The 144,179-nt window shown below is 38.4% G+C and overlaps 2 protein-coding genes across 2 annotated transcripts; one reads left to right on the forward strand and one right to left on the reverse strand.

Annotated features, from left to right (window-relative positions):
* Window positions 1–8,160: 8,160 nt before the first annotated feature.
* Window positions 8,161–44,617, forward strand: musk (muscle, skeletal, receptor tyrosine kinase). The gene is made up of 17 exons (XM_039678031.2): window positions 8,161–8,411; window positions 15,874–16,000; window positions 16,179–16,330; window positions 16,523–16,650; window positions 16,771–16,912; window positions 17,901–18,025; window positions 24,374–24,533; window positions 26,541–26,547; window positions 32,676–32,939; window positions 36,310–36,473; window positions 37,008–37,031; window positions 37,279–37,367; window positions 38,181–38,340; window positions 38,481–38,667; window positions 40,725–40,919; window positions 42,128–42,276; window positions 42,603–44,617. Exons 1-17 carry the CDS (start codon window positions 8,339–8,341, stop codon window positions 43,277–43,279), a joined length of 2,823 nt encoding a protein of 940 aa, XP_039533965.2. The 5' UTR covers window positions 8,161–8,338; the 3' UTR covers window positions 43,280–44,617.
* Window positions 44,618–53,854: 9,237 nt separating this feature from the next.
* Window positions 53,855–84,918, reverse strand: lpar1 (lysophosphatidic acid receptor 1). Its single transcript, XM_039678254.2, has 3 exons — window positions 84,669–84,918; window positions 71,320–72,075; window positions 53,855–56,722 (listed from the first exon to the last, which is right to left on the reverse strand). Exons 2-3 carry the CDS (start codon window positions 72,056–72,058, stop codon window positions 56,421–56,423), a joined length of 1,041 nt encoding a protein of 346 aa, XP_039534188.1. The 5' UTR covers window positions 72,059–72,075; window positions 84,669–84,918; the 3' UTR covers window positions 53,855–56,420.
* Between the last annotated feature and the right edge of the window lie 59,261 nt (window positions 84,919–144,179).

The following is a 144,179-nucleotide window of genomic DNA, read 5'->3' on the forward strand; positions in this document are numbered from 1 at the left end:
CTTATGAGTCCTCTGGTCAGCCTTCTCCCTTGGCTGTCCGGGCTCATTCAACCCGGAGTATGGCTGCCTCTAAGGCATTTTTATCAGGAGTTCCCTTGTGTGACATCTGTGAGGCGGCAGGATGGTCTTCACCTCACACATTTGTGAAGTTTTACCATCTGGACTTCAGCTCCACCCCTGGGGCTCAGATGCTTTCGTCAGAATGTGCACTCTGATATTCATACAACGGACACCTGCTCGCATGGCGGCGTTGGTATTAGCGTTCCCACGGCGTTTACACGCAGCTCGAAGTTCCCTGAATGGGAACGTCTCTGGTTACGTATGTAACCTTAGTTCCCTGAAGGGAACGAGACGCTGCGTGTCTATGCCATACTCCCAGCATGCCCGTGAGCGCTTGCTTCAGTCCTATCAGAAGCTGTTGCGCTTGTGTTTCGGGGATGCTTTATAGTTTCCTGGTCGATACGTCACCCCGCCTATGACGTTCCGTCTCGCCATTGGACAGATTTCATACGTGCTTCATGACTCGTCACGCAGAGGCGTTCCCCCACGGCGTTTACACGCAGCGTCTCGTTCCCTTCAGGGAACTAAGGTTACATACGTAACCAGAGACGTTTTATTAGATGTGTTTTATGGTTTTAAATAGTAAATTTAACTTCAAATCATATCTTTCAAGTCATGATATATAATACAACCCAATGATACCTTGTATTTTAGACAAACTTCCATGCAATCTTTACATTTAATTTAATCTTGACCTTACAATTTCTTGTGCCCATTTGTAAACCTTAATAACCTCCTTTAAGTGAGTATGTGTGTGTCTGTGTGTGTATGCAGCTAAAGTGTTCAGTTCTGATGTAAAACAAATAGACACTCCCAAAAGCCGCAATATTCAGACAGAATGACCAAACACAAGTGCACTTTGACCCTCAACCTTTGTCCAGCCTTTTAAAGACCCATCAACAACTCCACACTATTTCAAAATACCGTACAGAGGTTTGCAATATACCATGTTTTGAAATCTCTTTTTCACATACTCTCTATGATTTCGCTAAAACCGTGCATTTTAATAATTAGAAAGTTGCTGCATTACATTACATTTAAACTTCAATTGCTTCACACACACACCACACAGCTGCTAAAATTTACAAAGTAAAAACAGCTGTGCAACTGGTTGAACTTCATATTAGCCCACATGACAGGTCGGGATCCCTTTTGAAATCTTCGAGTTTGCTAAATAGGAACGTGCCAACCGAAATCTCTTCTCTAACTGTACATGAGGTGGCAGCATAACTTAGGTGACACTAAGACCTACAGTACAAGGAAGAAGGCACTGTGTTGGAGTTTTTGTATTTACTTACTACGGTATTTGCAGCCTTTCAGTGATTTACAGCTGGATAGATTGATAGGCCTATACGTAGATTTGGACCTTTTGAAAGGGAGGTTTGGAGTCAGACTCCAGTCTAGTTCTGTCTCACTCATATTGCATTGCAGAATGCTTGTTGCGTGATCATTGTAATGTCTCAATGTCTGCCAAAACTCTGGGTGACTGTTAGGGTTACGAAAGGAACATCTGAGGAATCGCAGCTGTCTTCAGCCTCCAAATGATGTTAACTTTGCCATTGCAATAGACTCAGTATACACTACTGTCCCAAAGATTGGGTTCATAAATGTTTTTTTTTTCTTAAATGAATACTTTTATTAAACAAAGATGCAACTGATCAAAAATTATTTCCACTAAAAATGAATCAGCACAATGGTTTTTAACATTGATAATAATCAGAAATGTTTCTTGAGCATCAAATATTCAGACTGCTTTCTGAAGGATCATGTGACACTGAAGACTGGAGTAATGATGCTGAAAATTCAGCTTTGGTCAAAGGAATAAATTATCTTAATATTTTTTTTATAATTATTTCTGGGTTTAGCTATTTGGAAAAAAAAAAAAAAACTCAAATGTTCAGATTTTTGAAGTCTGAGACAACACTGATATCAACTCAGATATCAAAAAAAAAAAGTCGATGTTGTCTATTATTCACTTACGATTGAAATAAAACATTGTACTTTTGTAAAATAAAGAAAAAAAAAAGGGTGTGCTTTCTGCCTCTCCCTCTCCGTGAACTTTAAACAAAACTCAGCAAATAGGCCTACTATTCACCCAGGCATTAGCATATCTTTATAATCATTTAAGCGTGTACTTTTAAATGATCTAAAATACATATTCTCTGTTTATGTAATCTAAATAAAAAGAGAGAGATGTCAGCCGTAATTATCGTTCTCACAGCTCATTCTGTTAATGTGACACCGCCCCCAACTGAGCGAACGCTATACAAAATGATCTGAAGCAACACATTCAGACCTGTAAATGCCCATAAACTCGGTAAAACACATCAAGTATGATCAGATTAATGTACTATGTCTTCTTGCGACGCTGTGAGGAATAATCCTGGGACATTTACCTCAGAGCAAGTGCTGGTTTATCCAAAGGATCCATCTGAGAATTGAGTAAGTTCCCTTTCGTAGTCACTCCGAGTTACGTCAGGAGTGATGGAGAATGGGGGTTTCGCTTAGAAAGCCAATCCTCTTCGAGTATTAAAAAACGAGCCAATGGCAAAGAAATGCCATGGGTCTGCGGAATTTGCATAGTGTATCTCCACCTCACCCCGTGAGTATAAAAGGAGGAAGCGGACGCCACCGCAGTATGTTTTCGCTTCGGAGCCAAGAGCATATCTTCACTCCACAAGCCAAAAGATCTGAGTTACAAGTGACTCACCTCTTTGAGACGAGCGGCTCTCCAGTGTTGATGTGACGGTGGTACCCAGCGAGTCTTCACTGTGCCTGCGGTCTGTGTTGCGGTCTGCCGGACTCGGTGTTTTCTCCCTGGTCGCCTCAGCGCTGCAGAGCTTCCTCTCCTAAAAGAGTGCACGGTGCGCGTCTTTTTAAAGATGTCTCGCCTGTGTTTTTCTGGTTCTGGTTATCTGTCATCCTCTGATGGGCACGAGTGCTGTTTTGTGTGTCTGGGCTTTGAGCATGCAAAAGCAGCACTCGTGGATGACTCATGTTCTTTTTGTGGGAACATGACCATCGCTACACTGAGATCGAGACTCAATGATCTGAAAGTGAGAGTCCCCGCATCCACCACCCGTTCTGTTTCCTCTAACAGGGCTAGTTTGGCTGGGGGACCGGGTGATCTGAGGGTTACGGTGTGGAGCGATCCGAGGACACGTCCTCGGACCACGCCCCCCTCTCCAGTGTTACAACCCGCGAGTGCCGCGAGGATTCAGGCGGGGCTTTCCACGGAAGTGTTTCTTTCGCCGCTCCAGAGGAGGACGCGATGTCGATCGCGACATCACAAGGCGAGCCTGAGTCATTGGGAAGTGATGATGCGGCAGCGTTGCCTCCCTCGGGAGTCTCAGCATTGCCCGTATCGGATCCCGAAATGACTGCTATGCTGTCTCGGGCGGCCGTGAGCATCGGGCTAGAGTGGAAGCCTCCGCCCTGTCCCGTTCGCTCGCGGTTGGACGATTGGTCTTTGGGTGCGGCTGCCGCTGCAAAGCCTCAGCCAACCCCAATTCCTTTCTTCCCGGAACTGCATGAGGAGTTGGCGAAGTCATGGAAGGCTCCTTTGACGTCCCGTGAACGTTCGTCGGCTTTTTCCGCCTTTCCCCCCCTCGACGGTGCAGCTGTCCATGGGTACACTGGGGTCCCTTCAGTGGAGCGCTCTGTTGCGATGCAACTGTGTCCGCAGAGCGCGTCCTCTCGTGGTGATCCAAAGCACCCGTCCAAGGCCTGTAGGTTCTCGTCAGATATGGTGGCGAGATCTTATAGAGCTGCAGGACAGGCAGCTGCGGCCATGCATGCGATGGGCACCTTGCAGGTCTACCAGGCCCAGCTGCTCAGGGACATGCACCAGGGCGGGACTGACCCAGGGACGTTTGACGAACTGCGTGCCGCCACTGACCTCGCTCTCCGGGCGACGAAAGTGGCCGCACGCTCCCTGGGTCAGGTGATGGCCACTAACGTGGTCCAGGAACGTCACCTCTGGCTCAACCTGGCCGATATGCGGGACGCTGAGCGGATTCGTCTGCTTGACGCCCCCATATCCCAGGCTGGCCTTTTCAGCAGTTCTCGGCCGTTCAGAAGCAGTCTGAGGCGATTAAACATATTCTGCCCCGACGGCCAGCTGCTGCCTCCACCCTGCCGTCGGCACAGACGCCTCAGCCTGCTCGCCACCGAGGACGCCCTCCTGCGGTTCCCCCCCTCCCACATGGCCCCAGCAGCAGCCTTCACCCGGGCCGTGTCGTGGAGGAAACCGCAGGAAAGCGTCACAGCCCCCTCAGCCCCCGCGCCCGCTAAACCCCAGGCTAAGCGGCGGTTCTGAGACGGGCTGCTCAGTGATGGCGTCACTTCTTTCTTCTCAGGAGGCGGTAGCAGGCCCCCTCCTTCCCCCGGTGGAGGGCCGGGGGAGAATCTTTTGTTCCGCCGCTCACCCACGGGTGGGCGGTACCCTAATGTGGTTAAAGAAAGATTTGACACATCACTGAGCACATCACTGACACCATCAGTGTGTGACGCCCCCGTGCCTCGCCACTCTCATCCTCCTCTGTCTCTGAGGGCGCGGATGACAGTGCGTGCCGTCCCCGGACCACACCACTCTCAACTCCCTCTATCGCCAAACCCCTGGCAGAGCAGACCCCCGCGGAACGCTGGTCCTTCCCTGGTCTCCTCTGTCAGGGCGTGGAGCTTGAGGCACACGCGCAGGGTCGCTATGCCACCCTCGCCTGTGCCGATCTCTCCGCCCCGCTGCCCCTCTGGGGGGACGCCTGTGGCTCGGATGATTCCACTGGTTCAGGTTTTGGGGGCTTGGTTAGAGCTCCCCAATCTGTCCCGTTGGGTCACCCGAACTATCAGGCTCGGCTATGCGATTCAGTTCGCATGGTCTCCTCCCCGCTTCAGGGGAGTCCGCTTTATGGTGGTCGGTGGCAATGCCCCGATCATGAGAGCGGAGGTTGCTACCCTGCTGGCGAAGGGTGCAATCGAGGCCGTCCCTTCAGCCGAGATGAAGTCAGAGTTTTACAGCCCCTACTTCATTGTCCCCAAGAAAACCGGTGGGTTACGACCGATTCTGGATGCCGTTCAAGATGCTCACGGCCAAACGCATTTTCGAATGTGTTTGGCCCCAGGATTGGTTTGCAGCGATAGACCTGAAGGACACCTACTTTCATGTCTCCATTTTACCTCGACACAGACCGTTTCTTTGGTTTGCTTTCAAGGGGCAGGCATATCAGTACGCGGTTCTCCCATTCGGGTTGGCTCTGTCTCCTCGCGTCTTTACGAAGATTGTCGAGGCAGCCCTTGTTCCCCTTCGCGAACAAGGGGTTCGCGTCCTGAACTATCTCGACGACTGGCTGATCCTAGCACACTCTCGAGATCAGGTCTGCGAACACAGAGACCTTGTGCTCCGGCACTTAGCCCGTCTGGGCCTTCGGGTCAACTGGGAGAAGAGCAAACTTTGCCCCGTGCAGAGGATCTCTTTTCTCGGTATGGAGATAGACTCGGTCGCCATGTCTGCGCAGCTTACGAGCGAGCGCGCACACTCACTGCTGACTTGTCTTCGACAGTTCGAGGGCAAGAGTGCGGTTCCACTGAAACTTTTTCAGAGGCTCCTGGGCCATATGGCATCCGCAGCCGCGGCAACGCCACTCGGATTGCTTCATATGAGACCGCTTCAGCTGTGGCTTCGCGATCGAGTCCCAAGGTGGGCATGGCATCATGGTACGCTCAGAGTTCCAGTGACTCCGACCTGCCGTCAGACCTTCACCCCGTGGAGGAACCTCAGCTTTCTACGGGCCGGTGTTCCCCTAGAACGAGTTTCCAGGCATGTTGTTGTCTCCACAGATGCCTCTGCCACGGGTTGGGGCGCCATGTGCAATGGGCATGCAGCCGCGGGTTCCTGGACAGGACCCCAGCGCCTCATGCATGTCAATTGCCTCGAGTTGCTGGCAGTGTGCCTTGCCCTGCACCGCTTCCGTGCATTGCTCAAGGGTCAACACGTACCTGTCCGTTCAGACAATACCGTGACAGTAGCGTACATCAACCACCAGGGGGGTCTACGCTCTCGCCGTATGTCGCAACTCGCACGCCACCTCATCTTATGGAGTCAGAAGCACCTGAGGTCCCTTCGTGCTATCCACATTCCAGGAGTTTGGAACTGTGCAGCCGACGAGCTGTCACGGCTCCGTCCAGTCTCTGGCGAATGGCGACTCCATCCCCAGTCGGTCCAGCTGATATGGGATCAGTTCGGGGATGCACAGATAGATCTGTTTGCCTCCCACGACTCATCCCATTGCGCCCTGTATTATTCTCTGACCGAGGGCACGCTCGGCACAGACGCACTGGCGCACAGCTGGCGCGGGGCCCACGCAAATATGCGTTTCCCCCAGTGAGCCTTCTTGCACGTACCCTGTGCAAGATCAAGGAGGACGAGGCCCCATACTGGCCCACCAAGACCTGGTTCTCCGAACTGATACTCCTCGCGACAGCACCTCCTTGGCCAATTCCTCTGAGGAAGGACCTCCTTTCTCAGGGACGGGGCACCCTGTGGCACCCTCGACCCGATCTTTGGAGGCTACATGTATGGCTCCTGGACCGGTCGAGGCAGGTTTAAGTACCCTGCCACCTGCGGTGGCGGCTACTATCACTTCCGCTAGAGCATCGTCCACGAGACACATCTATGCGTTGAAGTGGAACCTCTTTGTCAACTGGTGTTCTTCTCGGCCAGCGATTTTGATCATGTATGGCTTGTTCGATGTTGTGGTAAGGAAGAAACTATTGATGCTTGGAAATAGGATGCTGTGTTCAATTATCATGCGCCTTTTCCCTGAATTTTTTCTGGAAGCCACGCCAATGGGGCTAAAACAGATATTTTCAAATAGGGGTGTTTCAAAAGAACCGATCATCAAACTTGATTCGATTCATTTTTTAATCAGTTCGTCTTCTACTTCAGGGTCTGATAATGCTGAGTTGGCTGACATTCTACGCCGGGTTTAAAACCATGTTTAAGAACAATTTGTAAAGTTAACATCGGAGTGATGAGATAATTTGTCAGCTAGACGAAAAAAAAGTCTAAAAAAGTCGAGAGATTGTTTTTTGCACTTTTATTTACATACTTTTGTACTGGACATTTGCAATTTTTTTAACAGGTGTACCAATAAGTAGACAGTGTATGTTACTGTTTTTGAGAGAGAGAGAGAGAGAGAGAGAGAGAGAGAGAGAGGAAGACACAATCCTTGCAAACTAAAAGGGTGATGACTACTGAAGAAATGTGCCTGAAGAAAGGTGTAACTTCTCTTCATTTTGGCAGAACTGACTGAATTCATTCAGACTCAATGACGCATGTGCTTTCAGGATATTCTAAGTTCTATGCATAAAAGCAAAAAAAACTGTCAAAACAAACACTTCAGAAGTGAAAATTAGCAGATTGCATATTGTGCATTGTACACACTCAGGATAACATTTTCTAATGCAAATAACCATAAAAGGCAAAGGCGCAGAGGATGGGGACATAAACAGTCACTTTGGGAAATGTCACTCTCCAGCTTAAAATAAATCAGTACATACGGGTCAGTGAGCAACAGGTGGGTCCTTCCATACAAAGAAGACTTGAATGCAAAGGCTGTGTCTGTCATGCTATTGCTATGAGTGAGGGAGGGCAGGCGTGCGTTTCTGAGAGCCGTCCAAGTCACATAGTGTAACACATAACTTCTCACACTGAATTTCAATAAATATGATTTATCTATATGATTCAGCAGTGGATTCATAACATGAGTCCAAAAGGAATTGTGTGAAATTTGCAAATACCACTAAAACAAGTCTAATAAATAAACCTCTATAGTGAAGTGAGGCATTTAAAAAATAGTAATATTACGTTATTTATTGTGCAGTGTAGATTATATATTGAATGCTCCTAGTGAAATTAGCACAGACTGAGATAGGGATTTAGTTCCTACAATGACATTCATATGGTAAATTGTTCATGCTAAATCATAGCTCTGAATTTTGTCAGTAAACATACAAACTTATATTAAAATGGCATTATTGGTATTTTCTGGGCACTTTCTGTACCTCGTCCCCCTCATATCACTGTAAGCATATCCAGCAGCTGGTCCTGTCTATCTTCAGCTAACCACACGAGCACAGTGACTCCAACAGATCGCAGGCCTGTCTGCAGCACACACACACACATACTGTACTATCTGCAGGGACTTCGTTTCACAGCTTTGATATGAGGCTGACAAATGGATTTTAAAGCTGATTTGAAGCAGAACGTTCTAAGGTGAACATGAAGGTCCTCAAAAACATTCCACTGATACTTTTTCTGGCATATTTCAGCCTGAGTGAAGGGATCCAGAGAGGTGAGTCATGGCTTCTCATTGTGAATAACTAACTTGAGTTGTGTAAGCATTGACCACATGGTGAACTAAAGCAGTTTGTTGATTATTGAGAAATTCAGATCTGGTGAAGTGTGGGTACACTATGAAAATACTCTTTGGAATGCTCTTCTCAAATCAATCAATCAATCAATCTATCTATCTATCTATCTATCTATCTATCTATCTATCTATCTATCTATCTATCTATCTATCTATCTATCTATCTATCTATCTATCTATCTATCTATCTATCTATTTTCTACTTTTTTCTATACAATATATATATATATATATATAAAAGTACATATATATATATATATATATATATATATATATATACAATTATATATATTTCATATATATATATATATATATATATATATATATATATGTATATATATATATATATATATATATATATATATATATATATACTTTTTACATATACATACATATACATATATGTATGTCAGAACTACATAATTGTATATAACTATATATATATATATATATATATATATATGTTTTTTGACACAATTCAGCAAAATACACTGAAAATAGATGATCAACAAGTAATTACAACATGCGTTTTTACATTGCTTTAAACAAGTTAAGCAATTTTCAACTTTTTTTATAAGTTATATAAGATTCAACTCATTCAACTCAAGATTTAAGTCAGTTTAATACAATTTATGTTGAAATGACTTAAACATCTACAGTAAGTTCATTGTAGTTAAAAATTTAAGGAAGTGACATTTTGTTTAAAGTGTGTGAAATGCACATACACATAGAACGCACTACATAAGATATTCAAGGCAATATTTACAGTAATGGATGAAGTGTCAAAAGTTTGTTATGAACGGAGTTGTTTTTGACTCATTTCCTGCTGTATTAATAATAGCCGTATCAATGACCATTCATAACAAATACTTTGTGTCATCATAGATTAAAGCAGAGGACAAAAGCTTCCAGCATGTTCGTTCCAGAATATGCACACCACACCATGTTCAAGCGCTTCAAACCTTTCTTTTTCAAATCAAGTCAAAGAAAGCTTTCTCACATTTTTTTATTTGCACCCACATTGAATAAACATTTATTATAGTCTGGTTCGAGCATTTGACAGAAGCCATTACATACAGAGCAGAATTGTAAATCATTTTCAATGTTTTACAGTATCAATCTCAGAATCATTGACAGATGGGTGTAATTATCGATTTGTGTAATTATGATTTAAATAGCGAGGTCACGTCAAGCCTGAGCTATAATATATGACATACAGTATGACTTTTGGTGAAGCTTAAAGCATAGTTGTGACCTCAGAGCTTTGAACCTCAATGTCTTCCAACTGGAAATGTTTATGATAATTTTGGATTCCAGATGGGGAAGATACACTGCACGCCCTAAGTTATTTTTCCTACATTCATGCGGTTACTAATCGACATCTTAAAATAACTTATGATGTCATAAGTAAGGCATATTGGTTTTGGACCGCATGCTAAAATCAATTGTTCTACTTAGAGCAAACACAGTGACACCTTGGAATGATTTGTTGGAAAATATTGATTGAGATTCTTTGAGCGTGGCATTGCTAGGTAATGTATTTGATGCATGTGGGATGCTGTGCTTGCTGGATGTGGAATATTTAAAATAGCCAGAAACACAGTGGTGGAAATTTTATTTTCTTTCAATCAAATATATAAAAGAAGAAGCACACAATTGCTTAACATTGACCAAAAATGACTTTAAAGGAAGTTTACTATGACTTTCTAAAGCAATGGTTCTCAACAGATGGGTCATTTATTGACAAAACTCTTATATGTAAAAATATATTTAAGTCTTAATTAGTTGCTGGTCTGTTCTGAATGCAATTGATAAACATTTAACATGGAATTGGGAATAATTGGATACATGGTCTAAAATTGGCAAAAGAAAACATCCCTCGTTTATTTTTATTGTTTACGCACAAAAGTTGCATCTAATAATCATCTTATTTTGGCACAAATTCATTTGTTTGGTACATTGACATACATTCATCCTAACAAACCATTAACTATGAAAGGTCAAAGGAAATAATACCTAGCCTGCAATAATTGTAGGTTACATTCGGTAGCGTCGCCACTTAATGTCCACTTGGATCCTGGAACAAAATCAGTTGAGAACCACTGCTATAAATCACTCTCTCAACAGATGATGCCAAAATGCTATGCGATCAGATGGTTAGGTATAAATTTGATATTGACGTACACACTACCTCAGTCGAATTAATAGCATCAGTAGCTGTTCTACACCTCATCTGGCTGTCAGTGACCTGCGGAAGGGAATTAATGTTCCTTCTCACCCACTGCATACAGTGCGTCTTCCTTGGGATCACACCAAATGTCATTCACACAGTAAGGTACCAGTGAAACTGGACAATGCTGATGTACAACAGTAATAAAAACTGCAGCAAAAGTAACCAAGACTAACATTCATGGCACAATAAATCCTTAATGAAGACCTTTTATGCACTTTCTCAAAATATTGGTGTTTTGGGCTCTAATAGAGTAGGTTTTAATGCTTGACTGTTCAAAAAACAAAATATTTCCCACCACCACATTTGACATTGTTGCAGCACCTCTCTTCCCAGTCTTCCTTTAACGCTCATTGCTAACAGATTTGAACAGTTGTGAATATAGTTGGCTAACAGGGTAACACAGCCCTGTTTAGTTCCTGTCTCCATGAAGCCCTTCTTCCTGAAAAGTACAATGGGCTCTGATTGGTTGGCTGGACCACTGTGTTGTGAGTTACTAACACAACTCAAGCAGGTCTCGCCCCTTTATTTTGCATATGCCTTGGGCAGGAATTATTTAAATTGAGAATATCGTGGCGCGTTTGTTCCCGGAAGAAAACTCAAGGCTACAATGGATGCATTTCAGGGAGTTAAGAAACATTGGCATGGAGAATAACTCCCTGTGTTTTAAGACCTTTTTTCATGCACAAACAGCAACATTACACACTAAAGAAAGATGAATGTAAAATAGCATACAAACATCTTCATAGTTCATCAAGACCTTCCTTGAACTAGTGATCGTTGTAGTTAAATTAGATTTTTACCATCATTCAAGTATCTGTTCCTAAAAAAGAAGAAAAAAAAAAGTATTCAATATTTTATATAGGCCTCCAATAAAAATATTTGAACACTTAAGGTGCTTGTCAGATAACAAATTATCAAAGATGGCATCCACAAACAAATGATGCTAGAACTTTTCTTAAATTTATGAACAAAATAACAGTTCATTGAAGTAATTTGTTTACATCAAAATGAATTAGTAAGGAGTGAGACTGTTACACAAAACCCTAAGCAGCATCTTAAGTTGCTAACAGGTCAGGGATGATGATGTCCTTGGATGCTCTTGCGAGGAACAGGTGATATATCCGCTGATTCACACTTGGGAAATTGGCAGGTTGTGTTCCTGTGGAGTGCTAATGCATCCCCGTGAGAAAACGCAGCCGACAGCAAACACGGTTTGCATAGTCATGGTGTAAATGAATGAGGCTCAAGCTTCACTGCTATCACTCATCAGCATACAGACTGAGAAGACTTAAAAAGACAAATTTTAGCATTCCCTCCTGAAATAAAAAAGGTTTGAACTGACCTGAAGTGCTCACCTGGTCTCCTGGAATGGTTTTAGAGGAGTTTTGTGCAGTTCTTGGCAGACCTTAATGTGAGGCCAGCAGGCCGACAAGTTTAATCCTTGTTTTGCTAGTTGCTAGCCCTGTTAGCCCCAGCTATAGACCATTTCAAAAGATGTAAACAACACTGGTCCAGAAGCACTTCTTGTTTCAGTTTTTTAACACTACATAAAAGCTGGGATAAAATACAACCAACAGAACATTTAAAATTGAATCAAAAAGTTAAACAAACATCTTTAAGATCTTTTCTTTACATGTGAAATAAAGAAAACAGTTACAAACTGAAACAGGAAGTGTTTCTGGACCAGTGTTGTTAACATCTTTTGAAATGGTCTATAAGAAGTACCTACACCGTCTGGTTCCAAAAAAAAAATTTCCACTGATGACAATTCAAGGAAATATGCCATGACAGAAACACAATTTTGCGATGGTCCACTTTAGATGTTCTACTAACTTGCAACTACATGTCAACTAACTCTTATTATTAGACTGTCTGGTTAATATCTGCTAACAATTTTTTGTGATGCTACCCAACAGACATTATACTGAATATAAGTAACTTTGCAACTACGTCTAATTCTACTAACCTGGAATTTAACCCTACTACGGTATACTAATACTGAGAGTTAGTTGGCATGTTGTTGCAAAGCTATTTACAATTAGTAGAATGTCTAAAGTGGATCATCAAAATAAAGTGTAACCAACTAACATTAAATCCAAGTGACTGAAAGAGCAAAACATTATTATGTTATTTTAAATATTATTTTATTTTGTGTTATTATGTTATTTTTAAAATATTAAAAATCATCATTTCAATCATTAGTTAAATAATAATAATAATAAAATATTAGATTAGAAACTAGAAGTGTTGTTTTGGCAACTAACTAAAATAATTTTTAAATTGAAAGAGTCTACTAAAATTACTCAGTTTAATTAAAACTGAAAAAAAAAATAATTCAAGCTGAATAGAAATTTAAAAACAAGCAAAAATAAGTAAATATAAATGTCAAAAGCACTAAAACCTAAACTAAACTTGAAATGAAAAAAGTTAGGCTACCTAAAAATGTGAAATATTGTTTTAGCAATTATCTGAAATAAGTGTATTGAAGTACTACAACTACTAAAACTTGAACAAAAATGAAAATAAAACATAAAAGCTAATGTTATAAAATGAATAAATGTTATAATAGTATATAAATAATAATCAATTATTAAATGTAATGTTATATTATTATATTTAATGTTATATAATGAATAAATGTTATAATAGTACATAAATAATTATCAATTATTAAAAACACTCACCACTCCCCCAGCTAATTGTGCAGAGACCTGTTTTACTACTCAGATGATACAAAAAGTCGGCACTAAATAATGGGACGTCTTGTGACCATACGTCAACATCCGCCCTTTTTAGGGTACCCTTAAACGTCGGTCAGATGACGTTATCGGATCCTGACCCTACCCCAGACCTAACCCACCCCGTCACCTAACCGGCATTAAAGGTAAAGCGTCAGTTGTATGGCGGCCCGGGATCGTCATGTACAGTAACCGACGTTTAAGGGTATACCCTAAAAAGCCGGATGTTGACGTATGGTCAAAAGACGTCCCAAGACGTCAGTAATATGACTTCTTGGGATGAGACTGTGTTAAAATAATAATACAAATTAATTGATTGACTTAAAACAGGAGACAAAGACAAACATTTCAGCTATTCTGCCTTCACCAGTGTAACAATCCACAATTTACTCAGTGATTATATTAAGAACATTAAGGGAATAATCAAGTAGCTTGATTGATTCACAGTTCAACTCCATCTGAAACAACAGTTAAATGCAATGGGAACAAAGACACGTCATGCAACACTGTTCAGATTGCGCCCAAGAGAAAAAGAGAGAAGGGAAGTTAGCACATTGTTCGCTCTCTAATAATATAACAAATCTGAAATTAGCACAAGTGTCATATGTGACATGCGGACCTGTGATAATTACATTAGTGAGCACAGTATAGTGCATCCAGTTTGGTCCAGTTTCTGAATGTGAGAGGAGCTTATGACCTTGAAAGGGGTGATTTGGAAAGTGAATATTTGTTTGTTTTTTTTTCCACGGAAAATTCTGGTGGGTTAAGCTATTCCTATTTATCTTGTCGTATTTCCCCTTTGAAGAAAAGAAAGAAAAAAATCAAGCGTGATTGCAAAAGAAATGAGAAGACGAGAAGTTCCTGGAGTTGATGTGTCTTGACGTAACAGTGCCAGACTAAACAATAAAACTCCAGCTAAAACATTTATTACAAAACAGACAAGGAAGTACAATAAACTGACCACAGATTTTATAGTGAACATTTAATGCTGTTTTAATGACTCTTAAAACAAATATTATGTTACTGTAAGAGTAAACATTTCAGAACTAGAACTGTGATATCCAGAGGCATACAGTTTAAGTTTACACAAAATGGCTTTAACAAGAATAATAGTAAAGGACTGGTCTTGCTGTAATTAAAACATAGACTAAATATTACTTTGTGAACCTAAAATTCATGTAATATACTCATTGGTTCTAGTTCCAAAACCTGAACTGTCTAGTTGCATAAATAGACAGCATGAAATGAAATGGACCCTTATTAGTGACTACAAATACCCTACATAGCTCATGTGACAAACAAATAGCAGTGCTTATGAACAGACTTGACCAACACAGTCTCATGAAGATGCGTATCTATACCACGAGTGTCATTTCTCGTGGCATTTATACGCCAAAAGTGTTTTTTTCGTTTATATGGTACGCACTAAAAAACCCTGGGTTAGGTTTAGGGGGGAGGGGGGTGGGGAGTTCGTGCGTATCATATGTACGCGAAAATCGCGTGCCAAATACACGCAAAAACTGTTTTTGGCGTATAAATACCACGAGAAATGACATTCGTGCCATAGACACGAACTTTCATGAGATCGGGCTGACTTGACACAACTCATTTCAACACATTAGTTTCTAATACTATTTAATTGTGTTTAATTTAATATATATATATATATATATATATATATATATATTAAATTCATAAGATGAAAGACGGTCTTAATGGTTTGGAACGACATGAGGATGAGTAACTAATGACAGAATTTTCATTTTTGGGTGAGCTATCGCTTTAAGAGAGCCTGTCCGAAATGGAGCTTTTTTAGCGTGAAACAACAACAGTATAATTACAATGTTACCTTTAAAAACGTTTTTGTTAGTGTACCGAGACCTAAACTCCACTCTGCCCCCAGTCACTGAAGGGATGTGTTTCTTATCAGTTGGATTTATTCTTAGGATAACATCAGCACTACATTCTCACAGTTATTTCCATCAGAAGCCTCTCTGAGGTCAGCTGTGTGCGGAGCAGTGTTCAGAATGTCAAATATTTTGTTGTGAAAAGGTAGTTTCACAACAGTTACAATGTCTGATTTATTATTTTTTAAGGTCAAATTATAAAAAAACATGACTTGTAAGCCTGTCCTATTTTCATAACACGATTACTGAAGGATGAATATAAACACACATTAAACACACACAATTGTTACACATTGCATATAGATGTTCTTACGTAAATTAAGAATAATTACACAAAACTAACCATAAAACTAACCCTAGTGATTGCATGTTGTTAATTAATATGACTTGTTTTCACAATTGTAACCAACAACCTCTTTGTATACTTTATAAATAACATTTCATTATGATTTATATTGGCAACCAATATGATTGATTAGAAATATATCTTTCATTCTCTATTTCAGCACCCAGAATCACAACATTGGTTGAGACAGTGGATGCCTCTCTAGATCATAATGCTACTTTCATCTGTGAGGTTGATTCATACCCTCAAGCTGATATTTCATGGACACGGAATAATTACCCAATACGGTTAGAACTTCCTTCATGAAAATTCCTTCTTTGAATATTATCCTCATCCGTAAAGTTTTTTTTTTTTTTTTAAAGAATTCTCCAAAACAATCTGGTTTAGAGGTTTCAGAAGAGACCTTGGCAAACTTCCACACCCATGTTATGTGAAGTATGTTCAACACTTACTTTTTGAATGCAGGTATTACGATTCCAGATACATTATACGAGAAAATGGCCAAATGCTGATCATTCCCAATGTAAAAGATCTGGACAATGGAGAATACTGCTGCGTTGCTAACAATGGAGTTGGAGAACCAGCCAAGAGCTGTGGTGCTTTACAGCTGAAGATGAGTATGTTCAAAAACACAACTCTCATAACTCATAACACTGCTTTTTCAATGCTTGATTTGGGAAAATCCACGATTTAAGGACATTTCTGAATTTTAAAATTGTAATAGAATATCCAAATTAAGATTTTATCTGCTTTTTGTGCATTGTGTTAAGTATGAGGATCAGTCCCATGAATTTTTTTTTTTTTTTCAGAGCCCCAAATCAAAAGACATCCTACGAACATGACATTGGTTGTGGAGTCCAAAGCAGTGTTGCCATGTTTAACATTAGGATATCCCAAACCAGAAATATCCTGGATTAAAGAAGATGATTTGATTAAGGTAATCAATCTTACTTCTTAACATACTATTATCTTCTCGGTATTCATTTAATTGGTCTGTACATGGTTTTCAATCATTGTGAACATTTCTGAACATCTCCATCATTCATGTGTTTCGTAGGTTAATAGTCGTATAACAGTTTTGGAATCTGGCTCCCTAAAAATTAACAATATCAAGAAAGAGGATGCTGGACAGTATCGTTGTGTGGCCAGAAACAGTTTTGGAATCGCTTACTCCAAACCAGTCACTATTGAAGTACAGGGTATGTCAAAAAATAGCTTTGTTCCTCATTCAAGTATTATTGTAATATTCAGCTTTTCTAACGCAATAACATTCAGACAAATTAAGAATGACTTAAGTGTCCAAGTGTACTTTTTGGGTCACTTTATGCTTGTAGGTCAATGACATAATGCTGTCTTTCTAATCTATTTTTATTAATTTATTCTTATTTATTCCTCTCTTATAGTAATTCATAGGCTACTTATTCCTCTCAATTATTATTATTTGTTTCTCAAATGTGTATTACAATGTAATCATTGTCTTTAAAACGGCTCTTTCATAAAGAGCATATTTGAATTTATGTATTAAAATTGATTATTTAATTTTTGGGAGGCGTAAAGTGAAAAAATGTCAGGGTTGTCTTGATATCAAAATAAAATAAATTCACCTCATTAGAAAATTATAACTTTGGCAAAAAAAGTAGTTTGATGTAATAGATATTATTACTTGTTTGAACAATAGTATTTTCAGCTTCACTGCTCATTAAAATGAGAAAATTGTAAAATATTCTAATGTAATTGTGGAAGGAAAATAACATATTTGGTGTGGTGCCACCAACAGTTAGAACCAGTCTTTTAGAACCTTTGACATAATTTGACTTTTTTATGACAAGTCAAAGTTAGTTCATATGTTGTGACTCCCCAAAACTCAATTATTTTATTTTCTTGTTAACAAGTCATGATATTTGTGCACAATATATATATTTTTTAAATTAACAATATTAATCTTTTAAATGATGGCATCTTTTTACAATGTGCTAATATTTTATTATATTTAAGTTAATGCCTATACTGTACCACATCACATTTATTATTATTATTATGATAGATTATTGATATTGTAGTATTTTTTTTTTTACTATATTTTTTACCAACATGTATACAAAGGGTACATTTCTAAGAACTTGATATGTGTTTTAAGCTTTTTAAAATATTTTTCTGTTTTCTAATATGTCATTGTCTCTCCCATAGCTCCTGCCAAGATTCTGAAAGTTCCCAAGGAGAAGAAAGTTCAGATCGGATCAGAGGTTACATTAGAGTGTAATGCTACTGGCAACCCAATCCCATCAATAACTTGGCTTGAAAATGGCAATACGGTAAATCATTTACATTATAAGATCCTCTACAGTCATTTTTCTCTCTCCTCCCCAGCTTTCCTCTCCATATTTCTCTTGCTCGTCATGTTTGCTTTGGCTCTATGAAGCAAATTAATTGCACTTTCATCTCATCTTACTGGAACAGAGAGCAGAGCTCATTCATGTTAAATGTCAGACGGCATATCTCAAATGTGCTGCCAGTACAATGATGAGAGCCTGCGTTCTGTAAATGCTTTGGTCGGTGTCACTATTATCAGGATTCAAACTGCAATCATTCCTCAGGGCTCTGATCAGACCTCAGCAATAAATTGTAAGCCATATCAAGATCAAGAAAAGAATTCAAAACACCTCTGCACTGTTATCATTATTTGGGATTGTTTTTGGATGTGGATTTTGGTAGACAGAACCAAAGAGAACCCGAAAACTGATCAGCAGTCTTACGTGAAGATATTGTCTGCAAACAAGCGTTTAAGTCTTTAAATCCTGGAGAGTACAAGATTGAAATTTCTCAGGCTTCTGTCAGGGGGTGTAAAGAGTAGATCTGAACAAGCTGTGCTCTCATTGTTTTCTTTTGGATACTGGCAATCATATTTTAATACTTCTTTTTAGATGTGCGTAGATAAATATTGGTTTGGCTAAGCGATGGTGGTTGAAACTTCAATGTTTTGCCATGATATGTAACAACAGTGTGAGCAGTAAGGACTAAAGCAGAGACTGACCTCTCGGTGAGGTTGGAGATGCAGAAGGGTTTAACCCTTGACTGTCCAAAGTAATCTATTTTCTGTAAACCTGTCTACACTATTCACCCTTATGTGTTTCGTTTTTGTTTTGCATGATCTTCTCATTAGCCCCTTTTCCACCAAAGCATTTTGAGAGCCGGTTCGGAGCCGGTGCCTGCGCGCGAACCAGTTCTTTGTGTTTCGACAGCCAAAGAACCGGTTCTCGGCCAGGAGAACTGGTTCCAAAGTGGCACCAACTCTTTGCTGGACTAGAACCGTTCTTCTACCACGTCATGCTTACGTCGGGGGCTGGGGCGGGTTTAGATGTGTTCTAAACATCTTTTCTGATCATAATAAAGGATCGCAAAGCCAAGAGAAACATTTGTAGAAACACGATGGAGTCCACCTTTGTAATTGTTATGCTTGAAGTTAACACAAGCGTTTCTATTTTTGTATTTTTTTTATTGAAGACATTATAAGCAAAGAAGAAAACAGTCACAATATCGAACAAATAAATGGAAAGAAAAAAGACACAAGACGGAGGTACATAACTTATCAGAAAAGATTACATATCAAATGAAAAGATTAAATGACTCGCATATTTCAATTGTTTTTAAAGCCTTCTTGGTACACGAGTTAGAGATAATCGCAAAGTAATGTTGTACTTGCAAGCGTTTCTATCTAAGACGCATGGCGACGTACACACTGACGTAAAGACGTCGTTCCCTGGGCGCTCTAGTCAGTGGAAAAACAAATGGGTTCTGAAGCGGTTCGCAATTTGAACCAACTCCGAACCAACTTTGAACCAGCACCAGTTCCGAACCAGTTCTTTTTTTGGTGGAAAAGGGGTTATTGATGGGATCTTGCTTGCTGCTTTACTTGCTTTTCTGTTGAAGATTTTTGTTGCAGAATGTATTCAGCTGCACTAGTATGTTCACACGATTTGCTTCCATGCTTGTGCAAACCTTTTTTTTTTCCTTTTGTGTTGATATGTTTCCTATTGAAATGGGGTTTTATTTTTTTGTAAACTAGGATCCTTCCCTAGCTAACTTCCCAGCATCTCGTTCACTCAGATGTACGTCATTGCTTAATGTTGCAACTTGCAGGAGTACCCAATATCATTGGCCGACAAAAGTCCAAGATGTCACTACCAGTGTGACCATGAGTAGAAGAGATGCCTGTAGAACAAGTCATCAACTTCTTTGTCTGAAGGAGACGTAAGAAGGCAAGCCAGAACCCTTGTTCCTTCTCAGGGAACAAGGGTTACTTTTGTAATTGAGACATTCCCTTTTGAATGGGAACATGCACTGTGTCTGACCAGACGCTTTGGGGAACAAATACCCACTATGCCATGCTGAGGGGAATGACTGACTGATCGGCTGTGACTAAGCACTCAAATAAGGACTTCACGGACTTAGATGCCAGAGTCAAAAATACCCCAACTCAGGTAACAGGTGGACTGTCAGTGTTCACAACATTCCCTACGGCTACCACCCAAGCATCATACCCTATACAAAGAAAGTACTCATCCCAAGGGCAGAACTTAAAGGACTGGTATCGCTAGCCATATATATTAGATGTTACCTATTAAAGGAATACTGGGTCAGGGAGTAAGTCAATTCCCTAGCCTGTCACTATCACTTGGGGGAGCAAGTTCTACCCCTAGACACCTCAGGAATCTAAAAAAAGGTACTACCTCGGTAGAAAAGTGCTCATGCCCTGTCTGACTACAGTCACAATCTTAAGAGACCAGCACTCCTGAAGGTGCTTGCCAATGAGAAGGGATGCAAAAAGCCACTTCTCATTGGGACTCAGAGATGGGTATCTCTGGGGAGCAGAAGACTCAGTATAACGACATTGGTAGTGAGGGGAATACCACTTACACTCAACCCAAAATACTTACTTGCAAAATACACTCTCTAAGTGTGAGCTACTAACACTCAATATCGCTGTCTAGAGAATGTGATTCCAGGAATCGGATCGAGCTCAAGCCAGGGGAACTGTGGAGTAAGGGCCTTAATTAAAGACCCTAAACAGTATGGAATGGCAACTCTATGTTTGACCCTGAAGATCTGCTGATCTAGGGGAGCCAGCAGAGATCTAGCTTCAACCACTCAAGAAACTGCAGTACCATGCGAAGATCTCAAGATTCCCGTACTCCCGAAGGAGCCCTATAACAAAAATGGTTCACAAACTGGGGCAAATATTGCTTGTTGGGTTCTAGAGACTGTACTAAAAGGAATCACACTTGTGGGGAAGGGTTTAACTCCAGTATGGAATGACAACTCTACGTTTGACCCTGAAGATCTGCTGATCTAGGGGAGCCAGTAGAGATCTAGCTTCAACCACTCAAGAAAGATCAGTACCATGCGAATATCTCAAGATTCCAGAACTCCCGAAGGTGCCCTATAACAAAAATGGTTCACAAACTGGGGCAAATATCGCTTGTTGGGTTCTAGAGACTGTACTGAAAGCAATCACAGTTGTGGGGAAGGGTTTAACTCCACACTTAACATTGAGGAGCTCTAACATCGCTAATTAAGAGGAGCTTGCAAAAAACATAGCTGTATCTGAAATGGGATTCCAGGAATCACACCAAGCTTTCTCACAGGAGGACACTCACTAAATAAAACCGCAGTATTGGGGGAAGGGTTCTACTCACATTGAATATTGAAGACTGACAAATCAAGGGGAGCCCGAAAAGCGCAAGCTACTGTACATCCATGCGAAATCACCATCTAAACCAGATCGAAAACTCCAGTGCTTCTGGAGTTGCTGTACAACATGAAGGGTTCGCAAACTGGGGCGAAGAAGCAACTTCCCATTGGGTTCTAGAGATTGGACATGCTTGAAATGTGGAACATAAGACCTTTCTTCAAGACCCGAGAGACGGGTAGAATACTACTCTAAGTTCAACCCAGGAAACTCTAAAATCTCCAAAATCTCAACATTCCAGCACTTCCATAGGTGCCTTACAACAAAAAGGGTTTGCGAATCTTGGGTGAAAGTCATTTTCCGTGGGGTTCTAGAGATAGGACGAAGCTCAAAGGGGAGCAGAGCACACTACTTAAAACCATTAAAAAAGAGAGATACAAGGGAGCTTCCTGCTTAGAGAGAAAACACAAATATCTGGGGAGGGAGCAACAACCTTGACAAATAAGGGAGGCTTCATACTTTGGGGAACCCAATATCTGGGGGAGGCAGCTTCAACCTTATCACTATAGGGGAGGTTCCTGCTTTGAGAGAAAAGGCCCTATATCTGGGCAAGGCAACTTCAACCCATTGCACTTAAAATGAGATTTCTACTTAGGGGACACAATCTCTGGGGGAGGCAGCTTCACCTTGAACACAATCAAGTGCTACATGGCTTTTTAGCATCAGCCAGCATAGAAACAGAAATTAAAGTACTGACTTACAGCTTTTTCTATTATTTGTTGCACTACGCTAAAAATGGTATTAAGTCAGTGGTGTACATTTTGGTGATGTCAAGTATATGTCAAGTCGAGTCACCTTTATTTATTTATCGCTTTTTACAATAGATTGTATCAAAGCAGCTTCACAGTGATAACATGAAAATAATCCAACACAGATCAATAATATTGTTGAATATTAAATGTCCCCAACTAAGCAAGCCAAAAGCCAAGGCAACAGTGGCAAGGAACCAAAACTCCATCAGGTGAATGAATGGAGAAAAAAAACCTTGGGAGAACCCAGGTTCAGTCGGGGTCCAGTTCTCCTCTGGCTAACGAAGGAACAGTGATTACAAAACAAATTGGATAGAAACATTAAGAGTATTTGTTTGTAAGTCAAAGAAATCATGCCGGTTTGGAGACGAGATGTTGAGGATCAGTGCCTATGGCTGTCGTGTCGATGAGGCTGGCCCTTAAGGATGAGTTGGGATGGGTCCAGGCGAGAGAAACTAATATTACCGTAGAAGTATATAAAGTCCCATTAAACATTGCCCACACATCACACTGACGATGATGTATGAGCAAACTCTGTTGACATATTTCTTATCGAAAAAGTACGTTTTTGTTGTTTTAAGCTAGCATAGATGACATAGACTAAAAGATACAAACTCAACAATTTACAGTCACGTTTTTCCATGCACACTTAGTGTTGCGGTTATGTGCATTTTTACATTTCATGTGTATAAATATAATTGTAATGATGTGTTATTAGAATAATATGTCAAATCAATAACTTTTTTGGTATTTGTGGATTTTTTTTAATCCACTAATTACTTGGACCAACATTAATGTACTTTGCCTTTAGTGCTCTTTTCACTGAGAATGTTAAGTAATAATTTAGAAAAATCATTTTACACACAACATTTTATTGATAAACAGTTTAAGCTGTCATCGCTGATGATGATTATTGATAAATGAACTTTGACCTCTGACCCTCAGAGCAAACCTGTGAGATGTTATTAGAACGTTAATGTAAAATTACCCCGTCTGAGTGTCATTCTGGCAGGACTCTCAGCTCATTAGTTTTCTTGAGCCTGATGAAGTGCCTTCTAAAATCAGCTGCATGCGCACTTCGTCAAATATAGAGGCGTGATCGCAGCATGAGACTGACATTCCTACAGGCTCTCATAATGTTCTCATAAACTCAACAAATCACATTAGCAAAATAGCAGGAGTCTTAACACATCCAAACGATAAATAGAGGGATTTGTTATATTTGTTGGAATAATCATGCGACTTGCATATGACCCATCAGTTCTATTCTATTCTATTCTATTCTATTCTATTCTATTCTATTCTATTCTATACTATTCTATTCTATTCTGCATTTCTGCACATATACTGTGAAGAACACGTCGCTATTTTGTAATAATTACAAATACAAATAGCCCCCAATTACATATGGAATCTGTGTGCTATTAAAATAATATCATGAATGCTTTAGTTAAACAGAAATTGATTAGATAAGCTATATTTAAAGAGCCTATGCACACCTGTGATCACACATCAGCTGAATTGTAAATTAATTAAGCTATAATAATTTCTTGTTACAATTTTTGGTAGAGTATATCACTTGCCAGAATTGTACAGTTCAAAAGTTTGATATTTGTGAGTTTATTAATATTATTATTTTGAAAGAGGTCTCTTTTGCTCGCCAAGGCTGCATTTATGTGGTCAGAAATACAGTAAAATCTGTAATATTGAAAAAAAAAAATACTGTTACAATTTAAATACTGTTTTCCATTGGGATATATTGTAATATGTAATTTATTTCTGTGATCAAAGCAGAATTTTCAGCATCACTGATCACTGTCACATGATCCTTCAAAATGTGCTGCTCGAGAAACATTTCTGATTATTATCATATCAATTTTGAAAACAGTCGTGCTGCTTCATATTTTTGTGGAAACATTTTTTTTTTTTAAATACGGTTTGATTTGAAGAAACTACAAAAGAACTGCAAACTTCTTTAATGTATCCTTGTTGAATAAAATCAGAAATTTATTAAAAAAAATAAAAAAAAAACAGACCCCAATTTTTTGAATAGTATTTTTAGTATTTTTATATTGCTCATATTGGCATTTGATCTAATGTAGAGACCAGACATGACAGTGACTGTATAAAGGCTGTTATTGATGATGGTGTTTTGTTATCTGCAGATTTCAGGAGCGTCAGTGGAGGAGACGCTGGTGGAGGAAGTCATACTCTCTGTCCTGCGTGTAGTGGTTCATAAACCAGCTCTCTACACCTGTCAGGCTACTAACCAGCACAGCGGAGGAGCCAACTCCGTCAAAGCTACGGCAAAAATAACGGTTTCAGGTCAGTTGAAGTACTGAGTATAAAGTATATGCCATAGTAAATGCTTATGTGGGTTATAACACATGAATAGAGATGTGAAACAGTATTTGACATCCTTTATTATAACATTTATCACTGTCAATCTGATTTATATTGGATGTTTTAACAAGGCTGTCATGACGTTAAGCTGTCATGAACAGACTGGGTACCTCAAAATACAGTAGTTCAAATGTCACTGTTAAATAATTGATTTAAATTGATATCCAAATTGTCATTATAGTTTATGCTTTGAGAATTTATAATGACGAAGTGACAAAATGCACTTACAAAAAAAGTATGTTTTAGTGTTAAAGTTTCCGGTACTTTTATTCATCACACATTAAGTTTATCAAAAGTGACAGTAAAGACTTGTTACAGAATATTTCTGTTTCAAAATACATTCTATACTTTTAAACTTTGCATTCATCAAAGAATACTAACAAAATTGATCAGGGTTTCCTATAAAAATATATTAAAATTAATCAGAAATGTTTCTTGTAGCAAATCATCATATTAAATTGGTTTCTGAAAGATCATGTGACACTAAAGACTGAAAATGCTGCTGAAAATTCAACTTTGATCACAGGAATAAATTGCATTTTAACATACTGTACATTACAATAGAAAACTCTTATTAAATTGTAATAATATCTTACAATATTCTTTTTGTTACTGTATGTTTGATTCATACAAGACTTCATTAAAAAACATGAAATACATAACAAGGTACATTTTCACTAGTATTGTGCTATACTGTACATCACAGTATAACCACTGTAAAAAAATATTGATGGTTTAACTTAAAAAAGTAAGTAACCTGGTTGCCTTAAAATTTTAAGTTCATTGAACTGGAAAAAATGAGTTAATACAATGAAGGAGATTAATTTGACCATCAGAAACTCAAAATTATATGTTGTCTGAACTAAATAAATTATTTAAGTTGATTTTACAAAAGAAAAAATGTTGTGATTACACTGTAAAAAAATATTGTTGGTTTAACTTAAAAACGTAAGTAACCTGGGTTGTCTTAAAATTTTAAGTTGATTGAACTGGAAAAAGTGAGTTAATACAATGAAGTAGATAAATTTAACCATCAGAAACTCAAAATAATAAGTTATCTCAACTAAATAAATTATTATAAAGTTGTGACAAAAGAAAATATGTTGTGATAAGAAAATCTTGAACATATTTGTTACTGTTCCAGGTCACTGCCACAGTACATTAATGTAATGCTGTAATGTCACCAGTCATAATATTTTAGCTAAATCAATTTGAGATGCTTCTGTTAATAAAGGCCCATGAAACGGGGAACGTAAACACTCACCCACTGTGACCTACTGTTTCAGCCATATGTTTCTCTGGCTGCTTTGTGTAAATATGATGAGACTGTTCTCTAAGTTTCCGCAGCTGTGTTTCTGGAGCCAGGGTTTCAGTCAGCTTGCCTTGTGTTTGCATAGCTGTTCGTTTGCCTCCTCGAAGCCTTGAAATGCTGTATTGTGGCGCTTTAGCTATAGAGAACGAACACAATACGAGTAGGCAATATGGAATTAATTATTGAACCTACCGAGTAATATATGTGTTCATTTCTACCACATTTTCCCATGGTTCTTCTGACTCGTGCATATGTGTGATAATGCCTGACTAATCTTTTATTTCTCATCCAAAAAATGGTGTACGTTTTGAAGAAAGATGGTGTGTCTGACTGTTTATTCTGTGAAGGAGATTCTTAAATGAAATCAGGAGAGACTGTTAAACTTCACACCTGTTGTATGTCCTGAAAGACCCCCCAAGTTCTGTCTCTGTCCTCCTCTTTCTCTCACACCCACACACACACACACATATTGAGCCAAACACTGCATGGCAGAAGAATGATCAGGCCTACAAAGTGGATGCGTTACTCCCGGACATTAAACAGATATTGTTTGTGCTTTTCTCTCTTCTCGGGCCTGTTTCTGGTGGCCGTCTCTGGATCCTGTAACTTTACCATAGAATGGAGGTAAGAATACATTTGCAGCATTTTAAGTGGTACTTCAGCATATACACTCTTAAAAATAAAGGCTGTTTATTGGCAACTATGGTTTCATGGACAACCTTTAACATCCATTGGGCAAAAAGTTCTTTATAGTGCAAAAAAGGTTCAACAAAACAATTTTCTTGTTGGTTCTTTTGGTTCGTTTCAGAATTATTCACTGAAAGTTTTTTGGGGGGAATGCAGGATGGTTCTTTTTTTGGCATAACTGTAAAAAAAAAAAAAAAAAAAATACTCTTTTGGAATATTTATTTTTAAGAGTATATGAATCCTACCTGCGTGAATCTTACAAAATCTGTTCAGAACATGTGTAGGTCACATTTAAAAAAATTATAGGTCACACATTATTTTAAGGTGTCCATGTTACAGCGTAATTATACATTTAAGTAATGAGAATTAATAATGAGCTACATGCACTTACTATAGGGTTAGGATTAGGGTTTGGTCTCTTGCTGTACTGTAAAAAAAAAAACTGAAAAAAAAATATATTTAGGGTGGATGATATGCTTAATTGTCTTGATATCAATTATAAATATGAAATAATATCATTCCAATTTTTGAGGTCAGTAAGATTTTTTATGGGAGAAAAAAAATACTTTTATTCATCAAGAATGTATTAAATTGATCAACAGTAACAAAATACAGTTATAATATTACAAATTATTTTTTCCCCAAAATAGGAAGCAACTGTTTTCATCTTTGATAATAATGATCAGAAATGTTTCTTGATCATCAAATCATCATCAGAATGATTTCTGAAGGATCATTTGACACTGAAGACTGGAGTAATGATGCTGAAAATTCAGCTTTGATCACAGGAATAAATTACTCACATATAAAACAGTTTAATTTAAATTGTAATAATATTTCATAATATTACTCTTAATATCACCATATTATCCTGATGAGCAAAAGATACTTTTAAAAAAATGGTCTCATCATTTAAATATTGTGTGAAACATCTTAAAGGAGAAGTTCACTTAAAAACAAAAAAACAAAAAAAAACTTATAATTTACTCACCCCCATGTCATCCAAGATGTTCATGTCTTTCTTTCTTCAGTCGAAAAGAAATTAAGGTTTTTGATGAAAATATTCCACGATTTTCTCCATATAATGGACTTCAATGGGAACCAAACGGTTCAAGGTCCAAATGAGAGTTTCATTACAGCTTCAAAAGGCTTTAAACGACACCAGACGATGAATAAGGGTCTTATCTAGCTAAACGATCGGTCATTTAAATTTTTTTTAAAAAGTTTAAGTTTTGTAAGGACAAATGCTCGCCTTGCTCTTTTCTGTGATGAACATTCGTGACTCTCCTGTTCAAACTCGTTCATCAAAATGAACAAATCTTTTTTCGAATCGAATCGAAGACCCTTATTCATCGTCTGGTGTCATTTAAAGCCATTTGAAGCTGCACTGAAACTCTCATTTGGACCTTGAACCGTTTGGTTTCCAATGAAGTCTATTATATGGAGAAAATCCTGGAATGTTTTCATCAAAAACCTTAATTTCTTTTCGACTGAAGAAAGAAAGACGTGGACATCTTGCATGACATGGGGGTGAGGAAATTATCAGCAAAAGTTTTTTTTTTTTTTAAGTGAACTACTTCTTTAATGGCTTTATTTTCTCTTTATTTAATTAAATAAAATATAATTATAAGTAAAAAATTATTTATTTTTTATTTGAATTGTAGTGATTTATTAGTGTGTGTGTGTGTGTGTGTGTGTGTGTGTGTGCGAGTCGCCACACTAAGACAGTGTTGATAGTGAATCACGTTAATAGGGCTTGTCATTCAATATGACATCATCTTTGGCCTGAGAGCTATGAAAATAAATCGATAAGAAACCTGCATGCAATAAAACAAATGAAAGACAGATCTGGACAGTGCACTGCATGACTCAGGTCCAGCGGCAGTTGCGTTTACACTGACGGGAGTTCTTCCACTGGAAAGGCCACTCAAATTGAATCATCATGTCTCTGTTGATTTCAAATGATAAATGCAAACATATACACATGTGCTGGATAACGCAGTTCACTCCTTCTCTAAAAGCCAGACACGCCATATGGTCTAAGTTACACATGAACTTAAATAAACCAAGCAATTTTCCAAACGATTCACATTCAGCATCTGGGTGCAATTAGAGCAAAGTTAAACAGAATGAACTAATTGTAAGAACTGCACTTTATTCTTGTCAATTGCACAGTGTGTACATGAGTCAGCGCATAGTCATGAGACAGAGTTGTGTATGGAAACCTTGAAGCAACATCTTTATATGACTCGAGTCCAAACTGCCATTCTGTTTAGCAGAAGCCATAAGGGCAACGTTACTCTTTGACAACTTCCAAACCCTATATCTCATAAACACAATTTGCTCGGGTAAGCATCCCTGTTATTATTTACCAGAGAGTTATGGTTTTTTCATGCTCCATTTGTACTACAAACATGATTAATGCCTCAGATTTTGCAGTTTGTTAAGGAGAGGTGAGCTGTTACATTTCAAAGCCATCAGACGTTTTAACTGCTATGAGTAAAAATATGGATATAAGGATTCAGCCTAGTTATCTATTAGGGCTAGAATATTTCAAGATGGGATTTTTCAATTCGTATGTGTGAGTACGAGGTGCCTAATTCGTTCAAATTTGTGCAATTTGTCCAAACCCAAGTGATAGTCAAGTTTCGGGGTGGGGTCAGTGGCAGATCATTTGTGCGAATTTATACGAATTGGGTAACTCTTCCGTGAGATTCGGTTGGCTTTTTCATATGTGAACAAAGAAGAGGACTTAACTCTTTATGGTACAGTGTTGCCCCTACTAATAGAATTTTATTGATCAATTAAGGAGAGGGGAACTCAAAAACTAACCAATGAAAATAAAAAAGAGTGGTAACATGACCCACAGGGGGAGATGGTCCTCACTGCGGAACATGAATTCCATGGGGAGGAGTCGGATCCAGATCCAACTCCTCCCACCTTACATACACCTAAACCTAACCAACTCCGCCCCCTGATCCCTAAACCCACCCCTAATCCTTAAACCCAACCCTAATCCTACCCATCTCCACCCCTTGGATCGTGATCCGACTCCTCCCCGTCGATCTCATGTTACTGCATTGAGGTGCTACTGCACAGGGGTCCAAAGTGTTCCCTCTTTCAGCACACATGCTCATGTCACATGGCTCCATATTTTCTCGACTGAAAAGGGCATTTTTCACTAATTTCTGTCCAGATAATCAAATACAAAAAATCATAGTCATGTTCATTGGTGAGTAAAGAAATATTTTCAAAAACATTACATTATATATCATCAAATGTATCTTAGGGAATTACATAAAACTGCATGTTGCCTCGAGGCAACATTGTACCGTAATGGAATCACAAAAGGCCATATCAGGCATACTAGGTTTGAATACAAGTATAGTTTAATTGTAAGGAAAAGAGTTTGAACTATCTAAATGTATCTGCATTTTTACAATCTGAAAACTCAGCATGGTTCGGCAGGTCATTTGGCCACTATAGTGGGTAATCGGGCAAATAGTGGGTTCGTTGAACGGTGCGTGTGGCCTTGTGAGTGGTCACCCGCGGTCGACGGGACATTTGGCCACTACAGTAGGCAATTGGACAAATAGTGGGTTTGTGGGATGGAGGCATGTGGTTTGTGAGTGGTCATCACAGGGGTCGATGGGACATTTGGCCACTATAGTGTGCAATCGGACAAAAAGTGGGTTTGTGGGACGGGGGCGTGGCTTGTGAGTGGTCAGCGGGGGTTGACGGTACATTTGCCCACTAGTGGGCAATCGGAAAAATAGCTGGTTCGTGGGGCGGGGGCGTGGCTTGTGAGTGGTCAGCAGGGGTCGATGGGACATTTGGCCACTATAGTGGGCAATCGGACAAATAGTGGGTTCGTGGGATGGGGGCGTGTGGCTTGAGAGTGGTCAGCAGGGGTCAGACGGGACATTTGGCCACTATAGTGGGCAATCGAACAAATAGTGGGTTCGTGGGACGGGGGCGTGCCTTGTGTGTGGTCAGCAGGGGTCGACGGGACATTTGGCCACTATAGTGAGCAATCGGACAAATAGAGGGTTAGTGGGACGGGGGCGTATGGTTTGTGAGTGGTCAGGGGGGTCAACAGGACATTTGGCCACTATAGTGGGCAATCGGAAAAATAGTAGGCTGGTGGGACGGGAGCGTGGCTTGTGAGTGGTCAGCAGGGGTCAATGGGATATTTGTCAACTATAGTGGGTAATCGGGCAAATAGTGGGTCTGTGGGACGGGGCGTGGCTTAGGACCGTTCAGTGGGTTCAACGGGATATTTTGCCACTATAGTGGGCAATCGGACAAATAGTGGGTTAGTGGGATGGGGGCATATGACTTGTGAGTGGTCATGGGGGTCAACAGGACATTTGGCCAGTATAGTGGGCAATCAGAAAAATAGTAGGTTAGTGGGATCGGGGCGTAGCTAGTGAGTGGTCAGTAGGGGTCGACGGGACATTTGGCCACTATAGTGGGTAATCGGGCAAATAGTAGGTCTGTGGGACGGGGGCGTGGCTTGGGACCGTTCAGTGGGCTCAACGGGACATTTGGCCACTATAGTGGGCAATCAGAAAAATAGTGGGTTCTTGGGACGGGGGCATGGCTCGTGAGTGGTCAGCAGGGGTCGATGGGACATTTGGCCACTATAGTGGGTAATTGGACAAATAGTAGGTTAGTAGGATGGGGCATAAGGCTTGTGAGTGGTCAGGGGGGTCAACAGGACATTTGGCCACTATTCGGTTGTTAAGTCTGACGTCACGCGTGACGTTTAGCCTCTTCCGGGTCCAAGCGCTCCGCTCGTCCATATCTAATTAACGTTACAACCCATAACGTTAGACTAAGCCCTTTTCTTAAAGGACTGGCTTCGCTTCAGCGCCAGTGGGTGTTAGGGATAAAGGAAAGAATTGTAACTTACCTTATCAACTGCAGCCATTTTCTCTTTTCTTTCTCGTCACAGGGAAAGCGGTAGAATGACAGTTGAATGTCACTTGTTTTTTTTAACTCCGATCCATTTAAACAACATGGGACACAGCACTGCGGCATGTTAAAACTCGGGAAAAAGCGGTAAGCAGATAGAGAGGACCCAGCATTTGGACCCGGAAACAGTATTATCAGAGCGTGATTACGTCATGACTTAACAACCGAATAGTGGGCAATCGGAAAAATAGTAGGTTAGTGGGACGGGGGCGTGGTTTGTGAGTGGTCAGCAGGGCTCGACAGGACATTTGGCCACTATAGTGGGTAATCGGGCAAATAGTGGGTCTGTGGGATGGGGGCGTGGCTTGGGACCGTTCAGTGGGGTCAACGGGACATTTGGCAACTATAGTGGGCAATCAGAAAAATAGTGGGTTCGTGGGACGGGGGCGTGGCTCGTGAGTGGTCAGCAGGGGTCAATGGGATATTTGGCCACTATAGTGGGTAATCGGACAAATAGTGGGTTAGTAGGATGGGGCATATGGCTTGTGAGTGGTCAGGGGGGTCAACAGGACATTTGGCCACTATAGTGGGTAATCGGGCAAATAGTGGGTCTGTGGGACGGGGGCATGGCTTGGGACTGTTCAGTGGGATCAACAGGACATTTGGACACTATAGTGGGTGAGTGGGACAGGGGCGTGTGGCGCCACACAGGATGAAGGTGGCGCTGCTTCTGTGATTCTCGGATTTTGGGGTGCTCCTGTCGGGCTCATGAGGGGTCAGGCCCCCCTGACCTCACACAGGTCATTAGGTCGGCCTGGGAGGTCTTCCACATGTTTGATCTTGCTTTTGTTGAGGCCTGGCCTTCATATTAGGATAAGGTTATGTGAAAGTGTAACCGAAAGTTTTTCTTTTTAATTGTTTGTGCTACAAGAGCACATTCAATTCAATTAAGCGCACATCTCTTTCACAAGGGTTTACTTGAATCATTAATCAATCACCCAGAACATGCATAAAGAACAGGAACCATCCTTTAAATAGCCTTTGCCACCACAGCAACCTTATGTGAACCACACAGAACACTGTAACAATGTGTTGTATCATTATTGTGTTGTCTTTAATATTGCATTGTGATGTCTTATGTTATGTAGACTGTACAAAGGCAGCGCTGGCTATTGCAGCACATACAGGGGCGACGTGTGTCGGAACGTGCTCCGTCGCAACACTCTGGTGTTCTTCAACTATTCTCTCCCAAACCCAGAGGATGCGCAGGAGTACCTGGCTCAGAGTGTATGGGGGGAACTGGATGGGGTCAGCTCTTTCTGTAGGCCTGCCGCCAAATCCCTGCTCTGCCACTCCACCTTCCAGGACTGCAATCCTTCGGGAATAGGACCAGCACCTAAACCAGTCTGCAGGTAATAAAAAGGTTCTAATTTGCATCTGGGGCACATGGTAATATACCATGTAGGATATACTTTTATTATTTCTTTATCCTACGGGACAGTAAAAAAAAAGAATCCAAACAAACAAGTTCTACGAGTCATTCTTTGTGTGCCGTTGAAAGAAAGTTGTTCTAAAAGGAAACCAAATATGCTTTATTTTATTCTTTTGTAATTGTAATTAAATATAAGCAGAGTTTTATCTTATTATGACAGTTATTCATCCTTCTGTGTTAGATCAGAGATCAGGGTCACTAAAGACCCAGGAATTTTATTTACCAGTGTGTAAAGTTTATTTAATAATTGCTAGTATGTTTGTCGAAACATTCATGCAAATGAAGGGTTAGTTTACCCAAAAACCCTCACACTCGAGCCATCCTAGGTGAATATGACTTTCTATTTTTCCTTTTTTAAAGGAACACTCCGACTTTTTGGGACTTTAGCCTATTCACCTTACCCCCCAGAGTTAGATAAGTCCATACATACCTTTTTCATCTCCGTGCGTGCTATAAGTCTGTTTGACGCACCCACCGCTAGCCTAGCTTAGCACAAAGACTGGATGTGAATGGTTGCAGCTTTCATACTAATCCAAATGAGTGACAAAATAACGCAAACGTTTTCCTATTTACATGTTGTGGTTTGTATAGTCACAGAGTGTGCAAATATCAAGGCCATATGAGACACAGACATCTTTTAACCGTATAAATACTATATTTTCTGAAGGCGAAGCACTGCTACTTGGGCAGAGTGATAACAATCACCTGACACGCACCGTGACGAGGAGCAGAGTGTTCGCTCAGTGTTGGAGTAAAGAGTCAGCAATTACTAACGTTAGATAGAAAAGCATAGTTTAGTGTTTGCTTTATTGTATGAGCTGTGACAATAAACAGGGGAGACCAGGTAATACAGTACCATGTTTCATTGATTTCCAACCAAAAACGCATCCAGATTTATAAATATCACATGAATAAATAATTATTATTACAGGAATCAATATATTTTAAATGCAATTTATTAGCAGAACCAAATGTATTCAACAGTATATAATATACAGTATAATTGCATTACTATAGGATAGAATAAGGGGAAAGTAATAGCACAAATTGTTTTTGCACAATGAACTCACAGCCTATCGCACCCTTTTGCACGCTCAAGTTCGTTATTTCCATGGTTATTTCAAAATTAGGCTACTAGGCGCGCCGCGCGCAGGGTGCAAGTTCAACGCGGTGAACGCGCTCGTTTTTTTTCCAAGCGCGTCCGCACCGCATCAAGATAAAAACATATTCATACCCTAATCATATAATAATGTCACTAACGTTACATTAGATCTGGCTAATGGCACTGTTACAGTAGGTCATCATCTAAAAACATAACGGAACACTTACCTCAGGCGCAGGTGATCCACTTGTCCTGTCTGTGCTATCGATGGGATGGCCGTATCCTTCAGCACATTATGGTCCGTGTGGCAAATTCCATTTTTTCAAAATAGTCGTCCATTGAAATGTACCGAGCAAACATAATGTCCCTTGATAATCTATTTAGGTGTGTTTGGATAAATATCCAGAGTAAGTTAGCCATTTCTTCATCCAGTCAGCGTTTTTAGTTGGAATTCTGTGAAACATGGTATTACCTCCCCTGTTTACTGTCGCAGAGCTGCGACAATAAATAGCTCTATTTACAATAGAGCGAAAACCCATGACTCTAAACTACGCTTTTACTATTTATAAATTGCTGACTCTGTTACCCAAACACTGAGCGAACTCTCCGCTCCTCACCACGGCGTGTCTCAGGTGATGCGGTTATTACGCCGTCAAAGTAGCAGTGCTTCGCCTTCAGAGAATAGTTCCCAGGTTTTATACGGTTAAAAGATGTCGGTGTCTCATTTGACTTTGTTATTTGTACATTCTGTGACTATACAAATCACAACATGTAAATAGGAAAACGTTTGCGTTATTTTGCCACTCATTTGGAAAGCTGCAACCATTCACATCCAGTCTCTGTGCTAAGCTAGGCTAGCGGTGGGTGCGTCAAACAGACTTAAAGCACGCACGGAGATGAAAAAGGTATGTATGGACTTATCTAACTCTGGGGGGTAAGGTGAATAGGCTAAAGTCCCAAAAAGTCGGAGTGTTCCTTTAAGGAAAAAGTCATATTAAAAAATATCCTGGGTCTTCCAAGCTTTATAATGGGTGGTGAATCGTAATAATTGGAGATTTTGAAGCTCACAAAGCATCCATCCATCATAAAAGTAATCAATACTACTCCTGTGGGTTAATAAAGGTCTCCTGAAGCCAAGCCATGCATTTTTATAATTAACGGCCGTGCGCGAATCTAGTTCCAGCGAAAGAGTGACATCTGACACATTGACAAATGCAGAAGCGCAGAGGAAAACAAAACACAGGTCATGAAATAGAACTCTAAAAAATTTTAAAGAGAAATGTCTGAGGAACTTGAGTTTGTGGCCCTATTTGTTTGAACCACGAGAGTTGTTAAATCTCATCTAAGCTTACGCTACTCCTACATCCTATATAATGCGTTGGGTCAGATTTATATATTATATTTGTAATTTATAGTCAGTTTATATCATAAGTTATAAATATGGATATTTTTCTTACAAAAACACGTCGATTTGCTTCAGAAGGGCTTTATTAAATGATTACTTTTATGATGAATGGATGCGCCATTTTGGGCTTAAAAAACTCAGTTACTATTCACTCCCATTATACAGCTTGGAAGAGACGGGACATTTTTTAATATCACTCTGATTGTGTTTGGCTAAAAGAAGAAAGTCATAAACACCTAGGATGGCCTGAGGGTGGACATCATTTATTTTTATTATTATTCTTAGTTGAACTAGCCCTTTTAAGGGGTTAAAGAGCAATTTCTGGTGAGAAATTAATATATATATATATATATATATATATATATATATATATAATTTAGTTAAAATAAATAAATTAAAATATGTGTCTCACAAATTTAGGCTTCGATATATATTTGCATTATATTGTGAAAAACTGAATAAAAATCCAATAATCTACAGTATATAATATTATAATCAAATTCAGACCATATTTTCATATCACAAAATTTTCCTCATAGACAGAAAAGGCTGAAAATGAGTCATATCACTATTTAGTAAGTAGTCATTTGGAAGATGCCTTTATCCAAAATAACTAACAGTAGTGGGTCAACCTGAGGTTAAAAATCATGCTTAAGGGAACAATGGTGGTCGGCCCAGAAACCAGTAACTTTTCAAACACTAGCCCTAAGTTTTAACCACAGCACCACCCATGCTATATATACTATATACGTACAAAACAGAAACTGTTCTGTTGTTTCGCAGGGAGCACTGTCTCACAGTAAAAGAGCTGTACTGCTATAAGGAGTGGCGTTCTGCTGAGGAAAGATCTCATCCTGGGTTCACACATAGCATCACTCTCCCAGAATGCACCTCTCTACCCAGCCAACAAACAGACCCATCCTCATGTACTGCAGTTCCTTACATTGGTAAGAATGACACGCTATTATATAACTGTACACCTTCCTGTGGGGTGACATTCGGTCTTTGTTTAGTTATGAGAATCCTGTGATATTTTGGGGCTGATTGTCAGTGATGTCCATAAAGCATCCGTCCCATGAAAACAATGGGTCTTATTGGAAAAACGCCACGTATGGTTCTTGGCAGGACAATGCTGTAGGACTTTTTTGTTTTGTTTTTTGTTTATGTGAAATGCCTTGTGAGGAATGTGATGACAGCGAACCTGTAGATGGACAAGATTAGTGTGTTTTATAGCCAAAGCATGTGAGGAAGGATCAGTAGGGGATGTTGGACAGCTGAGTAAATGTTCCCAAAAGTTTCCATGCCATGTTTGCAAGCTGCTGTCTAACTTGTGAAACGGCAAAATTCAGTGGGAAACAGTAGGGAAAATTGTAGGAAAGTGGGTATTATGTTGTCTTTTAGAAACTTGCATGATAACATAACTTGTTAATAATTGAAATGAATTTCAATGAAAAACACATTATTTTTTGTGTTTTATTCAGATATCAATAAAGATCAAGTTACATGTAAGTATGAGTTTAACTTCATGTTCTCTTCACATATAGTGGAGTCTATGAGTCTAAAAGTCCATAAAGATATTTAAGATATATTTTAATTTAAACTTGTATCTGAACTCCTCTGTTAAAAAAACACTGAAGAACTAAATAATTTTAAAAAATGAAAATATCGCCTCAGACATTTAGACTCTGTCAAACAAATATTCAAAACACAAATTTCAATACACTTGACCATTTGTAATTTATATACCTATAGCAACATGTTACAATGACAAAGGAAGATTTTACCAAGGAACACACAATGTCACAGCATCTGCCATTCCCTGTCAGCGATGGAACAAACAGGTAAATGTTTGTATTAAAGTCAACATGAAATCAAAATGGAGTCTATTTACTTTTCTCAGAAATGTTCCTGCTCATATTTTGTGAGATTATTCAATACATGTTCCTCTTTTTGTCTTCGTAATTTTTAACGAAATTGCAAAATCTATCTATTCACCAAAGGCTGGTGTCACTTAAACATGTGTAGGGAAAATAATGTTAGCAAGCAGTTAGCCAATTAGCTTCTTAAACATTAGACTACCATTGTAGGTAATATGCAGCCTTTCCAGTATTTGACAGTATTTAATGCAGTCATTCGACAAATAAAAAATGTTTGCATATATTTAGATGCTCATAAAGAGACACGCCTGATTTACAATATTGGACAAAGTGTTAAAAATGCACAAATTAATAAATTAAATGTATTAGCCTATAACATGCTATCGTTTCCTCCTTTAGCTGTAATCAAACGTATTCGTTTTTTCGTCACTATCCTCAAACAATACCCTAATCCCAAACAATCCGAATGCTGCTTGTTGGCATGTGCTCCGTGACCTTCAAACGATATGTACACAGGAAACACTGTTTTAACAGCAAAAACAATGGAGGGTCAAAATACACAAATCCAGAGGTTTCCTTTGAAATGAAGTTTTGAATGGAGAAGATTTTGTCTCTTTTCAAAACAATGTGGAAAGGTTTAATGCATGCAGTGGTTTTTAACCTGGGAATGCTGGAAATATCTGGGATAATGGGGGTATTGAATTTAGCCGCAGATGATATGTGAGTGACCACAGGTTTGAGTTTGTTTGTTGACCGCTCTCTTTTTATCCTATTCAGGATCCCCATCCACATAGACTCTCTGTAGATGTAATTCCTGAGTTGCGAAATGCAGAAAACTACTGTCGTAACCCAGGTGGGGAGAGTGACATGCCATGGTGCTACACCACAAACCCCAATGTACGCTGGGAGTACTGTGTGGTGCCCAAATGTGGAGAAGGTATATCTATGTATACCTAATTAATAAGATACACTGTTGACAGGAGTAGCTAATCCTAGATAGTTTACTCTGACATAAGTCAATATAAAACAAAAGCTCTTCCAAATCATCTGCATAACCATTGTTGTTCTTTACTTTAGTTATCAGTGTGAAGACTGCCCCCTCAATTTCAAAACCAGTCCAGGTATACCCACCCCCTCCTGTGTCCACGGCTTACTCAATGAGCGTTATCATCTTTGTCATTGCTGGCTTTGCTGGGGCGGCCTTCTTTACCATACTCATCCTCATGTGCCACAGAAGAAAGAAAATGTGGAAAAAGAGGAAAAGGTAAATGATGGACTGATTAATCTCATTTAAGTTGTACAGTCACTCATTCATACAATTAAATGCACTTGTAAAATGTTGACGGCTCAAACCTCAGAAAGGTTGATTCATTAGGACTGATGTACCAAGTAGGGTGTGTATTGTATCTACATCTATTGTTAGTCATTAAACAACATTTCCTATTAAACTATAATAATCCCGACCATAAATATAACTCTAGTAAGACATAAAGTGTGCTTCTCAAACAGAAGGCTGCATCCTACTGAGGCTGCGCCCTTCCTAGTCTGGTCCTTCGGAGGCTTGTAGGCTAGTGTCCTCCTTAGCATTAAACGCTAGAATGGGACGGTATAGGAAGTGTGCATGGCTACGTCATAAATGTTTACATCTCGCTGTCACCATATGGAAATACTATTTAAATGTCATTTTTGAAAAATATTACCTTTGTAAAATATTACAAATCTTTATATTAATGGCTTTCTATTACAGTACAGTGAATGACAACAGTATGTGGTCTCCCAGTGGCTTACATTATTGGCAGTTTAGAGTTAAATGATCAATTTAAAGAAAAACAAAAGATAACATCTATACTTTCATGTCCGAAAAGTTTATCATTTTCCATCAGTTTATTTTTCGTGAATTTTAGCTTCAAATTGCGATGGCCTTCAGCAACATTTGATGGCAACGTGGCAACTGAGATTTGCAGCCGTCATGAAGTCTTTGCAGAAGTCTTCCGATTGAGAAGCACCCATAATCTCAGGCAATCATGGTCCTGGAGGACCATTATTGTCCTGCAGAGTTTAGTTCCAACCCCAATTAAACACACTTGAACCAGCTAATCAAGATCTTACTAGAGCCCATTTCACACAGTGCGTTGATGCCGGGAAATTGCCAGAACCTCTTCTGTGGGATTGATACCGGCATCGATCCCGGGTTGGGGACCTAGTAACATTGCCGGGATCAGTCCCGGAACACGCGACCAATGCCGTAAGGGGTGTGTCATAGTGATGACGCCCGTGCCATCGCGCAACTCTGTTGCTGTTAGAAGAAAGTTTGTGTTCGTCATCAACAAAGAAAGGACGAACAAATGTCTGCAAACTGGAACGAAGCAGAGACCAGGAGCTCCTATCTATCCACGCTGTAGCTGAGATCGTTCACCAGCTTTGTGGAACACGTCTCATCCTGACATCATGTGTCTTTCTGGGATATTTATGGGTTGTGTGTGAACACACTCACATATCCCGGCAAATCACTGGCAGTTTGAATGAACCGAAATCAAACAATCCCGGAACAAATGCCGGGTCACATTATCCGCGTATTTTCCGGAATCTCTTTGTGAAAGGGGCTTAGGTATTCTACAAACTTCCAAGCAGGTGTGTTGAGGAAAGTTGGAGGTAAACTCTGCAGGACAGTGGCCCTCCAGAACCGAGTTTGGATACCCCTGATCTATGATAGTCTAGAACAGGGGTGTCCAAATCTGCTCCAGGAGGTCCACTGTCCTGCAGAGTTTAGCTCCAACTTGCCTTGACACACCTGCTTGGAAGTTTGTAGTAGGTCTAGTAAGATATTGCTTAGCTGGTTCAGGTGTGTTTAATTAGGGTTGAAGCTAAACTTTACTGGAACTAGACTGGGCATCCCTGCTCTAGAACATAGATTACCATTAGCCTACCATACATGGACTACCATCCTGCAAAGTTCAGCTCCAAACCTAATCAAACCACCTCAAACAGCTAATCGGAGTGTTCAGGCTTAGTTGAAAATCTACATTAATGTAGCCCTCTAGAGCCCTCCTAAGATTGACAACACCGTTATATAGATTGTACCTTCAATTCTGCTCCGACACACCTCCCTGTGATTTTGAAGTAATCCTCTACACCTTGGTCAGCTAAACTCTGCAGGAAGGTGGTTCTCCAAGAGCCTCATTGAGAGTAGCACACCCCTACTACTGGAAACTCTCACCAAAAGTGTTCTTGACATTGCTTTGGAAGTTGCATGACCTAAATTATTAGTAAATCAAAACAAAAAAATCATATCAAAACAAAAATGTGTGCTTCTGTATTCAGTAGGGTGCTGGATACACCTACTCTGACCACCCTCCCCTCAGAGCTCTTGCTGGACAGACTTCACCCCAACCCCATGTACCAACGGCTGCCACTCCTTCTCAACTCCAAGCTCCTCAGTCTCGAATATCCACGCAACAACATTGAATATGTCCGTGACATTGGAGAGGGGGCTTTCGGTAGGGTGTTTCAGGCAAGGTGAGAGCTACCAAATGTTACAAGCAAATGTAACACCAGTGGTGCTAATGTCTGTCCTGGTTTGGCACTGTCAGTGTTTACACTGATCATGTTTTCTTTTGCATGGTAATGTCAAAATGAACTTTTACATGTGTGAATGATTGAATTAATCCCATTTATTTATTTATTTTAGAGCAATGACTGAATGAACCAACGGAAAATTAGCATAGCAAGGTGTGATGTGTACAGAACAAACCACAGTGTAATCCTGATGTCAGGTATATAGAGACCCCTGGGAATTACAGCAGTGGGTAAAATCTATACACCATATGACTGTCTCCTGAAATAAGATACTGAATAGGTCACACTAAACATGTGATGTGTTTCAATATGAAACTTCCCTGTAGACACTATCGTGTGAGCAAGCCCTACTGGGGAGGTTATTTATAGACACCCATTAGAAAAGTGTTTACTTCTCCAGGAACACACAGGAGCCTTCTGCACAGGAAGTGTAATCTTAATGGAATTCTAAGTTGGTTCTTGAGTTACTGCCATTGTGGTTCTGTTTCCACAATTTAGCATCACCATTTAAACTATTTTAAAAGGTGTTATGGCCTGTTTGACAATTTGTGATAATACGTAGGGAGGAATTTGGTTTTAGATCAGTGAAGGTTGCCTACAACTGCCCAGAGTCAAGTGTTTATCATTACAGCAAGTATTGTATACGCTGACTGCCCAGTTCTGCAGGCGTGTGCATGCGTGTAAAGAAACACATTGCTTTGGCTGTAAAGGGGCAGTCATGTCATAATGGTTAGTGAGTCAGACTGTTAACCCGTAGGTTGTGGGTTCAATTCTCAATTCCGGCAGGAAATGACTGAAGTGCCCTTGAGCAAGGCACCTAACCCCCTAGTCGTTCCCGTGGCAGCACGGTGAATGGATGCCCACTACTCCTAATGTGTGTGCACTTACTTGGATGGAGAGGAAAAATTCCAAGTATGGGTTACCATGTAACTATCAACTGTACAGTCATTTTACAGTTGTAATGCTCTGCCTAGTACATTACTTCAAACGCTGGGTAATGCTGCCTAAAAAGACATCGAATGATTTATGTTCCAGATTCATATTGTTACAAATCCCTCGGTTGGATCAGCAAATTTGAACTAAAATGACTTAAATTTGATGCAAGCAAACTCTAACTACTATTTCCAAATGTGCCTGCTGTCCTTTAGAGCCCCTTGTCTTTCGCCGATGGAGCCATTCACCATGGTGGCAGTGAAGATGTTGAAAGAGGAAGCTTCAACCGACATGCAAAATGACTTTCAAAGAGAAGCTGCACTCATGGCTGAGTTTGATCACCCCAACATTGTCCGTCTCTTGGGTAATGTATCACAATTGTATGCCTTCCAAAGCTTGCACTTTTAAAATACATCTGCTTGTGGACACTCCTAAAATGAGCCACATCTGCTTCCTATTACACATATGCCCATTCCCCAAGGGTACCGCAATCGAAAAAGCCTCAAAATAGCTCGACTCATCCATTTCAGAGTTGACCCGGTGTATAACCCTGGATCAATCCCCTTTGTGGCATTCCGGAACCAGATTCAATGCCGCGACCCAGTGTTAGAATAACAGAAGTTTATTTTTGGTTAGGTATCGACAGTTGGAAGTGTAACTAAACCTGTCATTTGTGTATCTCCCACGTAGGAGTCTGTGCGGTGGGGAAGCCCATGTGTCTCATGTTTGAATACATGGCCTATGGGGACTTGAATGAATTTCTGAGACGGCGCTCTTCAACCCAGCAGCTCAGTCTAAGTCAGGATACCTTGACGTGCAGCAGTATCGTGTCAGAACCTGAGCGTTACCCACCCCTCAGCTGCCTGGAGCAGCTCTCCATTTCCAAGCAGGTGGCGGGAGGAATGGCGTACTTGTCAGAGCGCAAGTTTGTCCACCGTGACCTAGCTACCCGCAATTGCTTGGTGGGAGAAAACTTGGTTGTGAAAATTGCAGATTTTGGTCTCTCACGCAACATCTATGCGGCTGATTACTACAAAGCCAGTGAAAATGATGCCATCCCAATTCGCTGGATGCCACCCGAATCTATCTTCTACAACCGCTACACCAGTGAATCGGATGTGTGGGCTTATGGTGTGGTATTATGGGAAATCTTCTCATACGGCATGCAGCCTTACTACGGCATGACCCACGAGGAGGTTATCTACTTTGTAAGGGATGGAAATGTTCTTGCCAGTCCAGAAAACTGCCCACAGGAGCTGTATAACCTCATGCGTTTGTGTTGGAGCAGTCATCCCACTGACCGGCCTAGTTTTGCCAGCATTCACCGCATCCTGGAAAGAATGCATGACCAGATGCTCAAATCTTGAGGATCTTTTAAAAATGTAGTTTAACAAATCAAAAAAGCTGCAACTATTCAGGAACTCATTAGAATCGTAAAGAGCCCAGAGGGATCTTGAAGAAGGATAAAACACCTAAAGGTATACTCAAGAGCTCCAGACAACCCAGAAGAGACCTAACAAACCTTAAAGGGCCAACAAATATTAAAAAAACAAACAAACAGAGGAGCATTGAGGAAAGAAGCCTAAAATTATTGGAAAGCCTGCATACCTTAAGGAATACTGATCCCTCAAAGTCTTTGAAGATGAATGCTTGCATTTGTTCATAGGATCTCAATTGTTTTCTTTCAATGATGCAGATGTACAAAGGCATCAGATGAGAGATAGTCAGATTTGAGGTGGTTTCATATTAAAAGGATCTCCAGTAAAGAAGGTCCACGTCTAATAATAAGGCGGATGTAGTGCAGTCACTGCAAGAATCTAGACTGAAATCTCTGCAAGCAGAGACATACAGTATCAATGCCTCTTTTTTTTTTTTCTTGCTTTGGATCTACTTTGAGTTAAGTTGTGAGAGTAATGTGCATCTGGTTATGGTTTTGTAACATTCATAAAATAAGTTCATTCAAAAACATGCTATAGTGCTAAAAACCGAATAATGTTGTTATCGTTTAATTTAAGTTTAAAACATTTAAGTAGAATAGCTTTTTCCAAAGTGGCACATCATCACTTTATTATTTTATGTTGTAGAATAGTTTCATTTACTTTTTCACTAATTGCTATTCCAAGTTAAGATGGTTATTTGTTTGTTCTCAATTATATTTGATGTAAGTAGAAGAGTGAAAGAGTGTATCAGACAATATTGTAGACTTGTGTATGTAACAATATTTTATCATTTCGTATCGTATCGTATCATATCATATCATATATCATATCATCCACTAAGATTAAATTGGTAAGAATTAACTGTTTATTGTCATGAATTGAGACAAAGAAATCAGGTTAAAATCCAGTAATACGCCAGAATTCTGTATGACCAGTTTTCACATTTCTAATAATAAAAAGCAATAGAAACTATGAAATAATACAAGCGGAAGTATGTTTAATATGTAGTGACCAAAATGTTAAATATATCATGCAAGTGCCCATGACTTTACTGTGTGTCTGGTAGAACTCACCAATTCATTTTGACAAAGATTCAGAAAAATGTGCTTTGAAAATGTATTATACACGCTTAGCATGACTTTTTTGTGTTATTATCATGTTATTATATTATTATTACATCATTTAACCAACCCTGTTAATATATTAGCTATATGGATAGATGTTGGATATGAATCTGCTTGAAATAAAATGATTTATTAAAATTCTTATGGTTGTCTTGAAACCTTTCAATTCCAATAACATCACTTGTGTAGCAACTCAGGTAGTCTATCGGACACTTGTTTTTCAACTGAGCAGACAGGGGGCAGTGTTACATCACAGGAACTAAAATGACCTCATGGAGCATGATTTATGACACTACCTTTTTCTGCATTTGAGCCAGTTTTTGCTCCAAGCATTCAAAACAGGAACTTACTGAGACAGTATTAAATCACGCTGGCATTTAATGAAGAGGGATGGTGAAGGATTTACTTTCAACGTGTGTGGGACAGTTTCTCTATTCCAGCATTTAATTTATCATCTAGGAATGTAAGATCATATCTGATAATCCTAGAAATACATTGTCTTTGCCATGAGTATTTTTAATGGCCCTGAAATTTCCAGGAGTAAGCGAGGCAAAACCACAGACGTCCGAGTAGTAGGCCAGGAAAAACAAGTGACGAATGGATTCATGAGCAAGAACGTTTAGAAGATGGAGAGGCCACAACAAAACTGAGCCGGTGAATTTGGACCTCAGTGATTTGTATTCAAACCATACACTCTCTCTGACCCTTGTGATGTAACAGTGAAAAACACCAAGTTTCTGGGTAACACTGTACAATACGGATGCACTAATATGCATTAATTCATGCTTAACTAATGCACAAATAATCATGAATTAATGTATAACTCATGAAGAACTATCAGGAACTAATAAAGAGTCTATATTATTAATAGATTAAGTAATACACGAATTGCTATTAATTCAATGTTTCATTGTGCATTAATTCCTTAATAACATATTTTATTAACTAATAGTGTAAATTAATGTGTTAATTACCAAAATTAGGCAAGGCTATGCACTTCAACTTCCAGTTGCCAGCTTTAATTAACCATTAGCTAATGATTTGCAAGGGTATCATTATACTATGACTTTACTTGTTGGGGCACATCATTATTAACTAGTCATTTAGTAATTGTAGTAATTTTCATATGAATTTGCACTAACAATTAAGTAATTAATCATGTATTAATGCTTATTAATGTACTCGTCATATTATCTGGAAGTTGAAATACAAGGTTTTGGCTCATTCTGGTAATTAACATATTAATTAACAATATTCAATAAAAAATTAGTTATTATGGAATTAATCCACAATTACATATTTAATTAATAAAAATGCATGTATGAACTAATACATTAACCTTACAGACTCTTAATTAGTTCCTATTTAATGAATAACTTAGATAATCATTAGTTACACATTAATTCAGTATTACCTGTGCATTAGTTAAGCATGCATTAATGCTTATTAGTGCACCCGTATTGTAAAGTGTTACCAGTTTCTGATTCCTGATCACTCCAAAAGACAAAAAAAGAAATAAAAATGCTGTTTTTTTCCCACTATAATATAAAAAAGTCATAGTGAAGTTGGATAGCATTAAGGATTTCAGAAGGGATAAACAAAGGCCTTTATTCTCTTCAGACATGAATACAAAGGTTTTGAATGTTTTTGCTCTGAGGTTGTTTCATTTAAGAACCAACATCTCAGATGTTCCTCAAAATCCTAGAAAATAAAATGCTGAATGAGCTTTAGAATGAATGTATAGATGACATAGGTCAGATCATTTGGTTCTTATTTTATTGAGATCTTATAAATTCAAATGGAAACATATGAGATTACTCGGGTCATTTTCTCAGGAGAAAGCAGGAAACTTTAGTGACCTACAAGTCTCCGTTTGATCGCCATGTAACCTCACCGGTGTCTAGGAATAGCAAGTGAGTTACTGATGAGATTTTTTTTTCTGTTTCTATTGCTAAAACAGAATTCCTTTTATCCTTCAATTTCTGTCTAAACCATCAGAAGCCAGTTGTTGGTTTTTCTCTGGGTCTGACACAGGGTCTTTGACTGAGAGGGTGGATTATAAACCTGGAAAGTGGACAGTATGTTGACTGTTCCCATTTTGGTTCATTTATTTTGGACTTAAGCGCATGCTAGTATGGCCGTGGTCTCCTAAACTTCAGAATAGTAGTTTTTGGATATTTGCATTTGTAGTAAAAGCTTATTGACTATATTACTTAATGGATACCTGTAACGGTTACCAGCTGGAGTGCCCTATTTATCCACCAGAGGGCACTCCAGATAAGACTAGGTTTCACACGAACTCCATTTCCCATAATGCCCCGTACCTAGGTCTAATCACCAACACAGGTGTTTCTCATTTACCCCTCCATATAAGCTGCTCTCTGACTCTCAATCAGGGCGAAGTCTTGTTTAGCCCCGGCGACATTTCTGAGCGGTTTCCCTGTGATTATCTGGATTCTCTGGTTATCGACCCTTGACTGTTCCTGGACTTTGATTCTCTGTTTGCTGCCTGCCCCGACCCTTGCCTGTTATCCCTGGATTCTGATTGTTGCCGCCTGTCCTGACCTCTGCCTGGTATTGTTTATGCTCTGGATTTCCTGCTCTATATTGTATGCCGATCGTTGACTTCTGCCTGTCTGACTATTCTTAATAAATATAACTGCACATGGATCTGCACGCTTCTGACTCTTCATGACAGAAGACTTCGCCGACACAAGATCCAGCAGCCATCATCGTCATGAATCCAGCAGTCAAGCTTATGCGTCTCCGTCAAGGAGATCATTCCATTGAGAATTATGTTGCTGACTTTTTAGAGCTGGCTCACCTGACCTGCCTAGATGAAGTATGCTTAATGATCTTTTTTCGTGGAGGACTATCTGAACCGCTCAGTTCGTTCATGCCCTTGCATGATCCTCACGGGACTTTAGAGCAATACATTGACCTGGCTCTTCTGTTGAGCGGATCATCATTTACTGTGGGCTTTGAGGAGAAGGCCGAGGGGGCGTTCCCAGAGACCGTCCAGCCTGAGACCGTCCAGCCAGAGACCGTCCAGCCAGAGACCGTCCAGCCAGAGACCGTCCAGCCTGAGACCGTCCAGCCAGAGACCGTCCAGCCAGTGACCGTCCAGCCAATGACCGTCCAGCCAGTGACCGTCCAGCCAGTGACCGTCCAGCCAGAGACCGTCCAGTCCGAGACCGTCAGCCCTGCCGAGCCTGCACTTCACTCAAGCATCGCGAGTGATGAAGCTCCAGTTCAAGTGAGTCATCATGAGTCTTCAGTTCATGTGATTGAATCTTCAGTTCAAGTGAAACGCCGCCGCAGGAGGAGAAGGAGGGCTCGTTCAGTTCGCCAGGCTTCGGTGAGCTTACCAGGACTCCTCGCCCTGTCGGCCCCGCCTCTGCGCCTCGCCCTGCCGGCCCCGCCTCTGCGCCACGCCCTGCTGGCCCCGCCTCTGCGCCTCGCCCTGCCGGCCCCGCCTCTGCGCCTCGCCCTGCCGGCCCCGCCTCTGCGCCTCGCCCTGCCAGCCCCGCCTCTGCGCCTCGCTCTGCCTGTGCCTTTCAAGCTCTGTTCAAGCTGTGCCCGTCAATTCCCTGTGGACTTCTCCAAGTATTTTTTGGGGGGGGGCAGTAGGTACCTTGTGAGGGCCATGGAGGCGATACAGACATGGCCTTCATTTCGTCCTGCTCTGCCGTGGCCGCCTGAGGGGTCTTCACCGCCGTGGCCGCCCGAGGGGTCTTCACCGCCGTGGCCGCCCGAGGGGTCTTCACCGCCGTGGCCGCCCGAGGGGTCTTCACCGCCGTGGCCGCCCGAGGGGTCGTCACCGCCGTGGCCGCCTGAGGGGTCGTCACCGCCGTGGTCTCCTGAAATGTCTTCACCGCCGTGGCCGCCCGAGGGGTCTTCACCGCCGTGGGCAGCCGAGGGGTCTTCACCGCCGTGGTCGCCTGAGGGGTCTTCACCGCCGTGGCCGCCCGAGGGGTCTTCACCGCCGTGGCCGCCCGAGGGTCCCACAACTCCGCCCTGGTCACGTCCACAGCCTGCTCTGCCCTGGTCATGCTCACATTTTGCTTCGCCTTGGAAGCTCGAGGGTCCGACAGCGCCGCCCTGGTCTTCGACTGCTCCGACCTGGTCGTCTCCACAGCCAGCTCCGCCACAGTCTCCAGGTCCTCTTCCGCTCCACGGGCCTGGTCCTCCAGATCTCTCCTGGACATTGTAAGGAGCGTCTGGAATCCGCTCCTTAAAGGGGGGGCTATGTAACGGTTACCAGCTGGAGTGCCCTATTTATCCACCAGAGGGCACTCCAGATAAGACTAGGTTTCACACGAACTCCATTTCCCATAATGCCCCGTACCTAGGTCTAATCACCAACACAGGTGTTTCTCATTTACCCCTCCATATAAGCTGCTCTCTGACTCTCAATCAGGGCGAAGTCTTGTTTAGCCCCGGCGACATTTCTGAGCGGTTTCCCTGTGATTATCTGGATTCTCTGGTTATCGACCCTTGACTGTTCCTGGACTTTGATTCTCTGTTTGCTGCCTGCCCCGACCCTTGCCTGTTATCCCTGGATTCTGATTGTTGCCGCCTGTCCTGACCTCTGCCTGGTATTGTTTATGCTCTGGATTTCCTGCTCTATATTGTATGCCGATCGTTGACTTCTGCCTGTCTGACTATTCTTAATAAATATAACTGCACATGGATCTGCACGCTTCTGACTCTTCATGACAATACCAGATTATGCACAAATGCGCTATATTGTTTAAAAGTTTAAAATCTTTTGGTAAATAAAATGTTTTTACAATTTATTATTATCACAAAAAGATAATACAATTTACAATTACAAATGTTGTATTACCCTTGTGAAAAAGACGTTCAATAGCATACTTTTAAAAAATGAATATACTTTAGAAGAATATAGACTTAAGTGCGAAATGAAAAATAATCGTGATTTTAACGGTAAAAGACTGGTAAAATGCTACAGTGCAAAACTGTTAATTGGTTAACAGAAAGTTTCCGTACTATATACGGTAAATAACTGTGATATAATTTTACTGTAAAATACCATTAAATTTACAGTTTTTTAAAAAATGCAAAAGAACAACTCATTGTAAAATTTACTTCACATTTTTTGTATTTTTGTTGAAATAACTATGGTTCCTCATAGTTTTCTTTTTCTTTTCTTTCTTTTTTTTCTATCAGTAATGTACATTAGGGTGTTATGTTACATTTAATGTTGTTAAATTAATGTTTATTGCATTTTTTTTAAATTTCATGTATGTTACCATGATGGTGTTAAATGTTTTTTTTTGTGAATGACACTGTGCAGCTTCTTTATAGAAGTATTAACCTTCTATTGGAAGACTACTTGAGATGATCATGTGACTCTCATCACTATTGTGATAGTTGTTGGTTGTCAGTGTATAACATTGGTACAAAACAGATCTATATTTTACAAAAGGTTGGTAAAGCATCATTTTATCAGATAATAAAATACAGTTTATTACTGTAAATTTAAATTTTAAGTTAAGTCTGTAAAACCATTAACACTCTTACCGTATTTTTAACGGTAAAGTTCTGGCAACCACAGCTGTCGTTTTTTTGCCGTAACAATTATGGTTTTATTTTTTTACAATGTACTGTAAATTTATAAAACCTTCAAAAAAAATTTAAAAATAAATAAATAAATTAGTAGTGTAAATTTATATTAAATACAATTAGTAGAGCTTTTGAGTGCATTTTTGCCTCAAGTACTTAAATACATGTACTGTGTAATGTCATAATTACTCTGATTATCTTTCAAATGTGGTTAAAGTTAAAGAATATACAATATATATTATAAATACAAATACTTCTGAGAAGTATTTATGGCATTTACTAAAACATACATTAATGTAATTTCTATTGAAACTTCGTATGTCATGATATTTAAACATATTTTTAGTTACACATTTGTATATTGTAAAAAGTATTTTAATGACTTATCACAACTTATATTTTGAGTTTATATTTATTGAACCAATCTCATTAATAGTATTAACATTTTTTTTCTTAATTCCAATGTATTTAAAGTAAATTTTAAGTTAAACAAACAATAATTTAGTTGCAGTTTAGAACATTAAAGGGATAGTTCACTCTAAAATTAATTTTTGATATGTTTTAGCTTACCTCAAGGGCATCAAAGATGTAGGTGTCTTTGTTTCCACAGTATTTTCAATTTTGATATTTTTCAGTCAAACCGTTCTTGTCTGTCAGTCATATAATGGATGTTTAAGGGGTCCACCCTCGGTTCACCTCAAAGAGCATGCACAGAGAAGTCAAAATTAAACATGATTGAATGACTCAAAAATGTAAGCACACATTGATGGCCTAAGACACAAAACGAGCGGTTTGTGTGAGAAAACGAACAGTATTTATATCGTTACCTCATGTAACCACAGCCACGTCCAACTGTTCTGACGGCATGGGCGCTTCGGTCTGCGCATCCGCCGGAAGTGATCGCTTGCGCGTCTACGTCACTCATTGTTTACACAGAGATTTCGGAAGTTTTACCTTTCACTAAACATACTTAGATACGCAGGAAATCGCAATGGAAGACGACTAAACCTTATAGAACTTCAAATGTAATTCTATAAGGTTTGGTTTAGGGTTAGTTGCTTATATAATTTCTATAAGTGCATGCATTGTAAACAAGGCGACTGCAAAATAAAGTGTTACCCATTTAAAATATATTAACTTTAAATGTAACTGTCACGGGTGTGGGTGCAGGCAGAAGAACAGGCTGAGTCCAAGAAGTTCCAATACACAGATTTACTAATAATTAAATACAAATTCAGGCAGGAAGACAGGGTAACACCAGGTAACATTAAACATTGACCGACCACCACAGACTGAAGGAGGGAGAACTAAATACACAGGGGAATCAGGACTAATGAGGTGAAGACAGGTGAAACAGATGAACAGGACGCTGAACGGGAGGCTGATGAGGGAGTGAGTTCAGGTGTGCAGACGAGAGGATCATGGGAAGTGTAGTGCTGGAGACGCAGACAGGATGGTGCAGACGAAGGACTGTGACAGTAACATTGAATTACACACTACAGTTAAAATTATAATCAAGTCAATACATGACCAACAAGAAATAATTATGTACTGTAAAGTATTATCTGCAAGTACAGTTTTTTTCAAACACAATTTTAAGATTTGAAGTCACCACACTTCTTCACAAAGGTGAATCAGAAAATAATGTAACAATAGAACAGCGTGCAGTTATTATAAAGCGTAACCAAATATTTGAACTAGTGACCTTTTTTATCCCAACATTCAACAAATTAAAAAACTAGCATCTCTTGCATAAACATAGCACCTATGTCTTAAAGGATTAGTTCACTTTTGGAAAAACTTTTGCTGATAATTTACTCACCCCCATGTCATCCAAGATGTCCATGTCTTTCTTTCCTCAGTCGAAAAGAAATTTAGGTTTTTGATGAAAACATTCCAGGATTTTTCTCCAATATAATGGACTTCAATGGGAACCGGATGGTTCAGGTCCAAAAGATACCCAGACAGCAAACTGACATTGAATCAACATGGAAACGACGTCTCTCATGACATTGAAACAACGTTGATTTGCTCATCGAATTAACGTTGAACCAACGTCAGACGCGGCATTCTTCAAAGCAAAATGAAATCGAAAATTGGTTTGCTTTCATAACGTTGAAACAACGCGTTGATTTCAAGTTGATTTTCCGTTAGTTTTGAAAGAATGGCGCATCTGACGTTGGTTCAACGTTAATTCGATGAGCAAAACAATGTCAGATCAACGTTGTTTCGATGTCATATTTCCACGTTGATTCAATGTCAGTTTGCTATCTGGGTAGTGTTAATAACAGTTTCAGATGCAGCTTCAAATGTCTTTAAACGACACCAGACGATGAATAAGGGTCTTATCATGCGAAACGATCGGTTATTTCAATGCTTATTCCAAAAACGTAACTTTTCTAAGGACAAATGCTAGCCTTTCTCCATTCTGTGAGGCGCGTTTGCAACGTCACGTAGTACGTAATTACGTTCAAAAGGTCACGGGCGACGTAGCCAGAAGTACAGAGTCAGAGTGTTTACAAGTTGAACGCATAGGTTGAACGTGAAAACTAACTCAAACGCCGTTTACAAAAAAGGAATTAAAAGGTAAAACAACGATGTCTGATGATTTTGATTCTGTACTTCCGGCTACGTCGCCCGTGACCTTTTGAACGTAATTACGTATTACGTGACGTTACAAACGCGCCTCACAGAATAGAGCTAGGCTAGCATTTGTCCTTAGAAAAGTTACATTTTTGGAATAAGCTTTGAAATAACCGATCGTTTCGCATGATAAGACCCTTATTCATCGTCTGCTATCGTTTAAAGACATTTGAAGCTGCATCTGAAACTGTTATTAACACTATCTTTTGGACCTTGAACCATCCGGTTCCCATTGAAGTCCATTATATGGAGAAAAATCCTGGAATGTTTTCATCAAAAACCTAAATTTCTTTTCGACTGAGGAAAGAAAGACATGGACATCTTGGATGACATGGGGGTGAGTAAATTATCAGCAAAAGTTTTTTCAAAAGTGAACTAATCCTTTAAGAACTGACCAGTTAGTTAAGGCTATCAGTCTTACTTTTTGGATTTAAATTAGACCAATCTAAGTGACTGACTTAAACAGTTATGACCAGCCTTGTAGAAATAAATGAGATGACTATCTTGTAAAACTAGTCTAAGCCGTTTATTCAACAGTCAGTTGTTGTTGAAAAGGCCTGTAAGTGACAGGAACACTGTTCTCCTTAATCGCGGTTTGAAAAACCCCATGTCTCACACATGACTAAAGAATAGTGCAAATACATAGGAATTCTGACCCCAGCTGTTCTGGTTTAGACTTGGCTATCTCCAAGCAAAAACTGCATTAGTCCTGTGGAATCTCTTTGGCTGTATGTTTCACATACCAGTCACTGTTTTTAGAGATATAAAGGCATGTTCCGTATAGTCCAAAAATGAGGCCGGTGAGGGTTTGTATTATAATAGCTCTTGTAGATCAGTGACATCAGCACAGACGGAGTAATGTCCCCATCACTCTTCAGCCCGAACACAAGGATTTCCTACCAGTTTGCAGGAAAGGTGGAAAGCTCCATTTTGTTGTAATTGTGGAAAATATCTGTCAACTGTGAGCCAAGACATTATGGGGTAACTGACATATTTTTCCTTTGCAAAATAACAAAATGCCAGTTTTGCAGATTTTTCCTATGAGCCTGTGTTGAGATTCAAGTACGTTCATAATTTCAATGCAAAGCAGTGAACATTTGTAATTTGATACGAGAAACTTGGTCTATGTAAAATGACGCACAACAGATGAGGATTTGACTCATATACAGATTTATTTTAAGAAGGTTCACTATTGAATGACATTGTTAAGTGAATGTTATCATACAGGATTTAATAGTAAAATTTCAGAGTTCATACTTCATTAAGAGAACAAGTAAAGCATCTTTTATTTTTTTTGGAATACGGTCACATTTACTGAAATGAAAAGGAAACAGAATGTCGTTTTTCAACCTAGAATGAACCTATGGCCCATGACCCGTCAAGCACAGCTGTCTCTTCTGGATGGACGTTATGTGGAGCACTGGACTGCTTCAAACTTGCTTGCGCAACAGAGTAAGACTTGCAAAAATACTGAAACATTTGCTACTTGGTTAACAAAAAAATAAAAAAGTAAAGAGGTTTTATAGGTTGTTTTCCTGGAAAGACAAATAACATGAAAAGTTCTCAAGAAACTCAAATGGTCAGACTTGATGAATGCATATATTCAGTGTAAAATTGATAATAACAATGTTAGTATTATTATTTTTTTTGTATGACAACTGGTAATACTGATATGTTTTAAAATGAAAATCCTCAATTCATCTACAGAGTGCAAATCTTCAAATTTCATCCATATTAAAGTGGAAAGTTCATTCTCGTTACACATGATGCCATTTTAAACATGAATAGACATTAAAGCAATACTGTCATTAAGTTCAACATGTTATAGGGTATACAAAAGGAAAACCCTTTTTCAACACTATTTTTACATCAGTTTTAAACTGGAGGTCATTTCACGAATGGCGTTCCCTCTTATAAACAATACAACATATACAACTGTTAACTTCACAGATGTTAGAATTAGGTTATGAACTTCTCTACAGTGGCCCCAACAAGGTTTGGACACTTACCAGTCTCATTTGCAATGAATTTTTGGGTGAGACTTCATTTTACAGCATCTTTGTTACACGTCACATGTCCTTACTGTAATGACAACAGTAAATTATGCATAATTATATTCAACTATTCCAAAATCAAACCATAATCTAAACTTAAACCCTATAAGTACATGTTCATTAATTAATAAAATTGTAACAAGTACACCTTTAAATAAAGTGCTACACTATATAAGGTGTGCAACAGTTTAAGTACAGAGTAATTAATTAATGAACTGCATGTTTACTATAGGGTTAGGGTTACAAATAGGTTTTGGTTTAGTGCTCTGTAAAAAAATATTGTTGGTTTAACTTAAAAAAAATGAAGTAAGTTCACTGAAATGGAAAAATTGAGTTAATACAATGAAGGAGATTCACAAACTCAAAATATTATGTTATGTGAACTACATCATTTTTTTAAGTTGATTTGACAAAAGAAAAAATATGTTGTGATTACAAATCATGAAAAAAATTTTTTTACAGTGTTGTTACTACAATAAGTACATGTAACGTGTAACAAAGACGCTAACAAAGTGTCATATTTATCATTAAATGTATCTTAAATGTCCAAATATTTTTGGCCCACTGTATGTATACCAAAACACTTGTCATTCCATGTTTGGCCAAAAAATATATATATTTTGTATGATGAAATTAGATGTTAAAGAAGTTTAGAACCAAAAATATTTAAAAATAGCTATACCTTGGTTCAAATGTTTTAACTTTAAACAATAAACATTCCCTTTTTGACTAACATATGAATATATACACATATTATATACACATACGTACATGTTGGTATATGAAGTAAAGACGCTTTTTCGATAATTTAATTTCCGTTATGTTGAACCATTATTATATATATTTTTTTATGACACTTCATTTTGATTATGGCCATGATGCAAGCTACGTTGCATCACTTCAATTAATCGGTCAATTTTTTGGCCATAAATTAAACATCCATAAAAAATAATCTTCATTAATAGTAATGAAAATTACTGGGAATGATATAACCAACAGATAATACTTTTTTTGTGTGTGTGTGTGTCAGAAAAGATATAAAGCCAAGTTGTGTTTAGTAAGCTGTTTCAAGTTACTGAGGTATAGGTTTACCCAGCTTCACATAAATATTTAATACTCCTCATGTTCAATTTCAAGCATTCATCTACATTCTCAGCCCCTTCGACCCCTAAAATCATAAAATGGGCTGAAAGACATATTTTATGGGAATTATATTTGGTGCCAGCTTGGTATCATAGGGATGGACCTGCAGTGCAAAAAAAAAAAAAAAAAAAAAATCAAGTACTACAAAATGATTTCCCAGTGGTCTCTTACATGCACTCTTTCTTTCGAGTGCAGATTCACTGGTTACTTCACCACGTCTTTCACTTCAACACCTGCTGTACAAGACAAAAAAAAGTGTAACTCCTCGATTTACAACAATCTGGCCAAAAAATTACAACTAGCCAATATAGTCATCCAACCTTTCCCATTCTTAAGGCATTACAGGAAAAAATATGATTTGTGTTAAACTGGCTACTTAAATCCTTTTGGATTAGCCTTTAAATAGTTCAATATAGTGACAAAAAAATGATGAAGACAGAAAAGTATTTTGCTTATGAAAATGCCTTTTTCACAGTCTCTGCTTGCTTATATGTAGATTCTGGCCCCTGTGGAAGCTCAGACCACTGAATGGTCATTATGGTGAGCCCCGCCCAGGACCGTGTGGTTGATGGAGGAAGCGGATCGGTCTGAACCCTCCACAGTCCCGTTCACGTTCTCCTGGCGTTGACAGCACAGGATCTGTTTGAATGTGATGCTCATCTCCTTGTCCCGGTAGGAGTATATGATAGGGTTCATGGCAGAGTTGAATTCCGCTAAAAGGAGGAAGAATTTCTCATAGGTCAGGATATTGCAATTGGTACAGACCACGTCCAGCAAGAGAATCACCAAACCTGGCGTCCAGCACACAATGAAAGCACCTGAAAAACAAGAGGAAATGGATGCAATTCATTTGAAGAAATTGCAGGACAGATTTCAGTACTTAAAAAAAAAAAAAAAAAAAAAAAGCAGAGTCAAGTTAAACAACTTTAAAGGGGTGATGAACTGAGAAATCAAATTTTCTTTGAGCTTTTGACATCTAAGAGGTCTTCATATAATAAGAATATCCTGTAAGTTTCAGAACTGAAAACGTCCTTGTTAGTCCAATAAAAGCTTTTATTGACACCAGCCCCAGCAAATGACTCGTTTTTAAAAGTGAGAAGCTACTGTATGACGTCAAAGAGGGTAAAACACCACCCCCGCAGAAGAAGATCAACGCCTACTTCAACACGGCCGGTTTAAAAACCGGGTGTTTATCAGCTAGGCTCAAAACTTGGGTCCAAAATAGCCAATTACTTATTCATTTTGATATTTTTGAATGCAAAAATGAAGCGAACGTCATAAGTTGACCTCAGACAACAATATAATAAAATTTAAAAAGCCAGTTCATGACCCTTTTAACTGTGCACTAGGAGATTTCTGAGAAATACTTTTGAAAGTAGATTGGACCGAGCACAACACATTTGTAGCCAATCAGCTGTAGGGGGCGTGTCCAGTCATGATGGGGGAGGAGCGAGAGATTAATACTTTTATTGAAGATACATAGCTTCTCGCACCTTTTTGCGTACATAGAGTAGGGGGCGCTATTGCGCATCTTCTAATCGAGTACTGGATCTTCTGATCAAAATACGTGTGAAGAAGCACTAGAAATAAACAATACCAACGTGATGATTGACATTAAACAGTCTATAAATCAAGACTGCCTAATGTTACCAAATGAAATGTCGACCCAGGACGAGCTATAGGACTGTGAAGCTTTGAAAGTGTTGATGAATGCGATCTGCTATTGTTATAAGGTAGCCTGGGAAATTTCCGGGAATTTTAGATTTGCTCTGAAAGTTAGTCTGGTAAAGAGCTCATTCAAACCCATTTCCAATGCATTGAAATCAAGGCACCAATCAGGGATTGCGTTTCCCGAAAGCATCGTTAGCCATCTATGGTCGCAAGTTCCGTCATTATCAGCATAGTTTAATGAGTCTGTGTTTCCCGAAACCATCGTTCCAACGAACATTCGCCAACAGCAATGCAAAGTTGAGTGGTTTGAACGACAGCTCTCGACTGTGGTTAGAGGCATTGTTTCTATATTGCATGACATTTGGAGGTAATAAATCCTTATCTTGAGCAAAATAAGCAAGCTAACATTCAGTACAACTGGTGTCTTTTATTTAAAATACATACAAATGGAATTTACGTCTTTTAGTTTGTCAAAAGATTTGAAGTAACGTGTTTGAAGAGTGCGCATGTGCGAACGTGCATACTATGTAAGAACGAGCCAAATATTGAGTCTGGTAATAAAGCAAAACAACTGAGAACAATTAGAAATAGTCCTCAGATGACATGTCTGTAATTTATATAAAACAAATCTAGCGTTAATTGGATCTCAAACCATTTCATTAAAAGTAGTTATTACTCCACGACGTGCGAAACCAACGTGGTTGAATGATACTTTGCGACAGTGGGTTTCAGGAAACATTCATGACTAGCTAGTTGATTTCTCCAACGATGAATCGTACAATGGTAGTAAATCAGTGAACTACGTCATTGTACGGGAAACGCACCCTAGAAACGTTGGGGCGGGCTTTATACGATGACGACAACGCTGAGATTTTGAAGCAGATTTTGTATCCTACATTACAAAGATGGATGCCACCATCAAACAGCACTTGTTTGAATCAGCTATCACGTCTGTTTTCAGCGATTTGAACGTTTTCTTTTTCTTAAAAACCTTTTTGTTTTAACCTTTTTGTTAAAAGTTTCTCCACCGCTCTGCATACGTCATCTCCTTCATCCCTCTGGGGTGCGTTTCCCGTACAACGACATAGTTCACTGCTTCACTACCATAGTACGATGCATCATTGGAGAAATCAACTAGCTAGTCACGACTGTTTCCCGAAACCCACTGTCGCAAAGTATTGTTCAACCACGTTGGTTTCGCACATGGTGGAGTAATCACTACTTTTAATGAAACTGTTTGAGATCCAATTAACGCTAGATTTTTTTTAATCTAAATTACAGACATGTCATCTGGGGACTATTTCTAATTGTTCAGTTATTTTGCTTTATTACCAGACTCAATATTTGGCTCGTTCTTACATGGTAGAACATTTTCGCACATGCGCACTCTTAAAACACGTTACTTTAAATCTTTTGAAAAACTAAAAGAAGTAAATTCCATTTCTATGTATTCTAAATAAAAGGCACAAGTTGTACTGAATGTCAGCTTGCTTATTTTTCAATATAAGGATTTACTACATCCATGTGATGCAATATAGAAACGATACCTCTAAACACAGGTCGAGAGCTGTCGTTCAAACCACACAACTTTGCGATGCTGTTTGCGAATGTTCTTTAAATGATAAAGTAACACTTCTTACATTTGACAAAATGAAAACTGCTAGTTGTATCACTACAATCACATCCATAAAAAACGAAAAATATATAGTTCAACCGACTCGTTGAACTATGCTGATAACGACGGAACCTGCGACAATAGTTGGCTAACGATGCTTTCAGGAAAAGCACCCCAGATTTTTAGATCTATCCGCGACGCTTGTTATTGACGCCCCTCTGGAAATGATTAGTCTATGATGCTTTGCCAAACTCGGTTACAACTGAGAGTGGTCTGGTTTTACCCTAACCCTTCAATTAAAACTTGTCTATATTAGCCAATATTTGTGTGATATATTTCTATACTTTTTAGAGTATAGCATTAGCCCAGGAACATGCTAACAGCAAATGGAATTAAAACCAATTGCAAGTCAAGTAAAAAAGGTTTCCTTCAGGGATGCTGTCTTAGAAGGTAGTTCCCTATATAGGCAGTAGACTAAGTTCTGGATAGAGCCTACAACTCATAATATAAGGCAATGAATCTGGCTTTTCCATTACTAACAGAAGTTCTTAAAAAACTGCCAAAATCCCAGTGCTTAAAAAAAGAAAATCCCTGTAGTAAATTTTATTGGTGCCAAACTTCTCCTTTCACATCCTTTCCATATGAATCTAACCTAACATGACTTTGACAAACAAAAAAAATGTCTACTGAAAATAAAATTTTGGACACCGTTGTTGTTTTGCAAGATAGAAATACGTTTGCAAAAGCACTACTCTTGTTTTAGTCAAATGCAGCTGCTCTTGAATGGTTGACATCACTAGAAAGTTATGTGGAGACTCTCAGCCGTTAGATAAACTGCAAGCTGTTTCCAGCATGGCTTTGCCACATGTTTTGCTCTCTCTGAACAAACCCACCAGAGACGTGAACGAGGGGGACTGAAGACTGCGTTTGAAGTGAGAGATTCTGATACTTTTGTTCGCCAAAGACGAAACCATGGTTTCCTCAATACTGGTCCCAACACCCAAACGCCCAGTTGGTTTTACTCTGAAACTTGATGCTTTAGATTCATAGTTCTTCTGAGAATAATGACTCTCTAAATAAAAACATATACTTGAAATTGAGATGATTTCCCGGTGTATTTCCCGGTGTATTCAGCTGTGAGAATGGGAGCAGCATGGAGAACTTATTTTACACGAACGTCTCAGAAAACTAATTTGAAACAGCTTGTTTTGGAAGAGAGAAAAATCCCAGAAATGTTATGGTATTGGACGAGTCCTTGTTAGTCCTTGGATCATATGGATTCAGACTCAATCCTGACTTAAAAATCAAATAATTTGATCTTGCCAACTATACTGTGGTGAACTGTGATATCAAATCTGTCAGCCTGCTGTTATAGCATACAGTAAATTTACTAAGGACATGCTCTCTCAGAAACATTTAACTAGATTTTGCTAAATAATATTTATGTTATCTAATTTAGAATGAAATTTGACATTGGTTAAATTGGAATTTAATCCTCCACAACACCATTTTGATTTAATTCAGCCCTTTTGAGGGATTCTGTAAGTGGCAAAATCGTGACATGACACCACATTTCCGCTTACAACAAGATGTAATAATTAGATGCACTGTATCCTTAAAGTGCGTTTCATGCAATAGCAATTAGTTTGATGGATAACTGTGTGTTTGGGGTAAGTATTCCTCCCAGTGCTTTACTGACATCGAAGAAAGCCAATACCATGGGTGTGGACGAGTTAAAAACTGAGCAAGTTTAGACTGAAGTCATTCTAAAAAGCAGTTTTAGAACGAATCATTCCCAAATGCTTCATGGATTCATGGTTACAAATAAACATTTGGTAACACTATATTTTGATGGTCCCTTTTGAATATCCTGTTGACTATAAGTAACTTTGCAACTACATGTCAACAAAGTCTCATTAGAGAATACTCTACTTACACTCTAGAGAGAATTGGTAGAGACGTAGGCGCAACTTCACTTAGGTCAGTTTAAAAAATAAAAATAAAAATCACCCAGTTGAGGTGTATTGCTTATTTGGTAATGCTATGATATTTCAACCAAGATTCTGTATGTCGTAACTACAGGATATCGGTTCGGTACAAACAGGGCTGTAAAGACACCCCTCAGCCTCCATTAAAGCTCTTTTCCACTTACAAGCTGAATAAGCAGCTTAAATTGGCAGCTGCTCAAAGCCTTGCTTCATCTTAGAGCAGGATTTCGATTTATTACTTCCGCAAAGGCTTATTAACACCATCAGGCACAATGACTGGGGTGTTCTGACGAACGCTGCAAGAGATTCAGGTTCAGAGGTGAAATTACTTTGCCAAGTCATATGAATGTTGGGTTTGTCTAGGAAGTATTTTTTTGGCTTTCTTCGACAAAGGCAAGGGAATGGCCATATCTGAAGGATAACAGTTTCATGCCTCGATTCTATTGGAAAGTAGAAGCCAAGCGATTTATTGTTTTTCTGGTCTTACGGCATGTTTACAACATTTTAGTAGGGCTGGGTAATATCGATTTCTTGACAGGTTATTAATCGATTCTCATTTTTACGAACCGGTATCGATTCTTAAATCTCAAGAATCGATTAGTCATCCTGTTTTCATTCGATGAATGAATGGAACATTGTAGCGCGCATCCCATTTAATAAATCGCAATAATCGTTGTGCCTTGTCACTACTGATTTCAAATTACGGCCATTTTCCTTACGAAATTCAAGAGAAGCAGCAGTGAGGAACACACGTGATCTCCTCTTCTGCCTTACCAGTTACAGCGCAAAATAAACATTAACGAGCATCTGAAAGTGTGTTAAAAGATGTGTTAAAACTGATCAAAATCGGTATCATGTCACATGGAATCGCTCAGTGTTTCAACTGTGGAAAGACATGGCTTGCACATTAACCATTACCTCAAAATACCTGGCTAAATATATGCCCCATATTACATACTCATTATAATTTTTTAAATGTTCTTCGATATTTAATGCATGTTTGAATAAATCTGCGTTTTTATGACAGCCACCATTTAAATGTTTATATTTCATTTAACTTTCTTATTATACAAATAAATAAAAGTGTAATTTTGTATAGCTACAAATCAGTTCATTTTTCCCTTTAATATTATAGTAGGCTAATGAAGCCCAGAATGCCTGTTTTCCTTGAGAAAATTTGCCATGATTGTACCTGATATCCAAAATAATTAATATTGAATCGGAATCGAATTGAAATCTTGTTCAACTTCTTTTAAAGGGGTCATGACCTAGCTTTTTAAATCTTATTATATTGTCTGAGGTCAACTTATGACGTTCGCTTGGTTTTTACATTCAAAAACATCAAAATGAATGAGTAATAGGCTATTTTCTACCCTAGTTTTGAGCCTAGCTAAAAAATGCTGGGTTTTTATGGGCGTCTCGCACTGAAGACTTGGAATAAACGCCCACTGCTGTGAGTGGATAACAGTTTTGCATATTATAATGAGTTTCAACTCACCCGTCGGTGCACTTGGGGGAAATTGTTTTGAAAACGTCCAATGTTGTAAAATGGCAACCGGAATGATTCGCCCATACATGTTCGACCCAGAGTCTGTGTGTTGCACCATTCCTATCAGATCCAATATAGACGGCACAGCACCGTTTTTTTTATCTTAATCGGCCTGCAAATCCAGTCTTGTTTACAAAACAATCCTCAATGAAATGAAGCGAACAGACGGACAATGTTTACCCTCATCTGCTGGAACGTCATTAAAAATAAAGTTTAACCATGCATTCCAATTGAAATCCAGAGGAAGCTTATGCAGCAACTGTCTTCTTCCACAACCAGGCTCGGCACAATATTTTGTATTGCTCTGTAGCTCGATCCAGTTTGTCATCACGAGGTAGGCCTATGTTATTCAGCTATGCGCGTAATGCACAAATCGGTGGGCGGGGCTAAACCGGCCGTGTTAAAGTAGGCGTTGATCTTCTTCTGCGGGTGTGGTGTTTTATCCTCTTTGACGTCATAGTTCCCCACTTTGAAAAACGAGTCGCTTTTCTGGGCCTGGTGTCAATAAAAGCTTTTATTGGGCTAACAAGGATGTTTTCAGTTCTGAAACTTTTATTTTTCTTATTCTTATAATATGATGACCTCTTAGATGTCAAAAGCTCAAGAAAAAAAAGAAGATTTTTCAGTTCATCACCCCTTTAAAAGTGACCTATATCCAACATCTGCATTATACTCTTGGCAAAACAAGCATGAGGGGCTTTCATACCGGAGGGACCGTTTCATAGTTCCTAGAACAATTGGCGCGAAGTAAACATTTTTGGCGTATTTGCACCGCAGGAACTAGGAATGAATTTTTTCAATGACGTACGATCTGTCCGCTTACATGGCAGATGCAAATGCACGTATCCATTGCATATAAGATTTATTTACACATAAGAATGAGGCTTAAAACCTTTCTGAGAATATCGTCATCAATGTGCTTTTTTCTTGCTTAGACGTTTATGGGTCATATACAAAAAATAAATAAGTAAACCATGTAATGTAAATGCGGCCTAACAAACAACAGACAACACAAAATAGCCAAGTAGTTGCTGTATGAACTGCAAATCATCAACTTTTAACTTCCATGTTTTATGAGACTAAAAATAGAATTGTTATTCAAGCAACTTGTCAGAAATTATATTGATTTGTGTTGTAATTTTACAGCCTCTATCTGCTGCTTCCAACAATACTGCATGATTCACTGTCACATGACAAACACTGACTCAAATTCAACAAACATCATGTCATCTTTAAAATCTAGAATGCAGAACTAATCAGTGTCTATCAACATTATCCACCCACGAGTGAAAGTTATCTCTGTAAAACAAGTGCTATCTTATTCATGGCAAACTCGACAACACATGGTGAAATGTTTGTGGTCAAAAATATGCAGCATTTGCAGGAGGTTGATGGGAACTCAGTGAGATAGAGACACCTGTGGAAGTGCTTATACATGCTTTGCATAGCAGATTCCAGACTGGAGGATTTGCCAAGAGTATGGGTTTTGTCCTGCCCTCCCAATCCAGTTAGCTTTTCCAAGGAATTTCTGGGAAGTCGGCTCTGTTTTATGTGTTTAATTAGTATTAGATTACTGTATTTTGGGTAATTATATAAGTATTGAAGCTTGTTGTCAATAAATTGGTAATTGTAAGTTTTTAATCTCACAATTCTGCACTGTAAAAAAATATTTTCAAGATTTGTTATCACAACATCTTTTATTTTGTCAAATCAACTTTACAATAATTTATTTAGTTGATATAACTTATTACTTTGAGTTTCTCATGGTTAAATTAATCTACTTCATTGTTATAACTCACTTTTTCCAGTTCAATCAACTTAAAATTTTAAGACAACCCAGGTTACTTACTTTTTTAAGTTAAACCAACAATATTTTTTTTACAGTGTAGTAATCACAACATTTTTTCTTTTGTCAAATCAACTTAAATCATTTATTTAGTTCAGATAACATATAATTTTGAGTTTCTGATGGTTACATTAATCTCCTTCATTGTATTAACTCACTTTTTCCAGTTAAATCAACTTAAAATTTTAAGGGAACCAGGTTACTTACTTTTTTAAGTTAAACCATCAATATTTTTGTACAGTGTGACTTTTTTCAATTATCACAATTCAGAAAAATAAAAAGTGTAACAAGTGTGAGATAAGACGCAATTATCTTTTAAAGTGTTTTATTCCGTGGTGGAAACAAGCTTCCATATGGAAGTGAATCGGGTTGAGCTGTAAACTCAATTTAATATTGACTTCAGAATTGAATTTGTACATGGAAAGCTAATATTCAAGCCATCACTTGCACAACAAGATAAGACAGTTGTTTGTTTTTTTATGACTGATATGTTTAAATAAATCTGATTTAACACCATTTTTAATGGATGCTTGCTAAGAAGATATGCTGATATACTTCCATAACCATGAAATCATTGCTGTCTCATGGGCTGTGATGTTTACATTTCTAATGAACTATGATTATGACAGTTTCTGAGATTCATAAGGGGCAAGATGCTAGTAAAATCAACAAAATATTTTCACATGATAGATGCAACTGTCAGCTTATCATAATCTATGTTTTTATTTCAGAACTGGTCACTTCCTTCAAAAAAAAAAAAAAAAAAAAAAAAAACTAGGATGAGGAAAAATAAAATAAAAATAACATTGCACAAGCAATTTCTTTTTTCCTCCCCAAAATTATCTGTATGCCATGCAAGCATATCCGAGTATGTCATGTGATCCAATAATGCTGATAAGGCAAGAAACAATGGCCAAAAAACGAAACCTCAACCCTGGCCAAATGTATTCCGAATGAAACGCCCTGCTGTTCTACACCACATGAGTCCTGATGTCTCGTTTTCTTGAGGAGCGGAAACTGATCCAATGATTTCATCATCACTGTTATTCAAATATACTTCATACGCCCTTAAGTAACTCTCAACAATGGATGAATCATGCCTTTGAGAAGTAACAAAATATGATTTCATTTTAGCTTTGGAAGTTATTTGTGATAGTGTGGGGAGAAGCAGAGTCTCCTTGTTTCCTGGAAAGTCCTTTATGGTGGATAGAACATGAAACCCTGAATTGGTGTCGTTGCTTTACACTGTAAAATGACAGCAGATCTCACTAGACAAACAAGCACCTGGTCTGACAGAACAAGCTCAAGTCATTTATAATTAATGGATATGGTGAAGGTTATGCGCAAAAGAGAATTTTTGGAAATTACAATGAACTCCAATATAGACAAATGCGAGAACTAGAGGCTTTATTTTAAAGAGGTGTATGATACACTTTAGCCTTGGATTTTGTTCAACTATAACTCCACAATACACAAACTGCTACTGTACCTTTAAGACTTTTATATGGAAAATGTCTAATTGGACTGGAAGACTAGACAACCTCAATCTTTAACAAAAAACAAAAACAAAAAAACAAAACAAAAAAACAAATGAATTAATATTAGTATTTCACTGTAGAGATTTTAATCAGACCAAAGCTATTTATTTTCCTAACGAAGTATAGCCTACAAACATGCCCAACAAATACGGAAATAAAACACATTGCAGCTGGTTAGGAGTCTTTTAGCACTTTAATAGTCTTGTATTTTTTTTTCTCAGTCTGACACGTTCACTAAACCAGACCTTTATGTTTTCAGTAACCACTTCCTGCTGCATACGTTTGCTTGTATATTTAGGTGGAAGTTAAGATCAGAGTAATGTTTAAGAGCACTGGTAATATACTCCGAGATCCAGGGCACATTTAGTTTGTCCGATTAGTCCGAATAGTATAAGGGTAACATTATTTTACAGCGTTGTTACATATGAAACATTTAGTTACTAATAATTATAAATTAGGCATAATTACATACAACTAATCCTAACATCTAACCTATGGAAACTTGTTTCCACCACAGAATAAAACATTTTTAAAAGTATATTGAGACTTTTTATCTTACAATTGCGAGTTTATATCTCTTTCTCATATTTCTCAAAATTGCAAGATATAAAGTCGAAATTGTGTTATCCACAAGTTTCCGAGGGGCGCTCCTGTAAAAAATAAAGTGGGTGAAACTTCCGGTGACGCGGCGGAAGTAGCATTCCAATGGTATTTTGTGTGTTAGTTAGCGAAGAGGCTAGCTGTTTTTCGGAGAATTATTTTACTATTTAAAGACGCAAATCTTTATGAGAGATGTCGTTACGGAGCTCAGGGGCAACATGTGCTGTTCGCGGTTGTATGTATAACCGGACTAAACTAATTCAGTGGCTTAAACGTGATTGTTTTGAACATAAGCCGAAAACGAAATCAGAGTGATCCTGCCAACGACTGTAGTTTCCATCACCTCCCAAAAGACGACGAATCTTCCTGTGTACATTTGTTTAAATTCTTAATGTTCTATAAACTCTATCAGCAAGTGATTGGCTGTTCGCTACTGATGTTACACCTAAACTCAGGATCAAAGCCTGAGTTGACAGAATACCAAATGTGCCAGTTGATGTATTCAAGTAAGTTAGCACATTAATTTATAATTTTGAATAAAAGCACAATGACTAAGTGTGTATTTTTATTTTAATTGTTTGTCAGCTCGCACAACTGTCTGTCACCATGCCTTGATGAGTATTGATTATTAATAATGTTATTATAATAGTCCCAATCATCTACTGCGGAGGGTAAAGGTACTGTTATTTCACCCTTTTGAATTTCGTTGAGATTGTGTTCCCACATCGTTAGCTAGTTTGGATCGCTATAACTTGAATGACTATCAACTGTTGAAGGACGAGTGTCAAGCATGTCAAATCGCGCTTTGTTTACTTCCAACCGGAAGTCTCACCCACTTTTGACGCAAGGCCTCATGGGGCGTAGGAAACTTGTGGATAAACTCACAATTTAGTGATATAGTCCCAACTGTGAGAAAATAAACTCGCAATTCTGACATCTTTTCTCAGAATTGAGGAAAAAAAAGGTACAAAAGCTGTCACTGGGGCTGTACCTTTTGAAAAGGTACACGTTTGTACCTAAAGGGTGCATATTGGTACCTTAATGGTACATTTAATATTTATATCATATCATACTTTACTTTATCTTAGAATTGTGAGATAAAAAGTCACAATTACCCTATTATTTTTTACTCAAAATAAAGTGCAACTTAAGTCAGAATAAGTGCTGTTTGGCCAAGGTATAACTATATAGCAAGAAGCCATATACACCACACATTTTAGTAAAAAAAAAAAAAAAGGATAATTTGAAGGATTCTATTATTTAAACATTAATTACACACTGTAATATACATCTATTATCTCGAGAGTGAGATCACAGTCTACAAACCGTGCTTTCATCCAGACCCCGTAATATCCATCCTCCCTAGAGATTCGAGACAAGCTCTGCCTGGTCCAAACAACAACAGTACTGTTTCCTGCACAGCACCATGACTGGCTTCCTTTTCATCCAGGCCAGGCTTCACTGGGGGAGCCGGCGAGGCATGACACTGAAACAGTGCAAGGCAAACAGTGGAACTGGCTGCAAGACCACTATGACGGTTCCTCGACCTACTCAAGGGCTACATTGTTCATCGACTTGAAGTTGGCACAATGGAGTGAAGGGTAACATTACATAGCATTTAAGTAATGCTGCTTATATACATATACATATACATATATATAAGCATCTCAAGTGTAGCGTCAGTTCTGGCAGGTCATGTTAGTCAAGCTCGCATCAGCTGACTCTCAGCTGGTCCACGTCTACCTATAGGAATACGACGCCTGTCACTGTATACATAAGCTCCTTATCAGCAGCTGTCTTGTTTCTCAATTACCCTCCTCCCTCCCCAGCGCTCCTCCTCTCATCAGTCAGGATTTGGCATTCTGATTCCCCTTAAATTCTCGAATTATGTTGTACTTTAAAATCTTGAATTAATGATGTCTGCATTTATTCCTGTTGGTTCTGTTCTGTTTACCCTAAGGGGGGTTATCCTCTTATCCATGCAAGGCTGACTGGAGTTCTTGCCCAGAACAGAACCACACCGCCAATCCTAACGGTATGCCAATTGTCAATCGGTCCTGACAGAAATGGGCTTTTGGTTATTTTGAACCACAACTTGGAGCCTGGTGTGTAAATTTGACCTCCCTTGACAGGAAGTGGACAAATGGAATCGCCCCAAAAAGCAGCAATGAGTGTTAACAGCAATTGTAGAGAATGAATGGATCCCCAGAGCAAATCTCCATGTCATAGTGACATCATTAAAGGACAGATTCTCAGAGAACATGTGTAATTTGGCCTAATGATGCTCATATTAACAACGCGGTAGACCAAAAAAGATTGTTTCATGTGCTTTTTTTGCAAAGATGTAGTGGTCAAGAGTATTGACCTTTATGATTTTTCCCAACATTTAAAAATAACAGATAAAATATCAGTGAGGACAGTTTGTTTGTTGATAAAAGTAATTGTGGTTTTCGGCCATCTGATTATGATTGCACCAAGGATTTGATATTTATGTAGATCTATCTGCAAGTAAAAGAGTGTGAGAATTGACCCACACTGCGTTCAAATATGCCTACTTTCCCACTACATAGTAGGTGAAAAATAACTCAGATGGCCCACTAATTCAACAGAGGTTTTGAAGTGTGCATCCAGTGGACACTTACTATGACACCAAGGGGTACTATTACTATGACACTATGCACGGCGCTATTTCCGGTGAAGATTTAAGGATGCTCGATAACTTCCGCCAATCGTGGAGTCCAATGCAATACTGAGAATTTATATTGAATTTTATACTCCATGGTTATACTAAAGAAACTTTAGGCACAAAAACAGATAAAACAGACACCCCTCCTTGTGTTTATGCTTCTTTTGAAAATTATATTAAATAAACATAACTATATAAAAAATTACATCTAATTGTATGAACGTTTCGTTTCAAAGACGGGAGGACAGTAAATTTGGAAGACTCTGCCATAAGCCCGTTTTCCTCGGTTTTCCTCCGCTTTAAAGGGTTAGTTCACCCAAAAATGAAAATTCTGTCAGTATTTACTCACCCTCATGTTGTTCCAACCCCGTAAGACCTTCATTCATCTTCGGAACACAAATTAAGATATTTAAGATATTAAGATCGCTCTTGCATACTAGTCCATAGGCTTCTTGAGGGAATGACTCTTGCTGGCATCGAAAAGTCATTAAAGACATCGTTAAAATAGTCCAAGTGACTACAGTGGCTCAATTTTAACTTTATCAAATGACGAGAATACTTTTTGTGCGCAAAAACAAACAAAAATAACGACTTTATTTCAACTATTCACTTCATGGGCCTGTAGTCAATTAACGCAGTGTGATTGCGTAGAGCTACGTCACACGTAGGCTCACTATTGGCCGACGCTGGTCATGTGTGTGATGCGTGTGACGTACAATAACAGAAGCTTACGCTATTAAACTAGTAACCTGACTCGCGCAGAGGGAGAAATAAACGAATAGTTGAAAGTCGTTATTTTTGTTGTTTTTTTGCCCACAAAAAAGTGTTCTCGTCATTTGATAAACTTAAGATTGAGCCCCTGTAGTCACTTGGACAATTTTAACGATGTCTTTAATGACTTTGAGGACAGCAAGTCATTCCCTCAAGAAGCCTATGGACTACTATGCAGGAGCGATCTTAATATCTTAAATATCTTAATTTGTGTTCCGAAGATGAACAAAGGTCTTACGGGGTTGGAACAACATGAGGGTGAGTAAATACTGACAGAATTTTCATTTTTGGGTGAACTAACCCTTTAATCTCCCCAACCGGAAACTGTTGAGCATCCTTGCGTCAAATGCGGAACATATGCTTGCATATAGCCCATTCAACTGATTCTGGTTGGTCACATGACAATGACGGCATGGAGGAAGTACATCCATATTTCATTTATACTACACAAATTCATACACACTTTTGAATGGTCGCAAAGTTAGTTCCTCATATATTCAGACAGCATTAGCTGTATTCAAATTTGGATGCACCATTTCCAATTGCATATGAAGAAAATGAACAAATCGTCATAAAATAATGAAAATGTCTTTAAATGCCCAACAAAATGAAAAATGTTTGTTTGTGTCTGTTAGCATTTAGGCCATATGGACTATATCAGGGGTGTCCAACCCTAATCCAGGAGAACCTCCATCTGACAGTTTAGTTCCAACCCCAATCAAACATCCCTGAACCAGCTGATCTTGTTCTTCAAGATTACTTGAAAATAACAGGGAAGTATGCTGTAGCAGGAACTGAAACTGAACTCTATAGGATGGTGGGCATCCAAGAGCAGGGTTGGAATCAGGGTCTAAATGCTAGTGGAGGGTTGTCCATTTTTTCCCTGGAGGACCACTATCCCATGTTGGGCAAAGCTGGTGCTAAACTATACAGGACCCCTGCAGACAAATCCAGCACTGCAAGCTAGGACCAACATGGGATGCTGGTTGCTGTTGGACCTGCTACACCAGCTTTGTTTATCTTCAGAACAAGGACTAAACCAGCTCTAAAAAACAAGCAACATGGAATTCATGCTGGTTTATGCTGGATTTTTTCAGCAGGGGTGTTGGCCCTCCAAGACTAACGAAACCCTGAATGAAAGCAGAACTTACCCAATACAATCACAACGGTTTTCAGCAAGCTCATCATAGTGTCCCTGTTCCGCCGTTGACCCGAGCTGTGCCGGGACATCCTCATGGTTCGCTGACGTACGTACATAAATATGTGAGCGTAAAGAACGACCATCACCACGAAGGTCACCAGGTTGAAGATGGCCCAGAAGCCCAAGTAGGAGTTGCTGTAGAGGGGGGCCATGTTGGAGCAAGTATCTATGGCACAGATGCAGTTCCAGCCCACGCTAGGAATGGCGCCCATGATGATAGACATGGTCCAGATGATGACGATAACTACAACTACTCGTCTATTGCTCATGCGGGTATGAAGCTGCATGCGGAACACAGTTATGTGGCGCTCAATGGCTATCGCTAACAAGTTAGCCACTGAGGCTGTTAGGCTTGTATCGATGAGGCCTTGGCGAAGCAACCACGTGCTGACTGTAAGCCTTCTCGTATTAGGTCCCGTGTTGAACATCAAGTAGAAATAGGCAAGTCCAGCAAAGAAGTCCGCAGCTGCTAGGTTGGCCATTAGATAGTAGATTGGAAAATGAAATCGGCGGTTGACGTAGATGGCCACCATCACGAGCAGGTTAGCTAGCATAATAAAAATACACACTGTAATCCCAAGTCCCATCACTAGCTTGCTTACGGCATTCCATTCTGTAGCCAGATACTTATGACTGCGATTGTAAAAAAAGGCTATGGTTTCATTGTAGTAGCATTGTCCGTCATCCATCTTGAAAGGGTATGTTTCTGAAAAGAAATATTAAAAAAAGGTGTTAGAGCTTCGGCATTATTTGAAATCTAATGAAAGGTCACATATGGCTTAAACACTTGCATAATTTATGGCATGTAACTTCACACTGATGCCATACACTAGTAGACTTGCCACCCACATGCATTGTTGCCAATTGATTTAGAGCCATATGCACAATCATAATTCTGAAATAAACATATTGAATGCGACATTGCAGAAGAACATTTATAATGCATTTTGCATCCACATAAATTAACTGGTAATACAACTCTCAACATCATGCACTTATTTAACTCAAAAGTATCTCCAGAAACCAGTGAGATGTTTCACATATCAGCTTTTTAGCATGCAGTTTCCATCTGCTCCTGTTTTATTAGCATGTTAACGCATAATGTTGACCAGGAAAGGTAAACTAAACACTGAAAAAAAAGACAGCTTACATAAACACATAAACGGCAAAATGGTGGTCTGAAGCATGGGATATTCTAACTCTCAAAACGAACTATTAAACGCATCAATGCAGGACTGAATTGGGCGATTCTTCCTCTCTAAACACAAACACAGGAAATAGGCCACATTTGAGCATTGCAAGATAATTTAACCCTTATTATGTGTAAGAAAGTAATCAGTTAAGTTCAGCAGGGTTGCGACAATCATTGTGGTAACATCTGGCTAGAGTGTGTCTTAACATACAAATTTGTTTAAATTGCGTTCATGAAGTTATTAAACCTTTAAAATTACTTTGTGGAAAATTGTGATTTACCAACACATAAATTGAATAGTCTACCAATGGTTGCTCCTTTCCCAGCAATAACGATGGATAGGAACAAGAGCTTTTAATCCTCAAAAAGCCATAGAAGTAATGTTAATTATGGAAGCTTGTTTCCGCCATAGAATGAAAAATATAAAAGGTAATTGCGACTTTTTATCTCACAATTCTGACTTTTTTTCTCACAATTGCTAGTTTACTTCTCACAATTCTGACATTGTTTCTCAGATTTGCGAGATGAAAAGTCAGAATTGCGTGATATAAAGTCGCGATTGCGAGATATAAAGTCAGAATTGTGAGATATAAAGTCAAAATTGCGAGTTATGAAATCAGAATTGCGAGATATAAAGTCAGAATTGCGTGATGTAAAGTCGCAATTGCGAGATATAAAGTCAGAATTGCGAGTTATAAAGTCAGAATTGTGAGATATAAAGTCAGAATTGCTAGATACAAAGTCGTAATTCCGTGTTATAAAGTCAGAAATGCATGATATAAAGTCAGAATTGTGAGATATAAAGTTAGAATTGTGAGATTTGAACTATTCTGAGGGGGGAAAAAGTTAGTAAGAATTGGCCCAATAACTTGCAATCACGAGTTTACTGTAAATCTCACAATTCTGAGAAAAGATGTCAGAATTTCGACATATAAACTCACAATTGTGTTATAAAGTCTGAATTGTGAGATGTAAACTCGCAATTGTGAGAAAAAAAGTCGCACTACTGTCTTTTTTTCTCAGAATTGTGACTTTATATCACCCAATTGTGACTTTATATCTCGCAATTCTGACTTTATATCTCACAATTCTGACTTTTTAATCACGCAATTCTTACTTTATATCTCACAATTCTGACTTTATATCATGCAATTCTGACTTTATGTCTTACAATTCTGACTTTATAACTCGCAATTACGACTTTATATCACGCAATTCTGACTTTTTATCTCGCGATTCTGAGAAATTAAGTCAGAATTGCAAGATATAAACTCGCAATTGTGTGAGAAAAAAAGTCAGAATTGTGAGATAAAAAGTCACAATTGTTTATTTTATTTTTATATTCAGTGGCGGAAACAAGCTTCCATAGTTAATTATTATTCACTTTGGAAGTATTGAAATTTCCTTCACTGTATTGAAAAGTGTGACCAGGGTATTCTCAAAAATGCACACTTTTTTCCACAGAAGAAAGTTGAACAACATGTTATTGAATAAATGATGTGCGTTAAGTCATGTTTGAAAACCTGGTTGCATTGACTATCATAAAAAATACATACTTTTTACATAGAACCATTTATTGCAACTATTAAAACTTCAAAACAGACATTTCTTTGAGCTTGCACACAGCTATCTCAGGCTCAGCACGCTATCAATTGTTAGGAATTCAAATGCTAAGCAAGAGTGGATGACCTTTCCACAGTTATTGTGTACTTCTAAAGCTATCATCACCACACATTGGTCCATAGTTCTGGGACACAGATGGACAGATCCTGTCATTGTGTGTCAATGTGTTTTATCATATAGCCTCAGGCCTCTGATCTCACTAAACTAAAGGCAATGAACAAGAGCGGTCTGTGCACAAATGTCTGTGAACTTCCTCTCTCAGCTGCAGCAAAGCTCAAAGCCACAGTTTTAGCACTGTTGCTGAACCCATCCTCAATGGATAAAGAAGACAGTGAAAAGGAAATTCCAGAACGGCCTTGGCAGAGTGCATTTGATAACATTGTATCTTCACAGTTCTGCTGTATCTCCTGCTAAAACAACAGTGCAAGACTGCTACTCAAGGAAGCATTATGTGAAAGTAAACATTTCATATAAACAGTTTTTTTAGAAGGTATACATAATTTAATGACCATTCATAAAGTATTTCCAAATGCTTTTTTGGTACCAATTTACCCAACATTATGATGGCTTGTTTATTCATTGACATTATTTTGGTAAAAAATACAAGAGTAAAAATAAATTAGAAAAACACCTTAATCCTACATATTGAATAGCATCACAAGCAAATATTATTATGCAATATTGATACTGTGCAGGCAAACTTTCTGTGAATGAAGTTAGGGAACGAGCAACGGCACCAGTCTTGATTTATTTCAGTTTTGGTCCCTTGCCTGACTGAAATTACAAAGCAGGCATTGTTCTCCACCCATCCTATCAAAAGAAAACAATGAAACTGGATTTTTACAAAGAATAAATTGTTCACATTAATGCATGGGCTCTGTGAGGCAACACTCCAATGTGATTCAGACACAAATGTTACTAATTTATGCCCATAATTAGGCAGGCATGTGAAAGCTGTAAACAATGAGGACTCCGGTAAAGTAATCGTGGATTTATCGACTTTTTGAAGGCAGTTCTAGCTAACACTTTATTTTAAGGTGACTACATGTATTAAAAACAGTAAATTAAGCATAATTACAAGTGGATATTTTATCCACATAAATCACAGTGGATAAGGCACATGCCTTTGGTGTGAGAGACCCAGGTTCGAATCCACTGTGAGACACCAATGTGTCCCTGAGCAAGACACTTAACGCCTAGTTGCTCCAGAGGTGTGCGATCTCTGATATATATATATATATATATATATAATCTTAATATCAAAAAAGCTTAATATCTTTTTTTTTGATGATCCTCAACATACATTCTACTAACTATAAGTCACTTTATAACTTGTATAACTTACCTTATAGATAAGGTACTGAGAGTTATTTGACATGTGGTTGCAAAGTTACTTATATAGTTGTTCAATTTTTAAAATGAACCATCGAAATAGTGTAACCAACTGTTCTATATGCTAACTAAAATTACACAATACTATATAATACTATCCCAGCCGAATACACGTCTTGCATTCGTGAGAAACCACATACATGTGACCCCATTAGACACTTCTAATTTTGGAGGTAGTTGTTTGTTTCAGTCCGAACATTGTAAGCATAACTGTTCCCCTGGAGCAAAACGCCGTTCTAAACAACAAGAGTCATAAAACCTGTTTTGACATGTTCTTCCATGGACTTGAACCTCAGGTTTAACTTGGACTCGGTTGCAGATGTGCTGATGGCCTCTGTCGCCTACTGTCTCTAGCACCCTTAGGCTCATACAAGCCTTCAAGTATTTGGTTTGGAGTGCACACCGTACGTACACGTCCCTACATTACAATGCGCTTATCAGATAAATGCGCTTATCAGATAAATGCATAAACTGTGTAAATAACTAAATAAATAGGGGAAGCACAATGTTGCGTAAATCACCAAATTGTCATACTTTAGTAAATGTAAAAATGCCTTCGTGGAAAATGGAGTAAAAGTTAAAGGTCCTTACCCGGAAAATAAATACAAATAATTGATATAAAATTAAGTATCAAAAGTATTGCGTACAGCCTCAGGAAGAGGCTACAACATTGTAGATGGACTGCATTAATGACACAAAAACAGTACTTTTTTATTGCTTATCACAAAGAACTAACCACAACCTGAATCATTTCTTTGGAAACATCAATCCTGAAACATAACATGTTAAAATTTATGCGTCAAATTCCCCTAAAGAAAGGGTTTGGTGTTCTTAAACCACAATTTGTGCCACAAATGTGTGAATGGACTGTTACAAAGTCATTTTGAATTGCAGTAGAGTTGGCTGAGAACTGTGGGCAGTTTCAGTTTTCTTTTTTATCCTTGAGATGTTCAGTACTAGACATTTGGTGGCCTTGAATTCTCATCTAAAACACAAGAAAAGAGAAAATGGGAAAACATAATCTAGCTCACTTCTGCCAACCAGCAGATTACATGTAAACCTGAACCCAACCAGCCTGCTAAATAGCCATTTAGTTAGTAGTACCCTAACAATATGGCTCAAGCTGAAAAATGGAAAAAACTGCAAAAGCAAAATGACCAAGAACCTTTAGATTTCATTTTGTTTTTCTGATGTTTGAAAGAGCTTGCCCAATCAAACTTTACAGGAAAGTTCACTCCAGCTGGGAAACACTCTTGAACTACCATTAGTCCGTGGGGATTACGTATGGGGCTCTTTGACGTGGATGTTTTCTATAGATGGACTGCATTAATGACACAAAAACAGCACTTTGTTATTGCTTATCTCCAGTGTTGGTCAAGTTACTTGGAAAAAGTAATTAGTTACTGATTACTGATTACTTCTCCAAGAAAGTAATCCAGTTACTTTACTGATTCCTTATTTTCAAAAGTAAGTAGTTACTTTATTAGTTTCTTTACTAAGTTACTTTTGGAAAAACTGCAAAAGCAAAATGACCAAGAACCTTTAGATTTCATTTTTTTTTTCTGCAGTTTGAAAGAGCTTGCCCAATCAAATTTTCCAGGAAAGTTCACTCCAGCTGGGAAACACTCTTGAGCTATTACGTATAGTGGGGCTCTTAGACGTGGACGTTTTCTGCGGTTCATTTCTATTGCTCAAGCCGTCGAGGTCAGACTCGACTAAAAACATGAACACCCTGGAGATGCATTTCAAATGCATTTCAAAATTATTTTTATCCCAAGGGAAGAGTGTTTCTCTTATGTGCAAACCAATGAAGGAAATCCTAACATTGCACAAAGCAATTTCTGATGGCTCAATATGGTAAGGGCTTCATCCATCTGCCTAAAGCAGGGTTTTCCAATCCTGCTCCTGGATGGGCATCAGCCAGGACAGGACATCCCTGATCTTCAGCATTGCTACAGCAAAAGCCTCTTTGCAACACTTGGTGGCGGCTCTCCACTGGAGAATGGAGTTGGTTAGTCTAGCGGCACACCAAGCCAAAAAGACGTAGGGATCCAAGGGAGGCAGAGGCCCCTCCCAAAGTTAAGAAGCCACACCAATGAAGCATGGTCGGCACGCACAAATCTGTAATATCCGGGTCTGTAGAGCCAGTCTTACATGGGCAACGGAAAACTCTGGACATCCTACACAACTGTTTGAGTCGAACTCTTCGTTGTTACATCCTCAGGTACTCTTCATGTCATATTGACTTATTGTATTGATGCATCAGAAAACTTATGGAGATTCACCATTCTTGTCTTGTATTAAAGGGTTAGTTCACCCAAAAATGAAAATTCTGTCAGTATTTACTCACCCTCATGTTGTTCCAACCCTGTAAGACCTTCGTTCATATTCGGAACACAAATTAAGATATTTAAGATATTAAGATCGCTCCTGCATACTAGTCCATAGGCTTCTTGAGGGAATGACACTTGCTGGCCTCGAAAAGTCATCAAAGACATCGTTAAAATAGTCCAAGTGACTACAGTGGCTCAATTTTAACTTTAGCAAACGACGAGAATACTTTTTGTGCGCAAAAACAAACAAAAATAACGACTTTATTTCAACTATTCACTTCCTTCTCTATGGGCCTGTAGTCAGTTAACGTAGTGTGGTAGCGTAAAGCTACGTCACACGTAGGCTCACTATTGGCCGACGCTGGTCATGTGTGTGATGCGAGTGACGTACAATAACAGAAGCTTACGCTATTAAATTAGTAACCTGACTCGAGGCAGAGGGAGAAATAAACGGATAGTTGAAATAAAGTCGTTATTTTTGCGCAGAAAAAGTGTTCTCGTCGTTTGATAAACTTAAGATTGAGCCCCTGTAGTCACTTGGACTATTTTAACGATGTCCTTTAATGACTTCGAGGCCAGCAAGTCATTCCCTCAAGAAGCCTATGGACTGTATGCAGGAGCGATCTTAATATCTTAAATATCTTAATTTGTGTTCCGAAGATGAACGAAGGTCTTACGGGGTTGGAACAACATGAAGGTTCGTTTTTGGGTGAACTAACCCTTTAAGGTGGAAGGAAAGAGCTCTCAGTAGGCCTACTTTAACGACTTCCTCTAGTTTTATTTCTGAGCCTATATCTGAAACCTGAATGGTCAGCTGTGGTAGTATGGAGACTGGAGTGCACTCAGCTAAAAGTTAATCGTGTAACTATATATAAAAACACAATGTCATCAACACATTTTGGAACCCATGGAAACAAAACTCTTTTGACTTACATTGACGTATGGCACTTCTATGGTAACCAGTAAAAACAGTGACACAGACTAAAGCATGTAACCAAATAATGGAAACACAAATGCACAAACAAATCCATCAAATCCAAACAAATAATCAAATAACCAAATCCAATCAAAACGGTTCATCTTGAATTGCATCGAATGAGTTCCAATGAGTAGATCAAATGAGTTGTAGGGACATAGCATGACAATTAAACCAAATCACCCTAAAATATGATTTTCAACAAACAGACAAGGAATCAAAATTATAAATGCATCACCAATCGGAATCAGTTCCATAGGTTCAGACAGATTTGCTATAATCTAGTTCAGACTGATTTGTATAAGATTAACTCGAAAATAACATTGTGTCCACCATAATGTGAGTCACTGTCAACTAACCTTAACATGGACTTTTGACACTCAGATATTTTCAATTATTCAAACTAATTTCACAAAGTGCAAACACCTAATAAGGTCCTTATATCTTCTTTGGAATAGCAATTGTATTTGGAAATGCTGACATGGAAGCCATATACGGTTCATAGTGAGATATGTATAGCACACAATTCAAGCATAAAATCCTCCAGTTCTTCAGAAATTCCAGACGATGGAATATTGGATCTTCATGGTTCAATCATTTTTAGATCTGAACATGGAAATTGTTCGGTGAATGCAATCAACCTGCATTAATTCTGTTGTTGGTATTATCTCCCTGAATTAAAGGAATGCCATGGCAGAACAGTGTTTAAAACTGGATAGGAAGCATCTGGTCCTGGAAGCTATAAAACCTTGCAAAACAATCATCAGACCGAATGACTCCCACAAGATGGCTGCCTAAATCATTATGAAACACAATCATTAACATTTGGAAATTTCACTTGGATGAAGGAAATAGGATAAATGATTATTTCAATTTTTTCCCATCACTCAGGGGTAATTGTTTTGTGCTCATTCTTTTAAGCTACAGTGGTTTCCAAATGACTACTCCCTGACATAATAGTGCTCAGTTTTTGCTCAAAGTAGGTCACGGGGGTTCAATTTTGTGGTAAGTTTTGAGGTTATACTTTTGAAGTATTCATAACCAACCCTGTAAAGAATCAATCTGTCTCAATGAAAGAAATAATTCATCTAGAATTGAAAAGTCTGTCTTCATTTATTCAAAACCCATACGACTACATGAAACGACTCTTAATGAAACGAAAAGGAATATAGAAATGCCCTGACTACTGTTAAAAAACCAAATGAAAGTGGAATGGACGTTCAGTCTTATTTTATAATACTATAGTCAGTAATATTATATTTTTGATTAGCTTTTGTATTATTTTGAGTTTACTTTGTGTTTTTTTTCTTGTGCTTTTGTCGTTAGTATCACTATTTAGGTTTAATTTATTTTAGTTTTAGTTTTAGTAAACAATAACAACCCTGGGATGGATATAGGGTCTTTCAAGCTGCAAAAATGACAAAAAGCAGCATAAAAGTATCACAAAATAAGTCTATATGACTGTAATCCAAGTCGAATAAAGCCATATAAAGGATTTGCAAGAACAAATCAAATATGAGATGGTCAAGATCCAATACACCAGGTTTGACATCAACCACAGCCGTCATCATTGACAAACCTGGTGTCATCAATACATGTTAACCATTACAGAAAAGCAGCGTGAACTTTATTCAGAATCTCTCCTTTTTGGTTAAATGGAAGAAGAAAGTCATTACGAACAACATGAGGGCAAATATGTTTATTTTTGAGATTTTTTTTATCAGGTTTTCCTTCACAAATGAGGTAATTTTGGTGTTGTGAATCATGGAGCCACTTTGTTTGCTTTAAACTGCGAGTTTTCTTTTGTTATTAAGACATTTTATCCGCACACATACTGCTAATTGGCAACCAACTTAGTGATTCACCTCCGCAGCTGCATTTGTTATTCTAATGTAGTTACTTTTAGCTCTTATGACATGGTTCTGTTATTTTAAACACCCTTACATGTCAAAATTGTTTACTCTGTTTTCATTCTTAAGGATATTACAAGTAGGGTCAAAAGTGTACCCAACATAAGTTACTCGTATCTTGTTAATCTTCTCAACTCTCTTGGCAACACATCCGGGTGAGGTGAGAGACTTTCGCGGATTAAAACAATTATAATCTTGACTTTTGAAGCTTTAAGAGGGTTAATGAAATGGTTAATAGATTTATAAACTGGATTTACATCACTATGAAAATGAATGTGATCTAATGAACTTAATATGTTGTTTTACAAGCATGACAGATCATTTAAACAGAGTATTCACTGACATCAAAGTAAGAGAACTTCAGGAAGAAGCCAAAAGGTGATTAAATGCACTCTTCTGAACTATTAAACTCAAATTTTCCCCGTAACCATGAGGCTGGATGAGATCACAGTTGTGTCACAGTTGTGTGTGGGTGTGTCCTGGATTCATATGGGCTGCACACTCCAATTTCCAACAATGCATCTTGTATACACTATATGTCAAGTGAGACATTTTAATACAAACAAATAACTTGCAACTTATTAAAATACAAAAAGAAAAGTACAGGTTATATTGTCTAAAGAAGGTAGATTTTTAATATAAAAATAATATTGTTAAAAAGACCTTTTTTTTGCATAAGGCAAATATTTTTATAATTATTTAAATTTTCTTTTATATTTCTTTTATGGCATTATTTTTATAAAAATTAAGTATGCCATTCCACGCCCCCTCTAATAATTATCTACCACAGTGGGGGAAAAATCATATTTTCATTACTATGATGCAACTTAATATTACAGTGAATATAATTTTATTGTATGGAGTTTATATATCATGTTTTTTACTGCTTGTAATTCAAGTTGATGTAATTTTTTGGTAAACAAAAATCATTGTATTACATAAATGTTTTACTTGTATGTGGTTAAAATATATTGTACAATAAATTAAAAAAAATCTGAACAGAGTTTGGGAGAAACATGAACAAATTTTCATTAAAATAATGTACAATTGCAAAAAAAAAAAAAGTTAAAAAAAATGATTATATCTTTATACATACAAAAGGCTTTAAAAAAAAATGTTTATATACTGTATAGGATACACCCCATTTTGTGTGTGTGTGTGTGTGTGTGTGTGTGTGTGTGTGTGTGTATGTTACACCCAACAGCCTACCACAATAGTGAGCTTGTCTTTGAAGTTAACCAGACGCCATAAACTCCAGTAAGGACATAAAACAATCTAAAGATAACAGCTTGACACTAGCACTGTAACAAATCATAATCCAATGAAAATTATACACAGTGTAAAAATCAATAAACCTTATAGCTGAGCTAAACTGTTTTGACATCAACATCTGCAACACTCAAAGCAACAGCACACATCTCAAAATATGACATATATCAAAATAGTATATCTTATTTATACCACTGACTGGGTGGTCATTAAAATAGCACAGAATAGAGCACAACCATCAACCACAACCTGCAACAAGTCACAGGACCTCCCAGCCATGCCCATTTCGACCTATTTATTTAGAAAGCGCCACTGCACCTATAATTGAAGGCCACTGAACACATTTTGGAGTATGATATCTCCCTTCAGCAGCTCTGACACACAGCAGGAAGGGCAGGAACCAGCACTGGCATCCCAGCTCCGATCGGCTCCACGGCTGCTCCCAGTCTGACCTGGGAGGCCATGGAGTACCATGTGTGTTTTTTGTAAAAGGGGAGGCTTTCCTGTCTCTGTCTAGCTTGCATCAGACCAAAAATCTTGGCACTAAACATGTTAAGTCTACCCATTTTAAAAGTGCACAACGCAGAAAAAAAAAAATTCTGTATTTTTACTTTCATGCCATATGCATTGTACTCTATAAATCCATGTCAAATGTATTTAGTCGACACTAGGTTCAAACAAATACTACCAATCAAAAGTCTGAGATACAGCTGCTGCACAATGTAAACCCAGTTTTTTAAAAAAAAGTATTAGTTCATATCAAAATGAAAATTCTGTCATTTACCCACCCTCAAGTTGTTTCAAACCTCTATGAATTAATTTCTTCTGCCGAACACAAAAGATGATATTTTGAAGAATGTCGTAACCAGTTGATAAACCCCATGGACTTCCATAGTATATTTTCCCTACTGTGGAAGTCAATGGGGTCCATCAGCTGTCTGGTTCCGACATTCTTTTTAAAATATCTTGTTTGTGTGTTTGGCAGACGACAGACACAGGTTTGAAACAACTTGAGGGTCAGTAAATAATGACAAAATTCTCATTTCGAAGTTAACTATTCTATTAAGTTTACACTGTAAAAAAAATATTGTTGGTTTAACTTAAAAAAAGTAAGTAACATGGTTGTCTTAAAATTTTAAGTTGATTGAACTGGAAAAAGTGAGTAAATACAATGAAGGAGATTAATTTAATCATCAGAAACTCAAAATAAAAAGTTATCTCAACTAAATAAATTATTTAAGTTGATTTAACAAAAGGGAAAAATGCTGTGATAACAAATCTTGAATATATATATATATTTTTTACAGTGTAAGAAAAGTATAAGCAAGCAAGTATTTTTACTAAATTGCTCTTAACTTGAAATATTTGAGTAAGCCAAATCATTCATTCATTCAACTTAACATGATCATGTGATCTCAACTTAAATATTTTTAACAAATTAGTTCAGTAAATGCTAAAATCCCAGCCCAGTTTCAGCTAAATTTAAGTTTGTATAAATGAAAAGAAGTTCAGAAAACAATTCAGATTACTTAAAATGTGTCAGTTTTATAAACTCAAAAGAAAAAGAAAGTTTAAAAAAACTCTAGTCAATTTGATTGAACTAATTTGTTTAATTTAAGTTTACCCTACTGAAATATTTTTAGTGTTAGGGTTTACAGTGCATTCAAGCAAGGTCAAATAGAAGATTTTGCTTTGTTTTGGTCTAAACTTTATCCTTAAATTTCCATTTGCGTTATTTGATAGTTTTGATGAGGTTCCGTTCACTGCATGAATTGCCTAATAAATCAAACGTACAGTCATCAGGCAGCTTAACTGTGGTTTCATGTGTAATCTTACTACAACTAAGTGTAACCACATCATGACACAGGCTAATGAAATGAAAATAAATGAAGTCCTTGACATGATTTTCCGTTTTATCCTATACAGTCCACTCAGACCGGGACCAAACACACCCACTCATTAGACATTAATTACCGCATCAGAAGACTTTAACATGGTGACTGTCGTGTATTGACCTGCATGAGTCCTTTCTGGTTTGGAATACTTTATCCCAAGGCGTGTATTTTGGAAGCTGGCCAAAAGGGCCAGGAATGTTTGACTGCTATCAATCTGAATTTACAACAAGCCAGGTTGTTACAACAGTACCTACACACAACACAGTATGAAACAATTCCCCTTTTGTTAGGTACATGTTATCATCTTCTTGTGAGTGTTTAGTCTATGTGGAAGTGAGGGGGGAGGAATAGTGTAAATTAGGGCAAACACTGAAGTTTGACACCTTTTGGGAACAGGGTGGCACCGATGCTACCCCTTAAGCGCTCTTATATAAAAAAAAAAAAAAAAAAAAAAAACTCACAAAGGGTCTAATTTAAATCTTCTAATTTATCCATCATTAAACTAATATGATGGAGGATGCATTAATTAGAGGGTAAAAATATGTACATTTTTTTTTTTCAGTTCCTCAGCCTTTTCTGCCGGACACTGCCACGCGTTACTGTTTCTGAGATCCGAAATTTGCATTATTTGCTGATATGCATTAATATACGGGGAAAAACAATCCCATGAATTATTTTCATATATTAAACCGTGACATTAAACACTTACTTGCAGTAGTGACAGTGAACTCCAACAAAGTTATTCCAAAACTGAATAGTAACTCCTCAAAAAAAAGTAGCCTACTAAAAGCTCGCGTCTGGTTAAGAGAGAGGACTGGATTGTTGCTCAGCGCTGTTTAGTCCACGGCTGTTTGTGAATATTCATTTTATTCCCTCGCAGTCGCGCGCATACGGCATGTGAGCTGGGATAATTCACCTCTGTCCCGTTACTCGGAGAACAACTGGAGCACTGAGACTCAGCAGCAACACTCTCACAGGGAGGAGAGAGAAGAGATATGAGTGACGTCACGCACACACACACACACACACGCAAATGCAAACACTCACCGTTGGCGCGCTGCGTATAACTGAAAACACATTGTCAGCTCACTCAGTAAATTTTATAAGCTGAGAGTGAACTACCTTTCTTACAGTGTATGTGCTTGTGATTGATAACCTTTTAAACGTTGATTATTTAGTCTGTTGTTGTAGGATTCTGGGGAGGATTAGCCTATGTCATATATTTGACCTTGTCCTGACTTATTCCTTATGAAAACACTTACCGCCTTTTGTTGGAACAAACTTTATTAGGTAGGTTTTAAAATATGCAAATGATTTAAAGGGCACCTATTATGGAAAATTCACTTTTACATGGTGTTTGAACATAAATGTGTGTTGGCAGTGTGTGAGCAAAACCACCCTAGAATGATAAAAATCCATCCAGTAGTTTTTTTACAATCTCAATAAATCATATGCACTGTCTCAGAATGAGCTGTTCTGAGATCCAGGTCTTTGTGACGTAGAACGGGAGACAGGGGGTTGATTGACAGTGTGGCTGTGGCCTAGACCCCGCCCTCTGTGATCTGTACACACCATCATTCATTGTTTCAACGACGACAACAGGTGTTCTGACGGAACACCATACCCATCAGAATGGGATACCTTTGGTTAATGCGCATGCCCAGCAGTGAAATTTGTGTCACAGCACAGCGTTAGATTAAACCATCATTTCAGCATACCAGATTACAAGCGGTAAGTGTTGGTCTTTTATATCGCATACATTTTATAAACTGTATTTTTATTAAAACAGGGCCAATCGAAACAGCATACCCATTTATAAACTGTATTTTTATTAAACCAGGGCCTATCGAAACAGCATTCCCCTTTATAAACTGTATTTTTATTAAACCAGGGCCTATCGAAACAGCATACCCCTTTATAAACTGTATTTTTATTAAACCAGGGCCTATAGAAACAGCATACCCTTTATAAACTCTATTTATATTAAACCAGGGCCTATCGAAACAGCATACCCCTTTTTAAACTGTATTTTTATTATACCAGGGCCCATCAAGACGGCATACCCCTTTATAAACTGTATTTTTATTAAACCAGGGCCTATCGAAACAGCATACCCCTTTATAAACTGTATTTTTATTAAAAACCAGGGCCTATAGCAACAGCATACCCCTTTATAAACTCTATTTATATTAAACCAGGGCCTATCGAAACAGCATACCCCTTTTTAAACTGTATTTTTATTATACCAGGGCCCATCAAGACGGCATACCCCTTTATAAACTGTATTTTTATTAAACCAGGGCCAATCGAAACAGCATACCCCTTTATAAACTGTATTTTTATTAAACCAGGGCCTATTGAAACAGCATAGCTACCCCTTTATAAACTGTATTTTTATTATACCAGGGCCTATCGAAACAGCATACCCCTTTATAAACTGTATTTATATTAAACCAGGGCCTATCGAAACAGCATACCCCTTTATAAACTATGTTTCTTAAACCAGGGCCTATCGAAACAGCATACCCTTCACAAACACTGCTATGCTGTTTTGACAAAGTAGGCTAAATTGACAGACACCGCTATAAAACTCAACTTCCGGTATGCTATTCTGACAAAGTATGCTACATTGACAGAACACCGGTAATGTCTCTTGGAAACATAAATTTATGTTCTGTCGTGGACTCGTGGGTTAATCCTGTTGTTGTGGCTTAAAAGTTAATCCTCAACTGTGGATTGTCGTCTACTGTTTGCGATCCACCGTCACCCCAGTAACAGTACGTGTATTTTATGATTTTTGAGCAAATAGTCTTTTCAGTTAATGTCAGCCAATTCAACAACAAATGCGTCTAAAGTTATTGCCGTCATAGGATGTCTGTGTATATAATTTAAAACCTTGTTTGTATAGTGTGTAACCACACGTTTATACATATATATATATATATATTTAAAGATATTGTATTAAAAACTGCATATATGTTGGTGTTCTGTAAGTTAGCCATCTTCTCACATTTCCCACAGAAGCACCTATGACAAGTAGCTAAACATGACGCCACAGGTCCCTCGCATAAATGTAATTTCGCTCGTACGTAGCAAACTTTATCACAGAATGTATATGTAGTTTCAAAAAATTGCGCTAGTGTCTGTGTGTGTGTGTGTATGTGTTGGACATCCATCATTTCAAATGGGACGCTATTACAACTCTAAAGTACATAAAAGTATCAAATAACCATACCGAGACGTACTGGTCCATTCTCATTCGTTTATTCTGCCGGAGTCTCTTCATACTATTTATATATTCCGATTCAAACGTACTCTGAATGGCATTCAAATTGACTATGTGCACGAGAAAAATGCTAACTGAGGGCGGATGTTGGGTACTTCGGTTCCGGTTGCCGTTGTTTACATCCTACATCAGTGGACCGGCTATCTAAAGCTTAGCTATCTAAATATATTTGTCTAAAACTATGTTCGTTTGTTCATTGTCAAGTCAACCAACACAGTTTTCACTCATATTTGGGTGGAGACAGGCGCTGCTGCATTGTGAAAAGTAAACGATATTTCACATTTTGTCACCGCACCCAAGCAGTCGCTTTACAGAGTGGAGCGTTGCGTATCCATGACAACTAGAAGGAAGTTTTTAGGCTACTAATTATTTATTATATTATACCCTTTAACCAGGAGAAGCCCCTGGGTTTAGAACCTATTTTGAAGGGAGACCTGAAATATGTGTGAACAGCCTAATATGTGTTAAACAGCCTAACTTGATAACGAACGAACCAACGTCGGATATCTTTACTCCCTGTATGACATGTATAGTGGTTGTCAACACTGATCTATATGACGATAGTGGTTGTCAACAACATAGCCTCTGAACATCATAAACAAAACAATGGCCAACACAAACTGTTCTGGAAAATGCACTTTCTAACGCATGATTTCGCATTTTATAATGTATAGAGAGATATAACAGTTACCAAATCGCATAGCTTGAGCACGTAGCATGGCAACATTAATGTCCGAGTGATTCCACGTGTACCGCGTATGTACACGCCGTCAAATGTCCGAGCGAAACAAAACAAAATGTAGATCTACATCTGGGGAGCGATATTTATTTTCTCCTAGGATGGTAGGAGTGACGGGTAGGTTGGGGTTGATGTAGGTCATATGCTATATATATATATATATATATATACAATAATAACGTTAAGTCAACGGTATTCATAAACACGCTGAAAAGAGATTATGCATGTTGATAGCATGCCAAAAATACGTGATACGTGTCATACATACGCAATTTCATGAGATCAGTCTGAGCATGGATGTTGTTGTGAGTGTGACGTAACGTTCCCTTCAAAATGATGCAAATACTGAGAAATGTAATATTTAAACCCCTTCTCTCTTGCTCTGGGGAGCTGGAGGAAAATCATTAGCCAGTCGATGAACATAATCGACTGTAATATTCGGCAAATGTTCAAGACATCTGGAGAAACATACATCCTCTACGTCGTCCATCAGGCTACCGGAAACTAGACACCCCATATCGGTTTCGCAGCCGGAACTAGCATATGCTAACGTGCACATAGTCCATACGGCGCGTCTCTTCACTCTCAGTACCGACTGCCTGCCATAGGTATAGGGTGACCACCCGTCCCGCGTAGCGCGTGCGCGCACAGCGTTTGAAGCCCAATTCATGCGTCCCGCAAATTGAGACCGGTCACGCATAATCAATGCTTGCTCAAAAAAAAAAAAAAGTCGGTCAGTCTATATCCTCGAGACCCAGGCAGCCAAACGTTGTGCCTGAACTCGTTCACGTTCATGAACTCGTTCATATTGTGGGTGAACTGAACGTATTGTTTTACTGCCTGTCCTGATTAGTGAACTCGTTCATTCTGGTGTCTGTGAACGCACGCTCTCTCATTTTAACTTCGTTCAATGGGGTGCCAGATTTCTATAGAGCCTTCCAGGCGAAAGCCCGGCTAAAACTCAACGTAAACAGGGTTTAATATGTAGCGGAAAAAAAACACCCAATCTGGCAACACAAGCCACCAGTGTCGCACCGCGCGGCCGCCGTCGACAAAGACGTCATATGATAATTTATACGGATTTTATAACGAGGTCGGTGAAGATGGGAAAAATCTTACATTTCTGTGCAAACTTTGAACTGAACTAGTTCATTTTAAAATGTGTGAACTAAACTTTGAACTAGTTCAGAAAGTGAGAACTTCCCCAAGACTGGTTGCCACTCCCACGTGACCTGCTGACTAGGTTGATGTCAACTTTTTCATTGTTGTCATGACAGCACACCTTGTCGTTCCGTGAACCTCTGGAGTTGTGAGTTTAGACTTTTTTTCGACTTTTTTTTTAAAACTGTTCCTGTGGTGTTGAGGAACTATAATTCCTGTTAATCCTATAATTTTATATTTTTATTTATTTAAAGTGAATTAATTGTAATGAAAAATAAATAAAATTAAATAGCTAAAGTAAATCGTAAGTGGAAGTGCATCTGTCAATTCATTGAATGTTCAAATATTCATTTTATTTAGAAAAAAAAAATACACATTGGTTGGCCTATTCATGAGCATATATCAGCAATTACACATGTTTAGGGAATAGGGCATTATTAATGTATGTGCTAAGGTATGTGCTTTTTTTTTTTTAACAATTATTCATGTACAAACAGTAAGGCAATAGTAACAATTCTAGATAGGGGTAAACCACTATCAGAGTCTGCCCGTGGGATGGGGGCACTGCCGCGCCAAGCAGTGTCCCACATTGTCCCTCAGAAACATACCCCTGGTCCCCCCTTGGGCTTATTAGCAGGTGGTCACCCTACATAGGTATCAAGTTACGCCCTCATCCAATGGCAGGGCGGGGATATGCAGCTCATTTGCATTTAAGGTGGAATACCCCCTGAAACAGCTCATTTTTAAGCAGGCCCCAAAATGACATTTTCAAATGGTTATAATAAATTAACTGTGGGGTATTTTGAGCTGAAACTTCACAAATACATTCTGGGGACACCTGAGACCAATATTACATCTTGTAAAAAGGGGCATAATATGTGCCCTTTAAACTGACTGTGCACCACACAAATTACATTGATTGATATCAACTGGTCAAAAGTGTCCACACACATGCACACAATATTGTATAACATGCCTGGTTTTTACTCCACAGTAAACCATATGGTGCATAAGTTGTCTTTTGAGATCATGCACATTCTACATGATTTCCTTTCTGGCGATTAAGATGGATTTGTTTTAAAATTATTTAACTATAAGCCATTTGGCTGTACACACTTCTACTAAATGCATAATATCAAATCAGCTGAATAGTTATTCACTGATAATCTTGACATCCACCATAAATCTCATTAGCATATTCATGAGAGAAGTAGCATTGTCTCATTTACTGTATGAATCACCATTTTGGTTTGCATTTTTACACTTTCTTTATTGTTAATCAACACACATTGAGAACTTCCACAAAAACATGATGAAAAACCTGATTAAAAACCAAAAGTGAAAAGAAGAAGGAAAGGCAAATTCACACCCCTATAATTGAAAGTATTTAGTCACGCCAACGCCATAAAGTCCGGGAGGGCAAAATATCTACAAAACTGCAGCACAGGTTTGCTTTTAAGACACATATATTTAGATAATATCTCAAAAGAAGAAAAATATCTGAACAAAATTCAAGTTTTGGGCACTTGTGATCCATATACAGCACCTGCAGTATTTCAATCTAATCAAAAATGCCATCCCTTACAAAAAAGAAGTCTAGAAATAATGTTCAAATATGTTTTTAAGTATGCTTAATGCATCAATGTACTAGTAAACTTGTAAGTGTTCTGCTTCAATACTGATAGAAAATAAATTGGCAAATTTGTGTAGTGTAACACAAGTAAACTTTAAGTGCACTAGTAGGCTTTGTTCATAACTACGTTTCTCAAATTGTGGACCAAAATGTTTCAATGAGAGCCTTTCACATGATATGGATACATTCTACAGTGTAATCAGTTGTTTCATTGAAACTGATGTTAAATTTCTTCTAGAGTTTACATAGCATACCAAGAAGCAACATCTGACTTACAGCTGACTACAAGCTTTTCTTGTTTTAAAAAACTGTTCAGCTTCAAGCCAATAGCACCAATGTTTCTTCCTGCAGTAAACATTGCTAGATTGTCTGTTCAGTGCATTCAAAACATGATGTCAAATGTCCTCGGAGTGGCCTGCACTGCCTAGTGTAAGATATCGACATTCTATTGTGAAACAAGTAATTAACCCGCTAATTTACTGTAAACAAGCACATTTTTATTGTAAATTACCTGTTATGATCCCAGCCTGTGTTCCCGGGTCTTGTGTCATGTTCTTGTGTGGACTTTTATGTTATTTCCTGTTCGGCGCCATGTTTTGTAGTCCTTTTTAGTTTTACTTGTTGATTAGTTCTTTCAGTGTTCCCAGGTGTATCTTGTTTGCCAATTATACCTTGTCTATTTAAACCCCAGTGTTTCTTGTATTTCATGGCTGACTGTATTTTTGTTCATTCGGTTCTCTGGGTTATATTTTATGTGTCTGTAAACTTTGTGTATAATACTACTTATGGATCCAGCTCTCCATTGTTCTTGATATCACCTGTTTGATTTCACCTTTACAATCCACAAAATCCTTGTAAATAAAATGTAAAAAAAAAAAAAAAAAAAAGTATTCGAGAAGCAAAATTCTAAAGTCTTGTTTTCAGAATAAATGTTTAATGGATTATATTTCAAATCGTATTCCTATTTTTTTGTTGTTGTTGTTTTTACTATAAAATTTCAGATTTCAGACTTTCAGATTCGTATTATTTTCCCTGAGGAGTTTAGAGGTTTTTTTTCTTTCTTCTTCACACAGCCTTTCTAAAGGTTATTGCAAAACTACAAATGAAGAGTTCAGATGCAAAAGCCTCTAAATGCCATTTGAAATTTTCTTCTTTAATGGCGATTTTTATCAAACTTGTATATTTAAGTTCAGTAATTTCACTTAAATGGCAATGATAATTACCTATTAATTGTTATTTAAGTGAAATTACTGAACTTAAATATACAAGTTTGATAAAAAGCATCATTAAAGAAGAAAATTTCAAATGGCATTTAGAGGCTTTTGCATCTGAACTCTTCAAATATGAATGTCTGTAATTGCAGTATTTATTTAACAGTATTTCTAGGCCTACCATCAAATTCCAAACTTAAGTTTAACATTCATGTTGCACTGCATTGGTGCACCATCATTAGGAATAGTTCAAGAACTGTACTCATCCTATATAAGGAAAGTCTCTATTTGTAGATTTCTCATAACACACAGCTCTCTCAAATAGTGATTGTTTGTAGTGTCTGAAAAAGACAACATTATTATATTAGCATAACAGCACCAGCATGAAACTGAAATCACATCCACATTTTCCTCATTCTTCCAGGCATGTCATAACTTAACTTGCTTCTTTCTCAATATTTTTCAGGGGGAGTAGGGACATTTCTAAACATGCACTTCTAAACATGTAGGCCATGCAGGCGAGTTGACAGGAGACCCGGTGTCTCTTTTTCCTGCCATAACAAGCCAGCCAAACAGTTAGAACAAGAGTTCAGGACATGAGGGTGAGAGAGTGAGAGGAAACAGGAGGTCATATAGTGGAGGGGTTGGCGACCTTCCAGACTGCTGTCAGAGACAGATTAAATAAACTAGAGATAGGGGCAATGAGCTTTGGTGTCTTAGTATTTTCCTAGCAAATGACAGAGGACCTTTACTGAAGGCATATTTGATTGAAAACCATTTTACTGGCATCTGTAGTAAACACACTTTAACTATGCACTGGGTCAAACTAGACTAATGAGTCGACTCTGACATCTGCTGTAACGAGTTTGTCAAGCTACAAGAAGTGACGCATACATCTTGCTAGCAAAACACAACAGGTCACAGTGAAGACATACTGTCCATAAAACACTCACAGTCTCTGCAGAATGGATCTCCTGGAAGCACTCAGTCATTGCGGTTACATGCACTTTGCAAGTTCCCATCCTGTTCATTTAGGCACCAAAATCTACCCATTTAGGAGCTCTCCCTAATCAAACACACCCAAAACAACTCATCAGCTCATTCGTTTGGATTCTGGAGACCAAAAATGGATGGGTCAAATGAGGGAGGCATCCAAATTGTATACTGGTGGGAACACTGTCCAAGAAGACTCTACTACGGATTTCTACCCAAAAGTCTATGCTTAATAAAAATTGGGCATTTGGTAAGCCTAACAAGGACCAGAACTGGCTAATTTACATGGACAAGGTTGATTGCCATTGATTTCCATGAGCTGTGTCTGTCCGAATCATCCATCTAAGTCTCCGGAGGCTGTTGAAAATCCTGCCACGCCACAGAGCGCCACTGTCATAGTTATGTTCAGTTTCACAATATTGCTTAGTTTCTTAGTCTTCATTTTCTTTGTCACCATATGTCACCATACCCGGGTCTTTCACACCAAAGCCATGTGTCTTTTTCACTGCACCATCACCACCCCAGTTTCTTGTTTCTTGATCTGGTGTGCCTCACCCACTACCCCGACAACTCGTTATGTTTTTCTTCACCAGCCTCAATGAATGGTCAAAGGCACGCCTCCCTGTGGATGATCCTTGAGGAAGCTTCTCCGAAAAAGTGGATGCTGGTTTGAAATGACTAACCTTTTATCCTCTGCCTCGCCAATGAGGACCTCACCAGCCCCACTTCAGACCGAGAGCCCAGCCAGCCGTCAGCTATTGCCCACTGCGGAACAGCCAGAGTCCACTGCTGACTCAGAGCCTGAGAACACCATAAAGATTGAGTCAGAGTGGTCGCCAGAGGCTGTTTTTGTACCAGGACCTAAGCCTAATGTGGAGTCTGTCCAGGTGTGTGAGCCTGCAACAGTGTCCATCATCGAGGGCATATTGTTGGAGTTCATCAAAATGGATTGGATCCCTTCCCATCCTGCTGCAGAGGCACATAAACTGAACTTGGTAGATGAGGAACTGTTGTAAGATGATCTGGATGAGGTGGTTTCTTCTATGCTACAATCAACAGTGGTCCAATCCAGTCTAAGCCCCTTTCACACAGAGATACCAGAAAATACACGGATAATGTGACCCAGCATTTGTTCCGGGATTGTTTGATTTCGGTTCATTCACACTGCCCCTGATTTGCCGGGATCTGTGAGTGCGTTCACACACAACCTGTAAAAATCCTGGCAAGACACGACGTCAGGATGAGACGTATAACGGACGCGCCGAAAACATGTACACCCGCAAACCGTTCCACAAAGCTGGTGAACAATCTCAGCTTCAGTACGGATAGTGAGGAGCTCCTGGTCTCTGCTTTGCTCCAGTTTGCAGGTATTTCTTTGTTGATGACGAACACAAACTTTCTTCTAAGAGCAACAGAGTTGCGCAATGGCACGAGAGTCATCACTATGACACACCCTTTATGGCATTGGTCCTGGCTTTTGTTCACACAGCGCGCTTTCCAGGACTGATTCCGGCAATGTTACTAGGTCCCTAACCAGGGATCAGTCCCGGTATCAATCCCGAGAAGTGTTTGCGTTCACACAGAAGGCGTTCTGGCAATTTCCCGGGATCAACGCTCTGTGTGAAAGGGGCTCAAGTCAACTAAGTCGTTGCTGGTTAAGCCTAGCACAAAATTCATTGCTGGTTAAACCCAGCACTAAGTCTCCACCGTGGATGATCCCTCCCATCCTCCCTCTTCCACTGCATTGCCTCTCCTTCAGTGGTTCCGCTCTGCTGCACAGATCTGCCTAGGGCATCCCAGTCATTAGCCCCCCCTTGGCCCCTTGGCTAAATGGATCCCTCATCTCTGATTCAAGTCTCCAAGCCCCAGACACCACCTTGGCCCTCCAACCCATCAGCTCCACCTTGGCTCAATGCTACGTCAGCTTCACCATGGACCATCATGTCAAGCTCCATCTCTCCTGGCTCATCCACCATTACCTTTATGTCATGGCTTTAGGCAAGTATCCTGCTCCTCCTAGCCTTGCTCTGGTCCCTCCTGTTTCTACCCAGACTTTACCCACCTTCATCTCCTCCCTGGCCGTTGTATCCTCTGTGTCCTCCTGTGCCGAAGTCTCATTGAGACTGAGAGCCCTGGCCAGCAAGGGGCGATGGGGGTATGTGGCAAGCGGGACGAGGCCGTGAGAGAGTGGCGCGAGGCTGATGGCGTGAATAATGATGAGCGACACCTGCGCGACGCACCGGTCTCCTATCTCTCACGGAGGCATAAATCAGGAGAGATGATGGTGAAGAGCGAGAGAGGTCTGATTTTCTGTTTTTTTTTTCTGTTTTGTGTGGCCAGAAGTCATCCACAAGGGGCATTTTTCATTTTTGTATATGTTTATTTATTTATTAAAATATTCGACTGTTCGCTGGTTCCCACCTCCTTCTTCCCACCACAGTGAACCTTGTTACAATGAGCTACTCTATTCTTTTACTTTTGCATGCACCAATATTTTAAATTCTATATTGCACCTCTGAACACCAGATGTGTTAAACCAAAATTAGAATCATGGTAATACGATTTCACTCGTGCTCTCCGTCGGTTGTGTAGATGTGCAAAGGGCAAGTGGAAGAAGGATAAGCTTCAAGTCTCTTGCGATATTTTTAAGGGTATTTTGTTAAATTGTCAGGAAATGAGCCAAACAATTTTTTTTTATCTTATTGAAAAGTATTGTGTTAATTCTAGAGTTGTATTAAGAGCAATGAATGCTGCTTTGAATCCTCCTGCCTCTGAAAATTTTCGTACATGTTTTTTGGACAAGATTGCTGGTATTAGGTCTTCTATTCAGCCATCTGATCATGATCTATCAGTTCCTCTGTCGACTTTTGCTGCTGTTTTTCACCAGTTTTAGCCTGTTTCCTTTTCGACCCTCGCAGAGTTTGTTAAATACTTGAAGTCTTCTATTAGTCCCCAAGATAGTATTCTGACTCATATTTTTAAACAGTTTTTTAATGTTATCGGCCCTAGTATTTTGATTCTAATAAATTGCTGTCTGGCTACGGGTTTCATGCTAGCCTATTTCAAGCATGCTATAGTGCAACCTTTAACCTATTCTATTAAGTGCTGACTCGGGATCCTCAACATTTTTTATGTTATTAGATCTTAGTGCGGCATTTGATACTGTGGATCATAACATTCTGGTCTCTCAATTGGAACACCACGTTGGAGTCCGAGGAAGGCCCTTCTGTGGTTTAAGTCCTATCTAATGAACTGTAGATAAACTTAAAATTTGTCGACTTCAGCTCCACTTACTTGCGAGGTACCTCATGGGTCCACTCTTGGTCCCCTTTTGTATTTGTTGTACATGCTCCCCTTGGGATCTATTGTCAGTAAACATGGTCTCTTTTCACTGCTATGCTGACGACACAAAGATTCATCTGTCATTAAAAAAGAATAACAAGAATGCTTTAAGACTATCTGAAACTTGATAATGATAATAAATGATAATAAAACAGATTATTTTATTTGGACGGATAGAAAATTAGAATCGTCAAAACTCAGAACACATCTTCCTTTTTTAAGAATGACTTAAGTGACGTTCTCTTAACTCCAAGTCATCCAGAGTCGCGGCCAAAGCCAAATCGAAAGACCGCTGTTCGCCAGCAACATCTTGTTTGTTTTCAAGTACCAGGGAAATCACCTATGGAAATCACGGCGCAGAACCGTCACAACTCTGCCGTCATTGTGTTAAGCTCGCCCACCAACTCTATACACGATGTGATTGGCCTGACCAGAGTTTGGTTTTTCCACTTCGAAAGCCAATAGAGAGTTGCTAGACCATACTGGCTGCAAAATAATTTTTGCTGCCACTAGGGATTGTCTAGATTTCTAGGCTAGAGTCATATTTTTCTATTGTTTTATGTTTTTAAATTTTTTGTGTTGTCTTTGTACCCTGTTGACCCTTCCTTTACAACTTAACCATACCTTAATCTTACCCATACCACTGACACTTCCATATCCGTATCTGTATCCACCGCAATAGCAGCAATTTAAATACAACATTAACAAAATTTCACCAAACAATTATTATTATTATTGATGTAAGTGTGTAGTAATTAACACCTAATATAAAGTGCGACCGATTTCCCTCTCTCTTTCTGTTCAATGTTTTTTTTTTTTTAAACATCAAACTTAAAGTATCGACACAACTGTCTTTGTTGAAGTGAAGTTTTGCCTTTTGGGTGATTAGATTCATTGTTTTGGACTGCTGTGATGCAGAGCTTCTCATCTGGCGTGTGACCGTCTTTAAAACCTGGTGGGGACAACATAATAGCAGTTTTGCATTGTATGCTGTGTACCAGAATCCGATCCACAGCATATGATAACCAGCTAAAACAGGAAATGTTGCTTCTGTTTGTCAAAACGTCCAGATTATCACTCTTTAACATTCCTTGCAGGATGTGAGATCTACATGAGGGTTGTAAAGAACTGCTGAGTGCCTCTTTCTTTACATATGTTTGTTATTGAGTCAGTGAGGTCAGTAATCACATTTTCACTGTGTGTTAGCGATACCTCACCATGGGTGTGTCCTAGGGGTCATGGCAGGATTGGTGAATCCCTTTGAAGCCAATTGCAACTCCAAATCCAACCATCTTGTCAGTTTACTCACAGATTCAAAGGAATTTCTGAGTTAATGCCTTCCATATAGGCACACATAAACTGGGGTGCTTCAATATTACCGTTCTAATGCTTTCCTCTCTCCGTAGGGGAAAAATCGAGAGACGCTTGTTTGGAAAAACATAAAACAGGATCTTCAAAGACATCTGAGGTCTGGTCCGTATTACCCCAAGTATCTACATGGTTTTGATCAACCAGTCAATTCACAAGCTGGGCAAACAGGTGCTATGCAGCCAACTAATAAAATATCTTTTACCAGTGTTGGTTTTGGGTAAAACTACTGTTGCTTTTGAGCAAAGAGTACCAACAACAAAGTTATTATATTAATTGCATAGTTATTATACATTAATTCAGACTATCAAATAGTTGAAAACATCCTTGAATAATGGCACTTTTAACTTGGATCAGCAGGTAAGCATCTAGCAATCCTCTAGCAACCACATAGCAATGCCCTGGCAACCATCCAGAACATCCAAGTATGTGGCAGTGAGTTTTGCATAGGCAATAAACACCCACATTTTACAAAGAATATCTATAACTCTAGTAATGTATAATACCAAAATTCTTAACTTGACAGAAAAAAAGCAATGTGAACTTCTGATCGCTTAATTATTGAGTTTGTTGCTTTGCCGTCTACCATTTCAAATGGAAAAGGATGGAAAAGCCATTATTTGAAACAAAAAAGCCCTGTTATTTAGAGGAAAACGTGGTGTAGTTGGACATAAGGAACCAATTAACCCCCCTCTCTACCCCCAACCCCCTACTCTACCTCTGTCTCGGCCGTCCTGGAGAGAGAGCAGAGGAACTTGTTGGCATTAGACATACCACCAGGCTATGAACATCTGCGTTTTTGTATTACAGCCTGATAACAACTACATATGAGCCTCTTTTGTTTTTTACATTATGATAGAGAAAACAATATTGGTCAATGACACAATGCAAATTTTGTGTTAATATTGATTAAACTATTTACATTTTATAAAGACAATGGACAATATACTCGTCTACTCTGAACATTAATGTTTTTGAGCAGCTTGAATTTATTTATTTATTTATTTATTGCACTTCTATGTGGTGTTACCAAACTGACATCAATACATAAAAACTAAAATTAAAAGCCTTAAAGGAGCTATATACACAAACTTTTTGTATACATTATTTAAAAAAAAAATTATATATATATATATATATATATATATATATATATATATATATATATATATATATATTGAATTAACTTTTACTTTTATATTTTCAATTTTCTTTTTCCTTCAAAAATATATTTGTTATTGTTATTATTATTAGGTTTAGGTTTTGTCGTTGTTATTCTTTCTTATTCTAAATAGCTATAGTATTATTTTATTTTTCAGTTGTCATTTTAATAATTATCTTATTTTAGGTATTGGCAAGGCAACATTTCTAATAATCAGGGAAGTATTTTAACTTTTGAAATCTAATATTTTATCTAATATTTACTTTTTATTTCAGAATTATTAAAATCAATTAATTATTATTTCAGTTAAAAATAACACAGTTTAGCTAGTTTTTTTTTTTTTTTTTTTTTATTTTCTTCAGAATCGTTCATCATCAAAAACTGTTTTTTTTTTAAAGATGTTCATGACATATTAGAACGGTTTACCTGCGTTGTCAAAGAGTGTAACACCCAACAACTTAATGAATATTGTGACTCATATTAATTTAATAAAACAAAAAATGAAAAGTTATTTCATGTTTACACTACTCGGAAAAAAAAGCATATAGTTCACTGATTAAAAAATAAATAATAATCTGATCAAGTAATTAGTATCAGTTTGACAGACAGTTTTCTGGATTTCTCAGGAGAGTTCTTTCACACATCCCCATTTCAAACACACACACACACACACACATCTTCCTGTCCATTCACACAATCAAGGTCAGATCAAAGAAACACGAATAAGTCACAGAGACTTGGTTTTAAACAAGCCAGTTTTGATACATATTATCTCAAAAGTTACAGATACGATTATACATTCCATTAAAATGATTCTTCAGTTCAAACAAATTATTTATTGGTCTCTTTAACAGCCTCTATAACACTTTATCTTTGTTATACTCTATTCATAATGTGAATAGTTGAAGAAGAATGTTAAAAGCCTTTGCATGGGAACTGGTGTTTTGTATAAAATCACGCTCTTAACCCTTAGACATGTGTTATACAGATGGTTTAACACAAAGCACACTCCTTATAAAGTTTATGAAAGAAAAAAAGAGTGAAAATAAAAAGGTTTTAATAAAAAGGAGCTAAATGCCCCTTTTGTGGCGTTCAATCCTAACACGTTAAATTTCCTGACATGAGGCTTTCCAAAACACTTGCTGCATCATATTCTGCTCTGGTTAAGTCTGTCAATTTCAGGCTATACTAACAGCTTGTAGCACTTCATTGCTGTGTGAAGACCCACCCTAGTGTAAATGCATGTGGTTAGCCTCGTGTTTGCCTACATGCTAACTTCCTCACAAGCTAACATCTGGACTGACAAATCCAGACTTTTGAATTTCGGCTTAGTGTTAGGGACACATTGTGAAATCTCAAATTATTGCTATGTTATTGTGTTTGGTACCAGTAATGTGGAATAATTTTTACCCTGGAAGTCAATCCAGGCTTATTGAAAAAAAAAAAAATCTGCCTCGTTAAAAACATTTTAAAAATCTATAAATGTTGCTTCTTCCATTGTTTTAGTAAGTAAGTTGCGTTAAAAGCATGTTCAAAAACAGATGAATGTGAGTCTGACTACATTTTATTGTGTTGATTGTTGTAGGCTACAGAAGTTCTGAAATGAAATATTCGGTGAGTGGCGCTAAATGCTCTAACATATTCAAAATATAACATAGCACCAACACTAAACTCGACCCTAAATAACGGATTTATTGCTAAAGCAACCATCCCACTTTAGTTTGCTTCTATGGGCCCTATTTTACCGATCTGTCGGCGCAAGTGCACTTAGGTCGTGTCTGAATCTACTTTTACTAGTCTAACAACGGGAAAAATGGTCGGCGCTCCCAACGCATGGTCTAAACTGGTTGTCCCTATTCTCTAAATAAGTAATGTGTGTGTTTTGGGCATAATGTGCAGTAAACCAATCAGGATCTTATCTCCCTTTCCTTTTAAAAGCCAGTTGTGCTCGCGTTACATGGCAGAATTTGCAAGCCGAAAAACTGAACATTTCTCTAGCAAGGAAACAGTTCTACATGTGCGCGAGGTTAAAGCACAAGCAGACCATCTATGGGACAAGCCGGATTCCACCATATCTTTATCTACACAATAATAATCTGTTACATTTTAATAGTTTTATTTGTTTTATATTTGTCATGTTTGTGTGCTGTGCCCCGTGTGTGTAATAAGCAGAGTTTTATTTGTTGTGGACCCCCCTATAGGCTAATATATTACTACTGCACCCTTTACATAACAAAACAAAATATTGCGCTATTGACTTTGGACCAGGTTCCAGTTGGTCAATGGCTATTTCTATTTCAAATGCTTTAAAATAGCAACTCGCCAACAATGCGCTTGAACAAATCTGGTTTTCAGACCAGCAGCCCATGGGTGCACAGATGTGCCGTATTTTCCGCACTACAAGGAGCACTGGATTATAAGGCGCACCTTCAATGAATTACCTATTTTAGAACATTTTTCAGTTATTGGGCGCACCGGATTATAAGGCACATAAGATTCCAGTCAAACGTTTGACTGGGTTTGCGTTATGCATCCACTAGATGTGCTAAAGGAAATGTAGCGAGTGCGCGGCGCCGGGAGTGAGGTTAGTAAGTGTGAGCGTGCTGGGACGGGCACGTAACTTACATTTGCAGCGTGACTCATATGAGTATGGCTGTTTTGAATGAGATGACCTGGTTACTGTACGTTCACACCACCGCCGAGTGTCACAACATGAAATGTAATAAACAGAAAAAACAAGCAATACATTGAAGAAACCTTTTTTAATTACATTTTTATAACCGTTTTGGTCACATTTGGTTTGGAAAAAATAGTTAGATGTTATTATTATTATTGCGATCAAATCGGTGTCACCATGAGCAAATTAATTGCATTCCCGCTTTAAAACGAGCGATCGTAAATATTTCAAATAAAAGTTGCGCTCATGCGGTCCCTATAAGCAAACAATGTCATGTCATAAATGATACGAAACCAGTAGGAAACACAGCAACGGCTATGATTAGCTTCTCATTTCCTCGGAGCTAATGTTTTGGTAGGAAAGAAAGTTTACATTCATGTTTCTCCGTAATCAGCCAGCGTGATGTCTATATTCCGATTTTGCCGCTGCTTGCCGCTTAACCGCGTCACAGCTCATTACCATAAAGTTGAGCTTCGTTCAACTTGACGCTCAAAACGCGACGCCAATGGATTTGACGCTCCTTGCAGCTAAGAAAAGCCAGCTTCCATTGAAAATGAATGACGCTTTGGAAGCTCAAGTCGGCGGCAGTGTGAACGTATAGTTACTGTGAACGCTTTATGAACATCCTGTGACGCGCGAGCAGCCCTGTCTGTTAAGAGTGAGCGCTCGTCAGCGGGCACGTGGCGTACACACATAACCTGATTTATACGAGGTTGAACTGGCTGTGTGACAGAGCGGGCATAAGATATACACGAGCGCGAGTTCGCGTGAAGATTTAATAACGCGGAGCGTTGTAAACCAATCGATCCGTATATAAGGCGCTCCGGATTATAAGGCGCACTGTTGTTTTTTGAGAAAATTAAAGGCTTTTAAGTGCGCCTTATAGTGCGGGAAATACGGTGCATAAATGTATTTGCTATTTAAACAACATGGCACAGGATGTGGAAATGATAATTGCGTCGGGCTGAAACTAGCAAAAAACACTTGCATCGCGCATGATGCTGGGTGAATGATATAGGCCCCTTGGACCCCTTTTATACTCATGTTTGACAGTACTCGTACCCGAGCACTTTGCATCGCAAGTGCAATGCTGCACCAGATGAGCTATCGAGTAAGTTTATTATGTCAGAAAAGCCAAACCTATGAATCTGGATATTTCATGCAATCATAAAAATGTATTCGTTTCACAAACCATACACTATATGGTAAATGTGTTTTGAGGTCACAACATAGTATTGTGCTAACTTAGGAAACATACAAAATCACAATTTGTGTTTAAATGAATAATGTATTAATGCCTCTAGTGTTCATTTCAGTCTAAAAGTGCAAAGATTTGTATGAAGCGTTTTGCAGAAACGTAGTTAGAGGCATGTTTTTCCAACAAGCCTGTTTTGGATTTCTAAAATGATTGAGATGGTATTGTGTTTGGTTCCAGTAATGTGCAACACATTTTAGCCTAGAAAAATGGTTCAAATTATGTCATATCAACATGTGCCAAACTCAGTAAGCTAGTTACATTACTGGATGTGACTGCTCTACCCAGGGGCTCATTGATGCATTAGACCTCCCATTGACCCACTAACAGGATGTACAGCTGAGGGTTTTCTCTCGGGATGATGCTGACCACGTAAAGTTGACATGCAGCTTCTCTGGGCCCTGCGAGACATTTGCGGAACAGCATCACTGTGAAGAAACAGAGCATCATTCTATTAGATTAATCTTTACATTGGGACTTTAGTAGAGTTTTCACCCCTCTCGGTTGGTTTGGCTGCTTATCAAAGTTGTAGAACTGGTCTATTACTTCTCTTTAATGTAATGAATGCTATTATGTTACAGGGAGGGACTATAGCTCAGTTATATATTTGATAGATAAATAATAGAGACAAGGGGAGCTTGATGGGTAGAACATTTTAATTTGTTGTTTGGAGAAGAGCCAGCTATCTCGAATGGGAGGCCTGTTCAGTAAAGGCTCTGACAGTGTGGGTTGGAGGCTTTCATGTCCTGGGTGGCCTGTTTAGCTTGCACTGAAGTGCAAGACAGAGGATGACCGTTTACTTACACAGTCCATCAGGGAAATTATTGTCTGAAAGAGTTGAACAAGCATACACAGCTGGATATCTAGCCTTGTTGTCCAAGACAGAGTCATGCATATTCATTCTGATGGACGTCTGTGCTGAGTTTGTCAAGATGGGAATATTCTGTCATCGTTTACTCACCAAACTCAAGTCATTGAACACATGGATGACCTTCTTTCTTCTTTCTTTGAAGAATATCCTAATTGTTCTTCTTCACATAATCAAAGGGGACTTGTTTTGTCAGACTCCATAATGACTGAAAAAATCACATCAGTCCATGTGGTTGGTGCGCTAACTTCCAAGTGCTCTGAAGCCATATTTAAGACACTATATTCACTGAATATCTTTACAAATCAAATATGGTAGTATTGAGATAAGTGAGGTTTGGTCGTGTGCTACATCCTAACATACACACTTGCAATATTGTGTGAGAAGAAAATTATGTCTGAATCAAAATATAGTCTTAGCAGATATAAAGCAGACAGTCTACTAATACTCTAATGAGAGTAAGTTGACATGTTGCAAAGTTACTTGTATTTAATAGAATGTCTAAAGTGGACAATTGACCATTGACCATAGATTGGACTAAGCATAACATATAAGATTGTATGAATTTGTATAGTTAATTCACTACTCCGAAATGTAAAAAAAAAAAAAAAAAAAAACGTTATTAAAGTTCTTGTTAAATGTGTTACATATACTTGCCATAGTAATAACAGTAAATTATGCATAATTGGATGCAACTAACCCTGAACCAAATCCTAATCTATACCTACCCTAATAAAAAAATGCATATAGTTGCTTAAAGGGCACCTATTATGTCCCTTTTTACAAGATGTAATATTGGTCCTGGGTGTCCCCAGAATGTATTTGTGAAGTTTCAGCTCAAAATACCTCACAGTTAATTTATTATAACCATTTGAAAATGTCATTTTTGGGGCCTGTTTAAAAATGAGCTGTTTTGGTCTATACAACCTTAAATGCAAATGAGCTGCATATCCCCGCCCTGCCTTTGGATGAGGGCGTAACTTGATACCTATGGCAGTCAATAAGCAGAAGGGCTGAGAGAGTGAGAAACCTGTACGTTTGAATCGGAATATATAAATAGTACGAAGAGACTCCGGCAGAATAAACACAAATGAAAATGGACCAGTACGTCTCGGTATGGTTATTTGATACATTTATGTACTTATAGAGTTGTAATCACGTCAGACACACACAAACACTAACGCTGGCGCAATTTTTTGAAACTACATACACATTCTGCTATAAAGTTTGCTACGTACAAGCGAAATTACATTTATGCGAGGGACCTATTGCGTCATGTTTGCGTTACTTGTCATACAGGTGCTTCTGTGGCAAATGTGAGAAGATGGCTAACTTACAGAACAACAACATATATGCAGTTTTTAATACAATATCTTTAAAAATATATATTTATAAACGTGCGGTTACACACGATACAAACAAGGTTTAAATTATATACACAGACATCCTACGACGACAACAACTTTAGACGTGTTTGTTGTTGAATTGGCTGACATCGACTGAAAAGACTATTTGCTCAAAAATCCTAAAATACACTGTTACTGAAGGTGACGGTGGATGGCAAACAGTAGACGACGATCCACACTTGAGGATTAACTTTTAATAGCAGGATTAACCCACAACAGAACACTAATGTTTCCAAGAGACATTACCGGCTGTCGTTGAAACAACGCAGGATGGTGTACAGATCACTGAGGGCGGGGTCTATGCCAAAACAACACTGTCAATCAAACCCCTTGCTCAATTCTACATCACGCACTGAATCTTAGAACAGCTCGTTCCGAGACAGTGCATATGATTTATTGAGATTGTAAAAAAAAAAACACTGGGTGGATTTTTATCATTCTATGGTGGTTTTGCTCATACACTGCCAACACACATTTATGTTCAAACACCATGTAAAAGTGAATTTTCCATAATAGGTGCCCTTTAATATTACTCAGTACTTAAATATTCAATTACACTGTAACAATGACACCTTAAAATAAAGTGTAAACGACTTTTTTTTACTTAATGCCTAACTTGTTCTCATTAGAAAATGTAACCCAAATTCTAACAAATAACACAAACATCTTAAAATTCCCTATACCACTAGTATATCCTCAAAGCTAAATGAACTGTAATCATTTAGCCAGTGCTGAGGTTATAACATTAGTCAGTCTTGAAACAGCCCCAATGGGTGTTAACCCACATTTTAGGCACATTAAAGAGTGAAATCGGTTCATGTGTCTGTATTTGTTTAGAGTCTCTTTAGGGAGGGTGAGAGGCAAGGATATGACCAACCACCTGTTGGGATGTAATGCAGAAGTTGACTGCAGTCTTACCCTGAGCTATAAAATGATGGGACATGCGAAAAAGGAACAAACCAATGAAGGGTGGAGGTCTCAACGGAGGAGGCTCGAGTCCAAACAACTGTTGCAATCCATATAAAGCACTTCAGTTTCTTTCCCCTCGACTCCCTTTCGTTTTTTCGCCACTGTTTGAGTGTGTGTGTGTGTTATTCTAAAACCTTCGAAAGGTCACTCCCATACATCAATCTAATACTCAGTATGAAGAATATTTGATAAACAGTAACTTCAGTGTCGGCTTGATGATGATGAGGCTGACAGGGTTACAATCACACATCTGCACACAAAATACATTGAAAGGCAATAAAAGTGTCTTTCAAATGCATAGATGTAAATGTAAATCTCCATGTACTAGATATAAGGTTGATGTTATCTTTGGGAAGTCAGCTCCCTTTGCATTCCTGCATATTCTCGAAGACGAGAAATACCTAGCATTCTCCAGCAGGCTCAGCGGGAAGCTCTCCCCCTCGCTGAGATGTCCTTCCTTAACCTCTCACGGCCTCGTGGCCTCCAGTTGTTGTGCTGTGAACCCCAAACATAAAGGCCTTTGATGACAACCTGTAGCATTCAGACTAGCTCTGCAGTTGGACAGACGCTTTTCAGAGTTCATCTTTTATAGCTCAGGAGACTTACTTCAACTTATAAAATCAGGTGTTCCTTCTAAAACCTCCCTGGAGAAATGTAACTGGACATTTAAAGGCACTTGGTGTAATGTTGAATTACACTGGAGGATGCTCCCAAAGTCGAGACGTTGAAGCAATGGTGTGAAGTAGAGATTAAGCCTAGCAGTTTACAGTTGTCAAATTAACATGTCTTTCTTTTAATTGTTGTCAGTGAAGGCTTTCTCTGTTACTTTGTAACATCCTTTATTTCCACAGTGAAAAAAAAAAGTGATTTTAATGTTAAAAGACTAAAAATGCTACGGTGAAAACCTGTTGGTTAAGAATAACTGTGATACATAAGATGGTGAAATAATGCAACATTTACCGTTTTTGGACGTCATTGTATAATTTACAGTGAAAAAAACAACGCATTTTCATCCTTTAACGTCATATAGAACGCTATATGCAAAAACAGCGCTATACTACACACATGGCACCCGTTATCGTTAATATAACACGCGCTGTGAGGGCTAAGTTTAGGTGTGGGGTAGGGTCTGCGTGTCATATTCACGCTAAAGGATTTATGACGTCTTGGGTTCGCGTGTTATATTAACGATAAAGGGTGCCATGTGCGTAGTATAGCGCCGTTTTTGCATATAGCGTTCTATATGACGTTAAAGGATGAGAACGGGCTGGAAAAAAAACGAGAACTGACACTCCCACAATAATTCCCTGCGTGACACTACACATGGGATGTATTTTATGTTTCTATATAGTTATTAGTTGTTGTTTGTTTTTTATTGGTTATGTACATCAGGGTTCTAATTTAAAACAATTTTTATTGCTTTTTAAAATGGTGTGTTACCATGTTGTTGTTTAGTGTGAAATGAAATAAGTTTTTTTTACTGTAAATTTAAAGCAGCATTATGTTACTTTTGAAATTTTTCTCTCGGGGTCCCCCTACAGTTGGTAAACAGTATTGACTTCTACTATTGTCGTAAAATCTGTCATGGTTACACCAGGGAATACACCCGTGCATTTGTTGACAAGTAATACCCCCGAACTCTGCAGAAGGAAGGAGTTCTCACATCTTGGGCAGACTCCAGTGTTGCGTGTGAAATGTCTTCATCCCAGGTACATGCCGTATGCTGTAAAGCAGTCAAATTTTGTGGATCTTTTTGTGCTCAGGTTCCTACCCGCTCCCCGAAGTTACAGAGTGCCAGTAAAAGCGATACCGACCACATCAGGCTATGACAGACCATTCAACCTATTGTACGTCAATGTAAAATCTCAAGGGTTTTGAAAAAATATTATAAAGGTTGAAAAAGTTACTAGAGCCAGACCGATATATCGGCAGGCCGATATTATCGGACGATATTAGGCATTTTCCCAACTATCGGTATCGGCAGGTATAATGGCCGATAAATTAATATTTCAAAAATAAAATAAAAACGGACGAAACACGCTTGAACCATGTCATGAGTGTTGTGTAGTTTGTCCACCAGAGGGCACTCTACACCGTTCCTGTTGGCAACACTCGTTGAGTTGGTCACGATACATACATTGCTTGAATAACAATTAAAACAACATCCCCATCAGTTCTCTTAACTCAAATAAGCATGACAAAATTTGTGTCCGGCGGAAGTTTCCTTGGCCAGTTATATTGAAAATGTATGTTTTACAATTTGCAGTATGACGTAATCCATTGCTAAATTATGGTTCATCATAGACTAGCTAACCATAAAGCTAGCTAATGCCACTATCATCAGTCTGTTCTGTTGTGACAATAAAAGAAACTTTTAGAAAGTTTCTTTTAAAATGCATTATAATATTATTTTGGTTAAAACTCATAAATAACTACAAATAACTAATGTTAGGGAAATCTGTTAATGTTTTGTTGCGCCTTTCTGAAAAAAAAAAAAAAAAAAAATCGGCCGATATATCGGCATATCGGATTTTTAAAACCCAAAAAATATTTGTATCGGTATCGGCCTTCAAAATCCTTTATCGGTCGGGCTCTAAAAGTTACATAGTGCTGCTTTAAGTTAAGGTCTGTAAAACCCATAATGTTGCTACCATATATTTTTTTTTTTTTACGGTAAATTTCTGACAACCACAGCTGCTGTTTTTTTTTTTTTTTTTTTTTTTTGTGCAGGGTTCCTTTTGTTTTTGTTGTCCCTCTCTTTTTGTCTTGGGGGTTTGTCTGTTCCTTTCTCTGCCCTATTTCACTTGCTTGTTTTCCCAGTCTCTGCGTTTGGCCCGTCTCGCTCCCCCCTAAACACCCAGTGAATGGTTTATTTGATTTATTGTGGAGTTGCAGAGAGACTCAGGTTACGGCTTTGAAGTCAGCAGTGACTGCAGGACCCTTGGCTCCCAAACGCTCCTCCAACATTAGCCAGACGGACTCCGCTCGCGGGAGAGAAAGGAAAGCCTTGTTGTGCTGCTAAGCACTAAAAAGCAAACTCAGGTTTTTCATAAATGGAGATCTTGGCAGTCTGAGGTTTTGTAAAATGTGGCCTGTTTCAGTGATGTGGACATCACACGCTTTTGGAACACATCAAACGATCGACTGAAGGTCCCAGGTTTTTAAAAGGGAACATTGTGAGCAAAAACTACTTTCTTTTACTAGGGGATTATTATTTGTAACCACAGTTTACAGTAGTTATTAATGAATCTTATTTAATAATAATAATACAAAAACATGTCTAATTCATTGTGACACCCATGCAAAATAACAAGGCAATCATAGTTTAAATCCACAAAGAGATTTATAATAACAATCAGAAATGTTTCTTGAGCATCACACCATCATATTAGATTTCTGAAGGGTCAAATTCTGGAGTAAAGATGCTGGAAAATCAGCTTTCATCACAGGAATAAATTACATTTGACTATATATTCACAATGAAAACTGTTATTTTCAACTGTAATTTTGACCAAATAAATGCAGACTTGATGTGCAGAAGAGGTTTTCAAAAACATTCAATCATAACATTATAAATTAAAAAAAAAATCTAATTAATTAGAGGCTTTGTAATTAATTAATCGAAATTAATCGCATTTTAATTGCATAAATATTTGAACTGAGAACAGTGAGAAGATTTTTTTTTTCACATGGATTTTTAGTATACCATTGAATAATGACTGAAAAATATTGTTTATTTTTGTTAAGTCCAGCAGACCAGTGCAGTTGTATATGTTTTGCGTTGAGGTGAAACTTGAGGCCGAGGGTCGATGTGATATGCGATTTCCTTATTGCATAGCTTGCACACAGCCATGCTCTTAATGACGCTTCCATTCGTTCGCTTTTATAACAAAATTTCCCATCCACGGGACCAACCAAAGCGGTCTCGTGAGCTTCTTCGTTCATGTTCACTGTGGTTTGTTGTTTCGTTGTCTGACTCTGAAACATAGACTGTAAAAAAAGCATTAAAAAGTAATGAACGGAAATTGGTGCTCCAGTATAATCGGTCCGCCGAAACTAATCCAGTGAGACATTTTCCGCGGTGCAAAAAATAAGTGTGATTAAAATGCGTTAATTTTTTTGTGTAATTAATTAATGCGTTAAAGTCTGTAATTAATTTATCTTAATTAACACGTTAAAGTCCTGGCTCTAATTATAATTATTCAATTTTTTGAAAAAGATAATTAATACAATGTCCTGTTCAGCTGTTGTGACAGTGAGATAGACTGATATGATGGTTTGCATTATAAATAACAGTACGGATTCGGTTAAAGCTGCTGTAAAAACACACATTCAGAAACTCTGATAAAGGTTCGATACGCTTTCTCACGACCAATTCGTACGAATTCGTACGAGTGATTAAAAAGTGGCTAATTCGTACTAATTCATACGACCTCATTCGTAAGAATTCGTACGATTTGTCCAAACCTACGTGATGGGTAGGTTTAGGGGCGGGGTCAGGGGTAGCATTCGTACGAATTCATACGAATCGGCCAATTCGTAAAATATGTACGATTTAGCAAAAACCTACTAATTTGTACGAGTGAGGTCGTACGAATTGTAACGAATTAGCCACCTCGTAAAATTCGTACGAATTCTCGTGAGATCGGGTTGTCATCATTGGTTCTCTGTAGCTTTGGTCCAGTAAAGACTATTCTCAGCAATACCCATTTTAACTGTTTACAGTTCTCGAGCTCGGGGACTCCAAATATAGAACATTTATTTATGTTATTCTTGTTATATTAAAGGTTAATTTTTATTGTTGGGTCATGTACACTAGGTTTCTCATTCTAACTAGGTTGTAAAGGTAGAATCAGACAGCAGAGATAACTTCTTGCTTGCAAGATTGCTTATCTAATCTGAAGTTAAATGATAAGAGAAGTAAAAGAATGGGGAATTGTCTTTAGGTCAAGAGAAAGTGAAAAGGACAAATTCAGGAGGTTTATGTGGAGGTCAGTTTTTTTTTTTTTTTTTGCACACAATGAGCTGCGTTCGGTCATCCCATCCCCCTGTAAAAGCTCACACTCCTCCAGTACAGCAGCTGCTAGGATGTCTTCACTCTCGCTGATGGCTTATTAGCGGCTGGGTGCTAAGTGTAAAGCTTTGATGTCAAAACAATAGCAGAAGTGTTGAGAGAGCCCTCCATACTGCCCACTGACAATGTCAACAATCAAGAAGAACAAATGGTTATGTAGTTAACAGAGGTTGTGTGAAATGCTGCGCTGTTCAGTCATAGGTAAACTTAGGAAGACCAAAATAAAATTGTGTAGTTATGTAAACCATGCATGGCCAAAACAAGTTTTTTTTTTTTTTTGGCTGTGTTTTGATTAAGAGATTAAGTGTGTTCGACTTCGTGTGACGCCAAATCACTGACAAACGGCATTAAAGTACCAGAAGAGCTGATTAAACAGCTGCTCAATGACTGACTGAAATCACAGATGACAACAATGACGTGTGTTTTGTGTTTATTCTGACATCTTTAGTTCCACTAATGCTCAGAAATAAGTTAAATAAAAAAAAAAAACAATATATACATATATGTATATTCATATTTATATTTTTCGTAATATGTATTTATAAAATGGTTAGTTCCAGTCCTTGATTCTTATCCATTTCTCTATTTTATTCACGATAACCTAACGGTTCTATGTGTCAGTGAATATCATCTCAAACCTCCTCCGTGTGTTCAATATCTGATTCGGATGAACTATCCATTTGAGCTGATATTCTCAGAACACCAAAAAGTGGGTTTGAGATGATATTCACCAATGATCGCGCGCGAACTCGACAATCGACTACTGTGGGCTTCGACCGATTTTATTCATCGGTCATTCTTCGGTCATTTTTATTCATATCTTTCACATCTACTGCAGTCAGATTGACCGTGGTCACTCTTCATAACACCACTCACATGACTGTGCACTCGTAATGACAAATCAAGTATGTTAAGAGGCTAAAAGCAGGTTTAGAACATGCCCCATTGTCCCAAGTCAACAGGGTGCAAATTTTAAAAAGACAATAACACGGTGTAGGCAACACTGATTTTTGTCATCCTTTAAGAACTGAATCAGACTTCTTTCAAAAAAAAAAAAAAAAAAAAAAAAACTATTCCTAAAATTATTAAAATATTATCTAATATATGTCTACTTCCCAAACCATTAAAGTTGTTTTCAACATTGGGACATTATTTTCATGAATACACTCACACACAATTTGCTGTCATGCAAAAGATTGTAAGAAAGACAAAAAAGTTGTACAGCCTTTAATTCATGATAAAAGTAATTTACTTTAATAAACTTTTTGCTTTTTTCACAACACAAGGCTCTTAAGCATTCATTTTCCTTTCAGTGTCTGATATGAAAGACCTCATGATGTGAATCTGCCTCCTCCTTGTTTAGATTTAGGTTAAATTTACTCAAGAAGCGCGACTAAATCTACCACACTGTACTCCCGGCAGCCATGCTAAATATTGACCGTTCGGATTTAGAAACCTCAGAAAGATCACAAGATATATGTAATTACAGTGAGACTTAGATAGTAGTCAGGGTGGCAGAGGACACAAATAAAGAGCTGTGGTGTAAAATCCGTCTCCTATTCGTTTGTTTGTGTGGAGTTTTATCGCTCAACGCGGGGTTAGGAAAAGAAAAAAAAAAGACACCTATCCATAACGAACATCAGCCAAATCCAGACCATGTTGGTTTTACAGCCAGGCAACGCCAATATTTGATTCAAATAATATTTGAAGTTCTATAAGTGGGTGTCGTGAGATATTGAGAAGGCAATTCTAGTATTAATGACCAAAAAAAAAACGCTAAACAAATAACAATGATTCAGGAGATTACACGGGACACTGGTGTGCTCTTACTCAACGTGGACTATTCCTGAACTTTGTAGTGACAGTGAAAAAGCTTTTGGATGGGTTTATAACCCACTTAGTGGAGACAGTTTTCCTACTTCCATCTGCTCTAGTGTTTGTTTTGTCCATTTGAGTCGTAATTATTTGAGCAGAATCTTTCCTGGCCAGTCTAGATGGTGCCATTGTCATTTTTTTAATCTCGTGATTCGGCTATTACAGTTTTGCTTCATTCTGACGAATCGCATACAGGGAAATTGGAAAGAACTAGGGACTGCTGAGCTGAGTGCTTAATGTTATAGCAGTACTAAAATAACAGATATATCATGGATAGAGATGCGCCACAGATCAGAGAATGAGGATGTTGTAGAAAAATACTGAATTGGGATGCATAAGTCATCATACACCATTCATAATTTGAATAAATATAACGATATATGGAAATGTGGAAGCCTGCCTATATCTTGCAATTCTTTAAAGTCTGAGTTTATATTTCTTTAAGGGTCACTCATTTTGTGTGAAAATCTGTATCACAGAATAAAAATAAAGTTTTCTACATCCCTTTCTGTAAATTTATGCACAAATTGGATGAATGAAATTCACAAAATAAATGTGTTGTTGACAAAAAGTCTAAAAAAAAATGCAGAATTGTAAACAACAAGTCTAATTGTGGGGTCAACCTCAAATTATGAAAAAAAAGTCAAATTGAAAGATATAAACGCAAAATTAATATAAACTCACAATTCTGAGAAAGAAAATCTTTTTATTTATATTTAAAATGGCCTTCCATAAAATACCATTGGTTGTAAAGCAGCAAGTTTAGGTTTTTGTAAATGAATTGCTGGATCAGAGCTGCTGTCACTTTACACATATGCGTATGATTCATAAGAACAATGACAATTCAGTGTGCAAATGCATTTCATTTCATTAATTCAACAAGCATTCAAACAATGACAAATTTGTAAACTTTAATCCTTAATTTCTTAACCTCATGCAATGCATTAATGTTTGTCCAATCAAATACTGTCTAGAATGAGAATGTCCCTCCCCTTAAAGGGACAGTTCACTGTACGTCTTTCTTCGCTGTTTGGTTCCTAACGTTCTTTAAAATACCATGTGTTCTGAAGAAATTAAGTCATACAGTTTTAGAACAACACGAAGATGAGCAAATGATGACAGAATGTTATTTTTGTTGTTGTTCTAAGCGAAATCCATTTTATATAAATTTTGAGAAGAGTCTTAGCTTGATAGCTTGAGGAGAATATAAAGAAGACAAATTCCTGTGATGTCTTGCAGGCGCTGCATTATTAAAGCTCCATTCATTGTGTCCATTTGTACTAAAGCTGTCTTAATTGTTTTGGAGGTCTATTGAGTCTGAGGAATATTGGATGTGAGAGTGGTTGAGTGCTAGGGAGGGCAACATGTGGGTTTTTATGAGTTCTTCTGGTTATAGGCCGCACATGAGCCTGCGGGTGACGTCTGTACCACATCACAGGGAAGGAGTGTTTGTGTGTGTGTTTGTATGTGTGGGTTTCTGTTTCTTCCCCAGCTCTCTTGCTGAGCAGATTCTACATTTGATTTGATTTCCAAGGTTTCAGTGTTTTCCCATCAGGCAAACAGATCCACCCGTAAGACCAATAAAATCCCTTGAACTCCTCAGTGGTCCTCTGTCATCTAGAGTTTGTCCCAGAAAAATGCAGACAGTTTGTCTTGTGTCTTGCCTATTTAAAGCTGAAGGGGTTCTGGCATTAATGCATGATGTGTTTGTGGTATGCAAGTAATTATCAATTTTTACTACAGTTTTAATTTGCAAAGTAGCAGTGTTCTGGTGGGAAAAATGACAGACTTTATTAGGTTTGGCTGTTTAATATGACCAGTTTTCCCCTGCTGGTAGATGCTGGAACTACACAACTTTGTCACCTTTTCCTTAAAATAAGCTGTATATACTGTCAAGCAGCATATGATCAACAGTAGTCAGAAATGAATAATTGTCATGCCCATGAGCAAAGAGGGCAGAAACAAAACAAGTAAATACAAGTTAAATTATTACAAAATTAAATGTATAACTACAATTGCACTTATAAAACAATCGGGGCTCTTGAACCCGGCACAAATTACTTTGCACACTGACGCATTTATCATTCCTATTTTGCACCCGCGCAAAGCAAGCTTTTCCCTCCACAGACGCACACCGGTACACTAGGAAATGACACCGCTATCTCACGACCAATTTGTATAAATTCGTACGAGTGATTAAAAAGTGGCTAATTCGTACTAATTCATACGACCTCACTCGTACGAATGCGAACGATTTGTCTAAACCCACATGATGGGTAGGTTTAGGGGCGGGGTCAGGGGTAGGTCATTCTTATGAATTCACACGAATTGGCCAACTCGTAAAATATGTACGATTTAGCAAAAATCATTTCGAATTCGTGCGAGTGTGGTCGTAAGAATTGTTAGAAATTAGCAACCTCGTAAAATTCGTACGAGTTGCTGTGAGATCGGGTTGGAAATGAACTCCCTGGGCGGTTCGTCGCAAGAAGGAGGCGTGTTTTGGCGCAAACTTTGCTTAGCGTTATTTTGTTCCTGAAAACAATTCCGCCACTGGCCAGAAAAATTCCTAGTCTAAAGTCAGTGGCGCGTTGTGCGTTGTTCATAATGCTATTTTTAAAGGTGCCATGTGTCAAAAAAAAAATCAAATCATACTTTATATTCCATACCAGATGGGGGCAGTTTACCTTTAGAAATTGAGTTGTCCCGCGGCCGCGCACACTCTCACATCTTCAAACAATATGAACGATCGCTGTCTTGCTCTTTCTCCCTCGCGCATATTAATCAAAACAATTGACACAACAGTAAAAGGTTGGAAGACCGCAGTGTCACGTGGAGCATGTGGAGATTTTTTGAGATTAGAGATTCAATGAACAACATCTCAACACTAAATTATAAAGGCCGGCTCATAGACGCCTGTCTCAAATACAAGCCGGTGCATTTCGACGATATGGGAAAATAAAAGCCCGGGCTGTTATTTGAAGTTTTACGGTATTCGTTTTGTTCATATTACATTTTATTGATAGTTTGAATTAATTTGACAGACAGCATTCACTGATGTTGACCAAGCTAGCGCCATTCAGAGCTGCCAACTCTCACAAATTCACAGTGAGACACGCAATTGACACTTTTCACACGCTCTCACACCACACATCAATTTTTTCACGCACAGAAAAGGACACGGAGACTGACAGACTAGACTACTTTTCAAACAGCTTTTTTCAAACTTGTTTGACATTGGACAGATAAACAGATAGTCCCGCCCCAAGATCACACCATTGGTTGACGTCTCTGGTTAAAAATAATTGGGAAATTTTGCATAATAAAACATCTGCTGTGTCGTTCTTGTTAAATAACACTAAAACTTATTTATTTTTTAATTTAATTGAAATAAAGCTTACATAAAATAAAATATAAAGATTAAATGAAAAATTTCAAGAAATCATACCCTTATTATGTAAAGGCATTTTCCGAATAGATTTTTCCACAGATTTTTATTTCTTTTTTTTTTTGTTTTAATCTGTGTTTTGATTTACATATTGCATTGTGTTGTGATTGAGGGTTAAAGGAATCGGTTGTGAACTTTTACGTCTGTAATTTTCAGACTAAACATAATCTGTTTTTTTTTCTACAGATATTTTTCTTACATTGTAAAAAATGTACACAAATTACTCAAATTGAAATAAAAACTAAACTAAAAATGAAAACTAATTAAAAACTAAACTAATTCAACTTTAATTTAAATAAAAATAAACTATAGCTACATATAAATATTTAAAAGGAACTAAAAGAAATGAAGTAGCATGAAGCTGTTACCGCACATTATATTTCCGTCTCTAGAACAACATGTTCTAAAGAAGCCAAATAAACAGTAAATCATTCTGTCTGAAATCAAAGAACGGAAAAAAGGATCACAATTCAGTTTTTCCTTGATATAAATAACAAATAAAGCATTCTACATAATTTCCTGTGAAAGTGACCCTTCAAGCTATCTATGAACATGAAAGCACTCTTCTCATTGCCAAGGACAACAGTCAAGTGCGGCAATGGATGTGGCTTTTGTGGGACACATCACAATCCGATATTCAAACTAATGCATTCATCCTATTGTTGTGTGGTTATCGCACACACTCTAATATTCTCACAATGGTGAACTGTGAAACCGTTTATGCTTTATGACAGGAATTGAGATGGGCAGAGAGCTTATGGGATTTATTTCTGGTGGGATGTTTTTATTTTAATGGATTTAATTGATAGGGAAAGCGGTAAACATGACTGTAAATAAACAGCAACTATAATGTATAATGGAAATATGGAAATATCACTTATTGCTAATTTGCTCAATGATCCTAATTATCGTTATTGATTTGAAGCTGCTTATTCACTCTTACTTCGCATGGCTGTAACTGGCAAGGGTGAGGTCATCGTTCTCAGTCTTGCACTTTGCTGTCTGACAGTCTGAGAGGTTGTCTGTGCAGCAGTTCACAGCAGGCCCAAGATGGACGACACATCTGGAAACAACTACGCGCGGAGACTAAATGATTTTCCCTTTACTCCAGCAGGATGGGGGTTGGGCAGCCAGGTACACAGGAAATGAACACGCAGAAGAGAAGGTAGTGTGTGGATGGGGTATACAATCACTGTTTTCAACATATGTAATGCTATAACTATCACATTAAATAGCTGAAATTAGACTGAAATCATTACATAACTGTCATCTTAGAGTAAATGTGCTCTGTGCAGACCTCCAGTGTGTGTCTGAGCATACATGTTTGGTTTCCATGTTTTATGGGAACTTTCCATTGGCATAATAATGTTTATACTGTACAAACCTGTATATTCTCTCTCTTTACACTAACCCTACCCATCACAGAAAACTGTTTGCATTTTAAATCTAAAAACATCACATGATTTTTTAAGCTGTTTTCATCATGCGGATCAAAAAGGGGTTCAGGTAAACCCTACGTTATGGGGACAAAATGTCCCCACAAAGATGTCAATATCCGAAATCATTGTCTTTGAAGCTAATTGCAACAATAATACTAGAGTTACTGTAGTTAAATATAATAAAATAACACATTTATTTTTATCTCTGTCACATGACCTACCAGCGTCACTTGCATTGCTTCACAAACAACCATTTAAAAATCCTCTCCTGTGCGGATAGTAAAGTCTCAGAGGAAATATTAGGCCATCTATTTACTTTTCACCTACTGTTTTTCAAATACTATGTGATTGGTCTACTCTGCTCTGATTAGTCAGATGACCCAGTCTGTTTTGATTGGTCTACCATATCTGAATTTCAACTCTGGATCTTCCTCAGCACTTGATACACTCTGATTTGAACAATAACAATGTTTTCGGTTTTAACTCCTCATCCTTTGGAAGCAAAACAGTATCCAAACAATTCCAGTCTCAGCTAAAACTACAGTGTTTGAGGGACAAAGTAGACATTGTTTAGCCATTGAAGACTAAGTTTTGAAAAAAAAAGTTTTATTTTGATTGTTATCCAGTTCCGGCCTCTTTCTTCCCTGAACCTTGCTATATATACATTTACAAAGGTTCAAAGGTTTGGACACACTTGATGGAATTTGTTTCTAATGTTCTTAAACACCAAAGCAGCCAACAAGTATCCAATGTCACTTACAATGTCCGTATAAAAGCATCCAGTATACGCACTTGATGAAAATTATTGAGAAAATGTCCAGATTGTGCAGAGACAGAAGGGTGTCAACTTTTAAAGAAGCTCAAGTAATTTATTATAATATTGACATCATCATCCTCAACCGCAATCAAGTGAAAAGAAATTCAATCAAAACTTAATCACCCAAAACACCTTAAACATGTCAATCAAAAATAATTTATTTAAGGAAAAATATTTCCTAAAACGTGAGGGGAGTAGAAAGTGAAAGTGATAAGAGCATAACACTTCTTGGAATGGATGAGTTGCACTCGGAAAAGAGAATATTTAAGCAGTGACTTTTTTTCTTTTTATTCTCCAAGCATTCAGTGGAAAGACTGAGGTAATGCTACTTCACAGGAATTTGACATGCGTAATTTCTCTGAGCTAGAAGGTGATGTGTTGTTTTCCTTACCCGACCCCTGCCACACACATCCATACCAAAGTAAAAATACTCCAGAGGCAAGATGGTGGCTTTTGCTGAAGAACGCGACACCATGGTGTATACTAATAACTGCTTTAAACTGTTTTTATTGCAATAAGAAAGACAATAACTCTAATGTAAACATGCTCTGAATAGTCAGTTAACTTGAGAACCAATAATAAAAAGTACTTTAAACACATCTTAGAAAGTATTAGTTCAAATAAAAATTAACTGAAAAAAGGAATATTGAATACAAAAATGAAAATCAATGGAGGCTGTCAAGTGTCAAAAAGGCAAACAAAGCACCATACAATTAAAGTAATAGCCTTAAAAAAAATCACCAGGAGATATTACTGACGTTCCGTGAATAAGTTTTTTTAATTGATTTTAATCTCTGTGACTGGACCAGGGTGAATTTGATACCGGAGCCCGAAATAACGTTGGAACATTTTAAATCACTATTTTTGGACATTATAAACAAGCATGCTCCTTTTAGGAAATATAAGATTAAAGGGCATGATAATCCATGGTTTTCAGAGAAACTGTCTGATCTAATTCATGATCGTGATCTAGCTTGGTCAATGGAAAATCCAAAATTGTCCAAAAAAAAAAAGAAAAAAATCAAAGAAATCCATCAATTGTTCAGAATGGCAATATTGTAGGCACCTGAGAAATAAATGTGTCTCTCAAATACGTAAAGCAAAAGCAGATTTTTATTTAAATGAAATAGGTGAAAGTTCAGCTAATCCCTCTAAATTTCGGAAAGTTTTCTGACTCTAGGGATACTGTCATGCCAAATATTTTGACTTTGAATTATTACAGACGGGAAAAGTATGCTATGTTCTGGGTCGTTGTTTGAGCATGCAACACAAGATGAGACAAGGACTACTCTTTGTCTAGGGAAAATATACCTATCGATTTTGATCTTGTTCCTATTGCAACACAGGAGGTAAATGATGCTCAAATAAGGTTAAATGCTAAGAAATCCGCTAGTCCTCACTGTAAAAAATATTTTCAAGATTTGTTATCACAACATATTTTCTTTTGTCAAATCAACTTTATAATAATTTATTTAGTTAAGATAACTTATTATTTTGAGTTTCTGATGATTAAATTAATCTCCTTCATTGTATTAACTCAATTTTTCCAGTTCAATCAACTTAAAAATTTAAGGCAACCCAGGTTACTTACTTTTTTTAAGTTAAACCATCAATATTTTTTACAGTGTAGTAATCACAACATTTTTTCTTTTGTCAAATCAGCTTAAATAATGTATTTAGTTCAGATAACATACAATTTTGAGTTTCTGATTATTAAATCATTCTCCTTCATTGCATTAACTCACTTTTTCCAGTTCAATGAACTTAAAACTTTTTTAAGTTAAACCATCAATATTTTTTACAGTGTAATGGGCTGGATCCATACTATTGAAATATTGCTGCTGAACTTATTGCAGAACCTTTGATACACCTGACTATTGAAAATACATTTATACCGAGTGTATTAAAACCAGTATATGTCACCATTTTATTAAATGGTGGTGACCGATCAAATACAAATAATGATAGGCCAATATCTAAGTTATCTGCTTTAGGCAAGGTTTTTTATAACAAAAAAATGATTTTCCAGCCGGGTGTTCGTAAAAAACAAACAAAAAAAAAACAAAACAAAAAAAAAAACAGCACTGTCAATGCCACTATGGCAGTGCTAAATAATTTAAATTGATTCTAAAGAATACTGTGCTGTGCGAACTTTGATCTTTCAAAGACGTTTGACACAGTTGACCATTATGTCCTGTCTCAGTGATTGGTTTATATTGGAATGTCTCCAAAAGCTGTGAAATGGTTTGCCAAATATTTGAGTGGCAGAACACAAGTGTTCAGGTTGATGGCGTGTCCTCAAACTCATTACTTATACAAAATGGTGTCCGTTTTGGGTCCCATTTTATTTACATAAATGGCTTGTGTCAGAATATAATAAATGTAGGCTACAGCACTACTATTCTAATTTTCGTACTCATCATTGTAGCTTGTATGAGAGTGTTGGTTGGCCATCTTGGCCATCTTACTTATGTTCTCTTCTGACTCCGAAAGTCACTACCAGGAAATGTAATCTTTGATCATATGGGCAAATCATGTATGATATCCCACGAACGCGGACTGTCTTCTGTGAACGTTTTTTTTTTTTTTTTCTCACCTTTTTTCCTGGAATAAATTGCTAAAATTTGACAATTTACAGACAATGAACAAGTTTAAAATTAGGATAAATGACTATTTGAGAACTAAATGCACATGTGCTGTTATTGAGCCCTGCTGGTGTTGAGATGATGTTAAATTTCCAAATGTCTTTTTCTGTCAAGTGTTTGCATATTTTATTTTATTTTAATATGGAACTACCATTCTGATGTCTTGGCTAGGACTCCCTTAAAAAGAGATTTTGAATCTCAATGGGATTATTTCCTGGTCAAATAAAGGTAAATAAATAAATACATAGTAAGACATGCTACTGCTGAATGATATAGTATACATGAATTGCCCGTAGCAGATCTACACAGGTGGAGCTGGGGAAGGTGGAGGGTTTCTGAAAGCGTGCTGCACTGCTAAGGCAAACACTTTGAATGTTGAGAGCGAGCTCATTGGGAACTGATACAGCAGGATCCAGTCATCTTTGCCCTATAGAGAAGGATGCAATCATATAGATTTGAGGACCTGTCAGTCTGCGCAATCTAGAGTTTCGTGACAGAACTTGTATTTAACAGAAATTCCATTCAAAAAACCCATTGACTTCAGGACAATTGACACAGAAGTGCTAAAATGCTAACTAACTTCCAGGTTTGACCTACAAAAATGCATCCCTCTTGCAGCACTCCATTATTTTATATGTCACATGTACAACGTCTCTGTTGCTTTTTTGGTGCTTATTTATTGACAACTGTTACTGTATGGGGGGGAAAACTGAAATTAATCTACAAAATAAACTATTTTGCTGCATAGAAGAAAGTAAACCATTAATGTTTTGAATTACACAAGCATAACATGTGGTAATATATATTTTTTTTTTTTTGTTGCTATAGTTAGCTGAGCAATCCTAAACTTTAGCCAGATTTAGAAGGCCAACTGTACATTTTCAAAAAATATGGCCAGAATGTGAGAAAATGACTTGAGTCAAACTAAATTTGGGTTTTTGAAGGACTAAAACATTATCCTCAAAAACAAAAACAAAAGGATACCTTATTATATTGTCAAGGAAGAAAACAAGTTGTTCTGAGGTTATACAGTCAATGGAGTACATTCAGACAGACAAACCGCAGTCACAGTTTGGCCACTTGCTTTGCTCTCAGCCATGAGTCAGCACTTCATCTACTAACACATTTAATGACTGTCCCATAAAAAAAACTGGAAACACAAGGCCATAAGTCTCCTGTGAGCACTTCACCTTGTTTTGCAACAGTTGTTATGAGAACTTTTCACATGAAATGTAATTATATACTATTTGGTGGTAACTTTTAGAGAATACATTTCCTGCTTGGTGAACAAAAAAAAAAAAAAAAAAGATCTGGCTATCCCCAAAAAGAATCTGTTCAGGATATGGTGGGGCTAGACTCTTCAAAGTACAACCCCTTATACCCCCTTATTCTTCTATTTTAAAGACAAGGACCTGATTGCTTTTAGATGTACTGAGAGGAAGAGAGGAACCATAAGCTCTCGCCCGAATGCAGGTGCATTATGAGTTCAATGTTTGAATGATTTAAAGATCCTCTGAGGAGCAATAGGGGACATTCATAGTTTAATAACCTCCTAACCTCGAACAGAAGAACACTTTGAGGCTTGGACTTCACACATGGCTTCATGGGTTGGGTTTGTAACACGTTATCTCATTGTGCAAGAAAAATCTCTCAAGTTTGAGACTGGGGTCAAAATTTCAACAGATGGTTGGATGTCAATTGCTTCATTTTTTGTGACCAATGCATTCTGAGTTTTTCTCCTATGCCTGAGGGTAAACATATCTAAATTAAACAACAATAATAATAGTGATTTACTTTAAAATCAGTCCCTCGAGAAAAACGCGATTATGCGATTGCTGAATTCAATGCAAAATCAGCCAAAGTCCGCATATTTATGCGGGGCCGCATTTTTTCAAATACGCCGCACTTTCGCCGCATAAATTGCCGATTTCCGTGCAAAATATGCGGGGTTTGCATAATTTCATAATCCTCGCATTTTCGTTGCAAAAAAAGTCACATGTATCTTAGCAGAAAGTTGAAAAATGTTGCGTTTGCTTCACATAAGAGCAGCCATTTCCCCCTGTTTCCATGGGAACGTTATGAAGTGACGCAATTACGCGACGCCAGACAGACTCACGGAGGCGATTGACATCTCACAAATCGAACTCGTTTAACTGTCTGTCGAATGTTCTACTGTCACATTGTTACTTAATAAACAACATAAGATAAAAGTAGTAGCATCAAACAGAAATTACCCGCACACATGGGGTGTTCGACAGTTCAACAGGGAGCGCGCAGCTCTTAAAGGGGCCACACCTTATTTACACTCTCACAGTCTGAAATAAAACAAGATGAGAAATTAAATATTCCCAGCACTTTCTATGATGTAGTATGCTTGTTTATCAAAGGAAGTAATAAGAAATGACTCTTATATTAACAGGATGTTGGGGGAATCACTTTTTTTCTCTTTTTCATCAAACCGCAATTTTTGCAAGTTCCCTCAATTTTTGTAAATTCCAGCAATTTCATCGCATAAAATTGCATAAATATCCCACATATTCCATCGCATTTTTAAAGAAAACTGGCCGCATAATCAATCAATTTTTGCCCGCAACAATCACAAAAAAAACTCCGTGTTTTTCTGGAAGGACTGAATACTATGGTAAATGTTAAATATAAATCGCAAATTTTTTCACAAATTTTTGGAAATTACCACCACAAAATCAGTCATTTTGATCGCAAAAATCACAAAAAAAAATCGTGAAATCCTGGAGGGACTGTAAAATCAAGCACAACAAAGCAGTACTGTCTTCGCTCACAGTAAAGAATGCAACATGTAATACGAAGTTAAACATAGTTTTGTCATAGATACCCCATGGAAAATGGTAATAAAGAGAGCAAACACACAGAGAGTGCCAATGCCATATCATCATCCCTTGACAGTAGGCGTTTCCCTACGTGCACTGCTGTTTTCCGTGAAGTTTCTCTCTGGTGGGAACAGGGTACCCATCAACACTGCTCTTATTCCCTCTGATTGGGTGGAGGCAGAGTTCAGTCTGAATGTGTGTGGTGTGACTGCTGGCTAAATATAAGGCCTGTCTATAGAAAAGGGAGGACAAGGAATACGTTCATACATTTTAGTTGTGAACACACCTTGGCAAAGAAGCTTTGTGTGGAACCGGGTGTGTGATTTTTCACATATGCCTCCAATTTTAAGACTTCAGGAAACCAGACTGAATTTCCTCATGACTTTCACTTATTCATTTATAGACAATCCATGGTTTTCACATCTTTAAATGGCATTTTTTATTTGTTTATCTCTTAGAAATATATTTTTGAACTCTAGCTGCATATGCAGTCTAGTGGGCTATATGCTAAATTTCGATATATTTTTGTGACACGCAACACAAGGAGAAAAAAAGGAGAAAGCAGCATCCTTTTTGTTTTCTTTTTGTACAAAATCATATATTTTGTCATAATAATCAATAATCTCTTGGTTTATTGTCCTCAGTTTATCCTCAGCTCTGGTTTTATTGGAAAATTTGTTCCAATTTAGCAGACTTTATATACCAGTTTACTATACAAAGTATGATGTATTTTTATTAAGTACATAGACATGTACAGTACATGTAATATTGTCACAGGTATGGTGTAGATAAAGAAAAACTGATGCAAAAAAGGCTCCACTTCAAAGATTTACTCAAAAATAAAACAACAAACAGGTTCAGGCAGGCAACGGGTACACACACAAAAACATGGTAACATTAACAACGACCGACAAGGATAGACTGAACAGAAGCAAACTAAATACAAGCATGAATTAAACATAACAAGGTGAAGACAGGTGAAACAGATGATGAAAACGATGAACAGGTGGATGATTGAGGGAGTGAGTTCAGGTGTGGAGACAAGAGGATGCTGGGAAGTGTAGTGAAGATGACGAAGACAGAATGGTGCAGACGAAGACTGTGACAAATATAAATATAAAAGCATAAAATATATGTATTTCAAATACATTTTAGTATATTTAAGTACTTATGTCAATGCCAACTGATGTAAATAACTACCCCAATAGTAACACATTTTTGTTTCATCCACATAGTATGGCAATAAGCAAAGTTATTTAGTGCACTCCAAGATAGCAAACTGACATTGAATCAACGTGGAAATATGACATCGAAACAACGTTGATCTGACATAGTTATGCTCATCGAATTAACGTTGCACCAACGTCAGACACGTCATTCTTTCAAAACTAACGGAAAATCAACTTGAAATCAACGCCTTGTTTCAACGTTATGAAAGCAAACCAATTTTCGATTTTTATTTAGCTTTGAAGAATGCCGCGTCTGACGTTGGTTCAACGTTAATTCGATGAGCAAAATCAACGTTGTTTCAATGTCATGAGAGACGTCGTTTCCACGTTGATTCAATGTCAGTTTGCTGTCTGGGCTATTAATATTCCATGAATCTCTTTTAATTTCTAACCCTTCCAGACAACTATTTTAATGTTCGGTACCTGATGGATACAATCAAGTTCTATATTCTATATTATTTATTGTTAAACATCTTGTTTCATTTATAAATTGGGCTAAAATCACCAATAATCAAAATGGGATACATGGCATTCACATTGACCTTAAAGACTAGAGATTAGAAATACAGACAGAGACAGAATTATTCAACAATGTTCACCACAGGGTGGCAACTGGGCATTTGACATGTTTTAAATAAATGTAAACAACTGGTTATGGTGGAAAGGGTTTTCCTTTTGTGGTAAATCCACATGTATCATTTCACCACATATCAACCAGACACTTCACACAAATGCTTCTCATAAGAGTACATGCACACTGTTTTAATACTTTCTGTAATACATTTTAGACATTGATTTCTAATTAAGAATTAATTCATTGATGTAATATTTTATAGAATTGCATGCCGTTGAAATAGACTAATTACGGCTAACATGGACCAGCTAAACATCAACTAGCATGTTCCAAAACACAGCTACCAGATGAATTTTCCAACAGGATTTAGCTTACGGCAAACTTCAAAAACTACTGGTTTAAATTAGGGCTTTTGGCCACACCAAGAGAAATGGAATAAATCAAGCAAGAGTGAAAAATGTTAAAAGGGACTAAAAGCCCTTCTTTCTAATACTGAACTTGTAGGTACAAAGTGGGATTGTTCCATTCCTGGGTGTTAGCTTACTGGACAGGAAGTGCATGTTAGGGTCACTTGGGAATGATCGGCTACAGGCCTGCCCACATCTGTTAAAATAAGAAAGACCTTTGAATTTGAGCGGAAACTTAAAAAAAAAAAAAAAAATCTAGTCACAAAGTGAGCTGTGTAACTGCCGGTCTGATCAAGCCTTTTCCAAGGAAAAGGTTATGGATAATACTGAAGGGGTGATACGCAATTAAGTTTAACAGTGGCCTTTCATTCTGAGACGTCAGAGAAATAACTGTTTTGCATAAGTGATGTGCTGTGAGCTGGTGAAACTAATTACTTTTGCAATTGTGTTCTTTTAAGGTTACATTAATCTGATCTTTGCTGTTTATATAATGAGACTGATACCTCATAACCAGACGAACATGTTTTAGAAGTAGATCTCAACCAGTTTTGCTTCACTTCTATTTAACCCATATTAATGTCATCTGGGAAGAATTTCAGATGAATTTGGGCCAAAATACTGTAGAGAAGAGTTTCCCGACCTTAACTCTGAGCAGGTTTCCCAAGAATGACTTGATATACAGTATCTGTAATTACACATTAGCAAGAGCACTTTTTACTACTATATTGTAGGTCAGCTTAAACTTTCTGTATATATACCCATGATGTTCTATCCCCAAATTGTTTGAGGTGATTGGATCTACTATTCAAATGATTACGAACAACTGCCTTAAAGGTGCTATATGTAACTTTTCTTCTAAAATGAATGCTTTTTTTATTGCATGTGTGTAAAGGGGTTGTAATCACACATTACAATGACCCACTTGTCGGTTTTTGATATTACCTCTGATTCTGAAGGACAGTTTTCTTTTTTCTATGTGAAGTCTCCGAGACGGATTTTTCTGCAAAATCCATCAGATGTGACGTGCATGCGCGCTCACGAGCCTCTCTCCTTTTTATATACAGTCTGTGCGACGGCACTGCATCTAACGACACGGAGTCTGATAACACCAAAAAACGACCTGCCTCCAGCACAACACACACTTCAACACAAACTCCACATAAATATACATAAAAAGCAAAACAAAAATGTATCTGCTGAAGCTCAGGCCAAACGCGAATCAGACCGACTTAGGATGAAAACACGGATCAACATCGGTAGAGCGTTTGAATTATGGAGACCTTTAAATTACAAGTTTTCAGATATGCTGAATTAAATAATGGTAAACTGTAATGAAATAGCAAGGTAAAATACAACACATGAGAGATGAAATGAACACAATAGACTTCCGGGATAACAAAAAGTAGGTGCTTTAGGATTTAACATTTATTTTATGAACTAGATCTACTGTCTAACGTCACTCATCCCACTACTATCATATTGTTCATAATACACATTTCCAGACACGTTCAGTACAGTAATGTTACTTCCTACGATCTTACTGTTACCCTGCAATTGACCCTTCGCTAAGCCACGCCCGAAAACCGCCACTGGCCAATCATGTCTTAGCAACCGTAACTATGCGCGGGAGGTCTGGCAAGCTTTCGAACGAGGGGAACATGCTGAAGCATTGTGCGTATGGATTGTGCAAATCTGATACCGGTATACTAAAAGTTTGGACGGGGGAGAGGAATTGTTTTCCTTCCAGAAAATCTAAAAGCCAAGGGGAGAAATGATTGGCGTGATCTAGCGTCTATGTGCGAGACACAACTACTGGTAAATGTCGACATGCTTAACAAAAACACCTATTGCTTGGAAATATTGACGGTTCTTTGGTCATAATGATAACGTAAAATAAGACGATTAAAGAGACAAGACAAAGGCTCACTGACATATTTTGTTAATCGACGACGTTACCCCTTACTAAGTAACTTAACCCAATCCGATCGTGGCTCTCCCAGTATTAGTGTTATTCCACAAGATTTATTGATTAGCTGTTTGATTTATAATTATTAAGATTATTTTCACATACCCTGCTGTGTATGAACATAGCTATCCCCCAATTTGTGTTTCCCATTTGAACGGTCAGCGTATGAGGCGCTGCTGCTTGCGCTGGGACTATAACGTTTGGCTTTAACTTCAATTTTTAAGAAATTATTCTCTAATCGGTTGCATATAATGTCGTGAATATATCCCTCGAATGCATACTGTAGTCCCTTTTGTCTTTCTCTCTCAGATATTTCACTTGTTTGCCAAAAATTACTAATTATCTAATTGAAATGTCTGATACCGGGTGCATCCACACTATAATATATGGGCCAGCCGCGAAAGCTTGACAGGCGTAGCAACAGTAACTAGGGAGGGCGGGGCTTAGCGAAGGGTCAATTGTTCAGTCTAGTTCACTATGAGTGCGATAATACCCATAGACTGTAAAAAAAAAAAAAAGGTAACACCACATGTCGGCTAAATACAGTCAATGTAACGTTATCATGGTATGTGGTTTTAATTTTAAGTTTGATATATTGTACAGTACCCTGGTCAACAATCATTGTTCCCTTATCAGTCGGTCACTCTCTACATACGTCATGACCGACGAATAGGAATCTCACTGGAGAGGGCAATCTACTTTGAGTGAAACTAAACGAACCAATGTACAATGGTGTGCAATCATTTGCGTCAGCTGTTCAGCCTCGCAGCACAGGTATATAATGAGCAGAAAGTGCGATTGCGCTTCAGATTTTTGCTTCCGAGCCAAGCACTTTGATGCTTTCTACAAACTCAGTGTGTGAAACCAAGGCGAGCCTTTCTTGGACCTCTCCATCCTGGTGCAGGCATGACAGCACAGCAGTGCAAACTGTCTTTCTCTCTCTCTCTCTCTCTCTCTCTCACTCTCTCTCTCTCTCTCTCTCTCTCTCCTTTCTTTTTTTTGTTTTTATTCTGGTTTGAGCAAACAAAAGGCTGTTCTAACAGCTGGTAAAGTGCAAAGTGAGAGCGCTCAAAAGCAGTTTTTACAGCTGGTAAAACCCTATCAGCAAGAGAGAGACAGCGCACAGATAGGTGCACATTCCCGCCTGTGTTCACGGTGACCGTTCCCGACCGTTTTGGGGAAAAACTGATCAGAAAATGTAATGAAAATGTAACAGAAGTGGTAGAAATGTAGTGGAGAGAAAGTATAATAATTGCTGCAAAATGTAACGAAGTAAAAGTGAAAAGTATGCACTATTTATTCTACTTAAGTAAAGTAAAGATACGTGAAAAATGTACTTAAGTAAAGTAACAAAGTATTTGTACGTCGTTACATTCCACCACTGATTTTGGGGTGGCGCACTCTGGTTCTCAGCAACTCACCCCAGAGCCTTTCTTCCCAGAAGTGGATAAGGAGCTCACAGGGACATGGACGGCACCTTTTACGGCCAGAAACCATGCCGGTTGCTCCTCCTCCCTCACCACCCTTGATGGCGGGGCAGTTATGGGATACAAGCGTATCCCGCCAGTGGAGCGGGCAATTGCTATGCAGCTGTGCTCTAACTCCACTTGGAGGGAGAACCATGTCTTCCTTCCCGGGCCTGTAGGTACTTGTCAGACTTATCTGGCAATGCTTGCAAAGCCTCTGGGGAAGCTGCCCCTGCCATAAACGCCATGGCATTACTGCAGGTCCATCAGGCCAAGTCACTGAAGAACCTGCACGAGGGTGGTCACGATCCACAGGTTCTCCAAGAACTTCTTACCGCAATAGACCTCACGCTTCATGCAATGAAGGTCACTGTGCGGTCAGTAGGTCGTGCAATGTCCAACTTCATGGTCCAGGACATCTCTGGCTGTGACTGGCCGACTTGAGGGAGACCGACATATGTGTATATCTTTTCCATGGCTGTTCCTAAACGGAAGCCTGTGTTTTTCACTTGGTCTAAGTCACCCAATATTTTATATGTAGTACAGCCTTCGGGCTAGTCCATATGTATTGCCCACATAACTCCTTCAAAGAATGTGGCTTCTGCAGCGTTCTCCTTCCCAACAGAAAGGGCACGCTTTTCCAATGTTATCCAATAATCTCACTATATGGGTTATCATGGAACTACAGTGTCAGATACACATCCCAGGCAAGGAGGAGTAGAGGCTTGCATAGGGAGCTGGATGGGGTGCATCAGCTGCGGCGCTTTGGTAGGGATTCCTATTCGTCTGTCACAACGTACGTCTCCGTTCCCTCCTTCAGGGAACTAGGGTTACCATATGTAACCGGGACATTTTCAATGGTGCTTATGTAAATAAAGTTGCCATTGGTATTGACAAGATTTCAAGTACACTTCAAGTGCACGTTCAAAACAATTAAGCACACTTTTTTGCTCAAGGGATCCCTCTACAATGGTAAGGCTTTGCATGTATATTTCATTACATTAGTGCTAGGCCTAGGTTATTGCAACATTTTAAATACTGAACAAGTGAATGATTTATTTATTTTGGTATCTTAAATGCTATGTAGTTTTGCCTCACGACTCACAAATTGAGATCATCTCATGCCCATTCTTGATGCCATTTGAGCTTGTATGCTTAAGCATGCAAGGATGCTAGCAAGACATCTGTAGTTCAAACAAACAGAATCGGTTCAATTTGCCGCAGACCGACAGATCCAAAAATGAGTTTGGCAAGCTTTGATAGGGCATGATCTTCTCTTTTGTTTCTTTTCCATCCCGAAACAAATGCCAACATTTGGGTTCACTTGTTTTTAACACGGCAAACTACTTTCCCATGGAGCCCCCGTCTGCAGTTGAAGAAAGCTTGGCATGTGTGAAGAGAATGGGAAGTTAACTGCCCTTGCCTTACACACTATTTCACAAAGTACAATGGTAGACTACCCATGAAGGATCTGGGCCACTGACAAAAAAAAAAAAAAAAAAAAAAAAAAGTTGTAGCTTCAATTCTATAGGAGTGACTCATAAACTTGCACAAGCAAGCATCCCAGTCCTGCACAGCCCTCCATGAAGAATGTCCCATAGGAAATGGTCTTAAAATTAACATTCAATAAACACCAAATAACACCAAGCAGATAATGATAGATAGCAGTTTGTACCAGCATAAAATATTGGATGTTAAAACCCAAACTGGTCAAGATTTAATCCAGATTTGCTCTCTAAAAAAGAGCCGCATTTAGATTATTATGCAAATATGTGTTGTGCTTTCTTCTCAATAACAAAATAAACACACTAATGGGTCTCATTCATTAAACATTCGTAAATATACGAGTAAAAATTAGAGTGATTTGCGCGTAAAGAGACCTTCCCGAAAACTCTTCTCCTGATTCACAAATACTTCGTAAAAGTCAGATGTGATAGTGAAATGTGTGTGTGTGTTAGTGAATTCCAATCAGTCTTAAATGGGATGCGCGTGAACGCTCATTCTCAATTATACCATAAATCAGGTCCAATATATCCGACTGACATCTATATGCATACGATAACATGAATGCGAATGAAAAAGAAATATTTCTCGGATGCAGAAATTGAAGTTTTATTATCAGAAGTTCATTCAAAACGACAATTTTATTTTAGGCTAGTGGCGTATCAGGTCCTAAAAAACGTAAGCTTGGCAGTATATTACAGATGCAGTTTATGGAGATTCATTTGTAAATTGAACAGTCCCAGAAGTGAGAAGAAAATGGTTCGACATTAAGCTTGAGGGCAAAAAAGAAGTAGTTCACTTCGGAAAAATCGTATTCAAACTGGAGAAGGACCGCCATTGATCACCAGATCTGCTATTACTGGCTCTCAAAATAAAAAAAGAAAAACCGTATGTAATTACTAAACATAATATTTTTTTTCAAAATGCTGTGTGAATATGTACCTGATTAAGGTGAATTAAAATGCAGCCGTATTAATGAGCAAAACGTTCGGATGTTAAGCGCACCATTTACGTGTGGCTGGGAGCAGGTGTAGATTTCTTGCGTACCAACTAACATTTGGAAAATACTTTTCCAGAAAGTTAACTTTGGCCAGCTGTTTCAAACTCCAGAAACAAACTCCCAAAACTCGTTTTGACTTGATTTTGTTTGAAATTTTATCACAGCAGTTTTTTTTTTTTTTTTTTTCAATTGAACTGGAAGCATACCGGGGCCTTTATAATTATTATAAATAAAATCAAGACAGAAATCATTTCATTAAATCATTAAATCAAGACAGAAATCATGTTGCTTTTGTCAGACGTTGTGCAGGATGCAGTGTAAAATAACTCCCCCCCTCACACGCAATCCGCAAGTGAACTGAAACAAACTAAATACAGAGACTGATGAACAAAAACGAGGTAAAGACAGGTGAAACAGATGATGATTAACAAGATACAGGTGACAACGATGATGATGGGCAGGTGTGTAAACATGAGGGATGCTGGGAAGTGTAGTGTAGAGACTAGGGGTGCTTCTCATTTCTTATTTGTGCATCCTCGTTTCCTTTCCTTGCTTCCTTTCCTTGCGTCTCAGCTCCACCCCCTGTAGGACGTGAGGGAAGGAAGCGAGGAAAGGAAAGGAGGACAGAGGAATCGAATAAAAGCTTTTTTATATCCATTGGAATTCTTGATCACTCGAGCGTCACTCCACAGTGTCATCAGCAGCGCTAAAAGGATCTGCCCTTATGTTGTTGAAGTTTGGTAATTCATAATAAATAATAATAAAGATAGACTATACTGTTGAAATATCTGAGATGCAACTGTGTATCACACGAAATACGTTCTGAGGAAACTATTTTGCAAATCGTAATTACGTTACATGCCAACATATAAGCAGTGCTATTACGTTTGTCCTTAACGTATTTTGCAAATCGTAATTACGTTACATGCCAACATATAAGCAGTGCTATTACGTTTGTCCTTAACGTAATACTATTGCAGTGCTATTACGTTTTTCCTGAACATAATACATCCAAGCAGGTTTCTTTACTATTTATGCATAATCGTGGCAATTTTGACTCTTTTGCATTCAGCTGTCATATCAATTTCGCATTTATTAATATAATAGACCAACGTTACTCATAAATATATAAAAAGCATTTTCTCCAATAAAACACAACATACTGAGACATTCACAAAAGACATACATTTTATTAGCTTGATGTAAACCAAATCCTAGAATCCATACGTTGTTTGCAAGAAACAGATCCAAATCCAGCCTTTTATCCAGTGATCTTCATCGTCATTTCTCAGCAGCGACCGCAAACGTCAAATCCGCGCTGGTGATTAATTCAAATTCAAATAATGCGCCTTCAAGAAGCGTTACGACATGTTTTACGGCAGTGATATCAAACGCTCATTGGCCCTCGCCTGCTTCGTCACAGATTGCGACATGCCGTGTTTCAGTCGGTGTAGTACATTTACATTTGAAATGGAGAAGAGCGCGCGCCTTCAGACAGAGAGCGAACCGAAATCAGATTAACATTTTGGATTAACGTTAATAACTTTAATTCTGATCTGTACCTCATACACAACTACTATAATACTGCCAGAGGACTGCGACTGCAACGCATCATCATGTGAACGACTTTTGGTAATGTTAATAATAAATAAATAAATTATTGTGAAATGTATCTGTCTGTTATGTTTTTTTTTCTTAATTGTGTTACCTACGTAGTTTTAAGGAATGGTTATGGTTAGGTTTAGGGATAGGAGTGATGGGATTAGTGGCTCAAAATATATTTAAATGCTAAAACTCATTTAACTACACATCTCTGTCCATTACGTTTTATCCTTTTTATATTCTGTATAAAATAAATATGTTTTTTTGGAGTAGGATTAAGGGGTCTTGTTACATTTATCTTTAAAAGTGAAAGTATACAGATATCGTTATGATATGAAACATATGTAAATAGTTAACGTTTTGTAGCTGTAAAAACGTAATAAGTTTACGTTTAAATGTTGCAAATACGTCCATATTATACGTTTTAGCATCTATCCAAACGTACAAAAACGTACGTTACATATCTTTGAAAATAACGTATTAAATCTACGTATTAACAATGAGACATATTACGTTAAGGACCAACGTAATAGCACTGCTTATATGTTGGCATGTAACGTAATTGTGATTTGCAAAATAGTTTCCTCAGAACGTATTTCGTGTGATACAGGGTTGCTGAGATGTGTGGTTTATATAAACTGCAAAGGTAAAGTATAAATTAAAATGATTGTGACCGATGTGAAGGGGGAGGAGAATTGACACGTGCGTCACGTTTAGTCAGTATAACAGTTCCGCGTAGGATGCACCTGTGTATCCTCGCTTATGACTCCTCAGGAAGCCTCCTATCTCCTCGATCCTCGACTCCTCACTGTGCAATTAGAGAATTGAGATGTCCTTCAAGATGGCTGAGCTCGATCGGTTTCCGGGTCATAGGAGGGAGGACGGAGGAGCGAGGAGACGAGGAGGGATATTGAGAAGCACCCAATGACAGACTGGTGCAGACGATGACTGTGACAGCTTTGGAAGAAACCTTCTAGATTCATTTCTCCCAACAATCATCAAACCAGATATATTATATTATACACAAGAAACTATATGGATTCCTATTGAAATGACTTTTGCCCAATGGTAGAGCAACAGTAAATGTGACTGTTTAAATTCGAATATCTGGCTAAACAAGACTACACATAAATTCCCCCCACCTCAGATTCAAACTCAATAAGATAAACGTGAAAATTAGCATGGGAGGCTAGCTGGTCTGACAAAGTTCAAGCTTCAAAGACAAATCACAAAGCTTGGCAGAAACTTGCTAAAACAAAACATGTGAGTGGTGTCAAATAGAGGAGTAATTCACCATTGCCGTACACCTGCTGTCTCAGAATCCACAGAGCTGACCATGACTTTCTCCATGCAACAGCTACTTAGTCAAAGAATGTGTTGTATGCCCATAGAATAGGGGAGTATTGTCTGCCCATGTAATTCTGGAAACAACTGCACATCCTCTGACAAATGGACTGCTGTATATCTGTATGGGAACACAATATTGAATTCGTTGTGCTTGCTATTTAATCTTCTTTACATTTCGGGTACTAAAAGAGAATTTGAACATAATGCACTTTCAAACAATACAATCTTACTGAAAATTGGTTTACTGAATCCACTGACAATGAAGGTCAACTTGTCACAGTTCTGTCACAACTATTCTGGGGCCTCATTTATAACCTTTGCACAAAACAGGCCCTGAAATAGGCGTACGCCACTTTCGACGCATTTGTTGTGATTTATAAAAACAAACTCGACACTCAAAAAAAAAAAAAAAACAACAGGAAAAGGGATTTTGAAAAATAATAATAATAATAATGATAATTATCTGAACAATAATAATCCAATAAAGTCAACAGGTATGACAGTAGTGCAGCTAAAAGAGGTCCACTGTACAATGTGGACATATCATAAAGAAGAAAATATTGAAGACAATCAACATGCACATAGATCAGTCAGGTGTTCAGAAAGAAGTTGTTTAAAGGCAACAGGTGATATAAGGGCTTCACGTTTTAGGGTTTTTTGTAATTCGTTCCAGTCCTTAGCTGCTGCAAACTGTAAGGATTGGCGGCCGAATGTTTTGCGGACTTTCGGGGTGACTAAGGCAATATACCTACTAGATTGTAGACTACTGTGAGTGGGTGGAGCAATGGAAACTAAACAGCTTAAGTACAGCGGGACTTCGCCAAGCAGAAACTTGTAAATAAGTTGGCACCAATGAGTTAAACGCTGAGTAGTTAATAATGGCCAGCCAACTAATGCATAGAGCTTGCAGTGGTGGGTGTAATAAGGGGCATTTGTAACAAAACGTGTGACGCTGGTAGATCACGTCCAGTTTTTGTTCAGCAAAGAGTTTAAGGCAGTTCTATTAATAGATGACATCGCCAAAGTCGAAAATTGGAATGATTTTCCAAAATGATTTTCGCCAAAGCAAGTTTGGTACCATAAGTAAAGGAGGCCCTGTTGCGGAAAAAAAAAAAAAGCCGATTCTAGAATTAATTAATATCTTAGTGCGTTAATGTGTGGCTGGAAGGAGAGAGAACTGTCTAACAAGACACCTAGATATTTATATGTATTAGGGGTTGAACGACTTCAGATTTTTTGAAGTCGACTGTTATGACATCAAAGTCGAGTCGACGTCGACTAGTCGCTGACGTCATTCATAAAACACAAGAGATGTGACAGATTTGCCACAATTTGCAATTAATTAACAGAAAATTATACAGACGCTGACAGCTCATAATGGGGCCGTTTACACCTGGACACTTCATGCGTTTTTACTGACCTGATTTATCAAAACGATTCCATTTAAACCTGGTCACATAAATATGTTTTCGCAAAATAGATATAAATCCGCGCTATATGCAGATTTAACGGAGTTCACGTCACCGAAAGCAATGCTGCATTTTATTGATCATCAGCTAATTTCACAATCAAAGACCGCAATAAGAGAGACAGCACTGGTAAGAATATCATTTTGTTTCTTTACTTTTAACGAAGATGATTTTGTGTGTTAAGCGTCTGTGACTTACTTTCACTTTGATTTACGATAGTTTGCACGTTGGCTTTATGAATCGATGCTCAGCTGCGGTGCGTGTTATAGCTTCGTCATATAAAGAATATATTAGCACATGCAGGCTGCTCTCACACGTTTTATTTCAGCATTTTTGGGAGAGGTCCAATTTACATATGCGGTTTCAACAACCAGATGCATTTACACGTGTCCAGTTTCGTCTGTAAAGCGGCCCAGACCTCCTCATGAAGTGATTTGAGCGATCGGATTTAAATCCGTCTTCAATGCGTTTCGGCGGGCATTTATTAGCTTACATCTGGTCTTTTCACGATCGGATAGCAATCAGATCACAGACGTGAAGTGGCCAGATGTAGCTAAACAGCCCGCTGTTTACATCATCATTTAGGATGAAAAGGAAAAAAAGCTATAAATTCACATCTGCACGTTAGTGATGGTAATACAAAATAATATTCCAATTGATTGCGGGTGAATTAGATGCATTAATATGTTTAAATAAATATATGAAAAAAATAGGCTAATGTTTGAATGATTTTAAAAGAGACTGCTCTCATTTCCCGGTAAAACAGTGAGCGTGCGTCATGCTTTTACTTTCGTTTTCAACAATATAGTGGTGTTCGTAAAGTATTCCCATACGCTTTATGTGCCAATGCTGCTTTCTTGCTGCAATGACCCTCTAGGCTCTTCTGTTGTCGTCTGTTACGCGGCCATAGACTATCAAAATTAGCGCAATCATATAGTGTCACATGATCAACGCGACTAGTCGACGTCAAGCTTAAAGCGTCACGGCATTGCATTAAGGTCGACTTGTCGACTAATCGACTAGTCGGTCCAACCCTTAAATTGTATCAACATATTCTAACTCAGATCCATCCAGAGTGGTGATGTTAGGTGCGACAAGCAGGTGTTGGCAGTGAACGGTTGAAAAACATACACTTAGTTTTACCAGTTGAAACTATCCTGTAGATTTTTGAGCACAGTATCTAATGAAGGGCCTGATGTATACAGGATGGTATCATCTGCATAAAGATGGATTTGAGAGTCACCAGCAGCAAGAGCCACATCGTTGATGTAGAGGGAGAATAGAGTCGGCCCGAGAATCGAGCCCTGTGGCACCCCCATTGAGACATGCATGAGTCCCTACAACAGACCCTCCGATATAACACGCTGGACCCTGTCGGAGAGATAGTTAGAGAACCAGGCGAGGCAATCATGGGAAAAGCCCAGGCAATTGAGTCGGCTGATGAGAATACGATGATTAACCGAATCAAAAGCCTTGGACAGGTCAAAGGAGGTGACACAGGTCAAAAGAGTCTTCAATGGAGAAAGACTCAAACCAGCCGGCAGTTGGCCATCTCCTTGTTCAGAACAGCAGTGTGGAGTATCGAGGGCATTAGCTTTCAGGTAAGTAGCGGATGACTGGGTATCTCCGCTTGTAGGATCACAATGGCAGAGGCTTAACAGGATCTCTCTGTTCACAGAACAGTAATGGTGAGTACAGAATCCAGCAGTTAATAAATGAGCCTTCTCTTAGCACAGAACAGTACTGGCACCATGTAGATCTTCACAACGACACACAGAGCTAAACTTCCCATTTCTTTACCACAGTGGCATGAACTGGGATACCTGTACAAAGCTTTACCCCCAGCAGTTTCAAATTATTTCCTGGCGCACCGCCGGACTACACGACCTCTGACAAGGATTTCAGAGTGCAGATAGCATTTAATTTTCCCATACTCGTGCATGCATCAAACCACTGTAAATCTTCACACGTGCTCATCAATCTTCAGACACTGCAATGACATACAACTTAACAGTGAAAAGTATGCCTTCACTACAACTCGTCGGGGCCGGCCAATCCACCGTCGTGATCTTCAAAAGGGGGACATCAGGTTTGACGAACGATCCAAAGATCGGGGCCCACTCGTTTCTCTCACATCAACAACCTGTACATCCAACAATGCTTTTATTCGGTCCGTTCTCAATGTCAATCATTCCCCGCACCTCGACCGCACTTTATCCTTCCCGTCTCTGTTTCTGTTGCCTCCTTTCTGCTGTTACCTCTCTTGCTCTTGTGCCTCACACTTTGATTGCGACCATTCTGCTCCTCTAGCCTCTTTAAGCCGTCGCTTTTAGATCCCCCGGTGGAGACATGCGCTTCAATGGCAGTTTGATTATGCTTGATAGCCGCTGCAGCTGCTAATCACAGCTTGTCAACACGGTCAGCCATGACAGTCCGCCAGAACCGACCTGGTGTCGCACCTGGAAGTCTCGACCCGCTCCCAAAGTTCCTTCTATGTCACCCGGTGACAAATGTTTCTACTATCGATACATATTCCCAATGCATTAAACCAACGCATGAACGCGAATCTTAGATAACTCAATCCATGAATGAATTTGATCTCAATGGCAAATGTGTAATTGTGAGTTTAAACATCAGCTGTTCTCTAGAAGAAGCAGCAATGTATTGAATATTAAGAAGACACTGACTATTACAATTTCAAAAAGCTGTTTTCTATTGTACAGTAATATATTGTAAAGTGTATTTTATTCCTGTGATCACGTCACATGATTCTTCAAAAATGAGTCTAATTTGCTGCCCAAGAGACATTTCTGATAATTATCGATGTTAAAAACAGTTGTACTGCTTCATATTTCTGTGGAGATCATGATCATTATTTTTCGGGATTGTTTAATGAATAGAGAGCTCAAAACAACAACATTTATTTGAAATAGATGTGTTGTCACAATCCAAAAATCTTTACTTGTTTCACTTTTAAACAATAATGCATCCTTACTGAACAAAATTAGTTATTAAAAAGTTTTTTGCATGCTAGTGTATGACATGACTTTTAAAAAACTAAAGAAAAGTAGCAGGAGGTTGCCGTAGAAATCTCAATTTGCTCTCAGTTTAATGTCACTGCTGTCAAAAAGTGTAAATTAAGACATTACCAATTGATTTTCTTTGCTACATATACAGTATGTGGCCGCACTTTGAAACCCTTGTTGAATACAGACAGTGGTATTTATCGTCAATTTAACATCCCAGCGAAGATGTCATTTAAGAAGAAATCTTGAAAACAACAGCAAGGTCACCAGAAAGTTCTCCAAACACAACAAACTTTATGCTTCATTAGAGCATTTAAACTAACATGTAGTTACACATGGCTTGGCTGAGACAGTAAATAATTCAGGTTTGTTTATGGACAGCGAACTCCAGACTGTGTTGATGTGATAGCCACTGTTTCTTTGTATTACAAAGGACGTGACCTTTTAATATTCACATGCCTCAGAGAATAACCAATTCAGTTGTTCCTGCTTGCAAGCCTGGGTTGAAACAAAGGCAAGTGGCGTAAACCGAACCACTGAGACCTTCTGGCATCCTGCGTAGCTGATTCACACCCTGCAGAATCATTTAACTCAGGGTGGGAGTTGCAGAAAGGCAGCATGGGAGTGCCCCGGGACGGCTGTTTTTATACAGCCCCTTGGTGAAACGCAGTTCCAGTGACCCTCTCAGCATGAGAGCACACGGCTGATTGTAAAAACCAGGAGGAAAGATGTTTTTCAAATTTGCACCATAGCACATGGGGGAACAACCAATGCAATGCACAGGAACATTTTCTTTTGAAACATTCACATAAATTTTATGTGATGTTTCAGATCTTTTTCATAATGGGCAATGCTTTCTTACATCAGCTTTCTCACTGTAGTATGTTTTTTTTCAGCATATTTTGCCAGTTTAGTTAAGGTTGACTCACATGGCACAAGCACGTTACACTTCCTGCTTTTGTGCCCCATCTAGTGGATCAAACATACCATTGTCCCTTGCACACAAATATGGGCACATCAGCAGTCTCATCGTTTGACCATACGTCAACATCCGCCTTTTTAGGGTACCCTTAAACGTCGGTTAGATGACGTTGTCAGATCCTAACCCTACCCCAGATCTAAACCTACCCCTAAACCTACCCTGTCACCTAACCGACGTTAAAGGTAAAGCGTCAGTTGTATGACGGCCCGGGATCATCATGTAACCGACGTTTAAGGGTACCCTAAAAAGACGGGTGTTGATGTATGGTCAAAAGACTTCCCAAGACGTCAGTTATATGACTTCTTGGGATGAGACTGTGTTACAGCACATACATATTCCAGAATATATTTCATAGTACATTACACTGCATATATTAGCATATTTATTTCTGATTATATTCTACATACATTATTTTACCTTTCACATATATATTCGATTATATTTGACTCAAGCCTAATGTTTACCACAGTGTTTATTCTGGTCCACTTGTATTGCACTTTCATCATTACATTTTTATAATAATTTTACATTTTATGTTAGGTAATGCAGTGTGAACTAAAATGTCTATGAATGTTTATAAACTAATGTTAACAAATCAATACTGTAAAAATATATATTGCTCACACTGTTAGCTGGGATTATTATTTCCCCTCAGTTGTGCTTCATAATGAAGTGTTTGCCCAAATACAGTTCAGAATATTGTTCAGATGTTGCTCTTTCATGGCTCAGGTGACATAATCATTTTGATAATTTATTGATAATTTCAAGTTTGAAAAGTTTAGCAGATACACACAACCACAATATAATGATACATATCTATCCAGTGTTTTTATTTCAATCTCAATTCCATATTTTTCCCTGTCTCAAATCACGACGTCAATGATGTCACACGGTCGGACGCCCCTCCCACGATTGTTGATTGACAGCGTTTCAACACATCCACACCCTGAGCGAGCTGTCATCATATGCCGCGTTCCAGGCAACCTGTAACTCGTGTTTTTCCAACCTTATACTCGTGAAAGTGCACTGGAACGGCAGTCAAACCCGTGACTTCCCACCCGTGAACTCGTACTAAACCGATGTACTCCCAGTTACGAGTTCTGACATCACATAGCCCGCAAACATATACAAAACTACATGACAGCCCCTACGGATGCAGTGTTTCTGCAGGCGGTACTCGGTGAGATACACTTTAGGACAATATAACGTTAACTAGTTTTCAGTCCATTGAGTGCAAGGATAAATTAATACCAAATACATTTCCAAATATACAAATAAAGTAAAATAAAAGGTATAACAGCTTATCTTGCCTCATGCGCTATTTTTCCTCCTCAGTTTTCCACAAATAAACAAGGAGTAAGCTTTAGAAATTATTACAAATGCGCGTGAGCCCGTAAGGTCCGCCATGCTGGTTTGTTTACATCTAGGTAGTTTGGCGTGAATGACCTGGAATGCTACAAAGTCGTAAGTCGTGGTTTGAAGTCGTGATTTACGTGTTCAAAAACCTGCCTGGAACGCAGCAATAGTCCGTCATTGTTGATACGCTGAAGCAGAATGGCGTCTAAGCGATTGTGGTGTTCTATTCTTGGGTGTAATACATGGAATGTATAAAAACTACTGTCAATGTCAGGGAGTAGGAGAGCATTTTGTTTCTTGCCAACCCGATCTCACGACCAAATCGTACAAATTCGACGAATGATTAAAAAGTGGCTAATTCGTAACAATTCATATGACCTCACCTCGTACGAATTTGTACGATTTTGCTAAATCGTACATATTTTACAAATTGGCCAATTTGTATGAATTCGTACGAATGACCTACCCCTTACCCCGCCCCTAAACCTACCCATCGCGTGGGTTTAGACAAATCGTACGAATTTGTACGAGTGAGGTCGTGCGAATTAGACACTTTTTAATCATTCGTCGAATTCGTACGAATTGGTCGTGAGATAGCGTAGTTCTTGCTGTTGTAAAGATTCATTAATTTGTCCATTAAAGTTTAGAAGTTCTAACAACTTTTTGACATGAATAAAATCTACATGCCTGAGATGGGAAAATGTGTTTTATTAATTTTACCATTTTGTAAAAAAAAAAAATTACCATGAATGCCTGTTGTCACTAATTTGCATCATACATAAATTTATATCTATCCTATATGCTATAGACAAATTAACAAACTTAATTTAGCATCAGCTTGAAACCAGAAACACACGTAATAATTTTTTTAAAAATATAATTATAAACAAATTCAGGCGTCAAGTTTTGCACTTTACATTTTACGAAAATGGTGTCGTGTAAACAGTCCCCAAATGTGATTTCAATGTTTATCTGCGTCAGGCCTCTTTGACCTGGTGTCAGTACCTCTGTGTGGCCGCTAAAGCTGTACTGTGATTATATAAACATAACTACAATCAGATATTTAATTTCAATTCCTTGAAAAGTTAATTGCTCAATCCGTAATGCTACTGTAGGATTGATCTCAGCTTAGCAAATGACATGGGCAGCTGTACCAGCTGTTTATATCCATAGATTCTGATTTCCACTTTTAGACACCACAGGGGTCAGCTAGAGATCACGGACGAGGACGCAAGCAGTAGTGCAGGAAACACCTCAGAAGCAGCTGGGATCCAACATCCCACTGGAGCTTTAGGACTCTAATAAGCTGAATACCATATGCTGGTGCACCATATTTAATACTCACTGACTTTCAATTCCCAGAGCTTGGTATTTTTTTGTCAAGGTCAAAATGTAAGTCTCTGGGAGTCTGACATTTTAAGATTTGGAGGTATTTGTGTAGTTTAATGTGGAATAAATATGTTCTCTTTACTCTGCGGAATTGCATTTGGGAAATTTCAGGCCTTTGGGAATATTTAGGTGGACGGCTTTTGGAGGGTGTACTGTGTAAGCAATCGAGAATTTTCTGTGTATACTAGGTTAATTAAACTCATCCACCATATGCCGTCTGGTACTTCAAGAGGATGCACATCCTGACGTTCCGAGTGAAATCCATCGACAGTATGTAGTCTTTGGCAAGACGTTACCTCATGCAGCAATGAATATTTCTCGCTGCAGCCTGCGGATCTCAAAACAACTGAGAGCCAATAAAAATATTGTGACATATTTAATTTCAAGTATCTCACCCTATTGTGAACTCCCAGAACTGAAGGATGAAACATCGAGCTCTGGTTTAGATCGCAGCGTCAGTCTCCTTTAAAACTGAGAAAACACGTTTTGTTCTGTATTCCCTATATTTGTGCATTCTCTTGTAACAGTTAAGATGGAAAAAGACCTCACAATGTGAGAATGAACTACGCTGACGCCACATCCAGCGTTTGATTATGCAGTTATTCCCCTCAGAGCAGCCCTAGCGTCTGTTAATTGGCTGCTCCATTTCAGTGGTGTGGAGCACGCCATTCGCCTCACATAAGACCAGACTGA

This window comes from Pimephales promelas, chromosome 23, assembly GCF_988280905.1.
Source record: "Pimephales promelas chromosome 23, fPimPro1.hap1.1, whole genome shotgun sequence".
NCBI classification, from domain to species: domain Eukaryota; kingdom Metazoa; phylum Chordata; class Actinopteri; order Cypriniformes; family Leuciscidae; genus Pimephales; species Pimephales promelas.

What these genes read in the sequence shown, in the direction of transcription:
- musk (XM_039678031.2), top strand. Translation starts at nt 8,339, where the DNA reads ATGAAGGTCCTCAAAAACATTCCACTGATACTTTTTCTGGCATATTTC. An exon ending in TGCTTTACAGCTGAAGATGA is followed by an intron (nt 16,331 to 16,522) that starts GTATGTTCAAAA and finishes TTTTTTTTTCAG; the next exon opens with AGCCCCAAATCAAAAGACAT. An exon ending in AGTCACTATTGAAGTACAGG is followed by an intron (nt 16,913 to 17,900) that starts GTATGTCAAAAA and finishes TCTCTCCCATAG; the next exon opens with CTCCTGCCAAGATTCTGAAA.
- lpar1 (XM_039678254.2), bottom strand. Translation starts at nt 72,058, where the DNA reads ATGGATGACGGACAATGCTACTACAATGAAACCATAGCCTTTTTTTAC. An exon ending in AACCGTTGTGATTGTATTGG is followed by an intron (nt 56,723 to 71,319) that starts GTAAGTTCTGCT and finishes CTTGTTTTTCAG; the next exon opens with GTGCTTTCATTGTGTGCTGG.